Below are 144179 nucleotides of genomic sequence, written 5' to 3' on the forward strand. Positions count from 1 at the left end.
GTTCTGTATGTCTGTGAGTCTGTTCCATAGAAAAGTTCATTTGTGTCATATTTTAGATTCCACATAACAGTGATTTCATATGGTGTCTGTCTTTGACTTACTTCACTTAGTATGATCATCTCTAGGCCCATCCATATTGCTACAAATGGAATTATTTCATATTTTTTTAGAGAGATCATAATTTATTTAACCATTCCTCTATTTTGGAATAGATTGTTCCTGACTCTTCATTATTTCCTATATAATATAGATACATGTTGTTTATGAACAGCCTTGTCTATAAATCTTTGCCTCCCTGATTATTTTTTCTTAGGACACATCATGCAGTCGGAGCACATAAATTCTTTCAAGGCTCTTGAAATCTATCCTCAAACTGCTTTTGCAGAAAAGGGTGCACCAACTAGACTCTCGCCCACAGCAAGGGCGTCCCCTTAAAAAGACACGCCACCCGGGAAAGTTCAGTTGCTTCCGGTAGTTGGCATCCTGGGATCTTCCTTCACTCTTCACGTTCTAAAGATTTAGGGTTCAGAAATGTGACTTTTCCAAAACTCTGCCTTACTCTTCAGATTCAAAGTGCCTTCCAACCCTGAGATTCCGGTATTTTCACCCTCGTCACTGGCACCAAAATGCTCAAGTCCCTCGGGCCAATAAGAGAAGACGGAAAGTATCCCAGCGCTCTCTTTGCTGTAATAGTGGCTTTGATTAAGAAGAAATAGGTGGAAAACGGGGTGGCTGGGACCCGGGGCTTGGGCCGGCAGCGCACACCCAGAAGTGTGAACACACACATACCCTCCCTCCCTCCCCGCCTGCTGGGGCGGGTTGGGTGGGTGAACCCGGCTGACAGCTGGAGCCGCGGAGCTGGAGGGGCGGGGCGGGGCGGGGAGGGGCGGGGGTCCGGGCGGCCCGGGGGCGGAGTCAAGGGCGGGGGCTTCCCGGCCGCGAGCCCAGCCCCAGGCGCTGCAGCCGCCAAGTTCGCCCCGCGGTCTCGGGCGGCTCTCGGGTTACCTGAGCCAGCCACCACGTCAGCGCCACATCATCCGGCTTTTTGCTATTTGTAGGGAAACAGGAAAAGAAGGGCGAAAAAGCTCTCCGGAGCGGAAAGCCAATCGCGGGCAGCGGGCGCTGCGGGCGGAGCGGGCGCGCGGGTGGCGGGCCGGGCCGGGCCGGAGGGGGCGGCGGGCGGCGGGCCGGTGTGCGGCGCGGGCCTCGCGGCCGGGCGGCGGGGAAGATGCTGCAGTCCCTGGCCGGCAGCTCGTGCGTGCGCCTGGTGGAGCGGCACCGCTCGGCCTGGTGCTTCGGCTTCCTGGTGCTCGGCTACCTGCTCTACCTGGTCTTCGGCGCCGTGGTCTTCTCGTCGGTGGAGCTGCCCTACGAGGACCTGCTGCGCCAGGAGCTGCGCAAGCTGAAGCGGCGCTTCCTGGAGGAGCACGAGTGCCTGTCGGAGCCGCAGCTCGAGCAGTTCCTGGGCCGGGTGCTGGAGGCCAGCAACTACGGCGTGTCCGTGCTCAGCAACGCCTCGGGCAACTGGAACTGGGACTTCACCTCCGCGCTCTTCTTCGCCAGCACTGTGCTCTCCACCACAGGTAGGAGGTCCGCTCCGCGCCCCCGGCCCCGATCCCCGATCGGCCCCCCGATCCGCCCGCCCCCTTCCGCCCTCCATCCCCTGGGCCCCTCCGGCGCTGATGGCTGGGGGACCGGCTCCGCGGCGCCGGAAGCCGGAGAGGTGGCCTCAGAACGCGTCCCGGGGGTGGCCTCCCGGAACTCTTGCATCGTGGTCCCTGAGCCTTCGGTCTGGGCGGCCGCAGGGGTCCCCTGTGCTGTGTTCTTTGGTTCGCGACACGCCGGACCGTGCGCTTGGAGTCGGTACCGTCCTGGCGGCCGCGCGGCGAGGCCAGGGCTGATGGAAACTCTCCGGTGCTCCGAGTGCGCTCACCTCCCTCCCGACCCCATCCCGTCCGGCCGAGGCTGCGGAACCTAAGGATAACGCGTTAAAGGGTCACCTTCCGGAGGGGGCCTCTCCTTTGATGAGACAGTGATGTTTCGGCTCTTTTCTAGCTGGGGGCCGTTTCAGCCAAGTGACATTGCTCTGCTCTTTGCAGGTGACCTCCGAGCGCCCAGGCCGATCCGGTTTCTTTTCGGAGCGGGAGGAGGGGTGAGGGAAGGGAGCATCCGATTGCCTGTGATCCGGCAAAATGGGGGCACCCTGATTCAGCAGTTTTTTCCAACTTTCCATGTGCAAGGCCACCCTTGAACTTAGAATCGCCACTTCGCTCGCACCGCTCACGCGGCAGGACGTTTACGGATGGAGGGTGTCCTGGGGGCGGGAGGAGGCTGGTCCCACGCCCCAGGGCGCCGTAACTGCCAGGTTGGATGGAGAAGGCTGAGTTGTCCCAGCCGAGGCTAAGCGAGGCACATACATCTGAAGGGAGGTGTTATCCATTGGGGTTTGGACCTTGGAAAGTGGTCCCAAAGAGCATTCAGGGAAGTCCCATCTCTTTAAACATGAGATCAATTCTTTGAACAGTTCATCTTGGCTTCCGTAAGGTCACGGGCTTCCTAGTTGCCAGTGTCTTCCTGGCACCTGGGCCTTGCGATTTCCCTGCCTGGGACATGTGGTACCCCACCCTCACCTTTACAGGTGAATCAACTTTGTGTTTCTCGGGTTCATTCTTCTCCCCACCCCCTCTCCTCACCTCCCAGGGTTTCTTTCTTTGTAATCCCCTTGGGCTGAACCCAGTTGATTGTTGTAACCATTTGGTAGTAATGGTATTGGGTAATTCCAGGTATTGGGTAAAACAATGATTCAGGAGGGTGGGGTAAATTACTAAACTGACATGAGTTTGTCCTGCAATAAACAGAAGTAGAATTCTAGTTTGTATTGTCATACGTTTTAAAGATAGCCTTAAGACAGTGTTATCTCACTTTTAAACTTTCCAACACTATTCTTCAGTTGTTTGTGTCGCCCCTCCCCCCCCCCCCCCCCCCCAGTCCTGTTTTCCCTTGTCTTTACCTCACTCTATTCCTCAGATCGTTTAGAATTCACCATGCCTTTCCTTTGGAGTACGTTTGTGCTAAATTAGGAATCATTTCTTCTCTGCAGATGTAAGTGGTTTCACTGAGCTGCAGAAGGTCTCCAACTGGGTCACGGTGTTGGGTAAATATTACAGAGAATGATGATAACTTTCAGTACTTTCTAAGTACCAGTACTTCAGAGAGAGAATGGGAGGAAGAACAGTATTACGAGGAAAAGAAGAGGTTTGCTGCTCCTGGGTGGGATTGTCCCTCACTAACACAGCTCATGTATAATCTCAACATCATATGCACATAATTAAATGTCAAAAATATTAGGTTACATCTTAGTTATTTCCCAGATTCCCTTCCCTCCCTTTTTGCAATTAGGAAAGTCTGCAGTTCTTGTTTAAAAAAAAAAGTGGGGGAAGATGTCTTATTATTGGTATTCAGATTGCCTTGTAGTTCCTAAGAAAGTGTGTATTCAGGCAAAACAAGAGTTCATTTAGGAAATCAGTGCAAGGGGGCACTTGAGGATAAACTGGATGAAAAACGTTTGCTTCTTGGTTTGTTAAAATTAGCAAATCAGTGAATTCTTGTTATTGATAGAATATAATTTATTCGTTCAAATAGAATGCTAATAAGATGTAGACTTCTATTCTAAATCAAAGATAACTCTTCTCTCGGTTTTATATTGACCTATCCTGTGGCCTGTTTGATGTTTCAAGTGTTTACTGGTTTTGTGGCCAAGGATCAGGTAATTTTTAGGGTCAATCGAGTGTACTTCATTGCTAGAAAAATATTTTCTGGAAAAGTACCAGACAACTCAAATGAATTCGAATTGTGGTTTTTGCTTCTTTTCAGGTAGATATTAGACACAATGTAATTTTTTAAAAACTCTTCTATGACGGATGATGGCAACTCACAGATAATTGTCACCCTGTCCATCAGTGTAGTCAACCCCTGGCTTGACCAGAATGGTAGCAATGGGAGTTACAGAGATGTGGTTCTTGGTAGTGATCATCTTAACACAGGAACATGAATGCATTTATGGCAGAATCTTCTCCTCCTAGAAAGTACAAGCTTCCATTTCTGCAAAGAACTGGGTAAAGCCTTCATGGTCTGTATGGAAGAAGCCTTAAGGTGGTAATTCAGCAGTGTTCTCTTCATTCTCTGCTCTGCCAAGGACTCTGAATTATTCCAGCAAATAACTTAACATCTGTTTACGACTTTTTTTTTTAATATTTATTTACTTATTTGGTTGCACTAGGTCTTAGTTGCAGCAGGCAGACTCCTTAGTTGCAGTGTGTGGGCTCCTTAGTTGTAGCATGCATGCGGGATCTAGTTCCCTGACCAGGGATGGAACCCAGGTCCCCTGCATTGGGAGCAAGGAGTCTTAACCATTCTGCCACCAGGGAAGTCCCCATTTCTTTATTTCTTGGTTAGGAAAAGATACAGCAGCATCTACATAGAAATGAGAATGGAAAAAAGTGCAGTCCACTTTCACCTTTTCAAAGGGAAGGGCTGTATAAAAATAAAAGGAGGTTATTATACACACAGGTATTTCCCGCATAACTTTTATACTATGATTATTTTTTCTCCAAGGATTAAAGGAATAATGTCTAGGTGACACCTGGAGAGTAAAAAATAATTTTTATTAACGTTGTCTTCAGTAGCCATATAAAATGGGGAGCAGTCTCATTCATTCTTTGTATTTTATATATTTATTTTTTTTAATTTATTTTATTGGCTCTATTGGGTCTTTGTTGCTGTGCGCAGGCTTTCTCTAGTTGTGACGAGCAGGGGCTTCTCTTGTTGCAAAGCACAGGCTCTAGGCAGGTGGTCTTCAGTAGTTGTGGCTCAGGGACTCAGTAGTTGTGGCTCATGGTCACTAGAGCTCAGGCTTAGTAGTTGTGGCACACGGGCTTAGTTGCTCCGAGGCGTGTAGGGTCTTCCCGGACCAGGGATGGAACCCGTGTCCCCTGCCTTGGCAGGCGGATTCTTAACCACTGCGCCACCGGGGAAGTCCTCATTCATTCTTAAGAACAGTTTGTCACGTCAGTTTACTGTACATTTGCATCTTTAGTCATCCCCCTAAGCAAGGCTCTAGTACGATGGTGGGTGGTGAAAATACAGTATTTGTATGTGCATATGGCTAAAGCTGCCACGACCTTTGTTGCTTTGTGGGTGTGGGGTCCACACAGTTGCTCAGTCCCCATTTCTGTCATTTGTAGGCATGCTGCCTTATCCCTGTTCATGAAGAGATGTTTTAAAACTCTTATTTAAAGGGCTCAGAAAAGGAACTTAATCTGGCTTGTTTTCCAGTGGCCTTTGTTTTAGTCAGGTGGGCAGCATGGAATAGTTTTCAGAAAGGAAGGCGGGAAAAGGTAATGCCTGATGGATCCTTAGTTTTGAGATTATTTTCGGAAGGAGACGTGTGTTATCATCCACAACAAATAGTTATGGAGCTTTTAGAATAGCAGAGGGGTCGGTAAACTGTGGCTTCTGGGCCACGTCTGTCTTACCACCTGTTTTTGTGTGTCCCGAGCTAAGAATGGTTTTTATATTTTCAGATGGCTGAAAAAAAAGTCAAAAGGAAAACAGTACTTCCTGACACATTAACGTTTTATGAAAATCACATTTCAGCGTCCATAAACAAGTTTTACTGGTGTACAGCCCCACACGCATTTACTTCTTATTATGGTTGCTTTCCATCTACAAAGGCAGAGTTGAGAGTTGTGACAGAATCCAGGGGGTCGCAGGACCTAAAATATTTCCTATCCGGCCCTTGGAAGAGAAAGTTTGCCAGGCTGTGCTTAAAATAATGCTTGGAAGGAACTCTAAGTCAGAGGAGTTCTAAGTGCCTTACTTCCTTTTGGAAAACTTTCTGGAAGACAGTCTAATTCCTCAGATTTCTTTGCTGTTTTTTAAGTGGTTTGCAACATTCAAATTGTATGCACTGCCACCCACAGCCGCTTCCAGAACAAACGATTGTTTGTTAGAGGATGTGTCACTAGTTTTTGGTCAAATTTGTGACACTGCTTTTTTTTCTTTCTTTTTTTTTTTCTAATGGTGACAAAGCTACACTTTGTGTTGGAATTACTTTATCTAAAATGTGCAGTAAATACTATATTATAGCTGGAGCAGAAGTAACGACAAGGAAGGAAATTCCACCAAAAGCAAACAAGCAAACACTATCAGCCAGAAGAGAGATGTGACATCCCACTCACAGACGTTTGCACTGTTTATTCTCAGGAGAGCCTTTGATCTTGATTTTGAGCCTTTACATTTAATTCTAACAAATTCAATGATCTGGTTTTCAGGCCCCTAACAACATGAAAAAAGGAAAGGGACAGCTCCAGGCAAACATAAGCGAAAGGTCATGAAAAGACACAGGCCTTAAAAACCAGGGAAATAAAATGATGCTGTGTTCCAGGCAGTGTTTCCATATATTACCTTCCATGTACTTGCCAGGAAGCGATGAGGTGTTGGTGTCATTATCCTCGCTTTACAGAGGCTGGGACGGAAGTTTTGCTTGAGTGACTTCTCTAACTAGGTCACAGAGCTAGAGGTGACTGGCCTTGATTTGCATCCAGACGTGTCTGAATTAAGAACTTGAGTTTCACCTAGTGTCTGGGCACAGGAGATTGTCTCGGGATGAATCCTATCTCCCCAGATTCAGATGTTGAAGTTCTCACCCCGGTACTTCAACATGTGACTGTATATTTGGAGGTAGGGCCTTTGAAGAGGTGATTCAGTTAAAATGAGGACCCAGTGAGAAGGCAGACATTTGCAAGCCAAGGAGAGAGGCTGGAAGGAACCAAGCCTGCAGACACCTTCATCTTGGACTTCCAGCTTCCAGAACTGAAAACTAAACAAAGAAATAAGAAACTAAATTTCTTTGTTTAAGCCACCCAGTGTGTGGTACTTTGTTCCAGCAGCCCCAGCAAACTAATATAGAATTACTCAGGTAATTATCTTAGTTATTTATTTTTGTGTGTGTGTGGCCCACAGGCTTAGTTGCTCTGGGCATATAGAATCTTCCTGGAGCAGGGCTTGAACCCAGGTCCCCTGCATTGGCAGGCAGATTCTTAACCACTGCACCACCAGGGAAGTCCAAAGGTAATTATTTTTTAGTTGCACAAACACAAGTAACCCCCTTCTCCCCCGCATATAGGAGCACGAACAGAAATAATTTTTAAGATCTTTACTGTTGCAGCCATCAATTTCATAGGCCTGGGTTGGACATCCTTGTTTTAGAACACAGTCTAATAATTGATATCATGGAAATATATTGAATTGATCAAGAACAGTACTTCAAGTGCTTCTATTCGAGAAACATTTCCACCCAGTAGTGATCAAAGAGTAGATGTTAGTGTTTAATGTGTAAGCCCATAGCTGTCTGTAGAACATCAGTTCTTTAGAATTTTGAAGGGTTTTTTTTTAAGCTGATAAACATGCCGTTATCTGTGCCTGTTTTATGGTATCTGGGACGTACTGTTACTGTTATAAATGACTATATCTTGAAAGAAATTGTGTGTTGTTTTTATGACCAATTGTCCCAGTAGCCTGGGGGAGGTAGGGGGAGTCTGGAGTCTTTGAGGACAAGCGGTTTTATGGCCCTGCTGGTGGAAGGCCGTTGGGGCAGAACACCTGTGGAGGAGGAGAGTGCTGGAAGGTTGGAGCAAGTGAAACTGCTGGTGCTCAACCCTTTTGACCCCATCACAGTGTCTGACTCACGCGGGTCAATGTACTACAAGCCGTACTTCAGGCACAGAGACGCCGTCTACACCATGTGCTGTCCTTGCCATCGTCAGAGTGCCCTGTGCTAGATTTCACCCTCAAGAGATGTCATCCGACTTGATCACCTGGCTCAGTCTCTTCATCTGGTAGGTGACAATGACATCTAACTCAAAGGGTCATGTTTACAATCAAGTGAGATGCTGGGGAGAGCACTTCATAGACTGAATTGCTATACGGGTGTTATACAACAAAACAGATAAGATCTTAATAAATCTTTTTTTTAATAATAATTTTTATTTGAGTACAGAAGTAAAATAAAAAACCATCTTTTAATCCTAAAAAAAAAAGAGAGATGTCATCCGATCCCAACTGTGGCCAAATCCATGAAATGCTGAGGTGCTTTGTTTCTCCACTGACAGGTATGTGATCACACTGCCTGTTGCTGGCAGGAGACGAAGGCTGTCTCTCTTGAAAAGCAGGCACCTTTGGAGGTGTCCTCTTCACCCCCATGACACTTCTTTCTCTCTCCTGGACTCAGTTTGTGCTCTTTCTTTGTTCCTACTGGGTGGATGCCTTGTCTGCAGAGCTGGTGGCCACTCGCAGTCAGGGCAGGGCTGTGCCCCTGACCAAAGGTCAAAATGAAGGGGGGCGGGGTGCCAGCTTTACTAGTCCACACTTTCAACAAATAAAAACTATATTCTGTTGTTTGCAAAAAAAAAACAGAAGTCATACATTTACTTGACTCTCATGGGTTTCTCCTTGCTCTTTTCTGATAAGTTTCTTTGCTTTGGTTGTTTTAAATCAGGATGATGGAGGTAAAATGTACATATGGGAAAATACTTCCTTTTTAAGTATGTTCCCACCAACATCATCAAGATAGAGACTACATCCATTACCCTACAAAGTTTCTTTGTTTTTTCTTTTAAATTTTTTATTTTTTTGGCCCCGGCATGTGGGATCTTTGTTCCCCGACTAGGAATCGAACCTGTGCCCCCTGCATTGGAAGCACAGAGTCTTAACCACTAGACTGCCAGGCAAATCCCCTACAGAGTTTCTTTATGCCCTTTTGTAGTGACTTTCTCCTACTCAAAGTCAGAAACTGACAACTACTTTGCTGTATCTTTTCTAGAATGTCACATAAATGAAGTGATATGGTATGCACCCCCACAAGTGGGGGGGCTTGGAGGTATAGAGGGGGTGCATCTTTTCAGAGACACCATCTTCATGAATCTCTCCCTGAGCACAAATCAGACCAGTGGGGCTTGTTTGTTATTTTCTAGCCGTGTTCATGTTTCCTTTCTTGAAACTGTAAAACAGAATCAGTGCGTGTATTAAAGAGATTAATTGGGTTGTGTTAGACATGGACAGTGTTTAATTGGCTTCCAAATGCTCTCTCCTAGATCAGAGTCTTAACTGTTTGCATTGGCTACTCAGGCTCAGGTCGACTTGCTCTGTGAAATCAAAGCCTGCCCTCTGAATCCTGGGTGGTTGGGTACCTGGTGATGAGCTATAGGCAGAAAGCTTCCAGAGGACTCGGAGCTCCTAGGGGGCTCAGAGACCCAATTCACACAGTGTCAGTGTAACCCTGGCTGGTACGTACAGAGCAGAGATGGCAAAAAAAGGCTAGTTGTCATTTCTCTTGAGTGTGGTCCATAAATTGCACATGAGAATAAGAGTTGGAGGTTCTGATGATAATCTCCAGCCCTTGTTACTGCTTTGGTGCCCCATGACCCAAGTTAAGCTGTGTAATCAAGTTGGCTTTCCACTCAGCTTTATGGAAGCCTCCTGCAGTTTATTCAGACCCTGGTTTCATTGTCTGGTCTGCAACACAGTCTGATCAGTGAGCCTTCCACCTGCTGGCTCCCATAATACCTTGGGTACCACCTTATATCAGAATATTCCATTCTTCAGTTACAGCATTTCCCAGCTTGTACTGACATCATTTGTCTTCTTATCTGACCTCCCCCAAGAGCGGTCTTGAGGATGAGCACATTCTCGGCTTCCCTTTGCGCCCCCAGCACTCAGTAGGTCCTCACTACATGCAATTTAAGCCATGTTTCATCACACGCTGGAGTCTGTTTCCTCTTCTGGAAAATGAGGATGGTTCTAAAGATGTTTTTCATTTTCAAGAGACCTTAGGTATAATTTCATTGCCTTGGTGAGGAAACAGAGGCCCAAATTGCTTTAATAACTTTTGAGGCTATTCATATTGTCAACTGAAAAATTTTACACAACCTAAAAGTTGAGAATTATGTTTTTTTCGGTGGACATTCTGAGGACTTCAAGCCTGGGACACAGCATCTCAGGCAAGTTTAAGACCCTGCTCTGAAGAGGCAAGGTGGGGAGCCAGGATATATAGGAGTTTTTGCAACAAAGACCAGGTAGTCGGAACATCAAAAGATTATTGTTAATTAAGGAAGACCAGATATCTCAAGTTAAGGAATTTAGCGCTTTGCTATGTAGGGGAAGATGCAGAGTCCGGGCTCACTGAAATCATTCGTCTGACAGGTACCTCAACTACCTGGGGCCAGTATCCTGTGCTTCTAATTCTGAGTCCCAGGTGCAGGGTCAGGAGGCTGTAATGTGATGGCCTGCTAGCTGCAGCATCCTTTGTTTACTGATAGGTAGCAGGCAATATTTTTTTATTCACAGCATAAAAGCAACTGTAGCTGAGTGCCTCTTGCCTACTTGGTGCCCTGTGAAGGGCCCTAGGCGATCTAAAGGAAGGGTAAAGGGATTCTTTAGCCAGTGTTTATTGGGCCCTTGGGGGTCTTGCTTTCCTAGACATATCCATCCTGTAGGGGGAGAGACGCAGGAAACAGGATAACTAAATGAAATGCATAGCACGTATCCTGGGGATAAATCTCCTAAGAGAAACATCCTGCAGCAAAGGGAACCAAAGAGCTAGGGAGCGTGTACTAATCTGTGCTGGGGCAGGGTGGGGTCCAGGAGGGTGGTCTTTGATGGGGAAGCCAAAAAAGGTCTTCCTGAGGAGATGGCATTTGAGTAAAGAGCTGAAGGAGGTGGGAGGGCGCTATACAGCCATCTGGGGGACTGTGTTCCAGGATGGGGTCCCCACTTTGGAGGGGCAGCTGGAAAGCCACTGCCCAGTGAGAGGGGAGTGATGGGGCCCGTGGCAGAGGACATCATAGGCCACTGCAGGGCATCTGGCTTTTCTCTCAGTGAGGTGGGGAGCACTGGGAGATTTTGAGTGAAGGGCAGTGGAAGTGGATGGTTAGAGTGGTCGGATTTCAGGTGCGTCTTGATGACAGAACCAACTGGGTTTGCTGATGGATTGGATGTGATTTGTGAGACAAAGTGGTCCAGAGGGACCTCTAGGTTTTTGGTCTGAGCCCCTGGCCATGCAGAGACAGAAGGAAAGCGGAGAAGGAGCAGGTGTTGGGTGGAGCTCAGATGTGGGCCTGCTTGAGATCCCTGCTGGATGTGCACATGTCTCCAGGAAGCATGCACTCCCCCTAGTGTGGTGGCCCCAGGGAGACTGTAACTGCTTCCATTTGTTCAGCGGGCCATGATTTCAGGTTACATCACATGCGTCGTGTATCTGACTGCAGAAGCTTGAGGGGCGATATCTGAACTTGTCCTTGAAGGAGAAAGAGAGTGTCCTTAAATAGAAAAGAGGGAAAGAGTGCTCAGATTGAAAATGTGAATTCTCTGAGCTGAGTTGCCGTTTGATGAATGCATTTAACCATAGTTTTTAAACTCTGTACTTCAACCTCCAGGCTAAAAAAGAGCATCTAAATTATCATATTGTTTTCTACTTTAGTATTATGTAAGGCTGTGTGGGAAACTGGGGGAGGGAGGGCAGAAGGATTTGCTTCATATTTTCTTAAGTTTAACAATCATATATTTAGTATTTGATACAGTTCAGTGTAAAATCTACGTTATATTTTGTCCAAAGAACAATAATAAATAAATATCTTTAGTCCACTTTTTTTTAGGAGCACCTAATGTTAAAGTTACCAAGGAATCAACCTAGGTTGTTTCTGTTTTTAGGAAGTAAATAAGAAAAACGTGAATTATTTTTTTGCCCACAAGGGATCTAGACATTTTTAGAGTCGATTGGCTTCAAATAAACACATTTACAGTTTGTAACATATGGGAAAATTATCATGTGACTCTGGAAACCACCTGAGTAATTTTGAATTCTTCAAAGTATTTTGTTTTTAAAGTTTGCTGAATTACCACTTGAAATGATCGCATTTGTATAATGTAGCTCCCTGCTCATGGTGTCTATGGTCTAAATATCCTCTTCTTTTTCTCAAATATGTCACCTCTGCTTGTGCATAACAGGAAGGAAAGCGAATGTTCGAAACTAGAATTAAAAGGTTAAACCATTCTTGTCACTAAACTTCTTCAAATGTTTGAACACCGGTTGCCAAGGCACTCAATTATTTAGAGACTGGTTAGGTGGATTAAGTTAATTAAAGCAGCCAGAGAGGCTGTTCGGCAGCTGCCTGGGTGTCAGATGCCCCACTGAGAAGTTCTGAGCTGGGAGGGAAGCCCCCACATCACAACCTGCCTGCCATCAGTGCTGTGAGCCACAGCAAAACAGCCCCTGCCCCCGGCCGGTGACACGCATGCAGCGCCCGGCAGGGGGTGCAGAGCCCCAGCTTCACCCCCACCAAGGGCACCAGCAGTCTGCCCCCTCGTGTGCCCGCCTCCACAGTGCATCTTGTGTTTAAAGATGGAAAGGACAAGAAACTGAAATTAACAAGAACGACAGAAAAGCAAACTTCCTGTTAGTAGTTTATGGAACACGATCTAAATCGCATCTGTTTTCCTAGCAGCTCTGGCTGAACATCTATTCTTTGAAAAGATCATCTGAAGGAGGCTAAAAAGACATATCTGCCACCTGTGTTTCCTCTCTCACTTCACTCACAACTGGGTTTTGTGTGTTGTTGGGCGCTGGTCATCTCCCGTCCTAGCAGGGCTGTGTCACGCCACCCAGGGCTGGTTGGGGAGCATGTGTCCCAGGGATTTTTCCTCCCGACCCGGTGTGGCCCTCTGCAGTGTCCACGTGGCCAGCCAAGGGCAAGGGCACCTCTGGGCAGTGTCCCTCCTAACCGCGCAGGCAGGGCAGGCTTTCCCTCGCTAGCCCAGGGAGCAGAGCTGGGGAGTGCAGTTGTCCTCAGTGACATCATTCTGAATTAATATTGACAAAGTACAGTGTGATGAGTGAAAAGTGAAAATTGCGAATTATTTTTCAGATGGAGTTTTACTTTCAGATGGACTGAGTGACTCAACATAGACTTATATCAGTGTTACTGAAAGTGTTCATTGGGGAACTTTAGAGAGGAAGTCCAGGGGCTTGAGTAAAAGGTGGTGGGATAGGAGGTGTGAAAGCCTTCATCTGAGGACCAGAACAAGTCATCATCAGCAAGAATCCATTGCTGGGACTTCCCTGGTAGTGCAGCACTTAAGACTCTGCGCTCCCAAGGCAGGGGACCTGGGTTTGATCCCTGGCCAGGGAACTAGACCCCACATGCATGCCACAACTAAGAGTTCACATGCCACAAGTAAGGAGCCGGCGAGCTGCAACTAAGGAGCCTGCCTGCCACAACTAAGGAGCCTGTCTACTGCAACTGAGACCGGGTGCAAATAAATAAAGTAAGTTTTTTTTAAAAAAGAATCCATTGTTAATGTCTCAAGAGGTCAGTTGTTTCCTCTGTGCAATGAAAGGGCTGAGATCGTCCTCCACCTCTAAAGTCCTGTGGTCCTAGGTCTTAGGAGTGCCTACTCAATGCTTATCTACTCTGTGCCCGACACGCAGGGCCACATCAGATGCTGAAAGGGATAACCACTGCCTTCAAAAAGCCTGCAGTCCACCAGGGGAAGCGAAACTCAAATATAAAGCTCTCAGGGAGCTGTGCAAGGTGTAAGATGCCTAACTGCTGAACTGTTTGGGGCCCTGGGGGCAGCTGTAGGATTTTACAGGGGAGACCAGGCTGGGCTGAGGTGTTCAGAGAAGCCTCATGGAGGTGACCTGAGATGAACAGGCAAGTCGGGTGATGCAGAGGAAAGCGGGCTCTGAAGGAAAGGGACGTGTGATCAGCACAGGTACCCAAAGAGGAATCAAGCCTGGCCTTTAAAAGAGTGTGGGATGCCAGTCTCACCCAACCCAGAGCCACCTGTGGGCGAGCTGCTAAGAAGAGACATATAGGTGGAGGCGAGGGCCTCACAGGTGGGAAGCAGAGTTTGCTCTTGACTCTGACGGTAATAGGGAGCCACTGCAGTTTCCTGAGCCTGTGCTATGATGAGCAGTCCGGCCTGCGGACACTTAAAATGGGGGGAAGCTAGAGGTGGGGGCCGTGGCTCTGAGGCTTTTGCAGTCATTCAGACACAGGCAGCTTGCACTGAAGAAGAGACAGAAGTGCCCAAAGGACCACCAGAGTATGGAGAGTCACGGGGATGGGGTGGGGAAGAGCCCCAGGAAGAGCTCACACAGAGCCCCTAGGTGGACATAAATGGGGACTCCTAGCCCCAGGACACAGTGGGATAAGGGAGAGTGCCCTGGGCTGGCACACCAAGAGTCTCGCAGCCCTCACCCCACGCGAGGCCTGGGCAGGTCGCCACGTTGCTCCTGTTGATGCGAGTGTAAGTTCTTGCCGGGTGTGTATGTGGCCGTAAACAACCTCAGGCCTGTGCTTCTTCAGCACCCCACCCCTGTTTGTGGGCTGCCCAGACCCCAGGCTTTGGTGTGCTTCTGGGAGACAGGGAGGCTATGGGGAGCTGGGTCCCTCACCCCACATTCTCGTGGATTCCGCCACAGAACGATGAATAAGCTCTCCAGGCTGTGGCTATCCGTGTTTCTCGTAATTAGTATGCCATTTAGTTATAAAGGAGCATTTCTAAATAGTGCTGGAAACTTCTCAGCAGAATAACCATTCCCCAGATCACGTTTATACTAATACTACTTGGCTCTAGGTCAGTTCTATTTGGACAGGCTAAAATCTCAACTTCAGCCCCGTTCCTAGGGGACCAAGCTCTTGACTTTAAAAGGAAAATGCGTATTATACAGGTGGTTCTTTGCATGTCATAATCGTTCAAGGTGATTCCGTAGTGCATGGACTCAGAATAAGGATGTCTGGCTCCTCTTTAACCTCCTAGTGTTCATTTTTGCTTCAAGGGCAGCCAGTATTACAAGTCCTTTATTCACAAGGAAGCTAGGATGGCAGAACAGCTATATGAAAACTCATAAATGCTTTGAGGCAAAGTCACTCCTTAGTATACGCCTTTAAATACATGCTCTTCCTTTCTTTTCTTCCTCATCAGGTGTGATTTTGTTTTTTGATCACACATGTGATCACACTTGCAGAGTCTCCTTTTCCTTCTTGCTACCTCATTGGAAAGCTGTGAACTCAAGAACCCATGTTGAACCATGTTCCATGTTGAACCCACATGTGCACAGTTGTTCTCGTAGCCAAGGTGTTTCCACAGTTCCTAGTTGAGTTGGAGAGACATTCCCATATGTGGAAATGTTGAAAAGCAAAGCAAAGTTGATCAGATTTTTTATTCTCTTAAAAATCTGCCCCAACAAACATATGGTTACCAAGGGGAAGGGTGGGGGGATAAATTGGGAGATTGGGATTTATCTACACATAGTACTATATGTAAAATAGATAACTAATAAGGACCTACTGTATAGCACAGGAAACTCTACTGAATACTCTGTAATAACCTATATGGGAAAAGAATCGAGAAAAGAGTAGATATCTGTATATGTATAACTGATTCACTTTGCTGCACATCAGAAACTAACATAACATTGTAAATCAACCATACTCCAAAAAAATTTAATTAAAAAAAAAGAATCTGCCATCTAATCTCTGAGGATCCACCCTGGTACATTTCGGGCTTAGACACACATACACACCCCCAACTCCGCTCCAGGCCTCCTTGGTCAGATGTACTCTGAGGGTAGCAAGAGCACCATAGAAAAGTGATACAGAGCTCACCTGCAGCAGGTGAGAGGCAGGGCTCAGGCATTTCCAAAAGACTAAATTAGAATAGGTCAAAGATTATTCTTATAATAATGTCACCCTTACTTCCATTCTAATATGCTTTCTTGAATAGAAAACAAACAAGCAAAAAACAAAACAATGTGTTACCTCTGGCCCTGAGAATTTTGCACCATACACGGTCTGTTTTATTTATACCAATGTTGGGAACTCGTAATTCTAAAAGGCGTGATAGTTACTGATTATCATAGTGTTTCCTTCCCTTTGCCACCAACAGGATACCACATCGGGTATATGCCCATGAGAGCATGCCACTCAATGGGTAGCTGATGTCTGTTTAGCTGCTGGGGAAGATCGGGAGAATCATTGCTTGAAGACACAAAGTTTAATTTGGCCCACCTCATTATGTTTCTCCTTAATGAGTAGGATTTTAAGCCCCAAAGTTATCAGCTCAAAAGCAGAAAAAATGAACTCTAGCTTGTGCAGTGATATGTTGAAGAGGGTGTGTATTGCGTTAACTCAGCATGAATTTAATTGAATTCCTCCTTGCTTGTATGCATGGTGGTTTTGAAAGCCACTCTCCCTTCTACCTAAAAGTGCAATAAAGCCACTCGCTTTCATTTATCCACTTGGTATTGTTACCGAGTCCAAGCTCGCTCTGCTCACCACGTGACAGGCGAAAGAATTGGAGGCGAGGTGTTGAGGCAAGGAATACGACTTTATTGGGAAAGCAGACAGACTGAGAAGATGGCAGACTATGTCTCCAAAAAACCATCTTATCGGGGTCTGGATGCCAGGCTCTTTTATAAAATCAGAGAGGGAGAGGCGGTGAGGAAGTAAAGTAAAGGGTCATCAGTCTTGCAAAACATCTCCTGGAATGACCAGCCTAGGTGAGGGGATGTGTTAGTTTCTTCTTTCCTGCAGCCATTCACACAGGTGAGCAGTGCAGATTGTCTCCTGAGCTGAACAGCAGAGGGCCAGGGTTCCCTGAGGCAGGCCTTTCTGTATGATTATAATAACAAAAGCAATGAAAAGCAAAGAAAGTCAAAGAAACAGATCCAATGTGGAGTCTGATTTAGCTCTTCCCTGTTACAGTGTGTTCTAAAAGGCGTGTGCATTCAGGAACCCAGTGAGATGATTCCTTTATTTTTGAGTTTTTCCAGCCTCCCCTGTTTCCCCCTCACCTGTGCAATGAGGTTGGGTGAGAATCTAGTGATATGTTCCCAAAGAAGCATCCTCACCCTTCTCACACTGTGGGCTTTTTCCTGTGTGTGGTCTCCTAAAGACCAATGGGTGTGGCCTTTTCCCCAGCAGGTAATTCCATTTCTCATTAAATACAGAGGTAGAGAGAGTGTGTTATCCAGAAGCTTCAGTGACTGAGCCTCTCTTCTGGTTCCATCCCCTCTGATGCGGGTAGAGACCTGTCCTAGTCCCTGGAGAAGGATCATAGCCTGGCCCTGGGCCTGAAAGCTGACTCTAACCTCCAGCCCTGCAAAGCAGACAGTGTCTGCCCAAGATGCCATGACCCTCATACCCTGGGTCTGCATGTGTGCTGCTGTGCTCACTGGAGGAGGAAAGCAGAGCTTTGTGTTCTCTGTGGGAACAGGGTGTTGCCAATGAGCTCAGCAACGGGTAATATGTGTTCTGTCCGCTTACTTCAGGCAATGTTCTCTTCATTCCCTTCAAGCCTGCTGCTGAAATGAATGATTCCTCTCATGATAATGTTCTGCATGAATTCACTTTTACATGGACGTGCTTGCCCTGTTTCTTACTTTCTTACCTTTTTCCCCTAAAAATATCAACTCAAGACTTGAAGCTAATAAGTTTTGACATGGAAACAACCCAATCACCTGATTATATCAAGGTATTTTATTAGTACTATTGACCAGGTAGGATGAGAAGGTCAATTCATGGACGAGAAGCCTCGAGGGTCTGTTTTTTTCATAATCCTACAGTACTAGAGCTCATCTTTTTTTAAAATTAGTTAATTAATTTATTGGCTGCACTGGGTCTTTGTTGCTGCACGTGGGCTTTATCTAGTTTCAGCGAGCTGGGGCTAGTCTTCTTTGCGGTGCCTGTGCTTCTCATTGCGGTGGCTTCTTTTGTTGCAGAGCACGGGCTCTAGGCATGCAGGCTTCAGTAGTTGCGGCACATGGGCTCAATAGTTGTGGCACATGGGCTTAGTTCCATGGCATGTGGGACCTTCCCAGACCAGGGATTGAACCTGTGTCACCTGCGTTGGCAGGCAGATTCTTAACCACTGCGCCACCAGGGAAGTCCTATCATTTTTCTTTCTTTTTTTTTTAACTGCCTGCAATCCCTGTCAAGATCCAGTGGAGACACTGCTGTGGGTGCTCCTGGCAATGATTTGTCCTCTGTTTGTTGCTTGGACTTCACCAAGAGATCTGGTTTGGTGGTTCCAGTAATTACTACTGCTTGCTGACCACAGCGGGCCATGTGCTGGATGTGGCTTCTTTGTCTTGCACTTAATTGAGTGCTTCTGCTGTCCACACACTGACCTCGGAGGTCTGGGCCACCCTTTCTGATTATCCTGGGTTTGTGTCTCTTCCCAGAAGCAGGTCTCTGTGCAGCTTCCTGACTTTTGCCAGGATGCTGCTTTCTTTGTCCTCCAGCTTTTCTTCCACATCAGGTTCCTTTGCAGTTCAGTTCTCAGAACTTAGCTTTTGGAAGCTTCTCATCTTTTGAACAGCCTTTGCCTTTGAATGTACGAGCTGGGAGACCACACTCTCTATTTTCAGAAATGTTTTGAAACTCGTCTTCCTAGTGTCCAGTAGCATTGCGCCAGAGCTTCCTCCTTGGCCCTTACAAAGCCTATGTTAGTTATTGTTAACTTTGGTTTGATTCCTATGTCATTTCAGTGAAAACTGCCTTCATTACCAGTGAGTGAGTGAATTGTATAGAAATAGCTGTGGGATCCTTGAGAAACATGGGTTGGAGAGGCAGTTACAAGCAATGCAGTTTCATTTTATGACCCTTAGAAACCTACCCAATCATAGATGGACTTGTCATTTGCATCCTATGTCAGATATGAGACAGTAAAAGTATGTGACAAAAATTAACATTTTAAGAGGAAAACTCCATTAGAGTATGTGTTCTAGGGCTTTTCTCCAGGGCATTCTCATGTAGGTCAATGCATTTTAAAAAGCTAGATTAACATAATATAGTTGGGAAATACAGATGGCTCATTAAACCTAATGTTCAATTTTCTGAGGAATTTAGGAATATTCTTGAATCTAAGAATATTTACTTTATTGCATTCCTTAAATCACCAACTTTGTAAGACAGAATTTGGAGTCCCATTTGATCCTTCTGTATAGAGGAACAAAATTGTGGCACTCATTTGTCTAAAATCTTGAATGATACCCTGTAAAAGATTAAATTTACTTAGTGTTTAAGGTCAGTCTGAAAAGGAGACATGTTTTGGTAGTTTCCAGTGTCTAAGGTCCCATGTTTTGTTCTTTGGGGGATACATTTTTTTGTTTGTTTTTGTTTGAGGGTAGGGGAGACAATTTGAAATGATGTGACACTAGAAGCTTATGATTTACGAAGCAAACACGCAGCATCATTAATGGTAGGTGCCAAGGGAAAATCAGTTTAGCTTATAGTACCATGAATAGGAAATTAGAATAGTCAGGTACACAAGAAAACAATCGTTGCATTCATTGACTGAGTGTTTGCTGGGTACAAGAAATTGTGAAGACCAGTGTTGAGCAGTGTCAGTGAATGAAATCAAGAGACAATGAGAAATATAAACACTCACTAAGGATATTTGCATTTTGATACTGCTTCTTCACTTCAAACTGCTCTCATTAACGTTTCTTCCTTGGATCAGTGTGGCTAGCCCGGCAGCCCTTAGTTTCCCCTATAGCCTTAAAGATGTGAATGTAAATATCTTGTTTAATTGGAAGCCGTTGGAAGTGGAGTGTGGGACTCAAACCCCAGTGCTCTGACAGTCCTGGGGGGCTTTTTTGAAGGATGTTGGTGAGGTGTGAGCGCCAGAGGATTCAGCAGAAGCAGGACTCATAGGATTGTTATAGCCACGCGATGCCCTGTGTACAGTGACTTCAAGTTCCCCGAGTTCTTCTTTGGGAACCTCTGCTAAAGATCCTGTACTTATGCTTCCTTTGAATCACTTCATGCAAAGCTGAAAGAAAATCCAGGCCATCTCTTGAGCATCTGAGTCTGAAGTGGTCACTTTGTCCAGATGGGACACTTTAAATAGAAAGAAATAATTGTTTCTTTCCGGAGTTAAACTGATGTATCATAACCCTCATTGGTACCTTGGCCCAACTCCAAAGGAAAAGTGTTTAAATCAAAGTGGTTCACTGGTCCAACCTATCCATTGTTGAGGCCAGTTCTTTAAAATGGAATTGTCTCGAGGCAGGGGGAGGGATGGGTGCAGAGCACTGAGGATCTTTAGGACAGGGGAGCTACTCTGTACATGTCATTGTACATTTGTCCAAACCCATAGAATGTACAGCACCAAGAGTGAACCCTGAGGTAAACTATGGACTCTGGCTGATGATGAGCTGTTAGTGTAGGTTCCTCAGTTGTAACAGCTGTAACATTTGGTGGGGGATGTTGATCCTGGGGGAGGCGGTGCATGTGCCAGGGTGGGAGGTATGTGGGAAATCTCTGTACCTTCTGCTCAGTTTTGCTGTGAATTGAAAACTGCTCTAAAAAAAAAAGTCTATTGTATTTTATTTTATTTTAAGTATTTATCTTTATTTATTCGGTTGCACTGGGTCTTAGCTGCAGCAGACACGCTCCTTAGTTGCGACAGGCATGTAGGATCTTAGTTCCCTGACCAGGGACCAAATCCAGGCCCCCCTGCATTGGGAGCGCGGAGCCTTATCCACTGTGCCCCAGGGAAATCCCAAAAAAGTATTTTTAAATAATGCGATTCTCATAATAGCTGAAGTAGGTAAATACCCATATTTTGTTTTTTTTTTCAGGGACCACTTTAATATTCTGTTGATAGCAATGGTCAATTTGTGAATGGGAAAATAATCATCTTTTCCATATAAATGGTTTACATACATACCTGCTTGGGTGGGAGTACCCCTGAGCATGTATTCACCCTAGCATAGCTTGATAAATAATGACACTACTGTAAAATAAAAGGCTTATTTAGTGTTCATTCGGGCTACAGGTATCTTTTGAGTTCCTGCTGTGAGCCAGCCTCTGCTAGGCTTGAAATACGTCAAACAGAGCACATATCATCCTTGCCCAAAGGCAACCTAGAGTCTGGCTCCAAGACCAGTGCATTTTTGTTGCTTTTCATATTTTTGATTGGTTGAATAAGAATGGAAAGTTTAAGCCAATAGAGCCTCACAGCTATATATTTTTTACTTGAAATTTTGAAACTTTGCATATGATCTGCTTGATAACATGTTCATGAGTCACCAAAGCCAGTGCCTTGGGTTTTTGTCAAAGATTAAGGTTTGAATTTGCTTCTGCCAAGTGAAGTGTATTCATTTACTCCCTCACTTGTTCATTCACACTTGCATGAAATACCTTTTGGGCACCTGCCATGTCCCAGGAATGGTTTTTTTTAATATAAATTTATTGATTTATTTATGTAATTTATTGGCTGTATTGGGTCTCCGTTGCTACACACAGGCTTTCTCTAGTTGCAGTGAGCAGGGGCTACTCTTCATTGTGGCGTTCAGTTTCCTAATTGTGGTGGCTTCTCGTTGCAGAGCACAGGCTCTAGGTGCCCAGGCTTCAATAGTTGCAGCATATGGGCTCAATAGTTGTGGCGCACGGGCTTAGTTGCTCCCCGGCCTGTGGGATCTTCCTGGGGCAGGGATTGAACCTGTGTCCCCTGCATTGGCAGGTGGATTCCTAACCACTGTTCCACCTAGGAAGTCCCTCCCAGGAACATTTTTAGGTGCTGAGGGATGTCAGGGGACAAGGCAGACCGAAATTCCTGTCATGGGGTATGTGTTCCAGAAAGGGTGAATGGTAATAATCAGTGTAGGTAACTTACACGGTTATAAAATATTTTGCAGAAAATAAGTGTGAAGGAAAAATAAAGTAAAGCAGAGGAGGATGATACAAGGAGAGCATTGAGGAGAGCATTGATATTTTAGATAGGGGCCTTGCTGAGGCATCTCTGAGTAGGCTGCTTTTGAGTAAGGACCTGAAGTTGGTGAGTAAGCCAGCCAAATGGATATTGAGGAAGGACTATTCCAGGCAGCAGGGACAGCGCATGCAAAGGCCGAGTCAGGACTGAGTGTGTCATGGAGCTCGGAGGCCGGTGTGACAGGAGCTGAGTAAAAGCAGAGTGCGGTAGCAGATGAAATTAGAGAGATATGGGGTCACATCAGGTAGGACCGTATGGGCCATGATAAGGACTTGGGTTTACTGTGAGAGGATGAGGCAGAGCACGGCTGGAGGACTTGAAGCAGAGGAAAGACATCATGTGACTTGTTTTCCCAGGGCCACTGTGCTGCTGTTTGGAGAGCAGTGTATGAGGCTGGACAGATCAGGGATGCCAGTTGGTGGGACCATTACTGTGATCATCAGGGAGATTTTAGTAGCTTGGACCACAGTAGTAGAGTGGGGGATACTGAGAATTGGTCCAACATGGACATCCTGTAATGGCAGAGCCATTTGTGGGATTTGCTGATGGATTTGATGTGGGTGAAAGGGACCAAGAAGAGATGAGCAGGACTGTAGGGGTTTTGGCTTGAGCTACAGTGAGGTGGGGTTGCAGCTGCCACTGACTGAGGGGATAAACCCAGGTAGAAGCAGGTTGGGAGCTCAGCTATGGCTGTGTTAAGTTTACATGCCTGTGTGATGAACAAGTGGAGATACTGAGTAGGTGGTGGGATGTGTGAGTCTGGACTGTCCCACATTAGAGGTCAGAAAAAGCAGGAATCAAATGAGAAAGACTCATAGGTGATCAGTGATGTCATAGGAAAACCTAGGTGATTGCTGTGGCCTGGAGGTCGTGATCAGTGATAGAGCTGTTGAAAGGAGGCGTGGATAGGTAAAGACTGAGACTGGCCATTGGATTTAGCAATGGCAGGGTCAGTGAGTTGGTGGGGTTAAAAGCCCAACGTGACTAAGATTCAAAAGAAAATGAGAGAGTGTCCTTCAGTGGGTGAATGAATAAGTAAACTGTGGAACCTCCAGACAATGGAACATTCAGTACTAAAAAGAAATCAGCTATTAAGCCATGAAATACATATTGCTAAGTGAAAAAAGCCAATCTGAAAAGGCTACATACTGTACGGTTCCAACTATAGGACATTCTGGAAAAGACAAAACTATGGAGACAGCAGAAAATAGTGTCCAGGGGATGGGGGAGAGGTGAACAGGATTTTTAGGGCAAGGAGAAACAATTCTGTGTGATACTATAATGATGTGATACATCATTATACATTTGTCAAAACCCGTAGAAATGTACAAAACCAAGAGTGAACCCTAAGGTAAACTCTGGACTTTGAGCCATGATGATATGTCAGTGTAGGTCCATCGTTTGTAATAAATACACCACTCTGATGGGGGATGATCCTGGGGGGAGGCTGTGGCTGTGTGGAGTCAGGGAGTTTATGGGGACTCTCTGTACCTTCTGCTCAAATTTGCTGTGAAGCATTCTGCTCTAAAAAGTAAAGTCTATTAAAAAGAGAAATTGAGAGAGAGAGGAGAGGAATTAGAGGTAGGAGGTAGATAATGGTTTATAGTTTCGCTACACAGAGGAGCAGGAAAATGGGCAGTAGCTGGCAGGGAAGTAGAGGATCAGGAGAAGGGTTAGCTTCTTCGTGTAAGATGGGAGAGTGGCGTGTTTGTGGAAAGAAGGTGGACCTGCTGGGCTGAGTATTTGGTAGGTGGGTGGGTCTGGGACCGCATGCTCTGGTGGAAAGCTGGCCTCAGGAACACAAGAGAAAGGCTGGCAGTCATTTTCACGGGAGTATGGATGTGCTGCTGGGTTCTTGTGGGAAGTCTTTTCTCTTGGCTTCCATTTGCTCACTGAGATGAAAATGTAAGAATTTGAAACAAAAGCACTTAAAAACTCACCGATATACTTAACCAGTTTTTCTGCCCATCTCTCAGTTTTCACCATCATTTCTTTCAAGCGAGCCCCTCAGTTCATTCAAATGAAAATGAAAATCTGTTTGGCAGTACTTTGTTTCTCTTTTCATAAACACAGAATTCCCAAGCTTTCAGTGGGATCTTTCTGACTGTGGTGTATTTCCCAGGGCTGACCAGTGATGAGATTTCACCTGTACAATGGAAATTCTGCTTTTTTGGTACAATGGCATGGTTAGAATGTGATATTGTTTTGGGAAACTCTGGATTAAAAGTAAGTGTAATTCAGTCATTTGAGGAGCAAGAAATTCGTTTTACATTTTAAATCGTTCTATTTATTGGACTGATTTGAAGCAACATTTGAGACCCTTAAGAGCAGAGGTTCTCAATGGCTGTGTGGGGCGAGGGATATGTTTGAATATTAAGTATTGCATTTTATAATTATTATTTATCATGCTGTTATGAAGCCCAACTTCATACTGGTCACCACACGCCAGGCCATTACATCGAGGAATAGCGACTTCTTTCAGAAAGCCAGTAGACTGAGAAGATGGTGGGCTAGTGTCCCAAAGAACCATCTCCCCCAGGTTAGAATTCAGGCTTCCTTTATGCTGAAAGGAGAGGGGTGTGGCTGGTTGGTGCAGACCTCTTGGTGTTGGAATCCTTTGTTCTTGCGGTTGTCCACAGTAGGTCAGGTCACGATGTTCCCGTAGACCTCCAACAAGGCCAATGTTATTCTCTGTTCTGAAACTTTTAATCTCTATATGAGTGGCAAAATGTTATACCTTTAAAGGTCAGAGCCTTGAGAATGGGCTCTCCTGTATATTTCAGGCTATAGGCAACATTCTTAACTTGTAGCAAAAGCAGTAAAATACAAAGGTTAAAGTAAAAGAAACAGATCCACTATGGAGTCGGATTTGTTCTTCCCTATTACAATGCAAATTACAGAAATTGATGTCTGGGGGAATGTTCTGGGCTGTGGAAAGACATAAAGGGTTATCCCTCCCCTCCTCTGCCAGTTAGAAGCAGGACCCCCACCACATGATGGGCTTCTTGCCCTTGTTTTCTTTATGTGAAAGGAGCATTGATTTTTAAAGTTAATAAAACGCTGGTTTGGATATTCACTCTTTCTGTCTTAAATGGGAAAACAAAGCCAAGTTAGTGTCATATTTGAGATGCTTAAAAGTGGGAGGTACCGCATGTGCCTCTACTTCCTCTGACTCTACGATGTGTCCCCCCTAAACAGGGGGCTCGCTGCGTCTCTTTGATGTCATACAAAGACGTGAGTTAGGAAAAGAAGAAAAAGTGACGCTTTTCTCTCTTTGTGTTTTTACTTAATGATGTTTCCAAAAAAGAAATCCGCTCAGGAAATGATGGTTTAGTAGAAGTGAGAATGTTCCCTGAGACAGATGGACTGAAGCACTGCAGGAGGAGCTCTGCTGTGCAGTGTTGTGAAGTGGTGACGGGTTCTGGAGGCTGCAGCTCAGCGGGGCGTGGATACCGCCAGCCTCCCAGCCTCCTCTCTGGGAGGCTCTCTGCACTCTTTCTGGCTGAGCTGCCCTACTGCACAGGTGCAGGCCATGGGGACCCAGCTGGTGGGAAGCAGGACGTGATGGATATCCCAGCTCTGCATCTCTGGGCTCCATGACTAAGTTGAGCCACACTCAGGAAAGTGTTTTATGCCAGAAGGTAATATTTTTAGAAAGGGAAAAATTCATGTGATTCTACCAAGCAGCTTGTCCTTCCTACATCTGGCTCTTTCAGGGTAGCGTGCATGCTGCATTTTCCTGCTCCCTCAGGGTAATTGCCCACAAAACAAATAATACCAGTCACTTTTTGGGAAAACAAAACATAAGCCCAATAATGATTAGTTTCCGCTGACCAGAGTCTTCAAAAGTCTTCATATTTTTGCACCCACATGTCTGCTCACCCGTGACTGCTGGCTCTGGGATTGGGCTCCAGTCCTGAGGCACCAAAAGAAGAGGTAAATGTATAGGAGGTTTTTATCCATATGACCCTAAATCAGGACCCAGATGGAAGAAAGGGCTGAGACTGACCTCACACGGTGCTTACCCAGCTCTCTCTCATTTATTTATTTGTTTGTTTGTTTCTATTTTTGGCTGTGTTGGGTCTTAGTTGCAGCCCACAGAATCTTCACTGCAGCATTGGGATCTTTCATTGCGACATGCAGGCTTCTCTCTAGTTGTGGCGTGTGGGTTTTCTCTCTCTAGTTGTGACATGTGGGCTCTGTGGTTGAGATGCGTGGGCTCAGTAGTTGTGGTGCATGGGCTTAGTTGCCCTGAGGCATGTGGAATCTTAGTTTCCTGACCGGGGATTGACTCTGCATCCCCTGCATCGGAAGGCAGATTCTTTACCACTGGACCACCAGGGAAGTCCCACTCACCTCTCTCTTATGTAGAGCATTAATTTTTTAAAATATTTATTTATTTTATTTTTGGCTGCATTGGGTCTTAGTTGCAGTATGTGGGATCTTTGTTGTGGCATTCGGGACCCTCTACTGCAGTGTGTGGGCTCTGTAGTTGTGGCTCACATGCTTAGTGGTTGTGGCGCACAGGCTTAGTTGCCCCGTAGCATGTGGGATCTTAGTTTCCCGATCAGGGATCGAAACCATGTCCCCTGCATTGGAAGGCAGGTTCTTAACCACTGGACCACCAGGGAAGTCCCCGTAGAGCAGTTCTAACCACCCACGTGGCCCCTAATAGTGCACTGTTTGCGTTTTCTTTAAGTGTTCTCCTTTGTTTCCACAGTTATATTTTTCATAAGACTAGAAGAGCGTGGAGCTGGTCCCGTGTCTCTTTGAACAAACTGTGGCATCTCTAAGTGTTCGGTACCTAATGTGTCATATAGAACATTACAACCAAAGCACATTCCTGATTTTTTGAGCTATTTATGAGAGGGGTTGATTTTCCAACTTTCATGGTGCCTGGTTGAGTCACTCTCTCCCAGAAGAGGTACCTTCCTAACACCAAGCTTCCTTCTCATTTATCTGCCAAGGATATTTAAAGTAGAAGAATCTAGCAAAACACTGAACATTCCCTGTGTGCTTGTTGAATACTCAATCCTCTTCCCATTAATATCCTAGGGAGAGAATCAGTGCTTTTTAGGCTGTCCAGTGTTTTAAAAAAACAACTTGGAGGCCACCAGTCATCTCATGGACTTGGCATTGTGGTTTTGTTACCGACCAGGGTTCTTGACCTTCCTTAATCAATAGAAATTGATAAGAGGTCAGACAAGAAATTCAGGCAAGGCTTTATTGGGGGTGCTACTTGAGCAGGGGGGAGTGAAAACGAGTAACAGTTTCTCTTGCTTCCAGGAGAGGAAGAGATCTGGTTTCTTATATGGGGTGGGGGTAGGGGCGAGTCTAGGGGTCGGGCTGTCCCGGGTGGTCTGCCCACCCCTTTGGTGGTGTTGAAGGCAGGGGGCGTGCACAGTACCCTGCTTTTTGCTCCTGACACCCTGCTTTTGCTCACAGCTCCGCAGAAGTGGCACTTTGGTCTTTTTGTATCTTGTTGTCCATAATTTGCCCCAACTGCTCATGCATGCAGCTATTTTCAATTCCTTATAGTTTCTTTGTATTTTGTTGCTCCAGGAGACGTCTGTCCCAGTGCAAGCATTGTAGCAAAGGGTCCCAGGTCCCGAGTCCTAGGCTGTCTCTGTTGACGTTTGCTTGGTGGTTTGGCTTTTAGTTTTGTACTCCTGACTTTTAGCCTGAAAAACTCCTTCCTGAAAAGGACAGAATGCTGGTTTCTTCCTCCAGGTCACACTCACCTGATGAGACCCCTTGTGGGGCTCTCCCGGTGCCTCACCCTTGCTCTCTGCAGCTGCTAAGCTGGGGCTTTGGGGTGAATGGGAAAGAAACTGATTAGAAATTGAGCCCTGTGGGGGTAGGGGGTGGGTCCTGCTACTTCACTATTCTCATTTTTTTAAATGAGGATTTGCAAAGGGGACTATAAGCTTTGTATCCAAAGAGAGATGTGAGATGAGAATTCTCTTGTCCAAACAGGAACACAAATCCCCCAGGTGTGTGGGAAGCAACAGGGAGAAAAAACTTATGAGACTGGTTTGAAGAGAGAAACATTTTTGGTAACATTTGAATATATTGGAAATACACGCCTCTGATGAAATAGAAGGTTGCACCATGAGTAGTTTTGAAAAGGTGAGGAGACACATCAGAAGTAGCAGGCGTGTGACATTGGTGTCAGTGTTGGCTTAACTCTGAACCTGAGTTATTGAAGGTAGGCAGGTGAGTAATAAAGGGGCAGTTGGCACGCTCAGTGCTGAGCTCTCTGGAGAAACTGTCCGGAAGCCCAGCCTGGCTTTGGACCTAGTGATTAGCTTGAATTCAGCAGACTTGTGATATTCCTCATGTCATCTCCATTGAAAACCAAAACAGACTTGGAAGTAGCTAGGTATTAATGGTAAAATGAATTGGTTCCAAAAGTTGTTTTCTTATCATGTGAACTAATATCCCTATGATGGAAACTTAGTAACAGTTTACACATATTTTTTAAAAATTCATTTTATTTAAGTATAGTTGATTTACAATGTTAATTTCTGCTGTGCAGCAAAGTGATTCAGTTATATATATATACACACACACACACACACATTCTGTTTCATATTCTTTTCCATTATGGTTCATCACAGGATATTGAATATAGTTCCCTGTGCTCTACAGGAGGACCTTGTTGTTTATCCATCCTATATATAATAGTTTGCATCTGCTAACCCCAAACTCCCAGTCCTTCCCTCCCCCACTCCCCTTCCCCTTCAACAACCACAAGTGTGTTCTCTACATACGTACTTTTAGTCTTTTAAAAATTTTAATTTTTTTTTTTTAAACTCTCTATTGGAATATATTTGCTTTACACTCTTGTACCCATCTCTGAGGTACACCAAAGTGAATCAGCTGCATCTACACACAGATCCCCATATCCCCTCCCTCCCGCGACTCCCCCCCACCCTCCCCGTCCCGGCCCTCCAAGGCATCTCCCATGAAGTTGATCTCCTTTTGTTATACAGCAACTTCCCACTAGCTATCTATTTTACAGCTGGTAGTGTAAATATGTCTATGCTACTCTCTCACTTCATCCCAGCTTCCCCTTCGCCCCCCACCCCAGCCCCGTGTCCTCAAGTCCATTCTCTACTTCTGTATCTCCACTCTTGCCTGTCACTGGTTTCATCAGTACCATTTCTTCAGATTCCATATACATGTGTTAGCATACAGTATTTGTTTTTCTCTTTCTGGCTTATTTCACTCTGTATGACAGACTCTAGGTCTATCCACCTCATGACATATAGTTCAATTTCATTCCTTTTTATGGCTGAGTAATATTCCATTGTATATATGTGCCACACCTTCTTTATCCATTCATCTGCTGATGGGCATTTAGGTTGTTTCCATGTCCTGGCTATTGTAAATAGTGCTGCAATGAACATTATGCTACATGTTTCTTTTTGGATCATGGTTTTCTCTGAGTATATGCCCAGTAGTGGGATTACTGGGTCATATGGTTCTATTTTTAGTTTTTTAAGGAACCTCCAAACTGTTTTCCATAGTGGCTGTACCAGCTTACAATCCCACCAACAGTGCAGGAGAGTTCCCTTTTTTCCACACCCTCTCCAACATTTATTGTGTCTAGATTTTTTGATGATGGCCATTCTGACTGGTGTGAGGTGTTACCTCATTGTGGCTTTGACCTGCATTTCTCTGATGATTAGTGATGTTGAGCATCTTTTCATGTGTTTGTTGGCCATCTATATGTCTTCTTTGGAGAAATGTCTATTTAGGTCTTCTGCCCATTTGTGGATTGGGTTATTTGCTTTTTTGATATTAAGCTGCATGAGCTGCTTGTATATTTTGGAGATTAATCCTTTGTCCGTTGCTTCGTTGGCAAAGATTTTCTCCCATTCTGAGGGTTGTCTTCTTGTCTTATTTATGGATTCTTTTGCTGTGCAAAAGCTTTTAAGTTTCATGAGGTCCCATTTGTTTATCCTTGATTTTATTTCCATGATTCTAGGAGGTGGGTCAAAAAGGATCTTGCTTTGATGGATGTCATAGAGTGTTCTGCCTATGTTTTCCTCTAGGAGTTTGATAGTGTCTGGCCTTACATGTAGGTCTTTAATCCATTTGGAGTTTATTTTTGTGTATGGTGTTAGGAAGTGTTCTAATTCCATTCTTTTACATGTAGCTGTCCAGTTTTCCCAGCACCACTTATTGAAGAGGCTGTCTTTTTTCCATTGTATATTCTTGCCTCCTTTGTCAAAGATAAGGTGCCCGTATGTGCTTGGGTTTATCTCTGAGTTCTCTATTCTATTCCATTGATCTTCCTTTCTATTTTTGTGCCAGTACCATACTGTCTTGATCACTGTGGCCTTATAGTATAGTTTGAAGTCAGGAAGCCTAATTCCACCAACTTCATCTTCCCTTCTCAAGATTGCTTTGGCTGTTCGGGGTCTTTTGCGTTTCCATACAAATCGTAAGATTTCTTGTTCTAGTTCTGTGAAAAATGCCGTTGGTAATTTGATAGGGATTGCGTTGAATCTGTAAATTGCTTTGGGTAAGATAGTCATTTTCACAATATTGATTCTTCCAATCCAAGAACATGGTATGTCCCTCCATCTGTTTGTGTCGTCTTTGATTTCTTTCATCAGTGTCTTAAAGTTTTCTGCATACAGGTCTTTTGCCTCCTTAGGCAGATATATTCCTAAGTATTTTATTCTTTTTGTTGCAGTGGTAAATGGAAGAGTTTCCTTATTTTCTCTTTATGTTCTTTCATTGTTAGTGTATAGGAATGCAAGAGATTTCTGCGCATTAATGTTGTATCCTGCTACTTTACTAAATTCATCGATTAGTGTTAGCAGTTTTCTGGTAGAGTCTTTAGGTTTTTCTATGTATAATATCATGTCATCTGCAAAGAGTGACAATTTTACTTCTTCTTTTCCAATCTGGACTCCTTTTATTTCATTTTCTTCCCTGATTGCTGTGGCTAACACTTCCAAAACTATGTTGAATGATAATGGTGAGAGTGGACACCCCTGTCTTGTTCCTGACCTTAGAGGGAATGCTTTCAGTTTTTCACCATTTAGGATGATGTTGGCTCTTGGTTTGTCATATGTGGCTTTTATTATGTTGAGGTAATTACCTTCTATGTGCATTTTCTGGAGAGCTTTTATCATAAATGGATGTTGAGTTCTGTCAAAAGCTTTTTCTGTGTCTATTGAGATTATCATATGGTTTTTATCTTTCAATTTGTTAATATGGTGTATCACATTGATTGATTTGCATATATTGAAGAATCCTTGCATTCCAGGGATAAACCCCACTTGATCATGGTGTATGATCTTTTTAATGTGCTGTTGGATTCTGTTAGCTAGTATTTTGTTGAGGATTTTTGCATCTATATTCATCAGTGATATTGGCCTGTAATTTTCTTTTTTTGTGACATCTTTGCCTGGTTTTGGTATCAGGGTGATGGTGGCCTCGTAGAATGAGTTTGGGAGTGTTCCTCCTTCTGTTATAATTTGGAAGAGTTTGAGAAGGGTAGGTGTTAGCTCTTCTCTAAATATTTGGTAGAATTTGCCTGTGAATCCATCTGGCCCTGGGCTTTTGTGTGTTGGGAGATTTTTAATCACAGTTTCAATTTCTGTACTTGTGATTGGTCTGTTCGTATGTTCTATTTCTTCCTGGTTCAGTTTTGGAAGATTGTACTTTTCTAAGAATTTATCCATTTCTTCCAGGTTATCCAATTTATTGGCATAAAGTAGCTTGTAGTAGTCTCTCTTGCTCTTTTGTATTTCTGCAGTGTCCGTTGTTACTTCTCCTTTTTCATTTCTAATTCTGTTGATTTGCATCTTCTCCCTTTTTTTCCTGATAAGTTTCGCTAATGGTTTATCAATTTTATCTTCTCAAAGAACCAGCTTTTAGTTTTATTGATCTTTGCTACTGTTTCCTTCATTTCTTTTTCATTTATTTCTGATCTGATCTTTATGATTTCTTTCCTTCTGCTCACTTTGGGGTTTTTGTTCTTCTTTCTCTAGTTGTTTCAGGTGTAACGTTAGGTTGTTTATTTGATATTTTTCTTGTTTCTTGAGGTAGGACTGTATTGCTATAAACTTCCCTCTTGGGACTGCTTTTGCTGCATCCCATAAGTTTTGGGTCATTTGTGTTTTCATTGTCATTTGTCTCTAGGTATTTTTTGATTTCCTCTTTGATTTCTTTAGTGATTTCTTGGTTGTTTAATAGCGTATTGTTTAGACTCCATGTGGTTGTATTTTTTACAGATTTTTTCCTGTAATTGATATCTAGTCTCATGGCATTGTAGTCAGAGAAAATGCTTGATATGATTTCAATTTTTTTGAATTTACCAAGGCTTGATTTGTGACCCAAGATGTGAGCTATCCTGGAGAATGTTCCGTGTGTACTTGAGAAGAAAGTGTATTCTGTAGTTTTTGGATGGAATGTCCTATAAATATCAATTAAGTCGAGATGGTCTAATGTGTCATTTAAAGCTTGTGTGTCCTTATTTATTTTCTCTTTGGATGATCTGTCCATTGTTGTAAGTAGGGTGTTAAAGTCTCCTACTATTATTATGTTACTGTTGATGTCTCCTTTTATGGCTATTGGCATTTGCCTTATGTATTGAGGTGCTCCTGTGTTGGGTGCATAGATATTTACAATTGTTATATCTTCTTCTTGGATTGATCCCTTGATCATTATGTAGTGTCCTTTCTTGTCTCTTGTAATAGTCTTTATTTTAAAGTCTAATTTGTCTGATATGAGTATTGCTACTCCAGCTTTCTTTTGGCTTCCATTTGCATGGAATATCTTTTTCCATCCCTTTACTTTCAGTCTATATGTGTCCCTTGGTCTGAAGTGGGTTTCTTGTAGACAGCATACATAAGGGTCTTGTTTTTGTATCCATTCAGCCAGTCTGTGTCTTTTGGTTGGAGCATTTAATCCATTTACATTTAAGGTGATTATTGACATGTATGTTCCTATTACCATTTTCTTAATTGTTTTGGGTTTGTTTTTGTAGGTCTTTTCCTTCTCTTGTGTTTCCTGCTTAGAAAAGTTCCTTTAGCAATTGTTGTAAGGCTGGTTTGGTGGTGCTGAATTCTCTTAACTTTTGCTTGTCTGTAAAGCTTTTGATTTCTCCGTCGAATCTGAATGAGATTCTTGCTGGGTAGAGTATTCTTGGCTGTAGGTTTTTCTCTCTGAGGACTTTCAGTATATCGTGCCACTCCCTTCTGGCCTGCAGAGTTTCTGTAGAAAGGTCAGTTGTTATCCTTATGGGTTTTCCTTTATATGTTATTTGCTGCTTTCCTCTTGCTGCTTTTAATATTTTTTCTTTGTGTTTAATTTTTGTTAGTTTGATTAATATGTGCCTCGGTGTATTTCTCCTTGGGTTTATTCTGTATGGGACTCTGTGCTTCTTGGACTTGATTAATTATTTCCTTTCCCATACTGGGGAAGTTTTCCACTATAACCTCTTCAAATATTTTCTCAGACCCTTTCTTTTTTTCTTCTTCTTCTGGGATGCCTATGATTCGAATGTTGGTGCGCTTAATGTTATCACCAAGGTCTCTGAGACTGTCTTCCATTCTTTTTATTCTTTTTTCTTTTTCATGTTCTGTGGCAATTATTTCCCCCTTTCTATCTTCTAACTCACTTATTCATTCTTCTGCCTCAGTTATTCTGCTGTTTATACCATCTAGAGTATTTTTAATTTCGGTTATTTTATCTTTAGTTCTTCTGATTCCTTTTTAACTGTTTCTTGTAGATTTTGGATCATCTTTACTATCATAACTGAATTCTTTTTCAGGCAATTTTCCTATTTCCTCTTCATTTATTTGGTCTTGTATATTTTTACCTTGTTCCTTCATCTGTGGCATATTTTTTTGTCATTTCATTTTCCCCCCACTTTGGATGGGCGGGATTGTGTTCCTGCTGGGTCTTGGTGTTAAGTTGAGAACCTCTAGGAGACCTCACGGTAAAGGATATTTCCTGGGAACTGGGTTTCCCTGTTAGTCCAATGTTTTGGCCTCAGAGCTCCCACCTCAGGAACGTAGGCCTGATGCTGGGCTTGTGTATCAAGTTCCCACATGCCAGTTGCTGCGGGGTTCCTGTGGTCTGCTTGGGCCTCAGGTCCCCCGCTGGCCTCCGGTAACTGTTCTATTTGTGGAGAGACGCCATCTCCACATCTTCCCACACCGCCATTTTAATCTCTTAAATTAACCTTGCAAATTGCTCCAAAAGAGGTGGTATTCTGGGAAAATGTTGAGAATAAATGTCAGGTATATCTTATATCTGCCTGGAACAGCCTCTTAGGACTGCTTTCCTCATGGGCAACACTTCCCGGGTTTTACAGCTTTTGTTAGCTTGCCATGTGCAAGGCCCTGTGCTAGGATTTCAGAAGAATCAAACATGTCTTAGACAAACCTGTAAACCGATCATTATAATACAAGTGACTATACCAATTAAGATTGCTTTCAGCTGCAGTAAATAAAAACCCCAATTTATAGGGGCTTAAGTTGGTGTGGGGGGGGGATGATTTTTCTCACATTATATCATCTGGTGGGGAGCAGATGCTGGGGTTGGTCTGGCTGCTCAGTGTGACAGGTCCCTGGGGCAGCTTCCTGCCTGCCAGCCCCCCACCCTCAGGCCAGGCCCTCAGGATGGCCTCTCCGCTCCTGTTGGTGAGAAAGCAGGAGGAAAGAAAGGTTTCCCAGACCAGCTTCCCTCCAGCACATTTCCACGTACATACAGCTGATTATCCAGAGCGATGCTGTGAAGTCACTCTTGGCTTGCAGGGTGTTGAGGACAGTAACTGGGTGGCCGTGCCAGCTTCTGGTAGGGACAGGTGAGGGGGAAGGGGCTGCATGCCTTGGGGGCTGTCACAGGAATGCTGTAGGTGCACAAGCTGAGACCGAGGCCTGCAGGGCTCAGGGACAGGTCAGAGAGGGAGGAGCACGTGTGAAATCGTGCAAGCGTGAAGGGCAGGGGATGTTCCGGGAGCATCTGCCAGTTCTCTTTGATCCGCCCTGAACAAGCAGTGAGGCTGGACCGATGGTCACCAAGCGTTCACCTGGGGGTCTGAATCTTAACCTTTTGCAGTGAGAAACGGTGGTGCCTCAAGGGCTGGGCAGAGCAGGAGAAGAGCCGGTAGCAGCTCTGGGTACAGAGGAGGGATGGTAAAACCCTCAACCATCACATCACAGTGATGACAGAGAAAAAAGGAAGGAGCCGGGGCGATTCTCCCCCAGTCAGGGTCCTTGGTGTGCCCTTGCAGAGTGAGGGGGCTTATTCTCAGGCAGCTGGTGGGTGGACAGTGGAGCCAGTCCTCAGGCTGGTTTCAGGGGTGAGCTTTCTGGTTCATTTGTAGATTTGCTAGCTTTGAGGGGGTTACAGTACTTTCACCTCTAGGTGGTTGGGGACGGAGGACTGGGTTTGATGGGAGAAGTGGGAGATGGGTGGGGAGCATGTAGGTACCAGTTGAAATAAAATGTCTGGGTGGAGTCCAGGGTGAGAGGGTGACCCACTCACTGTAACTCACTGTACAGTGATGAAATTCACGTCAACACATGAGTTTTCAGTTTGGCATTTCCTTCTAGAGGATGAGATTTTCTCTGATGAGCTCCTGTTCATAAACACTTTCCTCAGAGTGAGTTCCCTTTAAACACTGTGCTTCTGCCCTTTCTGTGCTTCTCTTTCCTTATTGAATCCTCGGACTGTGATACCGGTCATTCCCTGTTTACAGAGGTCAGAGGAAGATACCTGGACACCTGAACTTCTTAGCTGGGTGTGGGCTGCCCATAGGGTCTTTGACCAGCTTGGCAGGAGCAGCCATGACTGTGCCCACCCCCCCACCCCTCCATCACATGGCACGATGTGGCTGAGTCCATATACACAGCAGCTCACATCATCCCCAGACCTGGCGACATCTGAGTTCACCTGCTCCCCCCAGCCCCACTCAATGTAGACTATTTGGACTGTGGAGGTTAAGTATAATAAGACAAAATCAGCTGTGTTGCCACAGTCCCAAAGGAGCTTTTGCAGTTCACATGTCTTGACAATAAAGCTGCCACCCTGAATCTCAGGGGCGTTCACCGTGCTTCTCAAATGGATACCCTGCTAATTCTTATAGTCATCAAACAGTTATTCATTGCACCCTACTGACCCAGTGGCTCTTCTGGGCACTTTGGCGTGGAACAGTCCACAGGACAGCTTAGCTAGTATGTAACTAAGTAAGGCGGTGTTTGGTACAACAGGAAACTGAGATGGGGTAGTGGTTTCAGAGTGACGAGAGGGGGTGGGACCACTTTAGAGAGGGTGCCTGGAGCGTCTCTTGAGGCAGTGATGTTGGTCTGAGACCTGAATGAAGAAAAAGGAGCCACTCCTGTGATAGAGCCTCAGACTCTTTGAAGAGAAGATGAAAGGCTGGTGTTTTCCAGAGGGTAATATGTGAGGGGGATAAGTAGTAGGAAATTTGGTCAGAGAAGTAGTCCAGGGCCAGACATTTAGAGTCCCATAAGCCATAGCAAGGAATTTAAGATTGTGTTCTATTTCCAGTACTTGCAGTGAAAAGTCACTGGAGGATTTTAACCTAAGGAGTGATGTGATACGATTTTCGTTGTTCAAAGATAGCCCGATAGTGTTGAAGAGGGATGAATGGTGACGCCCAATTTATGTTCACTTCCCAACCCTGGATCCTGTGACCTTATTTGGAAAGAGGGTCCTTGCAGGTGAAACTGAGTTAACGGTCTCAAGGTGAGGCCATCTGGATCATTTGGATGAGCCCTCAGTGCAGTGACAGGTGTCCTGATATGAGACGGGAAAGGAGCGGATGCAGAGGGGAAGGCCAGGTGGAGCTGGAGGCAGAGATGGAGTTATGCGGCCACAAGCCCAGGAAACCATCTTCCTGGAGGCCTGGAGCCCCCAGCAGCTGGGAGAGCACGGAAGGATCCTCCTCCCCTCGAGCCTTTGGAGGCCGTGCGACCCTGCCAACATCTTGATTTCAGACTTCTGGCCCCCAGAACTGTGAGAAAACGCACTTCTGCTGTGTTAAGCCGCCAAGTTGGTGGGGACTTGTGAAGGCAGCTACAGGAAACGAATACCAGTGTCTCATAGCCTTGGCACACGTCAGGGGCTGGGGGAGTGGAATCGTGGGCAGAAGTGGGAGGCCTGGTGAAGTGAGCCAGGAGAAAAACCACGGGGCGTGGATCAGCAGCTGGGAGAAGGATGAAAAGCGCTCCACTTTAGAACGTATTTTGGAAGTAGAACCAATAGGATTTGCTGATCGATTAGAGGCTGGGGACAAGGGGAAGAAGAACTTTTTAAAAATCGCCTTAGCATTTGGCCTGAAGAATGAATCAGCTGCCAGTACTGTTACCTGAAATGAGGAAGACTAAACTAGGGTAGGGGCAGATTTGGGCTACGGTTTTCAGGGTGAGGTGATGGTGAGGGCATCGGAGTGTGGCATAATTGAGGCATCTTTTGTGGACGTATTTATTTTGAGATGCCTGTGTCACATCCAAGATGGGATTTGGAATAGGATGTTAGGCATGAATTTGAAGCTCAGAAAAGAGGGGTGGGCAAGTAAATTTGGGAGTCACTGTAATATAGAATTAGTGGTCCTCCGTCCTACCTATACGTTGGGGTCTCTTGGGGAGCTTAAAAATATATATACCAATATCTGCACTCCATCCCAGCCCAATTGCAATGACATCTCTAAGGTATTTAAGAGCCCCCAGGTGAGGCTAGTGTGCAGCCAGGTTGAAGAACCACAGGTGTAAAGATGGTACTTAAAGCCTTGAGTCTGGATGAGATCATCAAGGATTCGATGCTGCTGATAGGTCACAAGCAGCCTCGACTCAGTCCCCCTCGCCTCTCGGGCGGCTGTAGTCTGGGGTCGGCAGTGAGTGTAGTTGGATTATGTGGGGTGAGTCCTGGGGGCTCGAGTCTGGCAGGCGCACCACAGAGGAAGGATCAGCGAAAGGATCCTGAGAAGGGTCTGTGTGCCGGGAGACAGCGAATGAGAGGGAGAAGCCAACAGAAGAGAGTGTTTCAAGGGGGCGGGGCAGGGCAGGGGTGGAGGATGGTTGTGGTGTCAGCTTGGTCAACTGGCGCTTAGAAGTTGAGAAACGTGAGAATAGAACTATTTGGGGGATTTCACAAGGTGGAAGCCATTGGTGACCTGGAGGAGCAGGCCTGTTTCAACACAATGGTGTATTTTTAATTTTTTTAATGCGTTTTTTATTTATTGTTTATTTAGGCTGCGCTGGGTCTTAGTTGCAGCCCGTGGGCTCCTCATTGCGGCATGTGGAATCTTAGTTCCCCCACCAGGGATCGAACCTGGGCCCCCTGCATTGGGAGCGTGGAGTCTTAATTGCTGGACCACCAGGGAAGTCCCAACACAGTGGTTTAGATGGAGCTCATATTGAACCAGTAGAAGGAAGTGCATTTGGGTCCACAGATCTTCCCACCAGATCTGGACCAGTGAGGGAGGCCTCTGACAGCCCCGTTCCTTATGTCCCCCCCTGCCTTAGAATCCAGAGTATCTGTGAGCTAGAAAATTCTATTCAAAGTGACTCTCTTGAGCCAAATATTTAATCTTTGGGAAGGTGGTTCCCGAATCCCCTTATTAAGGTGTCAGCTTTATAAACTTTGGGTATGTCATCTCCGCCTCTGTTTCCATTCATTTAAATATTTTTCTTTTTAGTGTGCCTTTGCTTCAGAGGGATCCTCTCCCCGGGCACGCACAGTTGGTGAGCTTTGCGTGGTTTCTCTTGAGCGAGGTGGTTCTAGCGGAATGACTTCACACCGGCCTGTAAACGGGGTTGTCAAACCCCACTGCCTGCAGCACAGTGCGAGCTCAGCAAACATCAGCTGAAACTTAGGGCTGAAATCACCGTAAGGCAGACACAGCTGCTCCCGGGGAGAGCCGGGCGCATCTGGGGGTCCCTGGGGAGGGTGGGTGGGCGAGGTTGTTCCTTTACGTGCCCGCCCCCTCCCCTGCGCTGCCCTCGGGGCTCCCCCTCCCCCCAGGGCTCAGCCGGAAGAGCTGCCTTGCCTTTGGGTTCCGGCTACAAATCCTCTGTTCCGCTCTGGCACTCGCCCCCGCCCCCCTCTGCCAAGGATCGCGTCCCTCTCTCCTTCGCACCCCCCGGGAGTTTCACAGGATGATGAAGGCAGGCCCAGCACGCGTGGGGAGCTGTGTTGGAGCGCATTGCACTTCCTCCAGCCTTAGAGCAATAGCATTTTCCGGAACACTGCTCATCAGTGACAGGTTGGCAGGACCAGGAGGTGCTCCCTGGGCAGCCCCCCCCCCCGCCCCCGCCGGCTGGCAGATGGACCTGAGAGTTGTGTCCCCACGTCTAGGAGCAGACAGCGGGTGTGCTTGGAGCCCCTGCAAACTCTCCTGAGGAAGCCCCAGAATTGAACCCGCCCCACCCCGCCCCATCCACTCGGCCCCTGCACGTCTGAGTTGCCTACGGCCTGGGAGTTTGTGCCCTCAAAGAGCAATCTGAGGTGTTAACCCATCTTTCCAAGCAGATTATGGAACTGTTACAGATTTGGAGGGCTTTCCATGTAAAAAGCACACTTGACTGTATCTTAGTGTCTGTGCGTGCCACACCTGTGTCATAATTGATCTTCAGTTCCCGTGCTGATTTCCAGCCCTGTCCTGTACCAAAGCAGGATTTCAAGAAGTACAGAAAAATCGAGACTGCCCTCGATGTTGTGTAGATGGAAAACTGTTCGTACATCCACATGTCAGAGCCTTAACTTCTAAGTGTGTCATTCTAGGTTATTTTCAAATGTAGACGGAATTCCAGAGAGTTGGATAATGACTCCTCCACGTACCCACAAGCCAGCTGTCGACACGCTGAGTCTCCCCCTTCCTGTCTTCTGCAGCCCACACGCCTCCCCCACCTGCTTTTGCATTTTCCCCGGCATTTTGGGTTCGTATATTTCGGCCAGGCGATGCTGTGATGACATGGTCCCAATCTCAGCGGCTTCCAGTAAGCAAGGCACGTGTTCTTGGTGGATGCATGTGGCTTTTGCTCTGGGACCAAGGCAGCAAGGCGAGCCTCATCCTGTGGAAGGAGGACAGAGGTGTTGTGTATTCCCACTTCGATGGTGTGATAGCATTCCTAGCGATTAATCTGTAGTCCAGGGGCAGGGAGTTAACATGTGAAGTTCCCTGATTAGGAACGTGGACTCCGGGGGAAGTTCGTTAGCATTTGAGAGACCGTAGCTAGGAATCTACTCTCCTGAGGAGGTCCCAGCAAGGGCCTGAGTATAGACTAGAGTCCATGAAATTAGCATAAGGACTAGAAGCATTTTCCTGGGTAAAATGGATGGTTTTTCATTCAAGTTATGTAGATGGACTAGAGATGTTTTTCATCTACTCTTGCATGGAGGGGTATAAAATCTTTGGAACCCAGCAAATGGCTCTCCGTCAATGTGGCATTCCAGCTCGAGGGCTCCGCCCTCTTCAGTGCTCTGCCACTTCACGAAGAATCCTGGGGATTCTGTCGCCTGATTGGACCAGAAGGTGGTTGAAATCTGGCTTCTAGAAGTGTGGCATCCGCCTCCACCCAGCCTTTCAAGTAACTGCTTGTTGCAATTACTAAAGGAGAGAGAACTTGAGCTTCCCTGAGTTTGTGATAGGTTGTGTGACTGTGTTGTGCCTCTTTTCGTTGTGATGTACCACCTAGTAGAGAAATTTTGTGGGAGGGGACCTACAGTCTCACCTACCTTTAATCACTGGAATTACTGGGATGTACCCATAAGAATGTGGCTGTGGTGAATGGTACCCTACTGTGTCCATTTACAAGGAAGGGAGTGAGAAGTTGAGAGGCAAGCTTTGGATTTTTCTGCTGGGCTGGGGGTCATTAGTGTTCTCCCCAACTACAGAAAGGCCACAAAGTTCCTGTGTATCAGATTGTTCCCTGAGTGCTGTTGTTATGTCTTTCGTTGTTACCAGGAACTGCTTTACCCATCTGTGTGCAAGAGGAGTCTTGAAGGATGGAGGGAAAATTAAAACGTGTGCAGAGAACAGAGGAGAGAATACAGGCAACTTCAAACTAGTATGCCTAGTGGCCGGTCTGGAAGAGTGTACACGTCGTGAAGATAATTCAGTTCTTTGAGCGTCTATAGAAGAGTTTACTTCCTCTGTGTTTCCCAGGTACCGGCATCTGTGCTAATGGCTTTACATGGATGCTTTGATGTAACTATCATCACAGCTCCAAGAGGTAGGAAGTAGTGTTCAGATTTGACAAATGAGGAAATGAAGGTATAAAGTTTCGCAGGGCCACACAGCTAGTAAGAAGCAAAGCCAGGATTCAAATTTGGGACATCAGATTCTTCGGCCCATTCCCCTAAGCACCGCCTTTAGTTTATACATGTGATATTGCAAAGGACTTTTTTGTTTTTGCACTTTCCTCCCTGTGTTCTCAGTGTTCAAGAGCATCAGAGTCTTTAAAGTCGAATGGAAGAGAAAAAAATTTTTTACTTTATTCTAGGAACCTCTGCCTTTAAAAGGTGTAGAGACTTCTCCAAGGGGAAGTGGACACCTGTGTCCTGCCAGAAAGCCTTGGGACATCACTGCTTTGAGTCTGTAAAGGGAGGGGTGGTTTGGTCCTGCAGGCGTCCAGGGCTAAACTTAACACCACCCCTTTGCACCATACAAGAGTTTAGGACTGCTCCTACTCTGGAGTTAGGCTTGGGGCCAAACAGGTACTATGCTGATGATCTGTAGGGCTGAGGATTGGAAATTCAGGGTCAAGTAAATGGTGTGTTTTTTCCTTGACATCCAGCATTTTTTCCATTACTGTTTAAAATTATTTATTTATTTATTTATTTATTATTTATTGGCTGTGTTGAGTCTTCATTGCTACACACGGGCTTTCTCTAGTTGTGGCAAGTGGGAGCTACTCTTTGTTGTGGTGCTTGACTTCTCTTGTCATGGAGCACGGGCTCTAGAGCTCAGGCTCAGTAGCTGTGGTGCACCGGCTTAGTTTCTCTGAGGCATGTGGGATCTTCCGGACCAGGGATCGACCCTGTGTCTCCTGCATTGGCAGATGGATTCTTAATTGCTGTGCCACCAGGGAAGTCCTCCATTACCTTTTGAGCCTGTGTTCCACAGGGCAAGGTGCCTGCTGTTCCCAGGGGAAAAGAAATTGAAATCCAGAGTTTCCTGCACAGCATCCGTGCCCAGGGGAAAATGCCTGCAGCATGAATTTGCAGACCCTGCTCTAAAAGCTCATGACTGGGAAGCCTTTACAGTCTAGGAGCTTTAAATTTAAACCTCAGGGAAGTGATGGCTGCAGAATAATTATGTCAGACCTGAAGCCACACCTGAGGGAAGTGGCAAGTGGAGGAAACAATGCTTTGGTGAATAGATCAAAAAGCTTTACAATACTGGAGGTTTTGAAAGGACCAGACCAGTGTTCTGTTGCTTCCTTCAGTTTTTTTTGTTTTTTTTTTACCCCAAGCTGATGTAACTTTATCTCTTGGTTCCTTGTTGCACTGTTAAATTCAGGTAAGATATTTCAGAAAATTAAGAAACATAACAATTTCTTTACATTTTGAATTGTTTACTTATTTAATTTTATTTTTAATGAATGATTTTTTTTAATTGCAGTATAGCTGATTTATAATGTTTCAGGTGTACAGCAAAGTGATTCAGTTACATATATATTTATTCTTTTTCAGATTATTTTCCATTATAGCTTATAAAAAATTATTGCATATTTGACTTGTCTTAAATTGAATTTGCTGTAGCTGCCACTGGCCTGGGTAGGTTGAAAGTCCAGTCTCCTGCTTCCTTCAGTTTTTCTTCTCACTGTTGTCCGGTTGTCAAAAATTTCTAAGACGTGGTCGGGAATACGTGAGAGAGGAAACGAAAAATAAATAATAAAAAAGACTAACTAGAATATAACGTGCGATTCCTCAGCTGTGCTGTTTTGCGCAATGATCAGGCTTTGGTCAGGATTCTAACTCTTTTGTCAAAGGTCCCAGGGGTGGAAGGCAGGTCTGTGTGTGACAGACACCCGGGGGGAAGCTGGGGCCTGCGCCGCTGTGCTGACCCCCGCAAGGGGCACGACAGCAGCAGCTGGGGTGAGAATGCCAGGGCCTGCGGTGCAACGCATCCTCTGTAATGGGCTGTGACTCCTGCAGGAGAGCGACATGGGTGGCACTCACCAGGAGGGGGTATAAACCCTCTCGTGCCTGCTCTCATGGAATTGGGACCAGGTAGACCAGGGTTGACCTGAACGTTTCATCTATGTTAGCTCAGAAGGGAACAGAGGTGGTAAGACATCCTGAGAGCAACCCCAAAGCAAGGCAACAGTAAATTAGAAACAGACTGGGCCAAGCGGAAGTCTCGGGGCCAGGGACTGCCCTGGTGGTCCAGTGGTTAAGAATCTGCTTTCCAGTGTAGGGGACGCAGGTTCGATCCCTAGCCAGGGAACTAAGATCCCACATGCCGCCGGGCAACTAAGCCCATGCGCCACAACTACTGAGGCCGTGCACTGTGGAGCCCAAGAACCACACCTAGAGAGAAGCCCATATGCCACAATGAAGAGCCCATGTGCCACAACTAAGACCCTGCATGCCACAACTAAGACCTGATATGGTCAAATAAATAAATAAATAAAAATTATTTAAAAAAACAAAAACAAAACTAGGAAGAAGAAGAAGTCGTCTCAGGTCCAGGGAAGGATCAGGACAGGTCAATGTGCTACCCAGGTAGCTGTCAATGAAAATAATCAATCAACAATCAATAATGAGAGTGGAAAAGAGTGTTATTGGAGCCAACTGAGGACTATACCCTGGAAGCCAGCTTCCCACGTGACTCTGAGAAACTGCTCCAGAGAAGCATGGTTTTCTGCACAGTTTTATGTCTTGTCAGAACAAAGAACATCAGATAAGTCAGGGATCCATTCCTTCAAGGTTTAAAAAAAAACAGACCAGCACGTACACAGTGCATCAGCATGACCTTGGCACCTGGGAAGGGAGTCTTGTCACCAGAGGAGTTGCAGCCTTGGTGTCCCAGGAAGGGAGGCATATAATCTTTATTTTTAACATGGGTATTCTTTACTTCTGGTCAGTGGGTCCTTTTCTTTAAAAATTAAAGCAGGTGGGGACTTCCCTGGTGGCGCAGTGGTTAAGAATCCGCCTGCCAATGCAGGGGACACGGGTTTGATCCCTGCCCCAGGAAGATCCCGCATGCCGCAGAGCAACTAAGCCCCTGCGCCACAACTGCTGAGCCCGTGTGCTGCAACGACTGAAGCCCGCAAGCCTAGGCCCATGCTCCGCAACAAGAGAAGCCACTGCAATGAGAAGCCTGTGCACTGCAATGAAGAGTAGCTCCCGTTCACCACAGCTAGGGAAATCCTGTGCGCAGCCACGAAGACCCAACGCAAAAAACGAAAAAAAAACCAAAAAAAACACTGTATAGAAATGAAATGATTTGTTAAAAAAAAAATTTAAAGCAGATGTACAATGTAGGTTTGATAGGCCACAAACAGGCTATTTTTAGTGAGCATGAAATTCAAGTTAACTCTTGTATAAGCCAGAATGACCTCCCTATATCTCAATATGTGAAAATTTATGTTGTCATAGCCTAGCCCTCACCCAGGGCCCCCGCCCCTCAGGGCAGGGTGAGTTCCCAGCACGGGTTAGTCATGCCCTGTGATCACTGCTTTAGGTCTGATCTGTCTCAGAGTATCCCATGATTCGGAAACAACCAGAAGTTCTCCAACTTATATTTCGCATGTAGTTGGGCATCACCCCTCCTCTGTTTTACCTTATTCCTCCTCGTCACAGCCCCTGTGGCCTGATTTAAAACACTGGTAAACACACAGTTCAAATCCTGCCTTCCTCATGCGCTTGCTGTTAGAACTTGGGTAAACAATTTAATCTCAGAGTCTCTTTTCTGTAACATATGGACTTCCATGCTTATCTCAAAGAGCTGATGTGCCAATTAAAGGAGATGATGCTTGCAAAGCAGGTGCCTGGGTCATAACATGCCAAATGCTTTACATTCATTTTCTCTCTGGAAACAATCTTTCCAGGTCTGCAGGGGAGACCGGAATTAACAAGGAACAAATATGAAGAATTTTTTTTGGGGGGCGGGGCACACCATGCAGCATGTGGGGTCTTAGTTACCCAACCAGGGATTGAACCCAAGTCCCCTGCTTCAGAGGTACGGCGTCTTAACCACTGGATTGCCAGGGAGTTCCCAAGGATATTTGAAAGGTTCTAGGAATTCGAAGTATCATGAAGTATCATTATAGGTATTCACTGACCATATTCCCTGATTTTCTCTCAGTGCTCTCAAGCTCATCCCCCCATTCCCATATCCAGTAGGCTGGGTTCATCCTGGTTTGGTTGCTAGAATAAGCTCAGGCTTGGCACTACTTCTGGGCCAGCCTGATAGGCGTACCTGCCTAGAGCGCCGCTCTGGTTTTGCTGTCCTCTTCTGTATGAAGTGTGTTTTTCTTGTGATGCTCTGGTGTCTTGGGGCCTTGCTGATCCTGCAGGAACTGCCCCTCCCGGCTTAGCCAATCCCTAGATGGTAAAGGGCCCACTTGTGAGTGTACTTTTCTTTTTTTTTTTCTTTTTCTTTCTTTCTTTCTTTTTTAGAGGGGGCTGTGTTGGGTCTTTGTTTCTGCAGGCAAGCTTTTCTCTAGTTGTGGCGAGCGGGGGCTACTCTTCATTGCAGTGTGCAGGCTTCTCAGTGTGGTGGCTTCTCTTGTTGCAGAGCACAGGCTCTAGAGCTCGAGGGCTTCAGTAGTTGTGGTGCATGGGCTCAGTAGTTGTGGCACACGGGCTTAGTTGCTCCACGGCATGTGTGATCTTCCCGGACCAGAGATCGAACCTGTGTCCTCTGCATTTGCAGGCAGATTCCCAACCACTGAGCCACCAGGGAAGCCCCAAGTGTGCTTTTCATATTTAAGCCAGCCAATTCAGAGCCCTTACCCCAACACCTCCTTTATTGGGCTGTCACTCTGAGTTGCTATCCCACTGCCCTTGTACCAGAGGACTGGCCAATCCTAAGCCTGTTTACCCTGCCTTGTGTGTTCCTTCCTGTGGGAACCACAGTACACAGGGCTGCTTGGAATTCTGGGACAGCTGTACTAAAAACCAGAATTAATCCGGTGTTGATCTTATATCAGTCATGTGCTACCCTCTTCCGCCTCTGGTAACATAACAAGGGCATTAAGTGACAGTGCTCAGTAGATGGCCCCTTGAGCAAGCTGATATTGGGGAAGGTATAGAGAGATTATGACCTGGTTCTTTTTCAGAAGGAACAGGTAGAACTGTGATGATTAGCCAAAAAGGCCCTTGGCCACTCTTTCCTGGGTGGCACCGCTATAACATGTGACATCTTCCTGCAATGTTACTCAGTGATGGCTGCACAGTGCGAGCCAGCCTGTTAGCATCTTGACCAAGTAAGGCTGAAGTCAAGGACCAGGTGGAGCGGAAGCTGGACTGACAGCCAGATGTCCCACAGCTCAGAGGGAATGGCAGAAAGGAGGAGGAACAGTTTGCAAAAGTTTTTGCAATGTATTTATTTCTCTGAAAATTTCAGTTTTTTGAAACAGGGCTTCATAAGGTGATCTTTGCTTGTGAGGTTACGCAGAGGCTGAAGACGTCTTAAAAACAGATCGAGGAAGGTCTAAAAGTATGAAAGAGGAAAAAAGGAAAAATCATTGTAATTTGAACTCTAGAGCTAACAGATCATTCAACAAATTTAAAAATTCAAATAAACAATGCAAGAGAAAAGAAAACAGAAATGAAACAATTGGGATCACTTAGCGTTAGATAGTCTTCGTATTACTAGTAAGGGGGTAAAATGAATGAGCACATGTTTTTATTTTTATTTATTTATTTTTAAATTTTATTGGAGTATAGTTGATTTACAATGCTGTGTTTCAGGTGTACAACAAAGTGATTCAGTTATACATATACATATATTCATTCTTTTTCCGATTCTTTTCTCATGTAGGTTATCACAGAATATTGAGTAGAGTTCCCTGTGATCTACAGTAGGTCCTTGTCAATTATCTGTTTTATATACAGTAGCCTGTGTATGTTCATGCCAAGCTCCTGATTTATCCCCTCCCCTCCACATTTCCCCTTTGGTAACCGTAAGTTTGTTTTCAGTATCTGTAAATAAGTTCATTTCTGTTAATAAGTTCATTTGTAAGCATATGTTTTTAGTCACAGGAAGTGAACCCTGAAAGTTGTTAATGCTTAGAAAAGAAAGCAATTCATGATAGGAATCCCTAAGTTGGCCAGATTGCACACTGAAAAATTCAAATTGAAAAATTAAATTTTTGTATTGGATACTTTGGAACAAATGGTCAATAAGCAGGTAGTAAATGGTGAAAAACGTACATGTTGAAGCAGAATCACCAGAAAGAAAATAATAGAACTACCATACCTGCAGTAAACTATTTATGACAGAAACAAACTGAAACGTTTCCTGGAACTCTGTGTATATGGAGCTAAGTGGTTAGAAAACAATTCAGGAACTATTGGCTACAAACTCATAGCAATAACCCTCTAGAAACCTGGAGTTGACGAGGAGGTAGGCGGGCAGGAAGACTTTGGCTTAGTATTCTGTGAAGTTTTCCAATGAAAATGTACTTTCCATATTGAGGAATGGCTCGTTTTTTACAATGTACAAGTTTGATTGAAACTTTCAGCTGATATATATGCTAGCCTCTTTGGAATATAACTCATCCCCTGTAGTTGTGTATTTATTTGCAGACAGGGGTTCCAGATGGAGTTATCGACATTTAAGTTTAACAGTTAAGCAGGAACACAGGAATTTTATTGGACCTTATTCTCTGATTATATTGCTGATATAACCTTTCCAAGGTCACCATTCATTTGTTAGGGTTTCATGTTTTCCTGTTGTAAATAAGGGCTCTCCTCTGTCCTCTTCTTCATTGATGACCATTGACCATGGTGGCTCATCCACGTGGCTTGTAAGCTGGAATTCAGGCGTCTGGAGCTCACGTGGCTGTGCCCCTGCCCTCTGGCCCTTGTTGGATTATGTCTGACCTGCCTCCTGATACTGTGGAGTCACCCCAGGCTCCACGCTCCCCTGCCATCTCTGTGTGAGAGTCACACAGTCCTGTGTCCATCCCTTTCTGTCCTCTCCTTTCACAGTCTCATCATCTCATGTTCAGGTCCACGGAGCCACCAGAGAAAACAGGATTGCTCTTCTCTCAGTGACGGCCGCCACCACCACCACCTTGTCCCCCTGAGCTCCTGAGACATCACATCAGGACGTGGGTTGACTTTTGAGGCATTGTTGACTTTTGCATCACACAACGCAGCGGGGTGGCACGGTGGAAAGGTTGGGGGATCTACTGACTTGTATGACTTTGAGCCAGTTGTCCAAACTCTCAGAACTCAGTCTTCTTGTTTGTAAAGTAGAAATAATCACTTTAGGATTTGACTCTTGTTATGGAGTTCACAGTTCTACACACACACACACACACACACACACACACACACACACACAGGCAGCAGTGGTGGCTCTTTTGAGCTCACCTACTGCCTTTCTACAACCTCAGTCTCCTCCGCTAGTTTTTAAGTACAGTGTGTTAATATGGTCTGTCTCTTAGAGATGACCACTCTAAGGTAAAGAACCAGAGCAGTGTCCTGACCAGGAGGGCCACTGCCACTCTTTGTTTGGACGTGAAGCCATCATGATTGAGTGGAAGTAGCCAGAGTGTTTAGAAAGGGATTGAATGGGGCAGCAAAGTGATGCTGAGAAAAGCACTTGCACCTCCCAAGACATCTTACCTCTGTTACTTCTTACCATCTGTGTCTCCTGCATCACATCTTGAGTGTAGCCCACTTTCAGCCTTTGCCACTGTTTGTACTGGGTCTGCTTTAGACCTCCCTTGAGTCTTCTTTCCCTGGTAGATGCACTTCCTTTTATAAGCAAAGTGACACAAGTTGTACATTCCCTGTAGTGTAGATAGTGTGGGTGGGAGGGATGATTTATCCAGGTGAGGGTCTCTGAAAAGGATTGCTGTAAAAGGGGAATTTTGAGACCTGTTGTATGCAGGGTATCTAGATAACCACTTATGGAAACTGTAAAACATTTCAAGTGAAGGATAAGATTCAAGTGTCAGAATAAATTGACTTGACCCGAAGCCACTTCACTGCTGTGTGAAAGTCTGATTTACAGAAGAGGAAGCATTGTGACCTATTTCAGACTCTCCTGCGGTTGACTTCAGAGCTGGAGATTCTTCTTGTATAGCTTTTTTATTTTTTAAGTATGTGTCAAGCTAACGTAATGGAAAATGCATACGTTGTACTGTATTATAGTAAATCATATGAATAAATGAGAGTTGTGGGTTTGGGGGGGGTGGGGTGGAGTTTTTTGTTTTGTTTTGTTTTGTTTTGTTTTTGGCCACGCCGCACGGCTTGCAGGATCTTAGTTCCCTGACCAGGGATTGAACCCAGGCCCTCAGCAGTGAGAGCTCGGACTGCTAACCACTGGACCACCAGGGAAGTCCCGAGAGTATTTTTTATATGGGAGGGGTCACCACGGGAGGTAGTGGTGTGCGGCTCTTCTCTCAAAAGCATTGGGTACACGTGAAGAAATTACAGGTTTGTGACTTGCTCCGGTGGACGGAATAAGAGCCCACAGAGCTTCTCTTGGACCTCATTCAGGAGGATATAAATACAAGAAAAACCAGAAGGCCCGTATCCATTGTGGCGTAGCCCCAGATTGGATGTTAGCTAGCCGCATGTCAGGGCAGTTCGAGTTAGAGTGACAGATTGGGAAGCCAGATTTCTTGGGAGACTGTCATCTTTATGGACCCCCCCATTATACATATACTCCTACCTGCCCTCCAGGTGCAGAATCTGAACAGGAAACCCAGCAACAGTGGGATAGGAGGCTACGATGTAAGAACATTTGTGCATCAGAGTTCCACCCCAGGATCCTAAGTTCTTGAAGTTCGTGTTTGCTGTAGACTTTGCCACGCTCAATCTTTTAGGCCCCCAAATTATATGCATAGCCTTAGAAAAATTTAAGGAACACCAAATAAATAAGGTATTAACATTTTGCTAAATCCTTCCTAGTTTGTAAAGGATTTTAATGTGGTTCTAAGATTTTTAAAATATGAGCTTTGCTTTGTGATTTATCTGGGGAGTCAATTGACTGAATTTGAGTAAATTATTCCCCCACTTCATTACAATTCACTAGGACTGAAAGTTTCCATCTGCTGCATTCAACTGTCCATGGCAAGAGAATTGCCGTGTACTCACTACGGCATTGAAAGTGTAGAGACTGCCAATGAGATGTAAATTTTACATCGTACTTTCCATTAACAAAAATTGTTATCAGAAGGAGAAATTGGCTTTTAAGAGGCATCTACACTTTAACGATTTTTTAATCTCTTAGTGGGAACACATTACTGACAAAAAAAAGCCCAGAAAGCATTACTGCAGACAGCCATCCTAGAGTCTTGTAATGATTATCTCTATGGCTTGCAGATAACATTTTAGTAAATGGAAGTTTAGTTAAGATTCTAATAAAAAGAGCTATTGTCATTGGAGAGTAAAAATTATAGCCTAAAGTATTTTAAAACTAGAAATTAATTTTTTCCCTAGTAGTAGTAAAATCGTGTAGTTTATTGGAACAGATGGTACAGAAGAGATGGGCTATGTGAGTAGGTGTGTTACACTTTTAGTAAAAACAATTCGTAACAATGCTACCGAACAGTAATAAAGTCATGGGTGTCAAGGCTTTTATGTGGTCTAACAGATTCAGCTAATCTTACATTTTCTCTTCAAAATTCCCACCAAAGCCAAACCATCCCGAACAGTCTCTGCTTGATCCCCTGCTGTCTCCTGGTACTTTTAGTTAGAAGCTCATTACCAAATTTGTGAATCACTTCCAGTTGGCTTGGTTATATTAAATAAAATTCCATTATCAGATTCTGTTTCCAGATCTCTGACCATTAAAATATCCTTCCTCCATAACACCTGGCATGGCTCTGATTGGCCCCGGTCTTCTGTAATGCGGGCTGCTTTAACTTACAAAGTCTAATTCCTATGTCACATGTTTTGCCTCAAAAGTAAAGCGATCGCATTTCTCCTGCTTCCTTTTTTTTGCAAGAACGTCATTCGACAGGCTTTCTCCATCCTTCATGGAAACCCTAAGTGACTCATCTCCCTGTTTAACCAAGCCCAGAATCAGCTGGAGCATTCCAGAAGCAGCTGGGTGTGCGAGGACCAGATGGCTTCAGGAACTGATGCTCAGAACAGTGGTTCTCAATCCTTCTGAGCGTCTGAGCTCTGGCAGAAAAATGCACGAGCGTGGAGATGTTCAAGATGATACAACTTCAGTAGATTGCTGGGACTCCCTATTTGTTCATAACCCTCTGGGATTAACCAGCCTGACTGTTGTGCTGAGGTTGTGCTCGGGAATAACCGGGGCAGCCTCTTAGTGGCCACGTAGACCTTGGCCCCACCCACAAATTGGTATAAAGCAGAGAATTGGGAGATTTGAGGCTAAAGGTTTTTCAGAGTTATTTCTAAGCAGGATATATTTTAGAAATCAGATTTTGAAACCGCTTTTCAATTACAACCCCAGAAGCAAGGGTTGTTTTTTGTTTTGTTTTGTTTTTCTAGAAGCCGATTTCACAAAAAATTCATTTAGTTGGATTTTTTTTTTCTTGAACAGACTTGTTCAGACGTGTTAGTCCTTTCAGGTTGAAGGGCTTGTGAGATTTTATAAACAGTCTGGTGGCTTCTCTCTTGCAGGCACTTGTCAGGTGAAGAGCCTAGCCTCTTGACTGGCTTGATTTGGGAATGACTTAAACCTAGCGGAAAATGAAAGAGACATATGTTTTGACCATTGGCCCTAATGTGTGGGGTTTTTTCATGTGTTTTGTGGAATGTATGGCATCTTGGAACCTAGAGAAATGACAAGGGGGAAAAGTGTTAACAGTTTCTGCATGGGCTCTTTAACCAGATAATCGAACAAAATATTTGAGAAGTGCTCAGCCTTGTGACTTGGTGTGCTTTAATCATTTTTCTTCCTCTTTTTTGATGTCTGTGTCTTCCTTGAGTCTTCCCCATCTTCCCACTGTACCCTCATCTGCCTGGTTCTAGTGTTTTGGAAGCAAGTATGTACCGGCTTTGGATCCTATGGAGGCTCCTGGGCGAGGGTGGAGGGAGTGGAGTGGGAAAGGGTACGTCCTCTTGGCCAAGTAGGCATCCTATCGTGAATTTTCCCTGATCGCCTAAGAAGTTCTGTTTCAGCCAAACAGTGAACTCAAAACCAGGCTGTGATGCATGGGGAAGAGCTGGGAAGATCTGATCCAGAGCAGCGGACTCCCCAAATGTACAGCACCCACTGTTGAATCTTACTGCAGTAACATGATAGAGCCTTTGAAGCACTGAAGTCTGTCGATTCTCCTGGGTGTGAGGCGGGGAGGGGTGGACGGCATGCGGATGTTGTTTATGAGGTTTTCTGCCTCTCCTGCTTGCAGGTTACGGCCACACGGTGCCCCTGTCCGATGGGGGCAAGGCCTTCTGCATCCTCTACTCGGTCATCGGCATCCCTTTCACCCTCCTGTTCCTGACGGCGGTGGTCCAGCGTGTCACCATCCATGTCACCCGCAGGCCGGTCCTCTACTTCCACATCCGCTGGGGCTTCTCCAAGCAGGCGGTGGCCATCGTCCACGCAGTCCTCCTGGGCGTGGTCATCGTGTCCTGCTTCTTCTTCATCCCGGCCGCGGTGTTCTCCGTCCTGGAGGATGACTGGAACTTCCTGGAATCCTTTTACTTTTGTTTTATTTCCCTGAGCACCATTGGCCTCGGGGATTACGTTCCCGGAGAGGGCTACAATCAGAAATTCAGGGAGCTCTACAAGATTGGGATCACATGTGAGTATCAGGGTTCATGGACTCAGCTGCCTGCCCCCCACCCCAGGGGGGCTCTGTTTGCGGTTCCAAGCTCCACCTCACCCACAAATGGGGAGCCACTCATCAGAGTCCTGACTGGTTTCCATGGATACGTTTTCCATTTTTGCCATCTTCCCACAATTCCATTTCATCATGATTCCTTTCAAAATGCTTTAAGCAAAAATCTTATTATTACTGAGAATTATTTTTCCCAGGCACCTGAAAACTCCCAGTCAATTTCTTACTAGTAATATAATAGGCATTATAAATGACATCATGAGAATGCACCACAGAATAACTTCATAATCGACTTTTGATTTTAAAAAACTTGCTCTACTTTATTAACTATTTTAAGCTCAAGAACACCAGGGCTAGGATGTAGCCTGTTAACAATCCTTCAGGTTCTTTTATTCACCAGGAAAATCGTAAAACAGTTGTTTATCTCGTTTGTCCATCTGGTTCTTTTTTGAAGAAGTTAGAATACCTTCTCCTCTTTCAGAATGTTATACGTGGAAAATAGGCATAACATTCAGATGGCCAATGACTTTTAAACAGTTTTTTTTAAATTCAGTTTAATGTCATGGAAAACTTAGAAATCCACTGGAAAGAAACTATTTTTGTGTGTCCCTTTCCTGACTTTTGACAATGCATAGAGTTACATCATACTGTACATGCAGTTTTTATTTCTGCCTTCTCAGGAACTGTTCAAGACTCAGCTCATGCCATGGCTTCTAGGAAACCACAGTACATACACAGGCACTTCTGGCCGGGTCCCATCCTGTAGTTTTATGATGACAAAAATGCTAGGTTGAACTGTGTGTTTTAGCATTTCCATTAAACCATGTTCACCCAGGACAAAGGCTTCACTCATAAACGCCCAGTACTTTCAACAGTGCCTGGCTACTGTACAAGTTCAATATATATATACCAAGTGGTTACAAGGGTGATTGCACATTTCCTCTAGTGACTATATTTATCTTTATTATCCGCATAGTATTTTACCAGGTGACTACACCATCATCTAGTCCTGCTTCGATTATCGAATATTTAGAATGCTTCTAACTGGGGGGCATTATAAATAACACTGCAGTAAATACTTTTATATATTCACATGTTTTTCTACTTTGTTATCTTTCCAAGAAGTGGGCTGGCTGACCCAAAGTGAACGTGCCCTTTGGTGACTCATACATCATGTTGACCCAGTGCCTTGCAAAGGGCATTATGAGTTTACAGCATCACCAGAAGTACCTGGTGCAAGACTTTCTTGTCTTACATTAGGGTAAAATGTTACCCCCTTATTTGAATTTAGTTTTTTCATGACTTACAGATGTTGAGTGTTTCTGTAATTAATTAGCTCTACTTTTCTCTTGTGTTAATTGCTCACAAATTTTGCCCAACAGTTTAACTTCCTCAATTTTTCATCTAGTAATAAATCCTTGCAGAACTTTTAAAGCCTTGTTTCCGTGTGAGTCATATATTTTTTTTTAGGTGCTCTACATAGTGTATGTGCTAGGTGGAGCAAATTAGTGCTCTAAAAGTATGTTCGTTTGTGGATAGGCTAAAAATCTCACAGCTTTTGTCTGAAACCCTGTAGGTATTTCTGTCAGCACTCAAGAGTTTGACTAAATAATGGATAAAGGAAGAAGCGATTTGCCAATTAGTCTGACAATGTCATTGCTGTTTCTACGCTATATTATTACCAAACCTAATAGCAAATCCTAAAGATACTAGAAAACTGTCACTTTGCATTCTTGACATAATCAGCCTCCTTATTCCTTGGCTTTTTGTTGTTGTTGTTTTTTAATTTTAAAATTTGTTTGTTTTTTGGCTGCATCAGGTCTTAGTTGCAACACACAGGGATCTTAGCTGCGGCATGCAGGATCTTTAGTTGCAGCACGAGGACTTCTCTCTAGTTGAGGTGCGCACGTGGGCTCAGTAGTTGTGGCGCATGGGTTTAAAGTTCCCCAGCCAGGGATCGAACCCACGTCCCCTGTATTGGAAGGCAGATTCTTTTCCACTGGACCACCAGGGAAGTCCCAGCCTCCTTATTCCTATTATGCTACCGATTCTGGCTTCCCTGGTTCATTTATTTTCTGAAAATCTTCCTCAAACATTTTACCTTTGGCACATGAAATTGGGATTTTTGTTATTCTTCAAGTTTTCATTTTCATATTTTAGTTCCTTTCCCTGATGATTTTTTTTTCTGAAAACTGATTTTAAACATGTTGAAACTGACTTAAAATTACCGTTCTCCTATCACAGATTCCAAGGAATGGCACTTTATCTGAGGCAACAGGTTATCTTTTATTTGGAGTAAGAAACTGATAGAGTTATTTGATGAATGGTCCATGTGCCCCCAAAATGACCAGTCACATGATGGAAAGCTTAGTTTGCTGCTGGATCTCAGTGAAAGTGTGAATAACCACACCCAAAGACCTTGTTAATATCCACATCCTTTTTTTTTTTTTTTGCTTTTTAAACAGAAATACACTCATATTGGTTAATAGTATGCAATTTAACTTCTCCTACACAATTTGGACCAAAAAAACTTGGTACATGGTTTGCTTTAAAAAAGAAAGAAAAAGAATTTGCGATCTGGTTTATTTTTCATCTGTTACAAATGTATGTAAAAGATCAAATGCTGCTAAAGCAAACAGCATGAACCTGGAGAAATTAAACTTTGGTTTGTCTCTGAAAAATAGCGCATTCTGCACAGTGAAAGTTAATAAAATTGGTACAACAAAACACTGTGGTAATGTTTCAATGCCAGTTCACAAAGTTCAGTGACTAATGGATGTTCATGAGGGTGGGAGAGCCTCTGTATACGTGTGAAAATGTAAAAGCTCTCCCCTCTAGTTAATACTGCGTGTAGATCCTGAATCTACTCAAACCAAGATTCAGATAACTCCTTAAATCTGCATTAACGCTGTCAGTCCAGTTCATCTGCTGAGGTCAACAAGGGAACCACAGTAGCTGTTCTGATTTGTGCACCAAAGAAAATGAAATTTCTTCCCCCAGCTTTTCAGTCTGGAACTGAAACTACAGGAAAGGTATTCCTTCCACTGTCAACATTCATGGGGTGACATGTGATGACTCAAGCGTAAATCTGGATTAGCACTCATATGCAAAATAGCCTCCAAAGTTAGGGACCAAATGACTTTAGAAGTGATGCTGGAGTGTCTCTAAAGTCACGATAAAGGTAAAATGGCCCTCACATCCATTCCTGAAGGACTTTTCATCTAGCTTAAACTGTAATTTCTATTGCTAAAAGCCTTGAGCGCTGAAAAGAGTGCCAGGCTTTGTTCCAAACACTCCTGATATATCAGAAACTCCTCTGAAATGTCACCGGCTTTTTGAGAAGCACTGATTGTACAGTGGAGGGGAGGTTGCCCTTGGGTGAGTACAGTGTGTTATCTCTCGTTGACAATGCCTTATCAGCCCCACTTCTTTTCTTCCCCAAATCACACCATGTCGTTCTGAATCATCCAGGTATGTAGAAGGTTACGTCATTCTTTTTTAAAAATGTATTTTATTGAAGTACAGTTGATTAATAATGTTGTGTTAATTTCTGCTGTACAGAAAAGTGAATCAGTTATACACGTACATACATTCTTTTTCAGATTCTTTTCCATTATGGTGTATCATAGGATGTTGACTATTGTTCCCTGTGCTACACAGTAGGACCTTATTGTTTATCCATCCTATGTTTGCATCTGCTAATCCCAAACTCCTAATCCATTCCTCCTCTACTCCCCCTTCCCCCTGGCAATCACAAGTCTTTTCTCTATGTCTGTGAGTCTGTTTCTGTTTTGTAGATAAGTTCATTTGGGTCATATTTTAGATTCCACATGGAAGTGACATCGTATGGTATTTGTCTTTCTCTTTCTGACTTCACTTAGTATGATATTCTCTAGGTTCATCCGTGTTGCTGCAAATGGCATTATTTCTTTCTTTATTATTACTGAGTAATATTCCATTGTGTGTATGTACCACATCTTCTTTATCCATTCATCTGTCAGTGGACATTTAGGTTGTTCCATGTCTTGGCTGTTGTAAATAGTGCTGCTATATGTACATTGGGATGCGTGCATCTTTTCAAATTATCATTTTCTCCAAATATATGCCCAGGAGTGGGATTACTGGATCATATGGTAACTCTCTTTTTAGTTTTTTGAGGAACCTCCATACTGTTTTCCATAGTGGCTGCACCAACTTACATTCCCCCCAACAGTGTAGGAGGGTTCTCTTTTCTCCACACCCTCTCCAGCATTTGTTATCTGTAGACTTTTTAATCATGTCTATCTGAGCGGTATGAGGTGGTACCTCACTGTAGTTTGGATTTGCATTTCTCTAATAATTGGCGAAATTGAGCATCTTTTCATGTGCCTGTGGCCATCTGTAATGCCTTCTTTGGAGAAATGTCTGTTTAGCTCTAGGAGGTTAAGTCGTTCTTCGTTTTTCTCTGGGTCGTCCCTCTTAGAGCCATGGAATTCAAAACATCCCTAGAAGTCAGAGAAGCGGCAGTGGATTTATTCATCAGCAGGCAGGTTGCGTCGTGACTTGATTGCACTGAGACGCTGTCATTTCTCTCACACAGGTTACCTGCTTCTTGGTCTTATTGCCATGTTGGTGGTTCTAGAAACCTTCTGTGAGCTCCACGAGCTGAAGAAGTTCAGAAAAATGTTCTATGTGAAGAAAGACAAGGAAGAGGATCAAGTGCACATCATAGAGCACGACCAGATGTCCTTCTCTTCCATCACGGACCAAGCAGCCAGCGTGAAGGAGGACCAGAAGCAGAATGAGCCTTTCATGCCCCCCCAGTCACCTGCCTTGGCCGACGGCACAGTGAACCAGTAGGCTTCGGGTTTTGTTGCACTGTCCCAGAGCACAGGCTTGGGGCAGTGGGAGGAGGCTTTGCTTTGTTCATTTCAATGAGTATGTAAAAGCCAGGGTGATATTTTAACAAATATCTGCTGTCTGCAGTATTTTTTGTAAAATGGAGCAAAGGAGGCTTTTACTCCAGAGGACTGTCTCAAGTCTGAGAAAATGGGGTCTGTACCCATCGTTTATATGTGACAAAATTATCTCGATTTTACTAATAAGTGAACAATACTTGAAGCAGGGTGCCGCTGTGGATAGAAGCAGATTTTATACTTTCACTGGGGACTTGGGGATGTGCATTTAAATTGTTTAGCTGATGGTTAAATGGCAACATTTATATTTAAGAGCAAAAAAGAAAAGCATAGAGATGTGTTTTATAAGTTTATGTGTACTAGTTTGCATGTGTCCATCCTAAATCATATTTTTGTAGACTAAGTTAAACCTACTATTTATAAGGACTAGATAACCGTTAACTGTGTACATATAAAGTATAAATATGTTTATATCCTGTACATACGGTTTAGGTCACCGGATTCCGGCATACTTCTTAACTCCCCAAGATTGTAGAGATTTTCCCTTTTGATTTCTCTTTATACTGAAGAATTAAAAGTTGCTGCAATAAAATAAGGGGAATAACACACTTAGGAGTGCATTACTTTCGTATTCTGCTACAACAAATGTTTCTACTGTCTTGCAGTAGTATGGTCTCAAATGTCTAAAATGTTTGTAAGCATTTCTCTGGAGGTGAACAGGTAATGAAGAGTATGATTTTGGGGGGAAAAAAGGTTAAGATGTTTTGTTTTGAAAGTGCACTGTGATTTGCATTCACCTCGTACTAAAGCACAGAACCCAAATTCAGAAGCCCCAAATGAACAGATTCTATCAAATTAGTCTGAGAGTTTTTTTTTAATTTGTAAGGCGAATAAATAAAAATGATAGCTCGTTGCGATCTTATGCTTTAATATATCAAGAAAGGTTTTCCTTCACGTAGATAATAGGTATGCACTCCTTTGTAGAAACCATAAAGGCAACATTTAAATGCTGTACACAGGACACTATTAGGAATTTTAGAAAGGTAGACCTTGTGTGATAACGAATGCTCAGTGACCCGCTAACCAAGTCTCATCTCCCATGCCCAGGAGGTGATGCTTAAAGAGTTGGTAAAAGTCAGCATCTTGCTGGCGAGCTACCCAAGCAGAACATCCTCTCCCAGGGGCTCCCACAGAAGCCTCTCCACCTCCTCCGTTGTGTGTGCCCTGGGCACACTGTTACCAGCTCTGTCCTGCTCACTGCTGTTAGCCTTCATACATTGTATCCCCTGACTTAGAACAGGGCCCTTCTTTATGGTATAAAATCCCATCTTGTCTGAGAGCAACAAAACCATAAGAAGGAATGACATCTACTCTGTAGCCCCTGTGCCCTACCGCGTAGCTCCCGTGACGGGGAACCGTCATTGGCGGATCCTTTCCAGTGTGTGATTCCAAACATGTCCTCCTGTCCCTCCGATCTGGGTTATGCTGCCCTGCAAGCACCTTTCTGTCTGCATTCCAGGCCGACTGTGTCTTCACGGTGGGGGACAGCTCACCCTGGGTAGGTAATTGGGTAAGGGATGGACTAGAGACCCTTTGGAGGATACATGCTTCATGGACAGGACTGGGTTTGAAAAGTTCACAGTGATCGCAATGCTTGGTATGGTGCAAAGATGCTGAAGAATATAAATTGGAGAAAAGGTGGATTATACCCACAGAATGTCATTGCATTTTATCCAATACAGGAAAGAATGACATGCCACCACTGCTTGACTCTCATCTGAGAGGGGAGTGCAAAATATAGAAAACAAGGAAAAGCCTCAAGGGAAAATTCTGAATCACGATGTCATTACTAAGCAGCAGAATGTAACACTTCACTTGCAAAGCTTTTGTGGATCTGCAGAGAATACCTTTACGAAATACTAAACCTTAATACCCTTCACACTGTTTTTGCTCTTTTTAATGCGAAGGATGAGGTTCAAACTTGGAGATTTTGCCTCCCTGTCAGAGATGAAATGTAAGGGAGAGTGTCTTCCCCCAGAAGACATTTTTTTGTCACCAGCCAAGGGACAGATGCTGCCCTCGGGTCCTGAGGAAGGGGAGAGCTGTGTCAGCCAGAGAACAGAGGCAGGGTTCCCTGAGGGTGGGATGAGGACATGGGAGGCTGAGTGCGTGTGAAGTTGAAGGTCAAAGTGAACACTAAAGAGGATTCTGGGGTGGGGGGGAGGGAAGAAGAAGAGGATTTGGAGCACAAGCAGAGTATAAACTGAAGGATCGAAGTCCCGGGCAGGAGTGTTCTAGACTTAAGAATCCCACAGAGCCCTCAGGATAGAGAATCAACAGAATTCATTGTGTGTGAATTTAAAGTCCATGTGTCCAGTAGGTATGTTGATTTTGGAGCAGCAGATACACTCAATGTGAGGAGAGTAAGAATCTCAGAGTAAGAATTAGCCTCTCAGAAATCAGAAGGACTACAGACCAAGGCATTGGAACCATCTCCCAAAGAAACTTTTTTTTTAAACTTTTATTTTATTTTATTTTATTTTATTTATTGTCTGCATTGGGTCTTCATTGCTGCATGCGGGCTTTCTCTAGTTGCAGCGACTAGCTTCTCAGTGCAGTGGCTTCTCTTGCTGTGGAGCACGGGCTCTAGGCTTGCAGGCTTCAGTAGTTGTGGCACATGGGCTTTGTTGCTCCACGGCATGTGGGATCTTCCTGGAGCAGGGATGGAACCTGTGCCCCCTGCATTGGCAGGCCAATTCTTAACCACTGTGCCACCAGGGAAGTCCCCCAAGGAATCTTAAAAAGAAACCCATGGGACAGATAAAGCTTGGCCCAGAGGACTCCATTTATGAGTGGCTTCAGGAAAAAAAATGTTTGGGAATGTCTGGAAAACAGTCAATCATGCTCATACTTCCTAGACACCAGCCTTACTTGCCTTTTGGGAAATGAATGAGGAGATATTTACAAATCTCCAGATGTTAAGGTAACAAATGGTCAACACAAAACGCTTTTAACCCTTTAAAATTAGCAGTAGCGCACTGGCTTCTTACTAAAAGGAGCCAATATTTGCTCCAAGTAAGAGTTCATTTTAAATTGACACAAGCATGCATTGAAGGGTGATCATGGGATTATCTGTCTCTTATTCAGAATCTGGTGAGCAGAATCTCCCGATTGTGTGATGTGGGGAATCTATCTGGTGATTTGCTGTTAACTCTTCCATGCTGAGGAGAGCTGTGATCAGTCCTGATATCCTCAATTCAGGGAGACAGTCCTTTAGGGATGTAGTTTGAGAAACGCGTACATGGTCAAACAGATCCTGGGCAAATTTAGAAACAACCCTTTCTTAGACAGCTGAAGTTAAAATAATACAGTATTTACTGTTTACTTTTTTCAACTATGCCCAGTAAGATTCCAGATCTGTCTCTTTAATACATTTAAAGTTTTCCCTGGAGCTTCCCTAGTGGTCCAGTGGTTAAGACTCCACGCTTCCACTGCAGGGGGCACAGGTTCAATCCCTGGTCTGGGAACTAAGATCCTGCATGCTGCACACCATGGCCAAAAAATAAACATAAAGTGAAAAGAAAATTCTTTTTAAAAAAACTAACATTTTCCCTATAGTGATGTATTATTTTCCAAGAGTTTTACTTTATGAAAATTTGGTACATCCTAGTTTTCTGTATGAGGCAAAGGACAATATTTCAAACATCTCACTTATCTGATATGTGCTGTCAGGCAACCTCAGCTTTCTAAAATGCAATAATGAACTCAGAAGTGAATAAAAATGATTTTTTAAGTATTTTTCCCAGCCTGGTAGTCAAGTAGATTTAGTAAATAAGCTCCTCGTCGCTTCGCTCAGAGCTTATCCTTACTTTGCACACAGATCTGATACAATTACTGCTCTGATATCCCAACCCACAGAAAATAAAAGAGCATCCTGCTTTCCAATAGTTCCCAGACTTTCCATGTTATAATTTTTGGTGGCACAGTACCAAAAAAAAAAAAAAAAAATGAGTCTCAAGATGCAAGTTGGAAATAATGACCATGTAATTGCTTGGGCAGCATTAAATTTTTTTCTGTTCCTGTAAAAGTATCCGTGGTGCCGTCACCACCCCCTTGGCCTCCTATTCTCCGCATCAGGGAAGAAGAGTTTACCGCCTGATCCCTCCATAAGGAGGGAAAATGGTCAGATGCTCCAGGAATGTGACAACTTCTGTTATTCATAGCAAGTGTGTCCATACAAAGCCGAGTGACAGGACATGCTCAGGTCAACATGCTTGTAAAATTGTAAATATGTGTGGCAAAAATGGATTTTCCACATGGGTAAAAATTTGCTTGGCTGCCTGTGTGTGGTTTGTGGGTCTGAGTGCATTGCTACCCTGGCTGAGAACCTTGCGTTAAGTGCTGGTAAGTACACCAAGGAAAGCAGGCTGCTAGGAGCCTGACGTGGGGGACAGACCCAAATGAAGAAAAGAACGGCCTTCTAGAGCCTTCACAGGCTGAGGCAGATAGCTCCCGGGATGGCATAGTATTTTAATTTTTTTTTTATATCTATATACTAACAGCACCATTTTTTAAAATATTTATTTATTTATTTCTTTATTGGCTGTGTTCGGTCTTCGTAGCTGCGCACAGGCTTTCTCTAGTTGCGGCGAGCACGGGCCGCTCTTCCTTGTGGTGCTCGGGCTTCTCAGCGCAGTGGCTTCTCTTGTTGTGGCTTGCGGGCTCTAGAGCGCAGGCTCAGTAGTTGTGGCCCATGGGCTTAATTGTGTCCCCTGTATTGGCAGGCAGATTCTTAACCACTGCACCACCAGGGAAGTCCCGGCACAGTATTTTAATTGATGTTATTTCAATTACACAATTTTCATAACAATGTTAAACTATGTTTACTGTGCTCTGTTTAAGGACAAAAGAAAATATATTTCCATACAGAATGATTAGAATTCGTTTTTAAGAGGCTTGCTTTTTAAGTGATTGTTTCCACTGTCTAGGAAATCTGCTTAGACTAAGCATCTCACTTCCCAACAGGAGGTAGCATGGTAACAAGTGTATGGCCTTGCCGTCATTGACATGTGAAGATGAGACCACTGCTAACATCTTCTGTAAATAAATTATATGTCTATATTATTTATTTTTAGTTGAAGAAACCGTTTTGACAGTTTTATATATAATTATACATATAATTATATAATATAACTCAGCATTTAATTTCCATTTCTAAGCTGTGGCTAGAAACCCAGAGACCATTAGCCATGAGATATTTAACCTTCAGATGATGCTCAAAGACATCAACATAATTTACCTGAAACTCCTGCATCACTTTGTTCGTGCTCTGTGTATACGTTGTTGCCTCAAATTGCTGCATTCATGGGAGAAGTGCCCTTTTTTTTAATGTGCTCGCTTGCATAATGAAAGCCTTCCTCTGTGCAGGTGTTACCAACTTGGTACATGGTGTAATGATTGCAATTTAGGACAGTGTGACCTTAAAACTGGGACTAAGCCTATTCCCAGCCATTCAGCAGCTAGATTTTAAAGGTCACTGCACTTTTTTTTTTTATTGAAGTGTGGGTGATTTACAGTGTTGTGTTAATTTCTGCTGTACAGCAAAGTAATTGTTATACACCTACATCTTTTCAATATTCTTTTCCATAATGGTTTATCCCAGGATATTGGCTATACCTCCCTGTGCCAAACAGTAGGACCTTGTTGTTTATCCATTCTATACATAATAGTTTGTATCTCCTAACCCCAAACACCCAATCCATCATTCCATCACGCCCTCTCCCCCTTGGCAACCACAAGTCTGTTCTCTGTGTCTGTGAGTCTTGTTTACATTTGTGTCCTATTTTACATTCCACATATAAGTGACATCATACGGTATGTGTCTTTCTCTTTCTGACTTACTTCACTTAGTGTGATAATCTCTAGGTCCATCCATCTTGTTGCAAATGGCATTGTTTAATTTGTGTGTGTGTGTGGCTGAGTAGTATTCCATTGTGTATATGGACCACATCTTCTTTATCCATTTGTCTGTGGATGGACATCTAGGTTGCTTCCATGTCTTGGCTATAGTGAATAGTGCTGCTATGAACACTGGGGTGCATGTATCTTTTTGAATTAGAGTTTTGTCCGGATATATGCCCAAGAGCGGGATTGCTGGATCATATGGCAACTCTAGTTTTTTTGAGGAACCTCCATACTGTTTTCCATAGCGGCTGCACCAGCTTACATTCCCACCAACAGTGTAGGAGGGTTCCCTTTCCTTAAAGGTCCTGGTAATTTATAGCACGTGCATTGTTGGCAGAACTCTATTAAAAGTAAAATAGTAGACTGCCTCTTCTGTCACGGGATTTCATTCCCCCCATGCTGCTCCTGTTGAATCTGGGGACCTGAGAAAGGCCCCCGGTGTCTGGGCAGAGTGAAGCAGAGCCTGGTGGTAGTGCCAGGCACTGGCCGCACACGTGTCTGTTGATGATGTGCTCCCAGGAGGGGGCGCTGCTACAGGAGCAGGACAAGCCCCGTCCATCAGTCTGCAAGAACCTGACTGTACCACCAAGAACACATCTCAGGTCACTGTGGAGGAACTTCAGTAAGAGAGCCAAATAACCTAGACTCTTAAATTTGTTCATTCTGGCTGGTCTATGTACCTTGCATCTGCTAATCTTGAGTTTTCACGGGAAGATCTAGGGTGGAAAGAAAAGAGATATTTTATGAGCGTTCTGCAGAATATCTGGTCAGGTGATTGTAAATAGCTTTTTACTTAGGTCTCAAAATGGTCCAGTGGTGTGTATTTATTTCCCTTAGTGAATAACACGTGAGAGGTTATAGTCCCTGCATCCCACTCAGAGCCAGAGACACTCACTGAGAAGAGGTGGATGGGAGAGCGATTTCCTGACAACTATTCTTACATGCTAAGGAGAAAGAAAGATGCTATCATTGGGGGTAGAAGAAGAATGAAGAGTTTGCTGAGTAAGTTATACACTGTTTTTGCAGAAAAAGGAAAAAATCCAATTTAAGCCACTAAATTCTTCTGAAAGCCTAGATTTGTCTCATTTTTTTTTTTACAGGTATCATAAGCAGTGAGTAAAAACCAGTATACTGACAAAACTATAAAAAACTAAACATGACAGCAAACCATTACCTTCACGGGTAAATAGACTCCCTGGGTGTGTAAAAATTCAAAATAATTTGACCTCATTGCACACAAGTTTTAGATTGTCCATCCCAGGTCCTTTGTACGTGGTCACAGATCAGCCATAGGAGCCCCTGTCAGGAGGCAGAGGCTGGAAAGGCTTGATCAGGAACTTCCGGCTCAGTTTGGTTCTAAGAAGAGCTTAGTTCTCGTGGAAACAGGTACGCTGGACTGCCTGCAGGTGTAGGACCCTCGTGTTCCAAGAAGAGGGTGTTTTCGGGGCAGAGTGAGAGGATGAAGGAAAAGCCTTTAGCCAGAACCTGACACTTAGTACCAAACACTCTCATGATTGTTGGCTGCTACTATAATAGCCAATTTCAGGCATTTTCCTACAAGAGAAAATGGTACCCTGGTGCTGTGGAAGTGATATACAATGCAGGTTCCCAAGGAAATCGCCTACTTTTCTCTTAATTTAATTTTTGTTTTATATCGGAGTATAGTTGATTTACAATGTTGTGTTAGTTTCAGGTGTACAGCTAAGTGATTCAGTTATACATATATCCATTCTTTTTCAGATTCTTTCTGCATATGTTATTACAGAATATGAAGTAGAGATCCCTGTGCTATACAACGGTTCTTTGTTGATTATTTTATATACAGTGGTGTGTATGTTCATTGCAGCTCTATTTACAGTAGCCAAGACAAGGAAGCAACCTAAATGTCTATCAAAAGAGAAATGAAGAATATGTGGGGTGTGTATATATATAATGGAATATTACTCAGCCGTAAAAAAGAACAAAATAATGCCATTTGCAGCAACGTGGATGGACCTAGAGATTATCATATTGAGTGAAGCAGGTCAGAAAGAGAAAGACAGATACCTTATGATATCACTTACATGTGGAATCTAAAGAAAAAAATGATACAAATGAACTTGTTCACAAAATGGAAAGAGACTCACAGACTTCAAAAAAGAAAACTTCTGGTTAACAAAGGGGGATGTGGGGTGGGGGAGAAGGATAAATTAGGAATTTGGGAAATCACCTATTTTTTAATGGAGAATAAACACATACCAAGTGGCCACACAGGGTCTTGAAATCTCTGTGCCACTTGGTGTCCTGCAGATAGAAAGTAAGAATGAACTCAAAGGGAGAGAGAGGTCCTCAAAGGGAGAGAGAGGTCCCTGGGGATGGGGTGGACAGTGTCAACAAAACAAAAATAAACAACAGCTAACAAAAATTAAAACCAGATCAGTGAAATGGTATTCAGTAAGAGTTTACTGTACATGTACCAACAGTTCATATAGTGGGAGCTTTCAAACCCAAAACTAATATGAATCTTAGAAGCATGATGTCACAGGTTGGCTTATAAAGTGAAAATGAGGAAGTTGTTTGGCCTTTATACTGATTGGTTATGACAGTGGGTGTTTCCAGGTGGCAGGGGATTGGTTAAAACTGATGATCTCATCCTCTTTCAGGAAGATGGCTTTTCTTTTATGATTATCAGAAGCACCTATGAGAAATAACCCAAGTTTTTCTAATGTTCTTGAAATTTAGTTTTACTTATGTATCTTAAATGGTTTTGTCTGCTCGGAATTTTCAAGTCTGGGCTCCATTTTGCATTTGACTTTAACAATAGGAAAGCTTTTGGGGGACAGCTGGACCTTGGAGATTGAGGAGAGGCAGACCAGTATAAGCCAAGGTCAAGCCCACAGCGGGGCAGCCTCGGAATGGGGCACTGGTGGGATAGGGTACGCAGTTCAAGGCCCAGGAGCTGCCCCCAGGCACACCTGTGCCGTCCTCTGGTTGTGGGATCTTGGGCAAGCTACTGTCAGCCTCAGTTTCCTCATCTACCAGCTAGGGAGAATGGTACCCTCTTTAGGGACATAAGGATCATGGTGATTTCCTAAAAAGTACTTAGCACAGTGCCTGGCACATTATCTGTTATAATAAAATGTAGTTGCCAGTATTATTGAATAATTATTGAATAACCACGCTGAATGCCAAAATTAACATCACATTCAGCTTATTTTTTAAATAATCATAATATTGGTAACTAAGCATGTTGAGGAGTAGTGAGAAATAACATTGGCTAGTTCTCTGACCTGAGGATTAGAGCAGAAATACTGAAGGTATGGTGTAAGGAAGGTCAGCTATCTTGGTGATGCCCAGACTGGACCACAGGGAAGGGCACTGGAGCTGGGAAGGGCATCAGGACCTGTCACTGTCATGAAGGCATGTGCTAATTGAACGTGGACCACAAGAGGGACAGAGGAGGAGGAAAAGAAGCAGTGAACGGTGCTGAGGACAGGCTTAGGGAGTTATTACCCTGTCTTCCCAACCCATAAAAATTTCAATGAAGAAGTAGACAAAAGTTTCTAGCCTAAACCTAAAATAGAGGTGCTTAAAAAAATAGTTGAGAAGGGAAGATGAGTGTGGTTTGTGAGAATGTTGGGTTTGGTATAGTGTCGACTGTCTCACAGGTTAAATGAGATGATGTGTGCAGTGCCTGACACTTGGAAGGAAGGTTTCAAGACACAGAATATGGTCAAAAGTGTCAACTGCTGGAAAATGTCCAAATGGGCTAAAGAAAATGACACTGGATTTAATGACAAGGTGGTCTTGGTGACTTTGTGGAAGCAGAACCGGAGTGAAGAGACAGGAGAGGCTCTCCGTGTAGACACCCAGATTGAAGAGATAGTGGCCTTAACACCTACAAGATGGTGGGTCTGATAAACATGAAAAATCATGTAAGGGAATAATTGGAAACAAAAGCCATATGCCTACCTGTACCTTCTGAAATATTTAGCCATAATCTAAATACTATTTTTGTATTCTGCATAAAACTCCAGTTTTACACACACACACGTACACACACACACAAATGTGACATATGATGTCGTTCTATTTTATTTTTATTATGTGCTTAGAATCTCATTTCAGGAAGCTAATTTGGTAAAAGGTTGGCTAATTACAGAACTAATTGCATCTACCGCTGTTTTATAATAATCGCTCACACTACATATTTTATTTTTGAACCTGGTGAAGGTTATTTGTTAAATGGATCTATTTCCAAAATCATTTCTCTATCCAAGAGACCCGCAGACTGAGCACTAATCCTGACATGGTCTGGGAAACCCAGCCTGCAGTGAACCCTGACTCTGCAGTCCAGGTGGTCACACCTGATCCTAGTGAAAATTACCTTCAAGTCAGTTACCACGAGGGAGAGTTTCCCCCATGATTCCAAAACTGCATTTCCTTGTGCTTCGTCACTATTTAAAAGCTGTTAGTTTATGATAAATGTCCAGGTAATAGCAAACAAGCCATCAACTAGGAGTTTATCTTAACTGGCTCTTATTGCATGACAATTAACACTTGCAGCTGTGACCCTGGGACCATGCAGAAGATGTTAGCACCTTCTAAATCATCAAAGAAAGAGGAAATCCTTTCATTTCTACTTTTATTGATTTGAATCCTCTCCCTTTTTTTCTTGATGAGTCTGGCTGAAATTTTATCAATTTTGTTTATCTTCTCAAAGAACCAACTTTTATTGATCTCTGCTATTGTTTTCTTCATTCCTATTTCATTTATTTCTGCTCTGATCTTTATGATTTCTTTCCATCTACTAACTTTGGTTCCTTTTGTTGTTTGTTGTTCTTATGCTCCAATAAAAAGGAAAGCAAGAAAGAGAGAAACAAAGAAAGAAAGAAAAAGAGAAAGAAAGAAAGAAAGAAAGAAAGAAAGAAAGAGAGAAAGAAGAAATCCAATCCAGTAGAGTTGTAGTTTTGCATGAACCATATTGCACACTCATCTTTTGATAATGACTAGTCTTAGTTATTCCATTAAATTTATACACCAATCCCCAACTATATCTGCATAAAATAATAGTAAAAATAGGTATTATGGTGCACAGTCCTTAAGGTTGCTTATTAGTGCTTACAAACTACAACATCTCTGATTTTCTTTCTTTTGTTGGATATTCACTGGTGAACATTCCTGAAAGGAAGACAGTGCGTTTTCATCTGCAGAAATGCCAAGATGTTGGGGATTTCCACTGGCTTCTCTCAAAAATTCTAGGCCTGTGTACTGGACGATGCCAAACTGGCTCCTTATCTCTTTAGCCTTTTAATTTATTCCTCCTTAGAATGGAACTGATACCAGTTGTCTCCACATTCATCAGGCTCATTTTCAAATCAAAATGAACTGAATTCCTACTAGACATTTTCCACCAGGATTGGGAATTGATTGAAAAATACATTATTTCTTTAGTGAAGAGCAAAGATAAAGGAGCTTGTTGAAGGCCTATGACGTTTGGGACGGAGGTGAAGCATAGAGTGTGTATGGTGAGGAGGGAATAGTCTTATTTTTGCTGTTTTGATCTTTAGCGTGAAAGTGAAATGTGCCAATGGAGCCAAAAGTCACCGTTGCCAGGAAAACCAGCTTCTTTGCATTTCAGATTTTGTCCTAGAATTTTCTAGTAGAAATGACTGCAGAGATTAGGTAGCCTAACTAGGGATTGAACTGTAGAGGGCTTAATGCTATGCCTTGCGTATGATAAGACTGATTTGCCATCAGTATTGGAATCTCCAAGTTTTTGTTTTTGTTTTTGTTTTTTGTCCCCTTCACATCTCGAAATGGATCAGACTCAACAGAATTACATGGACCACACCATCCTCTGTATGGCATTGGCCTTGCTTCTGATCCAGGCAGCCCACGACTTGCAAAGCCCAAGTCCTTTGCAAAGCAGCACCTCACATGAGACCACCCATCACACGGTCTCCGTGTTTTCAAGTGAAAGAAGAAAGAGTGGAAAGAGAATAAGAGGCATTCAAGTGACAACAGGATGAAGCAGACTAGAGAATCCTGAGGTTAGGAACCTGGACGGAACTTTCGGGTTGCCGGAAAGAACTGTGCTGTGCAAAAGTAGGTCAGAATCCAGAAGCTTGATGATAGAACCCAAGTATTATGAGCAGAAAACCTGAACTTAAGTCAAGATCTGCCTGTCTCCTCATTTAAGGGTGAGCAGGGTAGTGACATAATTCCAGCCAATCCCTGCCAAGCAGACTCCGGGCAGGGTGAGCCAGTTTTGGTGAATTCCATTCAGGGTCAGTAAACAGTCCTTAGGAATATTAGGGGTAGGATGACCATTTGCTCTGGTTTTCCTGGAAATGAGCGTTCTCCTGAGATGTAGAACTTTCGGTGCTAAAACCAGGGCTGTCTGGGCAAGCCTGAGTGATTGGTCATACAGACTGGATTCCTTTGACAAGTGTTTACTGAGCTCCTGTGCTGTGCCAAGTACTACACTAAGTGCTTGCAAAGCAAAAATAGACTCTCCTCAGGAAGCTTGTGCTATGATGGTAACAGAGGCATTGACAGCTGCGGATGCTGTCGTGGGCAGCCCAGGACCCCCTTCAGGATGAGGTCTCGCTGAGTCCCTCTGCTGAAGGAAGCTGCCTTGCCCAAGGTGACGCCTCCTCCCTGGAGAAACGTTATCCAATGACGGTCAATGGCACCTACAATGACTCAGCCCCCTTGCCCCATTCAGGATGCCTCCCAAGGGCCACCCTGGCTCCAGCACACCCCAGGACTCACAACCTACCTCTTACAAATAGACTGACTTTGGAGTCAGTCTCCCAGGGAAGGAACTTAGGACCAACATCTCAAGTTGCAACCGGGCCAGGTGCTCTGGAAGAAAGATGTATAAAACTCTGGGAGCCTGGAGAGAGATTTGATCTACTCAGGGTTCAACAATGACCAGAAGTTAACCAGGTGAGGAAGAAAGGGAGGGGGCGTTCCAGCCATAGTCAACGGCATGAATGGTGGTCCTGCCGTGGGAGGGACCACGATGATGATCCTCAGGGACTGAACGTGGCCGGAGCAGAGGAAGTGAGGCAGGAGACAGACGGCCCCAGGCTGAGCAGCTGGAGTCTGTCCCTGAGGACAGATACTCCAAGAGGAAGTTAATAGCAGGAGGACAACAGGAGAGGCTGAGCCCCGCCCAGATAAGAGATAAAGACCATGTATTTCCTCACTCTCAAGGTCAAGGGGACCTTTCTGACTACACATGCACAGAGAGGCTCCTTGGAGTCCAAAAGAGAGTGATGTCAACCTACACATAGGCCTCTTCGCTAGACTCCATCTTGGCTAAGAGATGTGCGCACACAGAGGAGGACCCTGAAGTAAACCAATACAGACTGAGAACCAGGCAAAGCAAGGTGATTGGTCAAAGGAAACCCGGAAGAAATGCCCCATATAAGCAAGTCAAACTACCACGAGGGCGCGGGTGTCTCTCTCAGCCCGCCCGCGTGAGTCTATTCACACGTACTCTTTTTCCTCCTAATAAGCACTCTACTTGTCTCACTACTTTCTGTCTCTTTGTGAAAATTTATTTCTACAAAGCGGATAGGCCAGGACTTTGTCACTGGCCTCTGGCCCCTGGTGGCTTAGTGATTAGGATTCGGTGCTCTCATTGCTGCTGCCTGATTTCCGTCTCTGGCCAGGAACTGAAATCCTGCTTCAAGCCGCTGCAGGCTGAGGCCACCCAAGACCGGAAGTGAGGGGAGCTAAGACCAGTGGGGCAGAGCCAGGGGTGCAGTGAAGGGGAGATGTGTGTGTCCTGAAAGAGGTCATTGAAGGAGTGCAGGTAAGCAAGTAACAGGGTCCCATCCAAGTGTAGGAGATCAGGAGCAACAGAATGCTGGACTCCGACCCCGTCCTCCCTCTTCCCCCTGCCCAGGGCCCAGTCTGGAACACGGCTCAGCCTTCATGCAGGGGGTCCAAGAGCTACAACTGAGCCAGTTAAGGCCCAAGGGCAAAGAGCTGGCGGGACAGTTACAGAAAGACAGAGGGGTTTCTATCATTATACTAGCCTACTTGAATAATTTAGGTTTTATGTTTTAGGTAAAAGAAAAGGAGCGCTGGGAGACTTTGATCAGGGCCATCCTCTATTCTTTCTTGACGTAAATTTAAACTTCCAGTGGCTCTTTTCTGGTCTCCTCTCTTGCTTTGCTAGTACCCTCCGTGCTTCTGTAATTCAAGTGCTGACATTGAGCTTCTGATGTCCAAGGCATCCCTTTCCAAAGACATCCGTCTTGAATAAACACCCTGCCAGCCATGTGACACACTCCCAGCCCAACAACCAGATAAGGAATTAGGCTGTCCCCCACCATGAAGTTTCCCTCTTCCAGGAAGTGCTGGGTGACCCAGATAATGGAGCACTTGTGTGGCCCCATTTCTCCCTTCCGCACCCAAATTCCCACCCTTATGCTTTAAATTAGCCGACAAAGAGTGAACCTGTGAAACCCTGGACACCCCACCCTCGTATCCTAACAAAGGCAGAACCCCAGGTCCACAATTTCTTTACCCATGACCTCACCTTGTGGGCCCTGGACCTGCCGTGTACCCTCCAGGACCTGTGAGTAAGAAATCTTGATCCTCAAAGTTCCCTGGTGGTTGTTGCTGAGGTGTGTCCTGCAATCATCATAAAAATCACAGGAACCCGTCCAGCCACAGCACTGACTCTGGTCGGGAAATGTCTGTTGGGCTGAGTTCCCGGGGAATGCCTCAGACATCCCTAACCGACAGCATCACTATTAATAGGTGGGGAACAACACAACTTCATCTATCCCACCCATCTTCCTTGTGTGGACTTTGCGTGCCAACAACTACCAGGGGATAAAGGCACCCTAGGAGTCAGACGGGCTCCTCGCAAGAAGACGCACCTCCCTGGCAAGGGACTGCCTGTCCCCCTGACACTCCACGCTGGGTCACTGCCAAGTTCACTCTGGCCTTTGATGGTTTCCCAGAAGCCTCGTTGCTCAGAGGTTCTCAAATCTTCCTTTCCAGGACAATGCTCAGGCATATCTAGCCTGAGTGTACATGCCCACTGGTTCTGGGTGGTATTGAATAAGAGAGGGAGTTCCTGGGAGCTGAACGCCAAGGTCTATTTAATCACTCTGAGCCCGAAAACTAACAGTGTGAGAGCCACAGCCTCAGAGCCATCCCTCTGCAGGCTCAGAGCTGCCGAGGACATTCCTCAAATGCTCAAGGTTTTCAAAAACACGCTAAGGTTGCTTCTCCAGGAAAGCAGAAAGCCCTGCTGGAAGGGTGTAGGAATTAAGTGAGAAGAGAGGCAGGTGTGGACAAAAAATGTTGCTGCCATTCCAGTAAATAACCAGTGCTGCCCTTCATCTAGCCATCAGCCACGGCAGCTGCCCCCGACTGTGCACCCTGAGGGCATTCAGGATGGAGAAAAGCAGGATACTGGCCCTAGATAGTTCAGATGCCTATATACACACCTATTATATTTAAAATAGATAGCTAATAAGGACCTACTGTATAGCACAGGGAACTCTGCTCAATATTTTGTAACAACCTAAATAGACAAAGAATATGAGAAAGAATAGATACATGTGTATGTATAAGTGAATTACTTTGCTGTACACCTGAAACTAACACAATATTGTAAATCAACTATACTCCAATATAAAATAAAAATTTTTTAAAATAAAGGAATAATTTCAATGAGCCCAGACTCTTGCATCTTCCCATACCTAGAAAAACACAAAAATCATTAACTTGAGATGTCTGTTTTTTTGTGATTGGCAGTAATCTTTTCATGTTCTACGACATGTTTGTTTGTTAGAGTAGTTTTCACAGAGATGAGTGGATTTGACTTTCTATTTGTGAAAGGAAAGAACTTAAGAACCTTTATCCTTCTGGGTCTAGAAAGATCTTAGTCCTCACAAGAAAGGGAGGTATGTCTGGTTGGGGCACACAGATGTCAGGAAGGTGCAGTTGTAAGAAAAAATGAAGGAGCAAAGGAGGGTAGGGTTAAAAAAAAATGAGGCTTTTTTTGTTTGTTTTCTGGACCCATCACAGTCAATATTTAATTGTCCTCATTCTGATATTGCATTTTTTTATTGGAATATAATTGCTTTACACTCTTGTACCAGTTTTTGAGGTACACCAAGGTCAATCATCTGTATTTATACACATATCTCCATATTCCCTCCCTCCCTCGACTCCCCCCCACCCTCCCTGTACCAGTCCTCTAAGGCATCATCCATCCTCGAGTTGAACTCCCTTTGTTATATAGCAACTTCCCACTGGCTGTTTTACAGTTGGTAGTATATATATGTCTATGCTACTCTCTCACTTTGTCTCAGCTTCCCCTTCGCCCCCTGCTCCCCACACCTCGCGTCCTCCAGTCCATTCTCTGCATCTGCATCTTTAATCTTGTCTTGTCACTGGGTTCATCAGTACCATTTTTTTTTTTTTTTTAAGATTCTGTATATATGAGTTAGCATACAGTATTTCTTTTTCTCTTTCTGGCTTACTTCACTCTGTATGACAGACTCTAGCTCTATCTACCTCATGACATATAGCTCCATCTCATTCCTTTTCATAGCTGAGTAATATTCCATTGTATATATATGCCACATCGTCTTTATCCATTCATTTGTTGATGGGCATTTAGGTTGCTTTCATGTCTATGCATTTTTTTTTTCTATAATTATTTTCCAGGCATTACCATGAGATCTCAAAGCAATTCATAAGTATTGGATGTTTAGGTATGAAGTAATTATAATTTAGGAAGCAAAAACAAAAGCAGCAAAGCAGAGAAATATGTGATAACAAGGACAATTAATGACATCAGCAAAGAGAGCCAAGTTGCCTGACTGACATCAAGGGGCCCCCTCGCTATGGAACTTGACTTGCCCTCTGCTGATGAAGAATTGTGTGCGTGTTGCCCAGTTCACTGTTGAAACCAGACTCGCATCACATTATGCAGTAGAATGGAATGTTCATTCTACGCAAACCTGAGAAATGGCTTAAGAGCTAAGTCTCCTTAGGGTGAGCACTTCACATACCTTTTATTATAATTAATGCCCACAATATTCCCATGAGATAAGTCCGTGTCCTTAGCTGTATAGGTAAAGATGTTCCAAAGACACAAGGTAACTTAATCAATAGAGATAGAATGTATGTGGCCTTGGCTGGGGCTGACAGTTCAGAGGAAGCAACATTTTGCCCAAGAGTTGCTTCCCTTTTGTATCAGAGATGATGTGGCCATCTTGAGGCTGGAGAAGCAGAATTTGACGTTTTAGATCTTCCAGCTCGACTACTTCCTGGAAATTGAATGAAACAAACTGTCACTTTTTTCTTTTTTCCTTTTCAAGCGAGGCATTATTCGATTTGTCTGAGCCGCCGTCTGAACTCTGTACCATTCATACGTCTCGTGATAATAAGATTCTTTCTAGGAGAAAATAAAAAGATATCACTGAATACCCTTAGAGTAGGTTTATTAACCTGTTTCAATGTAAGCCGTCCTTTGGTAAAAGCAAAAAACATATGCTCTTTTTTTCTGGTGTAACAGGAAGCTCAAAATATATTATTAGGTCTGAAAATGAGGGACTGCAATGGAACAGAGACTATTTTTGCTTCCCAACTACAACAGCTTCTGTTAGATTCCTACACCCTGCCTCTACCCCTCACCCCCATCTTCTGCCTCTCCCCCCAGAACGCTGAGACACTATTCCATAAGGCATACAAAAAACATTTGTTGTCACTGCTTTACATTTCAAAAAAGAACTCCAGATGTAGCAGAAAGGAAGGCTTATGTTCCCATCTGTCAGCTCCTAAAACCACATCGTTTCCTTTATAGAACAAGAACTTGGAATGGCTGTATCCTCTGCCAAAGGGTGTTTGATAAGGTCAGCCTACAACCTCCGCTCCTTGTGCTCCTGGATATCTGGGGGCCCTGGACCCTGTGAGCCCACTTTTTTGGCCAATGGAGGGGACTCCAAACACTGCCTGGTCACTGCAGATTGTTTTTGCAGCTCAGAGATGTAGAAACGTGGCTGTCAGAATACCTTCCCTTAACTTTGCTCTGACTCAGGCCAAAGAGACCTAAAGTGGGGGGGACATCTCATCAGAATTATCAAAACCCAGAGAGGCCTTTTAGGAACAATATGCAGACAAAGCCTGGGTAAGAGATACCTTGTGCTGTGGACATAAGGAAGCTAAAAGGTTAAATGCTGGGGAGATGCTAAAGGCAGTTGGAGAGCGTTAATATGCTGGATAGCCTGACCTGTCCTCAGTGTTGGCTTCTGATTAAATAGAGCATTAACCAGAAGTTTGAGTTTTCTTCTTTCTTTTCATTTTTTTTCTTTTTTCTTTTCTTTTCTTTTTTTTTTGGCTGCTTTGGATCTTCATTGCTGTGCGGGGGCTTTCTCTAGTTGTGGCGAGTGGGGCTACTCTTTATGGTGGTGAGCGAGCTTCTCACTGCAGTGGTTTCTCTTGTTGCCAAGCACAGGCTCTAGGCGCACAGGCTTCAGTAGTTGCAGGGTGTGGGCTCAATAGTTGTGGCGCACGGGCTTAGTTGCTCCACGGCTTGTAGGATCTTCCTGGACCAGGGATCAAACCCATGTCCTCTGCATTGGCAGGCTGATTCTTAACCACTGCGCTCTACAGTAGGTTCTCATTAGTTATCTACTTTATATAATATATGGTAGTGTGTATATGTCAATCCCAATCTCACAATTCATCTCACCCCCACCTTCCCCACTTGTTAACCGTAAGTTTGTTTTCTACATCTATGACTCATGATTTGACTTTCTTTTCTCAAATTTAGACTGTCTCACCACTTACTGAGAGGTTCTGATTCTTTCACAATGACAAGAGTGACAATTTAAAATGAGGCAGAATCCTAAGACAACGTGAATTCTTTGCAGGCTTTGCTGTGGGCTCCATGGGGGCCTTGGACAATCAGTCTTTTTAAGTTTCATTTCCCTCATTCCCAGCTCTGCCTTCCCTTCTCGCCTTTTTTTAAAATTGAAATATGCTTGACATATAACATTGTGTAAGTTTAAGGTGTACACTGTGTTGATTTGATACATTTATATGTTGCAATATGATTGCCATTGTAGCCATAGTTAGCTCCCTATCATATCACATAAGTATCATTTCTTTTCTGTGGCTGGAATAATTAAGATCTAGCCTCCTCAGGGACTTCCCTGGTGGCACATTGGTTGAGAATCTGCCTGCTAATGCCAGGGACACAGGTTCGATCCCTGGTCGAGGAAGATCCCACATGCCACAGAGCAACTAAGCCACAACTACTGAGCCTGCATTTCGCAACTACTGAAGCCTGTGTGCCTAGAGCCTGTGTTCCGCAACAAGAGAAGTCACCGCAGTGAGAAGCATGTGTAGAACAGCGAAGAGTAGCCCCCACTCACTGCAACTAGAGAAACCCTTGCACAGTAACGAAAACCCAACACAGCCAATAAATAAAGTTAAAAAAAAAGATCTAGTCTCTTCATATGTCCAGACAAAACTATAGTTTGAAAAGATATATGTACCCCTATGTTCATAGCAGCACTGTTTACAATAGCCGAGACATGGAAACAACCTAAATGTCCATCAACAGATGAATGGATATGGAAGATGTGGTGTGTACATACAATGGAATACTACTCAGCCATAAAAAAAGAATGAAATGATGCCATTTGCAGCAACATGGATGGATCTAAAGATTATCATACTAAGCAAAGTAAGTCAGACAGAGAAAGACAAATATCATATGATATCACATATGTGGAATCTAAAATATGACCCAAAATGAACTTATCTACAGAACGAAAACAGACTCACAGACATAGAGAACAGACCTGTGGTTGCCAAGGGGGAAGGGGATGGGGGAGGGAAGGACTGGGAGTTTGGGATGAGCAGATGCAAACCATTATACATAGGATGGATAAACAACAAGGTCCTACTGTGTAGCACAGGGAACTATATTCAATATCCTGGGATAAACCATAATGGAAAAGAACATGAAAATAATGTCTATATATGTATAACCAAATCATTTTGCTACACAGCAAAAATTAACACAACATTGTAAATCAACTATACTGCAATTAAAAAAAAAATCTAGTCTCTTAGCAAGTCAAAGTAAACATAGAATTCTGCATCTAGGAAGATAGAGTAGAGGTACTTTTCCCTCCTCCTCCCGTTAATTCAACCCTGTACTTTACACATAAAATAAATGCAAGAAGACTCTGGAAAGTGAAGCCAGGAAGGCAGACCAGCTATGGAATACAGGATCCGAGAAAGACACACCAACCAAACACCACAGAAAAAGACTGTGCTCCCACATCATCCAGGCCAGTAAAACCACCGAGTGGGGAGCCTAGACTTGTACCCTCACTAGGCTATAACAAGGCACTCCAATGCCCCCACTCAGGGGTGTCAGAAAAGGCCAAGCAGGGGCTATGGACTGCCCGTCAAACAGGAATAAGCCTCCACTTCTGCCCACTCACACGGCCATACACACGGTATCAGTAGAATTAAGACACATCAGATCTTCAGTGTTGGGAAATAACTCTCCATGGACATCTTTGCATCCATGCACAGTCACAGCCTTCTGAGCAAAACTTACTGGCAACCTGGGATAAAGGATGAGTAAATGGCAAACATGGTTTGGAACTGAGCGCCTATGTATTGCTCTGGAGGAATTTAAAGTCTTATCTCATCTGGAGTCATTTGCTGACATTCAAAAGGGTGGGGGGAAAAAAAAGCTGGGGGACTTCCTCTCTCCAGAGAGTGTTTGTTTACAATGCAAAGCGAAGGCCTTTCTCTCTCTCCTTCCCTCCATCCCTCCCCTCCTAACCTGCTGACCCTCACCACCCTGCCCAGAGAGGAAAGGCAGGGCAGACGCACCAGTCACCTATATAAGCTCCAAGTTTCATAGTTTTGGGGTCCCTCTCTTGTGGTCCAACCCTGCGTGTGCAGGTACATCACCCCATGGGAAGCTGGTCCTGCTACGGCGTTCTATGAGCAAAGGTCTATTCTGTGACCCAGAGACCTCATGTTTTCTGTACAAATAAATAAATATAGATATAAAAACTTGGCAGGTTCTCTTGCAAGGCGAATCTCTACCTTCTGGCAGCCAGGCTTTTTTTATTGTTTGTTTGTTTTCCAAAGTTGAGGGTTAGCCATCAAATTCTCTACCAAGCGGCATGTTCTCCCTGATCATGCCTTGCAGACTTCCTACCTTCCTCCCGTTTCTTTAGAGCTTTGACGCAGTTGTCTATGATTCACCCCACACGACAGATCCGCCCCTAGAGAATCCTTTTATCGATACAGAGCCATCCTATTAGAGGGTCCTGCTGTTCCTATAGAAACTGCTTAGAATTTGGCATCCCCCAGAGAACCGTCGTCTCTTCTTTTGTTTACTCCTAGATATTTAAAGGAAGTATAATCCTGCTCTTGAGGGAAAAAGAACATGCCATGTAAAACCTTCAACTCTATGTCTTACCAACAAAGTTCCAGAGTCCCTGCCTAGCTCAGTGCCAGCCACGCTGTAAAGACTCGCGGCCATGTTACTTTTGGATGCGTACCTGCAGGAATGGACCGGTCTTAGGCGACACGTTCATCCTTCCAACTTTAATTTTACTGCCACTTCAAGTTCCACTTGCTTCCTGTTTTATTTGCTGCCATCGTTGGCATCAGCTCAGTGCCCATTTGTCCTGACCGCAATCAGCTGGTGTTCTAATAGCCTCACCTGCTCCAGTGCCAGGCTTCGCCTCAGTGTCTGCGCTTGTGCCAGTACTAGCTCTGTCCCTGCTGTTTCTAATTTTCTCTTCCTCCCTGCTCCTTTCTACCCCACCACCTGCTACGTACCAATATGGCATTCATTTCTAGTTCTTCTGTTGTTCTTTCAAAACTGCTCCTGCGAGTCATGCTGTCCAACCCCAGTATTCTCTCTTATCCACTTCCCCTCCATGGTTTGGCCACATCTCTCACTCTATCTTCCTTCCTCTCCCAGATTGTGGGAAGACATTCGGGAACCTTTTTGAAACCTTGAAAATGTTGAAGTATGTGGGCCGAGCGATGGGATTCAGAATGTCCTGCTTGAGCAGTGGAGGAGCTGAGGGTGCGGGGCGTGGAGACTAATATCACCCTGTTTGGTCCTGAGGGATGGCTGGTTAGCCAAAGACGGGTAAGATTCCTCAAGGGAGGAACAACCTAAGACAGGCACAGCCGCAGAGGGGCCAACACGGGTGGGGCACAGACCCCTAATATCTGAGAGAGGTCTCCTGCCCCCAGGGCTGTTTTGCTCTCCACCCCCAGCTCAAATCCACACCTGCTCAACTCGGACCCAGGAAGTAAACAAAGATAATTGCCTCAGTCATGTGAGGCCTTTGATTGTTTATGAGTGTAACCTGAGAATGTTAGCCCACGAACTCAATAAAAGCAACCTGGGATGAGTCAGCAGGGCTCTTGATCTGAGAGGTCTTGAGCCCCCCAGTCCCACTTTTCTCTTCAGTCTGTGTCTGTGTCTTCTTCAAGCTTGCGGCACCCGTCACTCACCTCGAGTCGCCGAGCTGGTCTCGGCACCAGATGGATTTTTTTGTTCTTTGCTATTAAGTGACTTTGTCAGGCCTTTGAACAGGAGCCATGGCTAATCCTGACTTATTTCTAGTGTTTGGCAAAAGTGAGCTGAATATATGCCCGAGACAGGCAAGCTACGTGGGAAGCAGAAACTTCTTAATGCTTCGTTCATGGTGAGTTAAAAAGTGGAAACGAGGCTAAGGAACTAACATTTATTTTATCAACACATGTCCTGAGTTCCTACAATGCAGCAGGCACAATTCAAGGTACTTGGGACACATCAATGAACAGAGGACAAAAATACTTGCCCTCACAGACCTTGCATTTAAGAGGACACTTACTCTGCACCTGGCCCCATTTAGAGAATTACATATATTGTCTAATTTTATTCTCACATAGACCCCATAAGCCAGAACCATGTCCAAAATAGCTTTGGGAATGTTCTCTCTTTTTTTTTTTTTCCTTTTTTTTTTTTTTTTAAGTATTTATTTACTTATTTTGGTTGCACCAGGTCTTAGTTGCAGCAGGCAGGCTTCTTAGTTGTGGAACTGTGAACTCTTAATTGCGGCATGTGGGATCTAGTTCCCTGATCAGGGATCAAACCCAGGCCCCCTGCACTGGGAGCATGGAGTCTTAACCCCTGCAGCACCAGGGAAGTCTCTAGGAATGTTCATTTGACTGCCTTGTTCTTTCATCTGTGATATTTGGTTCACGCCCATCTCATAAGGGAAATGTTAGGAGAGGACACTAATAATTGTTGAGCACCTACTGTGTGCTTGGCATTTTATTTTCTAGTTACTTTTTAAGCTTTTCATCACCAACTCTATGAAATGAAAAGTTGTATCTCAATTTTTAGCTTAAAAAATCTCAGTGATCAGGATAATAGAATGGCGTGTCTGAAGTCACATAGCTACTAAGTGGTAGAGATTAATCCAAACCAACTCCTGTCTGAGTCTGTGTGCTTGCTCAGAGATAATTTAGGGGGTAGAGTGGGGGAGGGATGGATTGGGAGTTTGGGATTAGCAGACACAAACTACTATATATAAAAGAGATAAACAACAAGGAAGTACAGTATAGCACAGAGAACTATATTCAAATCCTGTAATAAACCATAATGGAAAGGAACATGAAAAAGAATATACAGTAAAACCCTGGTTTGCAAGCATAATTCGTTCTGCAAACATGCTTGTAATCCAAAGCACTTGTTTATCAAAACGAATTTCCCCATAAGAAATAATGGAAACTCAGATGATTCATTCCACAACCCAAAAATGTCCATGTAAAAATGATTACAATACAGTAATATAATACAAAATAATAGAGGAAATACAAAATGTAAAGAAAAATAAACAAATTAACCTGCACTTATTTTTTAAAACCTTGGCGGCTGGTGTGAGGGAGACAAGAGAGAGGAGGGTTGTTGTGTAGAACAACTTTCACTATCACTAATGGAATCACTGCTCTCTATTGGCTCAATGGAGTCTTTTTCTTTTCGTGCAGCTTTAACAAGGAACCTATCTAATGACACTTGCTTTTGACTTTTTTTGAGGATTTCACGGAAATGTGACATTGCATGGTCGTTAAACAGCTTCATCGCTCGCGCTGCTACAGCCTTATTCAGGTGGTGTTTTCTATAGAATTTTGCACTGTTTCTCACATTTTACACATCTCCCTAATCTCATTTGAAGTGAGGGATTCCTCCATCTTTTTCTCCTCCTCCTCCATAACCTCTTGCTGTTGCTCTCGATGCAGATCCATCAGTTCGTCGGTGGTCAGCTCCATTGGCTCAGTTGTGATCATGTGATGTTGGATGTCACGTACTACTCGTATTGCAAGACATCACTCGTTTATCAAGTTAAAATTTATTAGAAACGTTTGCTCATCTTGCAGAACACTCGCAGAGCAAGTTACTTGTAATCCAAGGTTTTACCGTATAGACACATACGTACGTATAACTGAATCACTTTGCTGTACACCAAAAACTAACACAGCATTATATGTTTTTGTTTATTTTTAATTAATTAATTAATTAATTTTGTATTGGCTGCTTTGGGTCTTTGTTGCTGTGCACGGGTTTTTCTCTAGTTGCCACGAGTTGGGGCTACTCTTTGTTGTGGTGCATGGACTTCTCACTGTGGTGGCTTCTTTTGTTGTGGAGCATGGACTCTAAGTGCATAGGCTTCAATAGTTGTGGCATGTGGGCTCAGTAGCTGTGGCTCACAGGCTCCAGAATGCAGGCTCAGTAGTTTTGGCGCACGGGCTTAGTTGCTCCGTGGCATGTGGGATCTTCCCAGGCCAGGGATCAAACCCATGTCGCCTGCATTAGCAGGCAGATTCTTAACCACTGCACCACCAGGGAAGTCCCAACGCAACATTATAAATCAACTATACTTCTATACAATGTTCTATACAACTATTTAAAAAGAAAGAATTCAGGGGGAAGTTGTTTATTGAGTATCTTTTATGTAAAAAGTAATAATACAGTACTGAGACAGATTAAAACTGCAGAAATAAAGTTCCTGCCATAAATAACTTTACAACCTATTGGGGAGATTAGTTGCATCCAACTGTTACAATTAAAGCAATTTACGAGAACATGGGAAGGGAGGATAGAGTCCAGATAAGTTAATTTAGGACACGAGGAGATGTCTTCCATTCTAGGCCTGATGCATATCAGTTTTAGGGACCCTCGGGATGTTTCATACTTGATGGCCAAAAGGCAATTAGGCATGTAGTTGTAGGTCTCAGACAGGAGATCTAGGCAGAGCTGTGGCTATGGGCGTTGGAGCTGTGAAGTGGGTGGAATCATCCTGGACAAGTCTGTAGAGTAGTGAGAAAAGATGCTGGCCCGGACAGGGGAACCCAAGGGACACCAGCATTTAAGGCAGTGGTCCTCAAACTTGACAGCGCATACAAATTACTTCAGGCAGTGCTTCCCAAACTCTCACCTTTTGGCATCCGCAGAAATGATTCTATTGATAAGAAATCTGAGATAAATAAATGAAGCCATTCATGCAGGAGGACAACCAGCCCAGAGCCTGTGCCTTCCTTTGCTGCCAGCCCCTAGAAATGGAGCATCTGCATCTTGTTTAATTCACTTGTGGCTCGCTGGTTGGGAAGTTCACACTTACAACGTATGCTAAAAATTCAGATTCTCAAGCCATCTCCTCTGTGATGCTTGTTTAGTAGGTCTGGGACTGTAGATGTTTCATTAGCCCCTGCCATGACTCTGATTCAAGTAGGCTGATGATCTTCCTTTAAGAAACATAATTCTCAGGGTCAGATGGGAGGGGGATGACCAATTCTCTGAGAAGCAGTGTCCAGAAAAGGACAAAAACGACAACCAAAAAAAAAAAAAAAACAAACAAAACCTAAAGGAATGTGTTGTCATGAGAGCCAAGCAAAGAGCGTTGCAAGATGGAAGGAGAGGCCAAGAGTCAAGAAGGCTGCTAAGAAGCCCAGGAAGATATGAGCTGAAAGGAGGCACTCCGTTAAAAGCCAAGGGTAGGGATGGTGAGTTTGGAGACCTCAGCGGGGCAGTGAGCAGAACGTAGAATAGATAAGAGACAGTGGAGGGAGGTGTGAGGTTGAGGAAAGATTTTTAAATTGTTTTTAAAGATGGAAGACACTTGAACACATTAAATGCTTGGGAAGGAACCAGTAAAGGGGCAGAGTTTATGCTTTATGAGAACGATAGGACAACTTGATCTCTAGAAGTCTCTGAGGGGGATGAGAGATGGCAGAAAGTGAAGGGGTTTAATCCCAGAGAAGAGCTATAATCATTTCTGGAGCGCTGTTCAAAGTTGTAATTTTCCCCAAATGTATAATCATGAGAATTACTAAGGAATGTAGAAAAGATCAAATTTCTCCCCTTCTCCCCACCCCTGAAGAGTCTAATTTAATAAATATGGAGATTTCAATATAATAAAAACACAATAACATATATTCTTTAAAAGCCTTCCAAGGAAGCCTGATAATTAGCAGGCTCTAAAACGACAGGCTCTTAATTTTCCTTTACGTAATGAAAAATCACTCTCTCTTAGTCTTGCCCAGAAAATAAAGACTGGAACACTTCATTGGGGTGAAAACAAAATACTCTGGGTTTGAGTATTTGAAGGTTGAGAGCAGGTTCAGTTAACCTTTGTTCAAACAACATACAAAGACCAAGGCTGATCTCTTTCCAAAATATAGTAACAGCTTTTCATTATTTGAGGCGCCAATGGCCTTGAGCATGCTTTCATTTTGTAATTTATAGTGGTGGGAATGCAAGAGATTAGAAAGCTCAGTTTCAGAAATTACAGCATGGGGATGGGCTTACCCTTCATTTCACTTTAGAAACACAAATAGGGCAGAGGGGTTGGACAGTGACAATACGGAAGTCAAAGAGCCAAGGGCTTGAGCGATTGGGGCAAAGAACCAGGGCTGCGATTGTAGAGATCTGGTTCGGTCTCCAGTTCTGCCAGCATCTGCACATGCCCTTAGGAGCCAGACATCAGTTTTCTGATCTACAAAATTATAGGTAATAGTCCCAGTCCCCAGATGCTTTTTGGGAAGGTCCTAGCATTAAAATGACATAATAGACGCAGTGGCATTTGGCATAAACACGCCATATAGACACAGTTACTGTGCTGGCCAATGGCCTCAATGAAAAATAAATCATTCTAAATAGTTTCTGTGAGAAATTGGGCTATAAATTGTGAAGGAACTTGGCTTTCTACATGACACACCAATTCCACTTACTTCCCATTAGAATGAAAATAAGGTAGCAAAATTTTCTGGCACTTTAACAGTTATGGTGACATGATATACCTATGACATAAAAATATGTATAAAACAGCAATGTTAACCTTACTCAATTTTTTAAGCTATCAATTTCAGGGATCCCTAGTTTCCCGATAGACATGGAACAAAAGCCTTTTTTTATAAGCCTTGAGTTTTAAGTGAGTATTAAATCTCCTTTTAACCCTCCTGCTCTTAGTTGCCACTTGAAATATATGATAGGTCTAAAATGGACGTCTTGGCAACCCCAAAGCCTCTCCTATCTCAGCAGAGGGCACCATCACCATCCCTTTCTGCTTAGATCTGAAACCCAAGACTTATCCTTTTACCTCCTGAAACCTCGTACATTTTTCTCCTTCAATTCACTAGCTACAAACATATCAGATTCTTCTCAGCTGCTCCAATAAGACAAGACTTTTTTCATTTCCAGGCTTTTGAATTGATGTATTACATGAACACTAAAGCACATATTTTAACACATTTTAATACCTCTGGAATCAAAACGTGTTTTACAATCGATGGTGATTTACAGTGATAATTACATTGTCATTTTTCTTTCTTAGGGGTATAATAGTGATGTCTTAAATCCAACAGAAAAACAAAATAAAACAAAAAAACAGAAAGCTGTGCCCTTCCCTTTCCCCAGATCCTGGGCTCTGGCTCAGTCCTCTCCTCTTTTACTAGCACTAGCTCACTCACCTCCTGCTCAGGCAGATGGTCTGGGGCCGTTTTCCCTGAAATTCCCTGCCCCCTCCCATCTCTTCACATGTTCAATTACTTTATAGCACGTCTGCAATTAAAATAAATCTAGATCTTTACTCATTTATTGTCTGCCCCCACCCAACCCCACCAGCCATGTAAGCTTCATGAAACAGGGGTTTGGGCTTGTTCTCTGCTAAACCCCTGGATCTGATGGGTGATCACTGAGTATTTCTTGAAGGAATCTCAAGGCAAGGGCATCTCTTCTATAGGAGATTATGTGGCCTGTCCGCACTATCTCAGTGTCTGAGATGAACAACTCCATCTGTACCTCTAATACCCTCACTCCTCCACCGTAAGTGATTGTTGTTTAAATCCCACCATCTAACAAGTAGCAGGGCTTCCAGTGTCGTGGAAATATCATGAATACAATTCCTCTTGGAAAAGTCATCTGACAAAAAATTTACTATTTGAAATATCTCTATCCTTAAAACCATTGTTGGGATGAAGGGTAAGGGAGTCTCCATTCCAAGGCTTAGGTAGCAACGTGCGTAAGAATAAATCTCCTCCTCTCATTTTGTGATGGACACAGAAGAATAAACCTGACTCCACATTGAATCTTTTCCTTTAGCTCTAACTTTTGTGCTCTGTTGCCTGGCACCTGCACTTTGTACAAGGGAATGTTGCCTACAGCCTGAAATATACGTAATAGCCCTTTCTCAATGCTCTGCCTCCCGGGCTTGACCTTTAAAGGTAGTAAAATACTTGTTCATTCAATAGAGATGAAAAGCTGTAGAACAGAAAGTATCAATGGTCTTGAAGGTTGACAGGAACACTGTGACCAGACATACATGGACAGCTGCAAGAACAAAGGATTCTGGCACTAAGAGGTCGTCAACAACCAGCCACCCCACCCCCCCACCACCCTTTTAGCTTAAAAGGAGTCTGAATGCTAACTCAGGTAAGATGGTTCTTCAGCACACTAGTCTGCCATCTTCTCCATCTGCTGGCTTTCCAAATGTAGTTGTTATTCCTTGCCCCCAAAACTTGACTCTTGATGTGTTCACCTGTTGTACAGCAAGCGTGAACTCAGTAACAGCATGTTAGGGTAAAGAAAGGTTGTTCCCCACCATTCCAGTTCTACAAGGATCAAGCCATTAGCCATTGCAGCTGCCCACTGACTGCACCCTGAGGGGAATTCAAGATAGAAAAAACAGATGTGCTTTGGATAGATGGTTCCCTGGATAGTTAAGATGCATATCTAAGGAAGAATTTCGATGACCCTAGATCCTTGCATCTTCCCATATATGGAAAAGCACTAAAATCATTAACTTGACATATCTGTTCTTTGTGATTAACAGTAATCTTTTTATGCTTGACTACATGTATTTCCCAGCCAAAAAAAAATCATATGTATACTGGTTTTTCCCTTATATCTGCAGAGCAGTTCCTCAGAGCTATCTAAGAGACTGTCTCCCGGGCTATAGTCTTCAGTAAGGTCCCTAAATAAAACTGAATCTCACTGCTCTGATGTGTGTTTTTAAATGCAGTAATAGTTTTGGTGACCATGAAGGGACCCAGAGCATCTTCCCTACCACCTGAACTCTACAAAGATCTGGAGCCTTGGTACCAGCAAGGACCCTCATGCCTATCTGCCCTCTCAGCAAGCCCTGATGAATTTGGTTGAATCTCTCCCTGTTTTGGATCTCCCATCATTGGTTGACAATCCTGACTTTTATTCAATGGTAGATAAACTCCTCTCTGTAAGGATTAGGTTTTCTTTGCACTTATGTTCAAAATGGGGTACCTATATTGCCCAGATGGGAGATACTGGGAGACTTTGCTCAGTTGAGAGACACTGAGCTGGTTCCATTGGGTGATTAAGTAGGAGGATGACCTGACATCTTTCCTCAGTTTGGCTACCTTAACAGATTTTGTCAGAATAAAAGTGAAGATACCATAGAAGAGCTCTTAGCCCTGAAGATGAGGGACGCAGCTCCTCCCAGGTGGTAATAGCTTTCTCAGGCAACTAAGAAATTTACAGGAGTGGTGGAAGCAAGTCCTTATACAGGGCAGTGGCCACAAAGGGAAAACCACTCATTGCTTTAAAGAAACTCATCCACCTGGGGATGCCCACATAGGTTTGGCCATCCAGGGCTCCAAGTGCCCATGGCAGTGTCAGACTGCCTGAAGGAGAAACCAAGACATAAAAAAAAAAAAGAGCTGAAATGACTCTGTGGTGACACCTAGAAGAGTTAAGCTCAAAATCAGCACACTGGCTTACCACACAATTTCATTAGCAATTTTACTCTGACAAACCAACTTTGAATGGGGAATAGAGTTTCCCAAACAGAGAAACAAGGGATGCAAGATAACCTCTGACAACACCCCAGATGGGTTTATGAAACTTACACTTGCAAGTACTTACTTGATTTGCAACTAAAGAAATCTCACCCTAAAAATGACCAAGATGAGGGTCTTTTGACATTCCAAAACTAGTTTTTGTGTATGCAGTTAGAGAAAACCAGATTGATAAAACATCTTTTCAGAATTCTGACCCCAAGGGAACAAAAGTCCTTCTAGGAGCAACTTGCATTTTTCTCCCTGTGCCTTTGAGATGTAAATGTTCTACCAGGGCTCTCAGTAACTCTTATCTTACTCTTATCTAGACCAGCTCCAATTCCTGAGACTGAGAAAAGAAAAAGAGAAAGAGGTCTTTTTAAATTCCAATGAGTAAGCTTAACTTATTCCAACTGTTACTTTTAAACTAGCAAGTTTTATATTGTAATACCTGATTTGTTACTAAATTTTAAGATGAAAGGAAAAGATTTCTGGTTGTGTGTGTTTATATTCTGTGTGTATGTTTTAGATACAATATGCTCTACCTCTGTATGGTAATTCCAAAATTAATTTGTGAAAGAACTCTATTTGGTTGGCTTAAAGAAAATTAAGTGCTTACATAACTTCTCAGAAATAAAAATAAATAAATAAAAAATTTAAAAAACTAACCCAAATGAATTTCAGGTTCAAGTGATCTGGGAAATATTCAGTATCAAATTAACATTTGGTATTAAAGTTAAATTTAATGGTTTAGTTAATACAGACGTCTTTAGAATCATCAACATTAGGTATAATACTTCTATTGTGCCTAGGTTTACTAGACGTCAAATAAGATCTTATTTCTGGAAAAGACACCCTCAGAATGGGAAAAAATATTTGCAAATGAATCAACAGACAAAGGATTAATCTCCAAAATACATAAACAGTTTATTCAGCTCAATCTCAAAAAAACAAACAACCCAATCAAAAAATGGGCAGAAGACCTAAAGAGGCATTTCTCCAAAGATGACATACGGATGGCCAAGAGGCACATGAAAAGCTGCTCAACATCACTCATTATTAGAGAAATGCAAATCAAAACTACAATGAGGTATCACCTCTCACCAGTTAGAATGGGCATCATCAGAAAATCTACAAATAGTAAATGCTGGAGAGGATGTGGAGAAAAGGGAACACTCTTGCATTGCTGGTGGGAATGTAAATTGATACAGCCACTATGGAAAACAGTATGGAGGTTCCTTGAAAAACTAAAAATAGAACTACCATATGACCCAGCAATCCCACTACCGGGCATATACCCAGACAACACCATAATTCAAAAAGACACATGCAAATGGATAAAGAAGATGTGGTACATACATACAATGGAATATTACTCAGCTGTAAAAAGCAGTGAAACTGGGACATTTTTAGAGACATGGATGGACCTAGAGACTGTCATACAGAGTGAAGTCAGTCAGAAAGAGAAAAACAAATATTGTATATTAACACATATATGTGGACTATAGAAAAATGGTACAGATCAACTGGTTTGCAAGGCAGAAATAGAGACCCAGATGTAGAGAACAAACATATGGACACCAAGTGGGGAAAGCGGGGAGGGTTGGGGGGGAATGAATTGGGAGATTGGGATACCAAATTGTACAGTCTAAATATAGGCAGTTTATTGTAAAAAATAAAAAGTTAAAAAAAAAGATCTTATTTCTGTTACAAAATTTGTCAGCAAGAAAATGAATTTGGTATGGTTAATTTTTTTAAGTAAATTAAATATAAATGAGATAAGAAATTTTTGGTGAACTCTTTAGGAATAATTGTGTTTCAAATATTTCAAAATAGTTGCCTCAGATTTTTAGTAAATTAAAACTTTAAAGTTTTGCTTAATTAAGTCAGATGATGAAAGTTTATTGATGATCTAGATCATTCTGAAACAGGAGAGAAAGGGGCAGGGCACAACCTTTAAAGAATGACATAGCTTTAGGACACAACATAAACTGATTAGAACCAAATGGGTCCAAGATGGCAGACAAGTCAACTTCCACTAGACCTTGAGCCTCAGTACACACTCATTGTAACACATCAGCAAGTTAAATGATACACCCACAGGCACCATGACAGTTCCAAGGCTGACCATAAAAGTCAAAAAGTAGGGTGGCCCAATTCCTGGAAATCTCCACCCCTTCCCCAAAATAGCTGGAATACTTCCACTCATTAGCCTATGAAATTATCCACCCCTATAAAAACTGACAACCCCACACCCTGGTGCCTTTCTCACCTTCCGAGATGGACCCATGCTCTGTCTGTGGAGTGTGTTTCTCTCTAAATAAATCCACTTCTTACCTATCACTTTGTTTCTCACTGAATTCTTTCTGTGATGAGACATCAAGAACGCGAGCTTCATTAAGTCCTGAGACCACATGTGTGATCTCAATTAAAAGACCATGGGTTCAAGTCCCAACCTGAGTTGTATGGTTCCAATTCCCAGCTAAACACATCCAGAATTCCTGAAAAGTAGGGGCTCGGCTACAAGGTGAAGTGTACAGAAACTGAGAAGTGGGACCAGCCCCTGAGCAAACCAGTGTTAACTGAGTGGACTAGGGCTGCAGGCAGAAGGTCCAGGACGGAAAGGAACATTCCTCGCTGTCTCTACTGAGGTAGGGAATTCGAGACAGGTGGGAATAAGGCCTTTTTATAAACCAGCAAAATGGCACAAGTGTCCTTCCTGCAAGGTGCATGAAGATGTCTCTTCCTTAAAAGAAAAACCAGTTTCCAAATTCCTTACAGTGAGCACTCCATGGAGACAAGGTTGCAGGCCTCTCATCTCTGCTGCTTTAGCCCAGAGTGTGGAGTCAACCCTCCCCATTTCCCTGTGTCCCACCAGCCACATGGACAGCTGGGAGCATCTCAGGACTCCCAGGCTGCAGCAGCTGCTCCCAGCACAGAGCTGCATGTCCCTTGCCTGGCTGGTCTGTTTCTCTCTGAGTCATTTTGAGTCCTGTGAAATGTGAACATATGTCACATTTGAAAGGAAAATGCCCTGGGAATCTTGCCCTGTGTGAAGACAAGCAAATGGTGCTCAGCCCACGTGAACCACCTGGGAAGGCAGACCTTTGGCAGTTTACACCCCAGGTTTACTCACCGTGCATTTGCATCCCAACCTGCTGAGGCCTGCAGCTGAGAAGCGCTGATTCTCACCCCCTAGGTCCCCTGCTGCAAGGGCTTCCAGCTCTTGGAGGTTTTCCTAACAAAACCACATGCCAGCATTGACCTCTCTAGGTAGAGGAAAGCAATTCAAGCCTCATTTTTTTTTTCTAATTTTTCAGGTGATGATATTTCTTCATACCCCACGAGCTATTCTGACTCAGTACTCCACTCTCCTGTTTCACTCTGACATTTAAAGCAAAATGCTGTCTGACTCAAAGACATAGAGAACAGACTTGTGGTTGCCAAGGGGGGAGGGGGTTGGGAGAGGGAGGGAGTGGAGGCTGGGATCAGCAGATGCAAACTAGTATATAAAGAATGAGCAAACAAGGTCCTATTGTATAGCACAGAGAATTATATTCAAAATCCTATGATAAACCATAATGGGAAAGAATATAAAAAAAGAATATATATATATATATATATATATATATATATATATAACTGAATCACTTTGCTGTATAGCAGAAATTAATACAACACTGTAAATCAACTATACTTCAGTGAAAAATAAATAAAATACAAATTTGTAAATGAAAAAAAATTTTAAATAAAGCAGGGGAAAAAAAGTGCTGTCAAAACAAATGGAGGCCCAGAATGGAAAAGGAAACAGTCGTCTTGACCAAACGCTTCTCTTGAGGGTTGGCAGGGATGTGACAGCTGCTCTAGGCTCTGGCTATAGAGGCTGTGCTTTTACATAAAATTGAATGGAGAGCCTACTCCTTGTAGCTGAATCCCAGTGCTCATGGAAGCAGATGGAGTCTGGCAGTGCTGGGAGGAGCTCCTGGTTCCTGTGGGATCCTTCCCTTGGCCCTTAGTTCTGCCCTTCATCCAGCCCAAATGGGGTCTCCCTCTGGTTACAGTGCTCCCAAGTGCCTACGAAAGAGCCTGCACTGCTGCAGCTCCCAGAAAGATCTTTCATTTCACGGCATATAAAAACCTTGCGTTCCTGACTCCCTTGCCATGGTGCTCCTGGTACCCAGGAGCCACTGGGCAGGACATCCTAAAGCCTGCAAATGGCACTGCTCTCCAGGCAGAGTGGCCCCTTAAAGGCAGGCTCTGACCAGAATAAGTCCTGGATACTCATTAATAAATTGTACCATTACTGTTTTGATTAAGTCATATGTGAATGAGTCATTTCTCTACAAAACTCATCACTCCCCTATGTCAGCAAGGCAGATGGCAGGAGGAGGGCTGGCCAAGGGCACAGAGTGCTGGCTGATAAAGGGCCTTTTGTTTAATGGTGAAGGTGGCCCAGATGAGTCAGGTGTACAATAGTCTGCGCTCCTGGCCTGGCTGAGTAACAAGAGGCCCCCCCACACGCCCTTGACCAGTTGGGGGGACCAGGTGAGTGCACTGCTCTTCTGGCAGCCACTCTGCAGCTGTGAACCAAGGTCACCCTGCACAACCTAGATGTCCTATGTAATTGCGAAATGAAGTAGAAACCCTGGGCAGATCCATCTGCCACCTGCACCTCCTTTGTTTTTTGCTTTATCTTCGATAGGCTTTGCAATCACAAGAATAAGAAAGTTGGAGGTGTGTAAAGGGAAAGGTCTAGAGGTGATTACAGGACCAGACTGACAGTCTGCGAGGCCAGACAGAGTGTGCAGGGAGCACCTGGCCAGCTGCCCTGGGACAACAGGCTGGCATTTTGGTGACTTGTCACACACTGGCAGACCTGTGCATCAGATCAGAAAGCCTACAGCCTCACAGGTGTGCGCACCTGGAGTCCCGTTGAACAGGTAACCCCTTGCCCACGGGCAGGCCAGCTGTTCCTCTGGCCGTGGTCCTGTCTTCAGCCCAGATGAAGACCCCAGCATTGTCCTTGGAAATTTCCATGAGTCTCTAGTTACTCTAACTGTTGTTCCCCAGACCAGACAACGCCTCCCAACAGGTCTTTTCTTGGACTCCTGTTCTTTCTCATTCCCCAACCTTAAAACACAAATTTTAAGATGTTACCTTCCAGCTCAGAAAACCTCTGGACTCCGCAGGCCCTGGCACACAAGCCTATTGAAAACTCAGGTCGCCTAGCTTGCCTCCTCAGGTCCACTGCCCCCCCACCACAACCACCAACAGCAGGCACCCGGGCACAGCAAAGGACAGACCCGTCCCTCCACTTGGGTTCTCAAACCCAGAGGCTGTGGCTTCTGATGGAGCTGAATCTGTGGTTTTGCTCAGGTAAACTGGGAGCCAGGCAGATGCCCAAAGATCTCTTCTCTCCCCGACACACAGGAAACATGTACTGCCTCTAGTGAGGAAGGCTTAGTTTGCAAAAACCCAGTCTCTCTTCTGAGCCTCGTGTTCCTGAATTTTTTTCCCCACTGTCCAAAGATGGGGGTGAAAATCCTTCCAGGGATTTCCACACTGAAACCCCACATGAGGTGACCAGTTCTCTCCGTCCTGAAGAAATGACTTTCCACTGCTTGGAAACAAATTATTGGAAGTCTCCCAGTAATGATGTATCAATGGAACGATACCATTTTTGGAAACAGAGGTTTGCTTCAACAATAATACTCTTACTTAAACCTGGTGCAGATAGAAAATTATTCCCTGAAACTGATTAAATAAGTACAGAAAAAAATATTTGATAAGGAAATGTAATATATTTTGAAACCATTACATAATGGTTTCAACCAAGATGCTAAGTAGGAAACATTTCTCCTGATGCTTTCTTATTCCAATTCCTTCCTTAAAATCTTAAATTCTTCAAAGTTTTAAATTTCAATTTAATTATTTTAATAATAAATTTAGATTTTCCAAAAAACCCCAAATGTTTGTTGCTTGAGGTGTTTAGTGCTTCCTATTTTTACAATGCTTCAAAATTAAAACTTTGAAAGTAATATGCTAGAGTTGAAAATCCCAAAATGGATGTGTCTTGATATTATAATGTGGGATTCTCAAAGCTCATTCATCTAGAAATTCCTAGAATATATGATTTGAAAATGCAAAGCCATTTAAGTGAAGCCTCAGAGAAATTGTAATTTCCTTATAAACATTAATAATTTCCTGTACAAGATGTGAATTTGGAGCAGAGTTCAGCAGAAGGAACACAGCAGGACAACAGGCATCCCCTTGGCTCTGGTGATCCTGGGAGCCCTGTGGAACTTTCTGATCCGTCCAAAGACTGCAGCCCAGGTGGTGTGATCCTGCGGTCACTTGTTAGGGTTCTGGCTTCCAAATTCTCCAGCCTCCTGGCTGTGGCACAGTTAGCAATTATTTGGGGTGTTGTTCTGAGGGTCCTGCCAGGAATTCCGTAAGTACTTTGCTCCCTGTATTAAACCCCTTTTTATTAAAATACCTGGAGTGGTTTGGAATCTCCTTGTGACTAATACAATTTTAATCCTTCCCTTTATATCATAAGGTAGATATTATTTCCCCCATTTCATAGGTGAGGAATGTGAGGTTTCCTGATCATTTATTTCAAAGAGTTATTCTTGCTTCTCCTACCATCTTAGCTTAAAAAAATATTTATGGTTATATGAGAAATTATGGCTTACCTCTGTGGGAAGTGTACTTAATCACGGTTAAGAAAATATGTGAGATGCTTATTAAATAAATTGAAGAAGGCAGCCTTGGACTTAAAAAAACATTGGCATCAGAAGGCATAAACTACTCCAAAGAAGGTAAATTAGAGACGTTCTAAGGGCCAGGATCAGATATAGTAATTAGAATAACATGATCAGAGTGTGTATTTAAATAATACTGGTGTTCCTAAGAAATGTAGCTCCATTATTAATCTTAAGATCTACATATTTGTAGAGATAATCATACTTGCCAAAACCGTGATGCAGGAATTGTTTTTGTTTTATGTTGAGGCAGAGTGATTATATGTACCATGGGCCATGAGCATGCATCTCACAGATCTCCACTCACAGGGAGTTTAATGGAGCAAAGGCTCTGGCTGCAGTACCCTAAAATCTACCACCGTGTTTGTCCTGAAGCCATGATGCTCAGCCAATGACTGAGAGAAGCAGGGTCAATAAGTCAGGCCATTCCCAGGAGCCACTGGGCATCCTGATGTCTGATTTGGCTTGAGAACTTCCTGATGGTCCAGCTGAACCTTCCTCAGACAGCACTGGGCACAGCCATCTGAGGCAGACACTTCCATCTAACCGTGCCCTCCCCTCTCCTTCACTTGATCTCAGGTGGGCTCAGTGTGCCGTGGCTTGAAGCAGGATTTCGCTTCCCTGCCCAGGGACTGAAATTAGGCCGTGGCAGTGAGAGCACCGAATCCTAGCCACTAGACTACCAGGGACCAGTGGCCAGTGACAAGTCCCCGGCCCATCGACTCTGTAGAAATGAATTCCCACAAAGAGATGGAAAGTTGTGAAACAAGTAAAGTGTTTATTAAGAAGAAAAAGAGTACTTGTGAATAGACTCACATGGGCAGGCTCAGAGAGACGTGCCCTCGTGGTGGTTTGAATCACTTATATGGGGCATTTTTTCCAGGTTTCCTCTTGAAGAGGAAACATCTTGATTTTCCTGGCTCTGAGTCCGTACTTGGTTTATCTCAGGGTCCTCCCCTTGTGCATCTCTTAGTCAAGATGGATTCTAGCGAAGAGGCCTATGGGTAGGTTGACATCACCTACTGTGGGGTGTCACCCCCTCACTTTTTGACCTCCAAGAAGCCTTTCCACTCATGTGTAGTCAGGAAGGTCTCCTTGACCTTGAGAATGACAAATATGTGGTCTCTTTATCTCTTATCTGGACAGGGCTCAGCTTCTCCTCCTTCATGCTATTGTCTTCATCTTGGAGTATCTGCCCAGAGGGGACAAACTCCAGCTGCTCAGCCTGGGACCCATCTATCTCCTGCCTCACCCTCAGTGTCAGATTTGCATCAGGGTCCAGCAGCTTTCCTGGACTTCTGTAGGTCCCTCCCCGTTTCCCCTCACATGAATGGCTTCTAATAAAGTCATTGGTGTTCAATCCCATCCTGGCATCAGCTTCTCAAAGGACCTGGACTAACACATACACCAGGTACCAAAGGAATACAATCTCATTCTCCGCAGTTGAGCCCAGGGAGTAAGGACACACTTCTAAAATGAACTATATTTCATGGTCCATACATGCGTGTGGGAGGCACCTTAAAATGCCTTATACTTTGCACCGGGCACTAGGATAAATTTTTTTTTATATATTTGTAGTGAGGTCATAATTTTGCTAAGGCTGAAATTCAGATAAGCAGAGTCTCTATACAATTTTGGTCTTCCTATTGAGCCTTACCTACCAAGTAGAAATAAAAATTTAACTTTACTTGTGTTTTAAAATCTATACTAATCTGACAATTTGTATAGTCCCATTAGTGCCTAATTTCTCTTGAATTCAAAGAATGCTGTTTCTCTGACAGCTTCTCCCATTCCCTGACTCTGGTCCTGAAATGGTGGCCAGGCACACGGAAGAGATGTCATAAGGGACCCTGTGAAGGAGGTATAGACTCTGGTTCTCAGCTCTTTGTTGTCTGGTCTCTGTCTGCTTGTTCAGAATCCCACAGGACCAGCAGTGGCTGGTTTGTCTCCATGTTGGTTTCTGCAGAATTCTCTGTCACATCCTCAATCTGGCCCCTGAGCCTGACAGTCCATTGCCAGTGTCTGCTATGGGGTCACTTGGCCCTGCCACAGTTGGCATCACGGTCAGACATCTGGGTGTCATCTCAATGCCCACGCTGATTAGGGACAAAGGGTGGCTGCAGCAGGAAATACTCCCAAGGTGACATGGCCATGCCCCAGTGGATAAGGAGGCACTTTGAAACATGATGATTTGTCAGTGTTTGAGTTGGGGCAAGGGCATCAATACCTCCATTCCCACCCTCTGTGTAAGTTTCATCTTCCTAAAACTTCCCTACCCTCATACACACACACACACACACACACACACACACACACACACACACACACACACACACGCACACACAGTTGACAAAAGCCCTGAAGGGGAATGTCTACTTTTCTTCCTCCTTTGCTTCTTTTTTCCACCGTCTCCCCAAGCTTTCTCTCATATTATATCCTTTTAAGACTTCAGACATTCCAGTAAGCCTTAATGGAGAGCAGGGAGCCCCGACTGCAGAATGTACATGTGGGAGAAGCAGGTTGCAGAATGTGCATTCTGCTGTGCAGGTCAGGGAAGAGGTAGAATGTTTTCTGGAACCAGCATCTCCCAATTCCTCACTTCCTAAGACAGCCTTCTGGTTCTACAGCTCCCTACTAAGTCAGGGGACATTCTTCACAGAAGTTCAGCTAGAGTCTATTCTTCCACCAATGATTTTGTAAACTACGCATCACCCTGAAATAAATCTCCTCCCACTTAAGGTAGCAGTAGTGGATTCTGTTATCTGCTGCTGAACACTGACCAAAGCAACACCATATGGAAATTGCTTAGTTGTCTGTCTTTCTCACTTAGCTGTGGAGTTCCTTGAAGGCAAGGGCAGTGCTTTTATTTTTGTAGCCCTGGTGATGAGCGCCACACCTGGGCCCTGGTAGGAACAAAGAAAAGCTCTTCCTAACAGGGACATACCATGGGGATGTGGAGGAGTACCAGAGTCTTAAACTTTTCATTCTTCATTGAGGGCCTCCAGGGTCACTGAGCCTCCCATTCATAGTTTTGCTTTATCATCCACTGTCTTTGCCCTGACCATCGTCTTGTGGGTAAAAAATCCAGTAAACTGTGTCATTTGCATGCTATGTAATTTACTTATCACATTTCCTTAGATTTGTGAATTTATGGCACTTGTAAATACATACTTCATTTCTTTATGTGAACTCATTTTGTCTTCTTTCAAGTGTCTTTCTGTGGATTTGTTCAGCTTGTCTGAAAAAAAAGACTTTATTACAGCTGTATCAAATGTTAATGTTTCTCCCAAAAAATGTCAAACTCAGGTGAACAAATATGGTAAGAATTTCATATGATGTACATTTTTATAGAAACAGTCTGATACATTCTGAAATGTTGAGACTATCAAATGAAATTGTCCTCAAATTTTCTTGGAAGGAGAGAGTTGCTTTGAGGAAGCTCTAGAGATTTTCTCTTTATTGTTGATATCTACAAAGGTCAGTCTTATAAATGGTCGTGGATTATAATGTTTTAAAACATTTAATCTTGTTCTAAAACTCAATAACAATAATCCTGTATCTTTAATCCTAAATCACTAGCTTTTAATCAAGACAAAGTTCTCCGCCCAAAAGGCAATATTAAACCACCTTTCATGCTGCAATTTCAGATTTCTCCATTGTGCTGGGATTAAATCCATGTTACTATGCTAATGGACTTAAAGATTTTAGAAGAGGGAGAGAAAAAAGGAAAATGTATTATAAAATTATTAATAACTCTTGGTCTCCTTGACTACACAATTCATGGGACTAATCCCCTGACTACAAGAAAAATGGTTGCAAAAATGTTCTTATTGATACCTGCATAATGTCAGGGAGGATGACTGAATTTGCTATGTTTCTGTGGAGGAACTGATTATACTGTGTCAAATTATATGCAATATGCTTTACACACTCGGTCATGGAATATCCACAGCCCTCTCCCCTCATCTCCCACCCACCCCCTCTTCCTTGCTTTCTTCTTTTTTCTTTCTAGCCTAATTTTTGTTACAAAATGTGATTTTACAAAACCCCCTTAGGTCCTCAAACTAAGCAAGTTAAATTTTGTCCTCTTCATAATTTTGCCTACTCTCTGCCATTGATCAACAAAAACACTTTATAAAAAGGCATATTTGCATATATATTAAAAACTAAACCCATAGAAGGGTGCACAGTGAAAAAAAAATCACGCCTTTCTCCGTGCTCCCTGACTTTCTCAATAACACTTGCCAGAAATACCATTATTCATTTAAAAAATTTATACATCGTATGTGTATATTATATGTAAGGATTAGATATATATTTGTGTGTGTGTACATGTATATATAAGTAAGGATATACTTCAATTGTGTGTGTGTGTAGATAAATACAGATACAGATGTAGATCTATATATGTGTGTGTAAGGATAGATGTATATTTTAAAGTTAATAATGATTGTTATTATATAGCCTTAATGTTCTCATCTAAAACTACATTTTGGACTACTTTTATTTCTTCATAATTGCTACAGAATATCATTGTATAAATATACCATAATATGGGCTTCTACTCTTTTCTATAATTGTTTTTTCCTGTTTTCAAAAGCCATTAATGTTTATTATTGAAAATTATTAACCATATTTAGCCATCAAATACGTTTTCTTCAAAGTATCAAAATTATGCTTGATCGAATTCATTATTAATTTATTGCATAGGTTATATCACGGTTAATTAACTCCTTTTATTCTGAGTTCTGCAGAGGTTATGCTTTGTTCTTTTCATGCAGTGGACTGTATTGAATAGAAGTTCTGTCACCTGCTTAGTAAGTAACTTGTATGCTACAAGTGAAATCAAATTTATAAATCCTGTAACTATGTCATCTTAGAAATTACCCTTGATTTGTGAAAGATATCATCCAGGCTGAAACTGTGCAATATCATTATTTTTTGGCTTGCATGTCAATGTGCTTTCAAATGTAATAGACTGATTTTGAGAGCACCTTATATTTTCTACTGCTGGCTGAACACACAGTAGGTGGAGGAGAGGAGCTCCAGTACACGCAGGAGACCCACATCCACATATATCGTGTTAGAGTTATTTTGCAACAGTGTCATCTGCAATAATAGACTCCTTTTTTTTTTTTCCTGGCCCACCACCATTTCCAACCCAATTATCAGATTCCGGAAAGAGGAGGAAGAAGTTGCTAAATGTGTTGTGATATCTTTCCTAACTCCAAATAAATATTAACTCTCAAAAAGGAGGAAGAAGAAGAAGGAGGAGGAGGAGGAGAAGGAGAAGGAGAAGAAGGAGAAGAAGAAGAAGGAGAAAAGGAGGAGGAAGAAGATGATGAGGGGTTTCTAGGTATATCAGCTAAGATAATGCAAGCTGCTGCACTAGCAAACCCCAAATGCCAGAAATTTTGCCTCAGTGGAATTTAATTCACACTGATGTCACAGTCCAATGTGTGTGGAGGGGTGGCTGCCGCACAATGACTAAAGATTTGGCTCTTTCCATTTTGTGACTTTAGAGTCCTTTAGTTCCGGCCAGAAGACAGCAGTCGTATTTTTTAAGACATCAGATGTTGTTTCAATGTCAATAGAAGCTGAACAATCAGCAGATTGCCTGGCCAGGGAAGAATGAAAGCAAGGCTGGCCGTTATGCATGATGAATATTCAGTGTCACCAGGGTCTGATGTGCCGACCTTCACAGCGGGGTTCTTTGCAGGAAGGTGAATCTCTCCTTACAGATAGTAGTCAGATGAACAAGGCCCACTCTGAGACTTTCCCTTTTTTCCATGATTCTATTGCTAACCGACTCCTTCTGATCCACCCATTTTTTTAAGCTCTTTATTGGAGTATGATTGCTTTACACTGTTGTGCCAGTTTCTGCTGTACAACAAAGTGAATCAGCTGTATTTATACATATATCCCCATATCCCCTCCCTCCCAAGACTCCTTCCCAGCCTCCCTATCCCAGCCCTCTAAGTCATCACCCATCATCGAGTTGATCTCCCTGTGTTATGCAGCAGCTTCCCACTAGCTATTTATTTTACATTTGGTGGTGTATATATGTCATTGCTACTCTCTCACTTCATCCCAGCTTCCCCTTCGCCCTCCACCCTGTGTCCTCAAGTCCATTCTCTATATCTGTAACTTTATTCTTGCCCTGTCACTGGGTTCATCAGTACCATTTTTTTAGAGTCCATATATATGAGTTAGCATACAGTATTTGTTTTTCTCTTTCTGGCTTACTTCGCTCTGTATGACAGACTCTAGGTCCATCTACCTCACTACAAATAACTCAATTTCATTCTTTTTTATGGCCAAGTAATATTCCATCGTATATATGTGCCATTCCTAGCACTGGCCTGCCATATCCAGGAGGCCCTGGGCCACACTGATTCAGGACAGAGCTCTCCACATGGCCCTAGAACAAGCACTAGCTCCTCCGCCCACCCCCCTTCCCCAACAGTGAGGGTCCCCGCACAGTGCTCACTCTGAGTCGCTGGTGGATGTGGCTCACACTTTAAGCTTAAGGAGATTCATCGCTGAAACAATTCTAAAAATGCAGAGGAGATAGAGACAAAGGCCAATGAAGTTTCAAAGGCATTTACATCACAAGACCACATTGTGAAATGTGTACGCGTTGTGTGTTCACGCTTATAAATGTGTCTCATGAGCGAGTTCAGGGCTGGGTCATTAAGGTTCCTGTTCCCAGAACCACATCCCCACCTTTCAACGATTATGTCAGGGTTTGCATGTGACTTTTTAAAAAAATGTTTGTTTATTTATTTGTTATTGTGTATCTGTGTTCCTACTCATTTTCCCTCTCTTGTATTATTTTTTAGAAATATTTATTTATTTATTTAATTTTATTTTTGGCTGCATCGGGTCTTAGTTGCAGCATGTGGGATCTTTCTTTGCTGTGCATGGGCTTCTCTCTAGTTGTGGCTCATGTGCTCAGTAGTTGCGGCATGTGGAATCTTACTTCCCCAACCAGGGACTGAACCCACATCCCCTGCACTGGAAGGCAGATTCTTAACCATTGGGCCACCAGGGAAGTCCCTCTTGTGTTTCTTTTTTTTTTATAAGTTTATTTATTTATTTTATTTATTTATTGGCTGTGTTGTGTCTTCATTGCTGCACACAGGCTTTCTCTAGTTGCGGTGAGTGGGGGCTACTCTTCATTGTGATGCGTGGGCTCCTCATTGTAGTGGCTTCTCTTGTTGCAGAGCATGGGCTCTAGGCACGTGGGCTTCAGTAGCTGCAGCACACAGGCTCAAAAGTTGTGACTCACAGGCTCTAGAGCACAGGCTCAATAGTTGTGGCACACGGGCTTAGTTGCTCCATGGCATGTGGAATCTTCCCAGAACAGGGCTCGAGCCCCTGTCCCCTGCATTGGCAGGCAGATTCTTAACCACTGTGCTATCTAGGAAGTCCCCTCTCATATTATTTTGATGTAAATTGTCTCTCCTATGCACATGTTAGTGTGTATCTCTAAAAGATAAGGACCTATTTTCAACATTACCACAATACCATTATCACATCTAAAATATTACCAGTAACATCACCAAATACCCAGTTTGTATTCAAATCTCCAATCGTCTCATAAATGACATGAGTTTTTTTTTTACAGTTTGAATCTGGATCTGGTTGGTTCATTGATTACAATTAGTTAATTTGTCTTTTAGGTGCCTCACCTGTGTTTCTTTTATCCTTGTTACTTATCTGTTGAAGTCAGAATTCTATTTTTTTAAATTTTTTTTTTTTTTGCATGTGATTTCAATGAGGTTCTGATAGCCTTAGATCTCACAGCGCTTCTGTGTCTTTAACAAGAACCCGAGTATCCCAGCTGCAGGACAAGGGATTGATTTCTAAGGGCTTCAGATATCTCGCTGTTGTCCACTTCCACCCCATCCCCCGAGGGACCACAGAAGACATTCACTAATTATTAGCCTTCATTGTGTTGACTTACTGTAACATTTAGTAAGGTGGTCTATGTCAAACAAAGTCTACTTTGTTTGTAGTAGCAAAAATGCTACTAGTTAGGAAATTAAGCAGTTTTGTGAGAAATGGTTGGATTAAAGAGAGCCATTTTCCATGAAGTGAGTGCATGGCACTTGTGAAATAATAGAAAAAACATATATTGATCTCTTCCTCCGGTTCCTGGCACAGAACTCTTAAAACCCTAAGTAATAAGACCACTAGGACCATCTTTTGTCTGTATATTTGGTCTCTGACCCTGGTTCCTGACACAGAGTTCCTAAATCCCTTGGAATTTCCTGGGTGATAATGTCAATGTTCTTCCTTTTTTTCCCCCCGTTTATATTTATTTATTTATTTATTTATTATCTGGCTATGCCAGGTCTTAGTTGCAACACACGGAATCTTTTCAATTGTGGCATGCAGACTCTTTTTAGTTGCAGCATATGGGATCTAGTTCCCTGACCAGAGATCAAACCCGGGCCCCCGGCATCGGGAGCACAGAGTCTTAGCCACTGGAGCACCAGGGAAGTCCCACATAGTGTCTATGTTCTAATGATGTGACTCTGGGTGGGCTCCTGGTTGGGGGCTGGTCACCAGCAAGACCAAGCCAGGATTAGAAGCTAGAAATTTTCAGCCCTTTCTCTGGTCTCCGGAAAGGGAAGTGAGGCTGGAAAAGGAGTTACTGATGGATCATGCCTACGTGAGGAAGTCTCCATAAAGATCCCCAAACTATGGAGTTTGGCAGACTTCCAGGCTGGTGAACACGTGGAGGTGAGGGGATGGTGGCAAGCTCCTAGAGGGCATGGAAGCTCTGTGCCTCTGCCCACACACCTGGCCCGATGCAGCTCTCCACCTGGATATTCATCTGGATCCTTCATCATACCTGTTATAATAAATTGGTAAATGCTAAGTAAACTTTTTAAGTTCTGTGAGCTGCTCTAGCAAATTAACTGAAGCTGAGGAGGGGTTTCTGGGAACCTCTGATTTATAGCTGATGGGTCAGGAGCACAGGTCCAGATGAGAGCTAATTTGCACACATATCACATCTTTATTCTAAAGAATTTATAAAAGTAAGTTACCATATTGTCAATACAACAGGAGCAGTGTTCAGGGGTGGCCCCAACATAATTGGGTAGTGAAATGATACTAGAGATAAGATAAAAAGCTGCCTGAATTTGCACAGGTATCAGGATTTTATTTATACACGTATATCACTTACCAACCCTCAGATACAGACACATTTTTATAATGCTTCATTTAATAACTGTATATAGTTTCCATGGGTACCCTTTAGAGATTCTGAGAATCTCCCCACCTACCTCCCATCCCTGACTAATCTCATAAGCTTTCCTTTACCCTTGTATGTTCATATCCAGCAGAAGGTCAATGACTATGACTTTGACCATTGTCCACTGCTCAAAGATTTGATCCACAACTTTTTTTTTTTTAAATACACATGCACTTTATCCCTCATATCCTGTGCTCGGGCAAAAACGCTTCAGCATCACCTGAAAAAAGGGCAGGCTTGCCACACGCATTTGGTTATGTGACACATCTCCACCTACAGCTGCTGGTAATTACCCTGAGTGTCTGTCAAAGAGAACATTTCTCCTCCACGTGTCTTCATCTCCCGCTGCAGCTGAAAAGCCGATCCCACGACTCCGTGGGTTCCAGAGCCGTTCATTTTAACAGGACACGTGCGAGGTGCGCAGGAACGAGGCTACGCTGAAGATGCACAGATGCCAGAGTGTTGCCAGGCGAGGCCCCCCCCCCGGGGGAGGGCTATGTCCACTACAAATGGAAGCACAGGTTCCTTATGCAAGGATTTAGCAACCTGGCTCTGTGTCACTGGAGCACGTGGCCACCCTGACCTGATGTCTCAGACCCCAGATCTCCCCATCTCTCACCAGAAGCCCCCTGACTGGTAAACGTGTCAGATCTGCTGATATAACAATGGATATTAGCAGATGAGCGCTGCTTTCATTCAATCATAGGACAAAGTCTTTTGAGCAACTATTTTGGTTCTACGGTGAATCAAAGGTGAATAAAACCCAGTTACTGCCCCGAAGGAACATGAGGCCTAACACTGGGGAGGCGACACAGGGTGTGGTGACAGAGGTATCCGTAGGGAATGATGAGACCAGAAGGTGAGCCCTGAAACCAGCATGGGGAGGCAGGGAAAGCTACCCAGAGGAAGGAAGACGCGTGATGTCTGAAGTTATGATGCTTTTTATTTCCTGGTGACAACACGAACGGGGGAGTCATCACGCAAAGGGGAGAGGGAAACTGAGTAAATATTTATAGAGGTAGGGAGTCTGGGATGACTCTCGAATCACAGTATTTGAGTGGTATGTCTTCTGCACAAAAATAATTATTTTTACTTTATATAAAATCCACAAGAATTACAGTGAACTCTTAGAGGAATAGAAACTCCTGAGTGAGGTGCTTTTTCATCTTAAGGTCGAGGTAGATAGATGGCATTATGGAACTCTCACCCTTCCAGCTCTGTAAGCAGCAGGTATTCTGTTTATTTGTATTTCTGTCTGGCTGGCGGGAGATAAGGCTGGGTGCTAGGCAGTGGCTTGAGGCCTGAGTCCTTCTTTCCCAGAGAGGCCCTTGCGATGCCCCCTAGTGGAGAACCAAGGATGATGCTAGGGGACACAACGCTGCTCAGCCCATGGTGCAGGGGAAGACTGAAGGCCAGGGCATCCTTGGTCATCCACACTGCTCGTGAGCTGGGTGGGTACCAGCACTTACACGCTGGCACTACTTGCAGTGGGAGGAAAGTTTGTGTTGTTTTTATTGTTCTCTGGAAATTGTAGTTGTATCAGGGCTACCATTTTAATCCTAAAAGATGTCCCTTGGAGGATGCGGGCATGTCAGAGAGAGAGGTAAACTCCTTGTGGCTGGCGCCCTGAGGGGTTTATTTACATGATGTGAAAAGAAGCTGGTTGAGAAAATGAGTCATCTTAAGACACCAGAGGTCCTTCAAAAAACTAAAAATGAGATCTCCCATATGATCCAGCAATCATACTCCTGGGCATATATCCAGAGAAAACCATAATTTGAAAGGATACATGCACCCCAATGTTCACTGCAGCACTATTTACAATAGCCAGGACATGGAAGCAACCTAAATGTCCACCAACAGAGGAATGGATAAAAAAGATGTGGTACATATACACAATGGGATATTACTCAGCCATCAAAAAGAATGAAATAATGCCATTTGTAGCAACATGGATGGACCCAGAGATTCTCATACTGAGTGAAGTAAGTTAGAGGAAGACAAATATATGATATCGCTTGTAAGTGGACTCTTGTAATGAACCTATTTACAAAACAGAAATTGAGTCAGAGTAGAAAACTCATGGTTACTAAGGAGGAAAGGGGGTGATAAATTGGGAGATTGGGATTGACATATACACACTACTATATATAAAATGGATAACTAATGAGAACCTACTGTATAGCACAGGGAACACCATTCAGTGCTCTGTAATGACCTGTACGGGAATGGAGCTGGAAGAGAGTGGATATATGTGTACATGTGGCTGATTCACTTTGCTGTACAGCAGAAACTGACACAACGTTGTAAATCAACTATACTCCAGTAAAAAAGTTAATTAAAAAAAAAAAAAGACACAAGAGGGCCACAGTGTTGAGGTTTATTCCAGGGGCAAAGGGAGGGATGGTTTTGAGAATAGTGTAATATTTGCCATCTGCATTTTTTTGCCATCTGCATTTTTGATAAGAAGAATCTCAGGACAAGACAGTTATCACATGAAAACGTGTTACCCAACAACAGCAAAAAAACAACAACAACCTCATTAAAAAATGTGTGAAGGACTTGAATAGATGTTTCGCCAAAGAAGACGTACAAATGGCCAATAAACACATGGAAAGATGTTCAACATCATTAATCATGAGGGAAATGCAAATCAACATTTGATACCACAACAAGGTATCACCTCACACCTGTTAGGATGGCTACTATCAAAAAACCAGAAAACATGTGTTGGAAGGGATGTGGAGAAATTGGAACCCTCTCAGCCATAAACAAGAATGAAATAATGCCATTTACAGCAACATGGATGGACCTAGAGCTTGTCATACACAGTTCCTTCTTATCCAGAGGCTTTGCCATTTCCTGGCCAGCCTGGAGGAGGCAGAGCCTTTGGCAAAAGTGGGAGCTGCAGAGCTGGACTGATTTCACCTGGCGATCATTCAGTTGTTTTCCCAGAGGCGCTGTCCCCTTTCAGAGCTGTTACCAGAGCACCTGGCAAAGGTCCTCCTGCTTCTCAAAATCACCCTTGCCCTCTCCTCTCCAGTGACATGGGAGGAGCCTTGACTTGAGGCTGCTCTTGCTTTGTAATGTGCCCTGCCCACTGAGGAAAGAGATTCCAACGCCTGGCTTCTTATTTGATAGAGGGATGGGGGAGCAGAAAGAGGGAAGACAAACCCAATATGATTTTTTAAATAAAGCATTGTGAATGAAAAATATTGCCTGCCAGATCAGTAAACAAAGGATGTTGCAGCCATCAAGCCATCACATTACAGCCTCCTGGATGGTGAGCCCTGATGGAACTCAGGATGGAGACAAACAGGCTGCCCACTGCCAAGCCCTCAGCCACTGCAGTCACACCCAACTGTGCACCCTGAGGGCACTCAGGATGGGCAAGAGCAGGATACTGGACCTAGGTAGCTAAGGTGCATATCAAATGAAGGATTTCAATGGGCCCAGACTCTTGCATCTTCCCATATATAGAAAAGCTCTAAATCCCTGAGGGGTCTGGTTTTCTTTAATTAACAGTGAACTTTTGATGTTCCAACTATCTGGTTTTTGTTGCAAAAACTACTATATATCCTGGCTCTCCCCTTGCCTCTTCAGAGTGTTACTGAGTCCAAGCTCTCTCTGCTGACTGCACAACAGGCCAATAAATCAGAGACAAGGTGTTGTAGCAAGGAAGACGACTTTATTCAGAAAGCGGGTAGACCGAGAAGATGGCAGCCTAGGGTCCCCCAAAACCATCTTATTGGGGTCTGGATGCCAGTTTCTTTTATAGAATCAGAGAGGGAATTAAAGTAAAAAGGCACAATAGAGAGAGAGAGGCAGTGAGGAAGTAAAGTGAAAAGGGCCGTCAGTTTTGTGGAACAACTCCTGGAATGGCCAGCCTTGGTGAGGGAATGTGTTACTTTCAGCCATTCGCAGGTGGGCAGGGTCAGATTGTCTCCCTGTGAGCTGAACCAAGGCACTTTAGTTCGACATTCAGGCAGAGGGGCAGGGTTCCCTGAGGCAGGCCATTATGTAAGATTATAATAACAAAAGCAACAAAAAGCAAAGGTTACAATCCAAGAAACAGATCCAACAAGGAGTCCAATTTAGCTCTTCCCTATTACAAGAGTGTTACCTGAGATGCTGTGTCCCGGGCTTGAAGTCCTCAGAATGTCTGCCAAATAAAACATAATTCTCAAATTTTAGGTTATGCATTTTTTTTTCAAACAACAGGATCTTGCCATGATGGACGGTGGGCTCAGTAGCAGCAATACTGTCCCCTTAGCACAGCTGTCACCTGCCCTTGATCACTGAGCTCCCCGAGGAGCGGATGATAATTCAGTTCCTAAACAATGCTGACAACCCCTGCCCTCTTTTCTGAGATTCTGTCCCAAGGAGAAGCTCAGCAAACTTCAGAGATGTGGCGGAAGAAATTGCCTTGTCAACAGGGTTACTTGGAGTAGATTTAAGATCTATTAGTGGGTCACTCAGTATATATACTTGTTTCCAAGTAATAGGCCTAAAAAATGGAAATTTGGTGTCCCAAAGAACTGCTCCTGAAACCAAGCAATTGAAACTGAGCAGGATCCGGCAGGAGGTCCTTTCTGTGTCCTTATTTTTTGGTTTTAGGAAATAGGCTTCATTCAGCCTCCTTGACCTTCCCTGAGTTCCAAAGGGCAGGCTCAAACAGTCGCTGATCATGGAAGGAATGGAATGCAGAAAGGAAGGAGGAGCAGCCAAGAAACAATCATGTGGGAATGTCCCTGGCGGTGCAATGGTTAAAACATCGAGCCTCCTCTGCAGAGGGCACAGGTTCGATTCCTGGTTAGGGAACTAAGATCCTAAATACACATGGTGCAGCTGAGAAAAACAACAGCAGCAATAATCAATGATGTAGCCTTGGAGCAGGGTCCTGGTTCCTCCTTAAGAAATATACAGAACAATATATCTCTGAGTCCTTCTGTAGGAAGGAAGGCCCTCGCCCAGGGGGAAGATGGTAACTTGAGGCTGAGCACAAGATGCCTGGAGTCCCACCCAGTTACCGCACCACCAGCCAATCAGAAGAAAGCCACACACCCTGGAGCCCTCACCCCAAATTTTGCCCCCCAAACCATCGGAGAATTTGGGGGTTTTAAGCACAAGCCACCCATTCTCCTTGCTGGGCCCTGCCATAAACCTTTCTCTGCTCCAGACTTCAACCCTTCAACGTGCTTGGCCTCACTGTGCGTGGAACACACAAACTTGTGTTCGGTCACACTTCCAAGAAGCCTTTCCCAGAGAAACAGTCACCATGGTCCCTCCATTAGGAGATGCTCCAGGACTGGCTGGCTGCTGGCTGTGCCTTTATTGCTGACTGTTTTTAGATGTTGCATATCTTGCCAAAGAAAATTTGAGCCCCAAGAGTACCTATCCCAGTGCCTTTTGAATAGTCAGCACTGAGTGTACATTGAGTGAATGGATGGACGGATGTCCTTAGGGTTCGTGCATTTGTAGTTCTATTCAGGCTCCTTATCCTACCTTTTCAGACACTCTTTCCCTGAATGAAAGCAGCCTGTCTGCCAGGAGGGATCATTAACTCCCTTGTTTCATATGATTTTCCTTCTGAAGGCACAGCGATAAGGACAAAACAATCAGCAACTCCATCCCTCCCACCCCACCCCCACTTTGCAGGGACACGAATTCCTTCAGCCTGTCGGCCCCACACTGACCACGGGGACATCAGCCTCACTGTGCTCCTGCTAAGGGCTCATCTGCACAGCAGCCAGGCCGCACTCCCGAGGGCCCTCTGACCTCCAGCCCTGCTGTCACCAGAATCCTGACACCTTGAGGGAAGCACTTGGCACATGCTTTCGAAAACTGCTCAAAAATTTTGACATTTGGTCCAGAGTCAGGAACCTGGCAGGTACCTGCCCCATCCCTTCCAGGCAGTCACTAGGCCTCTAAATACCTGAGCTTTGGCATCCTTGGACTTGCCCTCACCAGCTCCTTGAAGTTCTCTAGGAGGAAGAAACCAGGTCGTAGCATGTTATGGTTCAGTACATCAGACAGCCTGATCTGCTCGTGCAAAGAAGAGGAATGCTTTGCCAAGGACACCCCGTACCCTAGTGCCCCTCAGAATCTAGTTGTGCTTGCCCGAGGGAGGCCAGGGTGCCTCTGGTCACGGGTGACTGCAGGAAATGCTGTTTCCCTCTGTGCCTGTCCCGATCTGTACCACTCTGCACACCTAAGGTATTTGTTTATATATTTATTTATTTATTTAGGGCAAGCAGCATGTAGGATCTTAGTTTCTCAACCAGGGATGGAACCCACGCCCCCTACAGTGAAGTGTGGCGTCTTAACCACCGGACCACCAGGGAAGTCCTATGCACACTTAAGGTCTTTAAATTACCCTGTGCTTTCTGCATAACCAGCGGTTCGTTAACCATTTTCTATGTGTTGGGCCCATTTCTGAGCACTTTACATGTTGTGGGTTCACTTGATCTTCTGAAACACCCCAGGAATGAGTGCTATCATTTCCTCTCTTTTTCACATGAGGCATAGAAGTTAAGTAACCAGCCCACTGTCACCCCGATCATGAATGAGGCAGATGCATTTGAAGTGAGGTTTCTAGACACCAGAACTCACACCACAGTGAAATCCTGTGTTTTGTTGCTGTGTTTTCATATGATTCACAGTTTGTGCAAATTTCTTTGCACATAGTTTAGTGCAGTGATATAAGCGTTGATGCACACAGCATATGTGTTTATTTTTATGATAAGCAAGCCTCATCTATCTTAGTGAAGATGCTTGGACCCCAGGCAATTTCCACTCAGGCTGTTCTCTTCATCCTCCAGCCCAAATGGCCCACGGAGGCCGTTGAGGAAGCTCGCCTTGGCTTCAACTCAGCCATCCGTTTTCCCCAGCTTTTGGGGTAGGAATCATGTGATAAGCTAGGGGATCAAAGCTGTAAATTGTAGAGAAAGATTCCCCGTCAATTTCCATTTTCCGCAATTACCTAAAGGGACCATGCAGAGCGACGCTTGGTGGCCCAGAGCAGCTTCAGCAGGTGAAGAAATCACTTCACTGGCCTCTAGGCAATTTAATGCCATTAAGGACATTCTGCTCTCTCTTTGTGGTGGCCTATCATTTTGTGACAAATCCCTTATTTCATGCGACATTATTTCTTTCCTCCTAGTGACACCCTCCTTCGCTGAGATCTGAGGGGATGCCTGAGGCACTGACACCAGCTCCCAGTTCCTTGTCTGTAAAACCATCTTAGCCCTGCTTCCAGGGATGCTGCAAAAGTGTGATAAAAAATGGTTCTACGGCCACCTGCAGAGAAATTAAGCCGGGAGGCAACATGTCCATAATTAGCTGCGATAACTTTCTAGGGATAAGCTACAGATGATCTGTTTCAATTCCATGTAGATCCTTGAATCCTCCTACAGTCCAGAAAAAGCTGATCCTTTGCCCTTGGCAGTGACAGGTGAGTCTTTTCAGATACTTGGAGCAGCCAAGATTGCATTTTTCAAAGTGCCACTCTATATTTAGCTGGCCGAATTGCCTGGGGCTCACTCTCCCTTTGTACCTGCACCACCCAAAAAAGCTGCGCTTCACATGCAAGGTTGGACAGATCAGGCAGACATTGATTCTGCTGCCCAGGGGACTATAGTACAGAAAATGCTGCACTGGGGGACAACAGAAAAAACAAACAAATAACGACAAAAAAGTGGATGCCACTGCGTTCGGACTTTGGCAAACTGCAGACACGGGATTCTCAAGGTTAGAGCAAAGTGGTCCCGGTCTTCCCTTGGTAAGTGAATTTCAAGTCAACATCAGGCCAGAATGAAATCTACCAATCAGAGAGTCTTTGGCAAGATGCCCTAAAGCTTCCACTCCCATTTTTCTCTCTTCTCCTCTTCTCTTTTATTTGTCCTCTATTATTGTTCTTCTTTTTTCTCCTTCTTTCCACTCCGTTTTCATTCATTAAGCCCTCACTCTATTTTGTGCAGCGTGCAAGGCACCAGTATTATTATCCTCAAAGGTTATTAAATAAAAAACTACTGCTCCTATTAGAGAGCTGGACAAACCAATGGGCAGTCATAGGAAGCGTCATAGTAGGATGGTATGGAGGGAAGGAGGAAGGAGGAGAGGAAAGGAGGGTGGGCGCTCAGCCAGCCTGAGAAATGCCCAGGAAGGCCACCAAGTGAGGGTAGCACTGAGCTGAGTTACTGCTCTCCCCAGCGGATAAAGCCTGCCCAGTTTTAGACTACCAGGTGCAGAGGGAGCATCTCCCTTCTTGCTCTGTGAAGCTCACGTGGGGACCAAGAAAGTGATGTCAGTGACACTTCCTCCTGGAAGCCCCATCACCAGCTCTGCCAGGTATCACTCCTGGCTTTCTTCCACTCCTCACATTCTGGCCTTAGGGTGATGGAGCCCATACCTCTTCTTAGAGGTTAAGAGAAGGTCTAGAATTCAGAAGACCACTGAAGTCATACTCCATTAGATGCGGCAAATATTTTAAAACTTATTACCTACCTGTTCAAGAAACGAGAGCTCTGGGAGTCAATGCTGTGTCCGCAGCCACAGTAAATCAAATAGAAACTGCTTAACCAGTGACTGGAGATACCTGGTACTGAATATGCTTTGTTCACCCGACGTGAGTCTTCTAAATAGAAGAGTTTGCCCTTGGCTGAAAGCTGTCTTGAAAATGGAAAGATGTCTTAGGTAATCTGTACACAGTCACAGATTAGCTCTGACGTTGAGAAGAATGATGTAGGACCAGGTCTCCAGTATTTTAGGATTCTGCTAGTGAATGACTAGAGGTGCAACTTTTCTTTCCTGAAAGTGAACTCTAGATTCCACATTTGGAATCTTGATCTAGGTCCCTGGGTTTGCATCCTGGCATGTTTAGCTATGGGATCTTGGCTGGTCTTTCTGTGTCTCGTGTTCTCACCTATAAAACGAAGGTGATAATAGTTCCGGAGTCACAAGGTTGTTGGGAGAATGAAGTGAGTCAATACACGTAAAGCTCTTAGAACAGTATCTAACTCTGATATTTAATAAATATTAGCCAATGTCTATTTGGAGATTGTTTTTCTGCTGTGAACAGAAAATACTAGATCGTTAGCTACTTCTCTTTGACTGAATTCCAGAATCTGATTCCAGTTCATTAGGGTCATATTAAATGATGTAATTTTGCTACTTCCTATTCCAATATATTGTCCCTGACATAAATGACATCGTATATATGCTTTTCATGCCAACAGAGCTCTTACAAATGATGTAGATAGGTTCACTGATTTCTTTTATAGATTTTTTCCCCCAATTTTCATTGATGGCATATTTAATCTGCTTCTCTCTTCAAAATGCATATTAAAAAATCGTCAAAACTGACAGTTTGTAAACAACACGCCAGAAATAAAGGAATCGTCGCTTTCTTTATGCCTCCTTTACTTTTTACAATAGAATCAAGGTCATGTTTTTGAACTCTTATTATCTCACTGCCAGATTGGGAGTTTTTATTTTTACCACGAAACAAGCACTTTTTTTTTTCTTTTGGACTAAACTCAAGTAGCAATTAATCACCACATTAATAAAAGTAAATTCCAAACCCAATCAGAAAAGACATCAAAATATATTAATGTGGTAGCACTTGAAAGGTAGCAGGGTATGCCACCCCAAAATATGATTGTAGGAGTTCAAGCTATGCTCCTTTGGTATATTGATTATTTTGAGCTGGAGGTACTTTAAAAACAGCAAATGCAGCGACAGGCTTTCTCTGAACTCCCCTTATCTGCCTAAAGACAAATCTTCCAAAAGGAACTCAATTGTTGTAAATTTCTCCCCTGGGGAGTTTCTTCATCCAGGAAAGACTGACTCTGATCACAGGAAAGGAGACTAGACGTCAACACCACACTCAAACTATGTCACAAACTGTCACACCTCTCATCTCTTCTTCCAAGGGACCATTCGTCTGCTCTAAAAATCACTTGCTCTCCTCCAAGAGGCCTACATTCCTCCTCGACCTTTTCCCTATCAAGATGGTATTAAAGCCTGAATTCCAAGCCACCTCAGAGAGTTACTCATTTTTCTCTGGGTATCTCTCATAAATAAATGCAGTGTACATGTCAATAGATTTCAGTTTGTTTTTCTCCGGCTAATCTGTCTTTTGTTACAGGACTCTCCGCTAAGAACTGAGAACGGAGGAAGGAAAGTTACTTTTCCTCCCCTGCACAGTATGTAAATTACATCCAGTTAGAAACCAATATAAAATTTTGATTTGACTGTATGAACAGGAAAACTTATGGGAGAGATTATTTATCTTTTACTTTCACATTGGAGGAGGGTATCAGGAAGGATGGAGAGAGAAGTCTATGTAATTCAACTATTTGACATGACCAGCACAAGGCAGGCGTGAAATCATACTTGTTTTTTTGTTTGTTTTGTTTTTTAAATTTTATTTATTTATTTATTATTTTTTGGGGGGTGCACCTTGTTAAATAAACAACTGTGTGGAGATGCTAAATGAAAGTTCTCCTGCGTATTGCCTGCAGAATTGGGAACTCAAGGCTAGGAATCCATGTGGTCCGATGGTTATGGCTCCAGACTGGACATCAGGAGGGAGTCCCTTCACTGTTAACATTAGGACATTTACAGTGATCTGCAATGACCTCAGGACTGCTCATAGAAATTAATGGATGCAAAGTAACTTCTCGTGGCATCTTTGTGAGGAAGAAATGAACATATGTAACAGGAAACGTTTACATTTGCACAGTGCAAACAGAAGACAAATTAGTTAATTACATATATAAAGCAGTTGTTTCCAGCTATCATCACCACTGTCTTCCATTATAAATGTGTGCATTGCCACGTCCTAATAGCTAGAAAAATGTTAATTTTCCAGAGTCGTATGAAAAATTAATAACAGAATTAAATCTACCACCAGATCACCCTTTCTAATGTCTCATGCGTGAAACCGAATTATGTTTTCTCAGCTTGCTCTTTCCTTCTCACTATATTATTATAATACAAATTTGGGTCAGTCCCCTCATTGTTACATTGAACTTGTCACTGTCTTCATTCGGTGCTACTTTCCCAATGCTTGTATTTTGCTTCTCTCTGGCTTTTTCCCCACTCATGTGGAATCAGGCACCAGGTACGATAGAGGATGCCCAGCCAAATTTGAAATTCAGACAGTGAATGATTGTTCAGCATAAGTGTATCCCATGCAATATTTGGCTTTGGGTTTTATTTTCTAAATCTGGCAACCCTGATTTGGAAGCTTTGTTGATCCTGAACAGGTGAATCAATACAGCTTAGGCAGTCAGGGCCCAGAACACGAGCCAGCTGGATTTTGCCTTACAACCAATATTTACTCTATTTTTTTCAAGTTGGGAAAGGACAACTGAGCTATGAGAGTAACAAAGTATGAAAATTAAGTGTATATGAACAGAGTTTAATATTAAAATAAAATTGTACTTGGGCGAATCTGGCATAGACACAGGTATTCTATAATCCAGTAACTAGAGTCTAGTAGTAAATAATTCACCATAAATGGGAAGTATTAATATTGTATTGATATAATGAAATGAAGCATTTGTGCGTGTAGTTGGAAGACATCATTTCTGAGATTGCTGCGGGGTTAAGGAAGCAGAGGGGAGAATCCTTGCTCTCCAGGCTCTCACTAGATAGAGAACGTGTGCTCCCATTTCCAACCATCTGAACTTAATGAAGATGCACTTCTGCTTTTCCTTAAGCCACACCAACTCCAAGATATCAGTGATTAACTTGCTATAATTCTAAATACTTGGAAATAAAAGACTTTCCCCAAAATTCCCTTAGAATAAGCTGGGAAATTGGGAAATAATTGGCCATCCCTCACCCCTCACAATGGCTATAATTGTTCCTTTCTCCATGTCCGTATCCTATCACCATATGACTTTGCAGCTTGTTCTATCAAGAGCTTGTTTCCTTACATCTTGATTCTGGGCTAAGATTGTCTCTTGCTTTGACCAATGAAAATGCAGCAGAACAGTAAAAATAAACAAATGGATCTAATCGAACTTAAAAACTTTTGCACAGCAAAGAAAACCAACAACAAAATAAAAAGATAACTTAGGTGGGAGAAAATATTTACAGATGATGTGACTGACAAAGGATTAATACCAAAAATATACAAACAGCTCATATAACTCAACAACAAAACAAACAACACAATCAAAAATGAGCAGAAGACCTAAATAGACATTTCTCCAAAGAAGACATACAGATGGCCAACAGGTACATTGTGAATTATTAGAGAAATGCAAATCAGAACTACAATGCAGTGTCACCTCACACTGGTCAAAATGGCCATCATTAAAAAGTCTACAAATAATAAATACTGGAGAGGGTATAGAGAAAAGGGAACTCGCTTACACTGCTGTTGGGAATGTAAACTGGTGTAGCCACTATGGAAAACAGTATGGAGGTTCCTTGAAAAACTAAAAACAGACTTACCATATGACCCAGGAATCCCACCCCTGGGAATATATCCAAAGAAAACTCTAATTCGAAAAGATACATGTACCCCAGTGTTCACAGCAGCACTATTTACAGTAGCCAAGACATAGAAGCAGCCTAAATGTCTATCAACAGATGAATGGATAAAGATGATGTGGTATATATACACAATGGAATATTATTCAGCCATGGAAAAGAACGAAATAATGTCACTTGCAGCAACATGAATGGACCTAGAGAATATCAGGCTGAGTGAAATAAGTCAGACAGAGATAAATAAATACATATGATATCACTTATATGTGGAATCTAAAAACAAATACAAATGAATCTATATACAAAACAGAAACGGACTCACAGACATAGAAAACAACCTTATGGTTACCAAAGGGGAAAGGAGTAGAGGGACAAATTAGAAGTATGGGATTAACAGATACAAACTATTATACATAAAATAGATAAGCAACCAAGATTTACTGTATAGCACAGGGAACTATATTCAATATCTTATAATAATCTATAATGGAAAATAGTCTGAAAAAATATATATCTATATAACTGAATCACTTTGCTGTACACCTGAAACTAACACAATATTGTAAATCAATTATACTTCCATAAAAATAAAAAAATTTAAAAATGCAACAGAACTGATATCCCAGCTTCAAGTTAGATCTCAAAAGGCCTCTGCTCTCGGGCTTGCCTTGGTGGTGCAGTGGTTAACAATCTGCCTGCCAATACAGGGGACATGGGTTCAAATCCTGGTCAGGGAAGATCCCACAGGCCACGGAGCAACTAAGCCCATGTGCCACAACTACTGAGCCTGTACTCTAGAGCCCGTGAGACACAACTCCTGAGCCCACGTGCCACAGCTACTGAAGTCTGCGTGCCTAGAGCCCATGCTCCGCAACAAGAGAAGCCACTGCAATAAGAAGTCTGTGCACTGTAATAAAAAGTAGCCCCCGCTCTTCACAACTACAGAAAGCCCATGGGCAGCAAAAAAGACCCAATGCAGCCAATAAAAATAAATAAATAAATAAATAAATTGATTAATTAATTTTTAAAAAAAGGGCCTCTGCTCTCTTTCTCACAACTCTGCCAGCTGCCATATGAGCCACTTTGGGCGGACCTGATGGAGAATGAGAGCACATGGACCACAGATGAGCCTTTCCAACTGAGGCCCGCTTGACCAGTCTTCTCTAGCTGAGCCAGCAGCTGACTGAAGATAAAGCAGCAAGTCCAGCGGAGAGCAGCTGATCCCAGCCCAGATCATCAGAACTGCCCCGTTGCCACACAGACCCATGAATTCAACATGCTTATTCTTTCACCCACTAATTTTGGTGGTGGTTGGTAACATAGAAATAACTAGCTGATATCAAAATTGGTACCTAGAAGTAAAGTGCTGCCATGATAAAAATCTAAATTGGCTTGGAGACTGAGTTGACAGGCCAATGATCCCATTGTAACTCTTGGTATTTGGAAATAGAAGAGGCCGGGCCCTGAAAATTGGAAAAATAAGTTCCTGCCTCTGCATCCCTAACTCTCCTCATCAAAATCTTCTTCTAGAACTTATTATGATCACAGATAATTCATATTTCAAAGGAATCAGGAGCTGAGAGGATGAATAAGAAAAAAATCAGGCCTCTGGAGTCACAAAGTTTAAAAGCAACTGCTTTTTTCAGGACACTGTAGCAATGGAGTTTAATTAGATTGTTTTTCTAACATATAATATAAAAGTGCGTTGTGGCTAGGTCAGACCTGAATGGGATGTTAAAGTGAAAGGAGGAAGAGGTTAAACAGCCAGAGAGTGACAGTACTGCACTGGCCATAAATAAGGAGGCGTGTACTGAGGTGACTGGGAAATGGGGAGATCCTGAATGTCACACCTGCATGTGGGTACACGTGTACACACACACTTGGGGGGACACGCCATAGATTCAGGCATTTTTCACATCCCACCTGCTCTCTGAGCCATCTAGTCCAGCTTATTCCATCTGGACTGGTGAGATGCCCATATGGGAAATATGGACCATCACTAGAGAGAGGGCTATGTGATGCTATGGTTAAGCCAGACTGGTAGACAAACAGAAACCATGAGCCCAGGAATTCTTCATGCAACTCTACACAGTATAGTTTGGCAGAACTGGTGCTTATAGGGGTTTACTTTAAAATGAGATCATCAGAAATAAATTTTCTCTAATAGCAAGAATTGCCTTGCTCTCCTAAAAGTGTTATCATGGGAATCGCTGTCTAAGCTGCTTATTTGCTCTTCCTTGAGGTTTTCATTAAAAAAAAAAAATTAGATTCATCTCAGTAATCTAGAAAAAAGTATGACTCAGTTTTGTCAAATGTGACCCAAATTGTGCATCTGTGGAATCTATCCTTTAGAGAGATCCAGACACAATCCCAAAAGGAGAGTCCTGAATGACTGGCAATTAATTTTGTTCATGTGCAGCGAAGCCCTTCAAGATAGGAAAGGAATTAAGAACTTTCACTGAAACAGCATCAGCTAAGAGACAAAAGTGTCTGATTCCAATCAGATCGTTCTTGCATCTGGCCTCTGGGCACCGTTTTGCAGCAATCTCTGCTATGACCTCACTTCATCCTTCACTTACCCAAATGAAATTGGCCATTTCCAAGAGAGAGTTAGGCCCAAGACTGCCTCAGAGCTTTAAGAATGAACCTGCATTGACATCCCAGGCAAGGCTCAGCAAAAATGAGGCTTCCCCCTGGTCTGTTTTTCATTGACTGCATTTTTAATTACTTCCATTTTGCATCTAGTCCAAGTGGAGAGGAGATGAAAATAAAAAATAAATCACACTATCATAGTTTTAGGAATTAGAAGAAAGAGCAGCAGACATCTCATTAGAGCTCTGTGTCTGTAGGAAGAGCAAATACTCCCAGAGCAGAAATGTTGTGATGGCTTTGACTCAGTCGAATAATAAATGATAATAGCCTGGAGAAAAATTTGAGTGAAGCTCAATTATGCTTTTGCTGGCTAGAGGATCAATGTGTCAGCATAAAAGCTATAAAATGGATTTAAAATGATAAAAAGCCATGTGAAAAAAAAACTTAGTTCAATGTTGTTATTTTAAATATAATACTTCTTTTGAATTCCTATCAATTCCTAGTCAAACCCACAAACCAGCCAGAGTCCAAATTTGTAGGATATACTTGTGTTTACAAATCTGCTCTTATTCTAATGGTGTCTGGTTTCTGAGGTTTTGAAACATGAAATATTTGACACATTTACCTCTAATAATTTGTTCCTAATAATGGGAATAAATACAAGTTACATTTATTATGTTAATATTCTCAGATAATACTATCTTAATATTTAACAGCTTTATTGAGATATAATTCACATACCATCCAATTCACCCACCTGAAGTGTGCATCAATGATTTTTAGTATATTCACAGTTTTGCAACCATCACTGCAATCTAATTTTAGAATAGTTTTATCAGCCATAAAGAAACTCAATACCCATGAGCAGTTACTCCATAACATCCTTTCCAATCCTCCCCACTTTTGGTCCTAGGCAGACACTAATCTGCTTTCTGTCGCTATAGATTTGCCTATTCTGGATATTTCATGTAGATGGAATCATATAACACGTGGTCTTTTGTGACCTGTTTCTTTCACCTAGCTTCATCTATTTATTTATTTTTTATTTTTTGTAAGAACGTTTATTGAGATACAGTTAACAGATAATAAACAGCATATATTTAGAGTGTACAATTTGGTATCCCAATCTCCCAATACATTACCCCCCAATCCTCTCCCCGCTTTCCCCACTTGGTGTCCATATGTTTGTTCTCTACATCTGTGTCTCTCTTTCTGCCTTACAAACTCATTGATTTGTAACATTTTTCTATAGTCCACATATATGTGTTAATACACTCTATTTGTTTTTTTCTTTCTGACTCACTTCACTCTGTATGACAGTCTCTAGGTCCATCCATGTCTCTACAAATGTCCCAGTTTCATTGCTTTTTACAGCTGAGTAATATTGCATTGTATATATGTACCACATCTTTTTTAACCATTCATCTGTTGATGGACATTTAGGTTGCTTCCATGTCCTGGCTATTGTAAATGGTGCTGCAATGAACATTGGAGTGCATGTCTCTTTTTGAATTACGGTGTTCTCTGGGTATATGCCCAGGAGTGGGAGTGCTGGGACATGTGGTAACTCTATTTTTAGTTTTGCAAGGAACCTCCATACTGTTCTCCATAGTGGCTGTATCAATTTACATTCCCACCAACAGTGCAAGAGCATTCCCTTTTCTCCACACCCTCTCCAGTATTTACTGTTTGTAGATATTCTGATGGTGCCCATTCTAATCGGTGTGAGGTGATACCTCATTGTAGCTTTGATTTGCATTTCTCTAATAATGAGAGATGTTGAGCAGCTTTTCATGTGCCTCTTGGCCATCCATGTGTCTTCTTTGGAGAAATGCCTATTTAGGTCTTCTGCCCATTTTTTGATTGGGTTGTTTGTTTTTTTGAGATTGGGCTGGATGAACTGTTTATATATTTTGGAGATTAATCCTTTGTTGATTCATTTGCAAATATTTTCTCCCATTCTGAGAGTTGTCTTTTCATCTTGCATGTAGTTCGCTTTGCTGTGCAGAAGCTTTGAAGTTTCATTAGGTCCCACTTATTTATTTTTGTTTTTATTTCCATTACTCTAGGAGGTGGGTCAAAAAAGATCTTGCTGTGATTTATGTCCAAGAGGGTTCTTCCTATGTTTTCCTCTAGGAGTTTTATAGTGTCTGGCCTTACATGCAGGTCTTTAATCCATTTTGAGTTTATTTTTGTGTATGGTGTTAAGGAGTGTTCTAATTTCATTCTTTTACATGTAGCTGTCCAGTTTTCCCAGCACCACTTATTTAAGAGGCTGTCTTTTCTCCACTGTATATCCTTGCCTCCTTTGTCATAGATGAGTTGACCATAGTTTATCTCTGGGATTTCTATCCTGTTCCACTGATCTATATTTCTGTTTTTGTGCCAGTACCATACTGTCTTGATCACTATAGCCTTGTAGTATAGCCTGAAGTCAGGAAGCCTGATTCCACCAACTCCATCTTCCCTTCCCAAAATTGCTTTGGCTATTCGGGGTCTTTTGTGTCTCCATATAAATCGTAAAATTTCTTGTTCTAGTTCTGTGAAAAATGCCATTGGTAATTTGAGAGGGATTGCATTGAATCTGTAAATTGCTTTCGGTAATATAGTCATTTTCACAATGTTGATTCTTCCAATCCAAGAACATGGTATGTCCTTCCATCTGTTTGTGTCGTCTTTGATTTCTTTCATTAGTGTCTTATAGTTTTCTGAGTACAGGTCTTTTACCTCCTTGATTAGGTTTATTCCTAGGTATTTTATTCTTTTTGTTGCAATGGTGAATGGGATTGTTTCCTTCATTTCTCTTTCTGATCTTTCATTGTTAGTGTATAGAAATGCAAGAGATTCCTGTGTGTTAATTTTGTATCCTGCAACTTTACCGAATTCATTGATTAGCTCAAGTAGTTTTCTGGTGGCATCTTTAGGATTTTCTATGTATAATATCATGTCATCTGCAAACAGTGACAGTTTTACTTCTTCTTTTCCAATTTGGATTCCTTTTCTTTCTTTTTCTTCTCTGATTGCTGTGGCAAGGACTTCCAAAACTATGTTGAATAGTAGTGCTAGTATCATTTATTAAAGGTACATCTATGTTGTAGCATAAACCAGTACTTGATTCCATTTTATGGCTGAATAATCTTCTGTGGTATTGCTATGCCATATTTTACTTATCCATTCATCAGCTGATGGACATTTGGATTGTGTCCCCTTTTTGGCAATTAGGAATAAATGTGCTATGAACATTTGTGAAAGTTTCTATTTGAACATGCTTTTTATTCTTTTCGGTACATACCTAGGAGTGAAATTGCTGAGTCACATGGTTCCTCCATGTTTCACATCAGGAGGACCTGACAAACTGTTTTCCACAACAACTGTACCATCTTACATTTCCACCAACAGTGTATGAAGGTTCTGATTTCTCCATATCCTTGCCAACACTATTGTCTGTCTTTTAATTATAGGCATTCTAAAGGGAGCAAAATCATATCTAATTATGCTTTTGATTTGTAGTTCCCTAATGTCTAAAGATACTAAGTGTTTTTTCGGGTGTTTATTGACCATTTGGTTATCTTCCTTAAAGAAATGTCTGTTGATACTGTTTACCCATTTTTTTGTATACTAATCTTTTTCAATTTATTAATTTTTACTGAAATATAGTTGATTTGCAATGTTGTGTTATTTTCTACTGTACAGCAAATTGGGTTGTCTTTCTGTTATTGAGTATTATAAGTCCTTCACACATTCTGGATACAAATGCCTTATCAGATACATGGTTAGCAAATATTTTCCCCCATTCTGTGAGCTGTCCTTTCACTTTCTTGATGATATTACTTACAGGAGAAAAGTTTTTAATTTTTATAAAGTCTAACTTGTCTTTTTTTTTTCATTACTTTTGCTTGTGTTACATGTGCTTTTGCCTACTTCAAATTCATAAAGATTTACTTTGTTTCTTGTCAGAGTTTTATAATTTTAACTCTTACATTTATGCCTGTGATGCATTTTGAGTTAACTTCTGTGTATGGTGTGAGGAAGGGTTCCAGTGTTATTCTTCTGTATGTAGATATCCACTTGTTGCAGAATAATTTTCCATTTTTTAAAAAATTTATTTATTTATTTATTGGCTGTGCTGGGTCTTCATTGCTACACACGGACTTTGTCTAGTTACCAACAGCAGGGGCTACTCTTCCTTGTGGTGCATGGGCTCCTCATTGCCATGGCTTCTCTTGTTGCTGAACATGGGCTATAGGTGACTGGGCTTCAATAGTTGTGGCACATGGGCTCAATAGTTGTGGCGCACGGGCTTAGTTGCTCTGCAGCATGTGGGATCTTCCTGGAGCAGGGATTGAACCCCTGTCCCCTGCATTTCAGGTGGATTCTAAACCACTGCACCACCTAGGAAGCCCAGAATAATTTTCTCGAATGGCTATTCTTTCCAACATTGAACTGTCTTGGCATCCTTGTCAAAAATCAATTGACCAGGGGCTTCCTAGGTGACATAGTGGTTAAGAATCCACCTGCCAATGCAGGGCACACGGGTTTGATACCTGCTCCTGGAAGATCTCACTTGCCGCGGAGCAACTAAGCCCGTGTGCCACAACTATTGAGCCTGCGCTTTAGAGCCTGTGAGCCACAACTATTGAGCCCATGTGCTGCAACTACTGAAGCCCATGTGCCTAGAGCCCATGCTCCACAGCAAGAGAAGCCACAGCAATGAGGAGCCCACACACCACAATGAAGAGTGGCTCCCACTCACTGCAACTAAAGAAAGCCTGTGCACAGCAAAAAAAGACCCCACACAGCCAATAAAATAAATAAATAAATAAATTTATTAAAAAAAAAAATCAATTGACCATAAATGTAAGGGTATATTTCTGGACTCTCAATTCTGTTACAGTGGTCTATAAGTCTATTCTTAGGCCACACCATGTAATCTTGGTAACTGTAGTTCTGTAGTAAGTTTTGAAATCAGGAAGTGTGAATCCTCCAGATTTGTTATTTTGAAAGATGGTTTTGGTTTTTCTGGGTCCCTTAAAGTTCTACCTGAAATTGAGGATTCTACATGAAATTTAGGATTAACTTGTGCCCACCAAGAGGAAGGACACAGTTTTAGAAATTCTTGTTTGATTTCACAGTATTATGGAATTCACATTCCTGCCAGAGTTACGATATTGATGGAATAGACTGGATTATGTAGAATGTATCTAAATGATGTTGACATAGTTTTCTAAAATTATGGACATTTTCTATCCATGCTGACAGCTTGCAGAATATCACTGTGGTCAAAATATTATGGAAGAGTTGTTAATTGTTACTGTTAGAGCTATTAACATATTACAGTGTAAAGTAGTTGAGGATCTTGCCCTTGATTTCCTGAAAAAAATCTAATAAGATTGTTTTTTTGCATGTATCTAAATTTTTGACTTACTGGCTTTTCTTTTAAGTAGTACTTGTGGATGTGTATTCATATACAGTTGATATTACTCTCTAAAGGGCTCTAACGGTGGAAAAATTTGAGAAGCTTTGCTTTTGGATTTAGATCAGAAATTTTGTTGAATAAGTCTAGCCTTTTGAGCCTATAAAAAAAAAATAGATTTGTTGTAAATTCATACTGTGAGATACTACTTACCATAAAATAGAATGGACTGCTACACACAACAATAGGATAAATGTCAGAAATTTGCTGATTGAAAGAGTACTTCCTGTATGATTCTATTAATATGAATTTCTAGAATAGGCAAAACTGTTATATGAAAATAATCAGAATTTTGGGGGAATGGAGATGTTGCATTACTTTGGAGGGGTACAAATGATCTTTCTGAGGTGGAGATAATGTATTGTATCTTACAGGGGTTTTAGGTTCAAGTGATATATTTAAGAGATTTGTTGTGCATTTTTTTTATATCTTTAACTCAAAAGAAAAAATCTGTCAGCAGATATGGAATTCTAGTTGTATGCAGCATGCATGCTGGAGTTTTTTGAGGAATGTCTGATGTCTTCAACTTGCATTGAAATGCATAAAAATAAAATGGATGATGGTTGGATAGAATGATGGAGAGATGGATATCTATATAATAAGTACAGAAACTGTAATGGTTCAGTCTAGGTGGTAGGTATATGGGTGTTCGATGTAAAGTTATTTCACCTTTTCTGTATGTTTAAAATTTTTTTATAATAAGATAGAAGACATTGGGTGAGGATATCACACCACTTTGGTTTTTAATATAAAAGATAAATGTAACTGTTATGTCTTAAAATGACAATATATATAATACTCAGAAGTTGTCATCTTTGCAACCGTATAAACTTAAAATAAAAAATTTTGTTGTCAACCTTGCAACATGCTAGGTGATAGATTTTACATATCTTTCCGGAGCCCACAGGCAAAAGAAGTTCGCAGACAGATGCACTGATAGTCCCCGAGGCCAGTTGTCAGTGCAGCATCACGCAGGACCTGCTTCTTCTCTGCAGGATTTCATATTAGGGTGTCTCTCACTTTCTCCCCATTCCCACCCCAGATCTGAACATTTCTGCCCAATTTCTATTACCTCAGGGATGCATGCTCTAATATAGCAATTAATGTACTCAATAAACAAATTTATGCTAAGCTGTTGGTTCTACATCGCTTCCAGGTAACATGTAAGTTTTGCAGTGATGTTCTGAAGAAAGTATATTAACTCAAACTAGTGATTCTAAAGGTGGACAGTTAAGGTCTCTTGGAAGCCAGTTGGGGAAATCGTTTGGGCCAGACGGAACCCAGAGAAGGCTGGCTCTGTCCTGTGTTTTGGAAATTTGTGCAAGCATTTCTTGTTTGTCACAGTTACCGGGGAGTCAGATGAATATTGGCATTTAGACATGGGCCAGGAGTGCTAAATATCCTTGGGCAATAGTCACGTCCCATAAGGAACTGCACACGCATCCTGTATGATTTTCAGCTATCTCACTGGATCTTTACATCAGGAAAACCCAATTTATGTTTGTCCAAATCCATTTTATATGTGAAACTTCCTTTCACATAGAAATTCAAAGTATTTTCCCATGACTTAAAATTTCCCAGAATGTTACTGTAAGATTGTATTTCCTTTTGTCTAGAACATAAACAGGAGTAATTTCTGGTTTCAGAAATTTCCGTTGCCTCTGTCATTGCCCTCTTGACACGTGCATCACTAATATAATATACCCCATCGTGTTTTTGTTTGTAACTATTGCATCTTGGTGATTCAATATACAGTTGGCATAAACATCCAACTACATCACCCACAATGTCCTGTAGTGTGGGCAGACCTGAGCATTTCCATATGGAAAGACACAGCATTTTATTACAAGGGGCTTTCCTCTGGGTTTAATTTATATTGCAATTAGAATGATTTTTCTTGAAATTCTACATGTAGGTGGTAATATGTATAGATTTCATTTCAGAATAACAAAGTATTTGTTAAAAAGAAGCATTGGTTGGGGCTTCCCTGGTGGTGCAGGGGTTAAGAATCTACCTGACAATGCTGGGGATGTGGGTTCGAGCCCTGGGCCGGGAAGATCCCACATGCCACAGACTACTAAGCCCGTGTGCCACAACTACTGAGCCTGCACTCCAGAACCCGCGGGCCACAACTACTGAGCCCACGTGCCTAGAGCTCATGTTCCGAAACAAGAGAAGCCACCACAATGAGGAGCCCCGCACACCGCAACTAGAGAAAGCCCATGTGCAGCAACAAATACCTAAAGAAGCCAATAAATAAGTAAATAAATTTATTTAAAAAAAAAAAAGAAGAAGCATTGGTAGGATAGGATTGAGAAACTCTGGCCCATAACACCCTTGGGAACTCCTTAGCACACCACACTTCTTGACCCTCCAGGCCATCACTTCACCAGTTTACACGTTCAAAGTAACAGCTGCAGCACCTGTGATCTTTCTCTGAGGATTCCTTTGAGCCCCCTGCTGGGCTGGTGGATGAGTGTCATGAACTGCATGTTTGCATCCCCTACAAATTCATAATTTGAAACCCTGTCCCCTGAATAGGATGGTATTAGGAGGTGGGACCTTTGCAAGGTGATTAAGTCACAAGGATGGAGCACTTAGGATGGGATTACTGGCCTTGTAGGAAGAGACAAGACAGCTTGTTTCCTCTCTGTCTGCCATGTGAAGACACAGCAGCTTGGATCTGCCTGCTCCCTGATGTTGGACTGCCAGCCTCCAAAACTGTGAGACATGGTGGCCAATTGGTGGCCAGGCTGCCCAATCTATGGTAATTTCTTACAGCAGCCAGAAAGACTGAGACATTGGGCACCTCTGGGGCAAGTGCTCTTCATCTAAAAGGAAGCCCAGTCAGGTACATGTCAGCACTGTTACGTCTCCCTTTGAAAACTGGGGCCCAAGATGACAACCCTTCACAAAGTAAGGCAGCAAGGATGCGTGGTCCACACGGCAGGCACACAATTTCCGGATGGCCTAATGAGAGCAGGTGTGAGGAAAACAAACACGTGCAAAGGCAGAGCAGGAGTAAACAAAAACACATCTGGTCATGGGACTCATCAGTGTGTCTCTGCAAATATATCCAACACGCTAATGTCTGCATGTGGAGAGGGAACCCAGGGTGAGGAAACGGGGGAAATGATTGATCTTATGATGCCAACCAGCTGGCCACCCGCCCAGGAAAGGCAACCAGGTTGCCCCTGCCCTGGGTCTGTGACCCAGTGGGATGAGACAGAATTGGATCTCAGGACCGAGACTGCAGGGGCATCATGGTACCATCTAGGGGTGGAGGCTGAGCTGTCCCTGGTGCCAAGCAGCCTTTTCCACAAGTTTGTCCAGGGTCTTATGTGCAGGATTTTGCTTTGCAAGCACTATTATCAGTTTTTACTCACATTGATGATTAGGTTTAATAATTTTGTATATTGCACACACAATTTCCAGTTTTTTTTTATTGGAATATATTTGCTTTACACTGCTGTGTCAGTTTCTGCTCTACAGCACAGTGAATCAGCCATACGTATACATATAGCCCCTCTTTCTTGGAGTTCCTTTCTGTTTTTTTATTAACAATACTTGGATAGGTAATCCTTGTACATGTCATGAGATTGAAGAGGTGCAAAAAAGTATTACTCAGCCATAAAAAAGGATGAAATAATGCCATTTGCAGCAGCATGGATGGATCTAGAGATGATCATACTAAATGAAATGTCAGACATAGGCAAATATTATGTGATATCACTTACATGTGGAATCTAAAAAATGATACAAACGAACTTATTTACAAAACAGAAGCAAACTCACAGGCTTTGGAAACAAACTTAGGGTTACCAAAGGGGAAAGAGGCAGGGAGGGCTAAATTAGGAGTTTGGGATTAACAGATACACACTACTATATGTAAAATAGATAATCAACAAGGACCTAGTGTATAGCACAAGGAACTATAGTTCATATTCTATAATAACCTATTGGGAAAATAATCTGAAAAAGAGTGGAGATATATATATATATATATGCATAAATGAATCACTTTGCTGTACACCTGAAACTAACACATTGTAAATCAACCAGACTCCAATATAAAACAAAATTAAATTAAAAAAGATATTTATTGTCACGAGATTATCCATCAGTTTATCCACTCTTTTTTCAAATAAACTTTTAATTTTTTAATTAGTGCTAGTTTTATTGTTTTTAAAATACTATATAGTATAAAAATAAATACTTATTTTTCTTATTAATTTAAAAAAAAGTATTGGGAGAAGATAAGACGCCCTCAGCTCTCTGGTCCTCCAGCTACATGATTCTCCTCTCCAGGGACACCTGTGTATCTTTCCAAAGGTGTTGTCTAAGCACACATGTAATTGTTTTTAGACAAATTATTTGCAAACTGTACATACTGTACTGCACCTAGCTTTTTTTTCATCTATCGATATATTTCAAAGATGACTGTGTCATGATAGATGACACTGATTTGCTCTTTTCCTGATTGCATGGAATTGCACTGAACTGTGACTCCTTTAACCTAGTCTCTCTTGATGGCTATTTAGGTTGTTTCAAGTATTTTTCTATCATAAATAACATGGTTAATATTCACATCTGTGTGTGTGTGTGTGTGTGTGTGTGTGTGTGTAGGTATTTTGCACATGTATGAAGTAACTCAGAGAACACATTCTGGAGAGTGGAATTGCTGGGTTAAAGGGCATGTGTCTGTAATGTTGAAAGCTTTTGCCAAATGTCTCTTTAAGGAAATGATAACAATTTACTTCGCCATTGACAACATGTGAGAGCTCCTGTTTCCGCCATCCTCACCAGCACAGTGTATTACCAGACGTTTCTATATTTGCTAACCTGAGAGGTGAAAAATTCTCTTTCACTAGGTTTAATTCACATTTACAAGATACTGTCACCATCATCTGTCTCTCTTCATCCACATCACGGCCCTGTTAGATAAGTACCATTTTGTTAATTTTGCCCATGTAACCCAAGCATAGAGAGGTTGAATGATTTGCAGAAGGTCACACAGCTGGAATTAGAAGACAAACCCAGATGTTCTCTGTCTAACATGGTTCTCTTTCCCCAAGACCAAAGCTGCCTCCACTGGGGAAAGTAACTATGGTCCAGGGAGCAGGAGATTTGGATTTTTGCTGAAAGAAAAGCCTAGATGCCTCGGTGGAAAGATACAGCAATACAAGAGAGGAACCGCTCACTGGAAACAGTCTTTTGAGATCTGGGGACCACGTAGCCCCAGGTGACCTCAGACACAACGTCCACTGCCCTGAGTCAGAAAGCAAAGCCAGGGCTTCCTAGGTGGCACAGTGGCTGGGAATCCACCTGCCAATGCAGGGGACACAGGTTCGATCCCTGCTCCTGGAAGATTCCACGTGCCACGGAGCGGCTAAGCCCTTGTGCCACAACTATTGAGCCTGCGCTTTAGAGCCCGTGAGCCACAACTATTGAGCCCATGTGCTGCAACTACTGAAGCCCACGCGCCTAGAGCCCATGCTCCGCAACAGAGAAGCCACGGCAATGAGGAGTCCGTGCACCACAACGAAGAGTAGCCCCCACTCACTGCAACTAAAGAACACCTGCGCACAGCACAAAAAAAAAAGACCCAACACGGCCAATTAAATAAATACATAAATAAATAAATAAATTTATTAAAAAAAAGAAAAGAAAGCAAAGCCAGAAGTACCCAGAGAACATAGACTTCTTCCTGGGCAGCCAATGCTCACAGGAAAGGATCCCTCTGAGGAGGCAAAGAGACTGAAAGCATCGCACTTCCCAGAAATCGGGGTGTAGGAGGAGGCTTGACGCGTATGATGTTCACCATTGAGGGGTCATTCAGAAAAACAAATCTGCCTCCGCAGCTTCTTCTTCTTCTTTCTTTAATATATTTATTTATTTATTGGCTGCGCTGGGTCTTCGTTGCTGCACACGGGTTTTTTCTAGTTTCGGCCAGCGGGGCTACTATTCATTGCGGTGCATGGGTTCCTCATTGCGATGGCTTCTCTTGTTGCAGAGCAAAGGGCTCTAGTTGCTCGGGCTTCAGTAGTTGTGGCACATAGGCTCAATAGTTGTGACTCATGGGCTCTAGAGCACAGACTCAGTAGTTGTCGCCCACGGGCTTAGTTGCTCCGAGGCATGTGGAATCTTTCTGCAGCAGGGATCGAACCTGTGTCCCCAGCATTGGCAGGCAGATTCTTAACCACTGTGCCACCAGGGAAGTTCCCCTCTGCAGCTTCTTTTTGGAGATTTAGTTGCCCCTCTGCACCTGTTGAGACGTCTGGAAACTTTTTTTTTTTTGTAATTGAAATATAGTTGATTTAAAATGTTGTGTTAGTTTCAAATGTACAGCAAAGTGATTCAGTTATACATGAAGGTAAATACCTATTATTTCTCATATTCTTTTTCCATTATGGTTTATTACAGGAAATTGAATATAGTTCTCTTGTGCTATACAATAGGTCCTTGTTGTTTACTTATTTTATACTTAGTAGTTTGTATTTGCTAATGGAAACTCTTGTAGGAAATTCTTTCTTTAAGAAGACTGGCTAGAAAATAGAACGGCTGTTACTAGTGCTGAGGGACTTAGGTCAGGGCTTGGCTTGTTTGGGTCCAGTTTCCCCCACAAGTGAACCCCTGAGACAAGGGTTCAAGTGCAAGTACAGTAAGTCCCCTATATATGAACGAGTTCCATTCCAAGAGTGCGTTCTTAAGTCCAATTTTTTCTTAAGTCCAACAGAGTTAGCCTAAGTACCCAACTAACACAATCGGCTAAACGCTGCTGCTTTTAAGCTTGCTTTCAGACATCCTGGCTTGAAGAAAAGATACTGTACTACTGTGCTCCATACAGTACTGTATAGTAAAGTACACAAAAGCAAAACCACTTGTAGAGGAAGCACACACGTGACAATGTAAGCCAGACACGTGAACTAACTTACGTGATTGGACTTGTGAATGCATGTTCACATCTTTGACAGTTCGCAACTTGGAGGTTCGTATGTAGGGCACTAACTGTAGTCTTCTTGGGAGATGCAGAGAAGACCACCAGGGGAGTGGGGAGGTGATACAGGGGTAGGAAGATGGCCCACAAAGGTACATTACTAAACCAGCGTCCACAGTGGGCTTTGGGAGCTCAATCGCATGGGGGAGCTCTGGGAAATGGTACAAAACATGCATCTCGGGATTATCCCAGCTGAAGGGTAAGGGAGCTGGAGTATTTATATACCATCTCCCAAGAGTCATGGATCCAGGGCTGCTCTTGGGGGAGGTAAAGCCTCCACTGTGCTGAGCTCACCTTGCAGGAGGGAGAGAGGCTTCCTATGATCCAGAAAGCAGCCCAGACAAGCCCATCCTGGCAGTCACCACTGGCCAGAGTGCATGGAAACGGCACAGTGTGAAGGCCAAGGGTAGGACACAGACAGGGTTGCGATGGCTGTGCTCCTCAGTACGGTGACCGGAACGTGCCCAAGGCTTCAGGTAGGGGCACTGAGGACAGAGAGATTCATTGCACTCTAAACCCCGTCCCGACCAGAGTCAAGCTGAACCTCTGTCTACACAGGGCCTTGCCCCTTCCTCTACTCCAGACTGGACCATTCCTATCTGTAACATGTTTGAATATCCAGAAGTAAATGAATCACTTGAAAGTTAAACTTTTCACACAGATATACCATTTTGAATGTAATGGCTGAGGTTTCCCCAGAAAGTCATCTGTGGACCCCGGAGGGTGGTTTGGAGCCCCAGCTCTAAATTTCCCTTCCGAGCATGGCTGCCTGCCTAGCAAATACACATGCAAACCCCTCCTGTTCCCCAGGTGTCAAATCCTCCTAATTATCTTGACCCTAAAACTGATGACCACATGGATTGAATTGCAAGCTGATCTTTTTTGAAAGTTTTATGTTTGCCATTTCACAATATGCTTCTCTATTTCCACAGCTTCATGAGGGGAAATTAAGAGCTATTATGCAAAAGTTCAGCCAGGAAATACATGACAGCTTGTAATCAGATGTAGTCCTAGCAAAGACTTGAACTTAATTACCATTCTATTATTATGAATTTTTATAATGTGCATTTGGACATCTTTAAAAAACATCTATGCCCTAAGATTATATGTGTTTTTACTCTTTGGTCAGCAATAGTATATCTCAGGATTGATCTCAAAGATATATTAATAAAAACTGGACTCCCTCTTGCAAGAGCACCGGAATTACAACTAAATGCTGAACAATCATTGACAGAAAGACACTGGAACTCACCAAAAAAGACACCCCACATCCAGAGACAAAGGAGAAGCCTCAATGAGACGGTAGGAGGGGTGCAATCGCATTAAAATCAAATCCCATAAATGTTGGGTGGGTGACTCACAAACTGGAGAACAGTTATAGTGCAGAAGTCCACCCACTAAAGTGAGGGTTCTGAGCCCCATGTCAGGCTTCCCAACCTAGGAGTCCAACAACAAGAGGAGGAATCCCCAGAGAATCAGACTTTGAAAGCCAGCGGGATTTAATTGCAGGATCTCCACGGGACTGGGGGAAACAGAGACTCCACTCTTGGAGGGCACACAAAAAAGTGTGCTCACCAGGACCCAGGGGGAAGGAGCAGCGACCCCATAGGAGACTGAACCAGACCTACCTGCTGGTGTTGGAGGGTTGCCTGCAGAGGTGGGGGGTAGCTGTGGCTCACCAAGGAGACAGGGGCACTGGCAGCAGGGGTTCTGGGAAGTGCTCATTAGTGTGAACCCTCACAGAGTCCACCATTAGCCCCAACAAAGAGCCTGTAAGCTCCAGTGCTAATTAACCTCAGGCCAAACAACCAACAAGGTGTGAATACAGCCCCACCCATTAGCAGACAAGCAGATTAAAGTCTTACTGAGCTCTGCCCACCCAGACCTACCCACCAGGTAAGCAAGCACAAGCCTCCTAGATAGCTTCCTCCCATCAGGAAGCACACACAAGCCTCCTAGATAGCTTCCTCCACGAGAGGGCAGACAGCAGTATCAAGCAGTATCAGCACTATTTCATCTTGTGGAACTGAAAACCACAGCCACAGAAAGATAGAGAAAATGAAAAAGCAGAGGACTTTGTACCAGATGAAGGGACAGGATAAAACCCCTGAAAAACAACTAAATGAAGAGGAGATAGGCACCCTTCCAGAAAAAGAATTCAGAATAATGATGGTGAAGATGATCCAGGACTTTGAAAAAAGACTGGATGCAAAGATCGAAAAGTTTACCAAAGACCTAGAAGAATTAAAGAGCAAACAAATAGAGATAGGCAACACAATAACTGAAATGAAAAATACACTAGAAGGAACCAAGAGCAGATTAACTGAAACAGAAGGGCAAATAAGTGACCTGGAAGACAGAATGGTGATAATCACTGATGCAGAAAAGAATAAGGAAAAAAGAATGAAAAGAACTGAAGATAGCCTAAGAGGCCTCTGGGACAATGTTAAACACACCAACATTCATATTATAGGGGTCCCAGAAGGAGAAGAGAGAGAGAAAAGACCAGAGAAGATATTGGAAGAGATTATAGTTGAAAACTTCCCTAACATGGGAAAGGAAATAGCTACCCAAGTCCAGGAAGTGCAGAGAGTCCCAAGCAGGATAAACCCAAGGAGAAACACGCCAAGACGTATAGTAGTCAAGCTGACAAAAATTAAAGACAAAGAAATGTTTTTAAAAGTAACAAGGGAAAAACGACAAATAACATACATGGGTACTCCCATAAGGTTAACGGCTGATTTCTCAGCAGAAACTCTGCAAGCCAGAAGGGAGTGGCATGATATATTTCAAGTGATGAAAGGGAAGAACCTACAGCCAAGAATACTCTACCCAGCAAGGATCTCATTCAGATTCGACAGAGAAATCAAAAGCTTTACAGACAAGCAACAGCTAAGAGAATTCAGCACCACCAAACCAGCCCTACAACAAATGCTAAAGGAACTTCTCTAAGAGGGAAACATCAGAGAAGAAAAGGACCTACAAAAACAAAAACAAAACAATTAAGAAAATGGTAATAGGAACATACATATCAATAATTACCTTGAGTGTAAATGGACTAAATGCCCCAACCAAAAGACACAGACTGGCTGAATGGATACAAAAACAAGACCTATATATATGCTGTCTCCAAGAGACCCACTTCAGACCTAGGCACACATACAGACGGAAAGTGAGGGGATGGAAAAAGGTATTCCATGCAAATGGAAATCAAAAGAAAGCTGGAGTAGCAATAGTCATATCAGATAAAATAGACTTTAAAATAAAAAATGTTACAAGAGACAAGAAAGGACATTACATAAAGACCAAGGGATCCATCCAAGAAGAGGAGATAACAGTTATAAATACATATGCACCCAATACAGGAGCACCTCAATACATAAGGCAAATGCTAACAACTATGAAAGAGGAAATGCAAGGCAGAAATAGAGACACAGGTGTAGAGAACAAACACATGGACACTAAGTGGGAAATGCGGGGAGGGTTGGGGGGGATGATTTGGGAGATTGGCATACCAAATTGTACACTCTAAATATATGCTGTTTATTGTCTGTTAACTGTACCTCAATAAAATTTCTTTAAAAAAATTTAAAAAATTAAAACTGGTAAAGATGATGTCACAAGTCTATTCATTGCAGCTGTATTTGTTTTTGTTTTTTGGGGGGTGGGGTTGGTCATTTTAATTAATTAACTTATTTATTTATTTTTTAGTTCTTTATTGGAGTATAATTGCTTTATACTGTTGTGCCAGTTTCTGCAGTACAACAAAGTGAATCAGCCATTGCAGCTGTATTTGTAATAGCAAGAGTAGGTACAACCAAAGTGTCCATCAACAGAAGATTGGTTGACTACACTGTGGTACATCCACACAATGGCATACTCTGTAGCTGTTGAAAGGAGTGAGAGATATCTCTGTAAAGCGCTATGGAGTGATCTCAAGGATATTGTTTTTTCAGCTTTATTGAGGTATAATTTGTGTATAAAACCTAAATGTATTAACAATCTGATGAGTTTGGACAAGTGCATACCTCCATGTTGCCACCTCCATAATCAAGGTAATAAACATATCAAGCACCTCCAAGAAAATAAAAATAAAAATAAATAAAAATAAAATTATCTACGCTCTAATTTTGTACTGCTTGTATCCAGTTGGGTTTTTCTTTAGCGCATCTGTCACTAGTATTATTAACAAGGGCACATGAACTACTAGTCTTCTAAGAATTTATTTACTAGACTAATATACTATGTATACGTAACTGTGTTACCGTGTGTGAATAATGATCAGATTGCCAAAATGCCCTTAGCATACAGGCTGCACTTCAATTTCTCCATTTGTACCTCTAGACAAATAATGTTGACTCAACTCTCAGGAGAATTAATTAAATCACAGTTTAATGTCCCAGCTTCACTCGCTGGCCAAATCAAAGAAAGTCTAATTTAGAAGAATGAACTAATGATTATAAAGTAAAACCTTAATCATTTTGCATGTTATACATGACTCTTGAAAGTCGCCTCTTCGTTTTTTTTATGTGAGCGCACTGGGAACTGCAGAGAAGCAAGAGATTAAATGAATTCTGTCTGAACACAATAAAGCAACACAAAGCCAAATGCCGTTCAGACTTCAATACTGGGTTTGCCTTAGGAACAGAGTCAGAACAAAGCTTCTACCATTTACTGACTAGCCTTCTAAGGTGATTACATAAAGCTGGGGAGGAACATGGGCAGGTATGAGAGTAGATGCTACCGCAACTGGTGCTATGGAAGGTTCAACATTTTTCCTTCTGCTCTCCTTTCCTTTGGAAATACAAGAATTTCAAGAGTCACAGAAATAACATGCTTTTAAGGATATGGAATAGATAACGATAACGTTTCTAGAACTGAAATGTATCTTTCACATGAAAAAGAAAGAAAGAGGGCACTTCCCTGGTGGTCCAGTGGTTAGGACTCTGAGCTTCCACTGCAGGGGGCATGGGTTGGATCCCTGATCAAAGAACTAAGATCCTGCATGCTGTGTGGCACAGAAAAAAAAAGAAAAAAAAGAAAGAAAAAGAAAGAATCCTCTTGTAGACTACACAATGGCCATGATATCCTCAAGAATTCAATTAGCAATATCAACAATGCTTTCTTAGACTAGAATGAATCAAGAGAAAACGTATAAATGTTGTCAATGGTTTCTTAAAACATACTTCACAGAATGTATTCCTGGTGCGTTTAGAAAAAAGCTTTGGTTCTTTTTCACTTTCAAAACAACAAAGCTACTCTCGTATAACATGAGTCACAACAAAATTGTTAGACAAGGAAAAACTTTAAATTAGTTTCAGTTCATGAATACTGTTGAGTGTGTGCTTTACGTGCTGAAATCTACAGGGAATAATAATAGACTAAATTTTGGCCTTCATACAAGCTCTTGGTACATGTGCTGAGTGTTCTAAGATCTATTAAGCATTTGCTTTGAAATTGTTAATAATTTTTAGATGCAAAAATGACATTGTGGTTATGTTCCCTTTTTTAAAAAAAAAAATCTTATCTTTTAGAGACTTACAGTGAAATATTGAAAGATGAACTAATACAACATTTGGGATTTGCTTCCAAATAATCCGAAGGGGAGGGCAGACAGAATTGATGGGGAACAGATAAAATACGATCGGCCATGAGTTGATAATTGTTAAAGCTGAGAGATGTTTACACTGGGTTCATTATACTGTTTTTTCTACTTTGGCTTATGTTTGAAATTTTCCATAATTAAAAGGTTTCTTTAAAGCATTTTCTTGGAGGCCCAGAACTAGTAATAACTAACTTATAAAGCACTTACAGAATGTCAAGCATTGTTCTAAGCACATTACCTGTTTAATACTTAAAGGGATCCCAGTGAGATAAATACTGTTATTAAGCCCATTTTATATTTGGAGAACTGGAGGCACAGAAAGAGAAATAATTTTCCCAGGGCAGCATAGTTATTAAGTGGAAGAGCAGAGATTGGAATCTCGGCCCTCCAGCTCCAGAGTCTGAGTGCTTTAGCCACTTGGTAAAGAAGCACGTCTCATATGGACCCATGATGGAGAGGCAAAGCTCCTGGCTGTAGACATTCCGGTCCCCTAGGCAACTCCATCCCTGAAGCTTTCCCCCTGAAGTTTTGCACTCCCTCAATCCCTCCTTGTGATAAACTTCTAGTTTAAGAAAACACTTTGAAATACTCATTTCCAAGGATTTTGTGTCTTTATGGTTTTTCTGCTTATTTGCTTTGCTATGAATCTTTGGTTAAATAAATCTTCTATAGCCTTGGGTTTGTGTTTGCGCCAGTATATTCTGTACTTATCCAACTTCATCATCTATCTTTCTCATCCTCATGATTCTTAATTTTAAAAAATTTCGCCTTTGTGGTTATCATTCTCTGCCTTTGCCCTTTTAATTTATTTGTAAATTTCAAATTTCTTTTTTTAATTTTATTTAATTATTTTCTTTTTTTTTTTCCTATTCTGCTTAGGAGGTTTTGCCATTCTTCTCCTCTATTTTTAAATTCTAAGAATTCCCTGGGAGTTCAGTGGTTAAGACTCCAAACTTCCATGGCAGGGGCCCCAGGTTCGATTCCTGGTTGGGGAACTAAGATCCCGCAAGCTGCGGCATGGCTCCCCACCCCAAAATATCTATTTAGAAATAATATTGACTTTGAATTTCTTTATGTAAAATAATATTTATTTTAAATTTTATTCTTTTTGAAATTTTCAAAGATTCCTTTTTTTTAAACTTTTATTTATTATTCTACTTTCTTAATCCTTTTTTTGTTCTTGACATCATGAGAAACTGTTTGCTGGCTTTCCCTGGATATAAACCCTGAAGATGACAGAAACAACAGGTATGTAAATACAGACTTGAGAAATGGATACAGAGACTGGGAGAAACCCTGGAAGATACAGGAGCTGGTTGGGGAGAGTTTGTACACAAACCCCTTACTCTCTGTCGGACGCTGCGCGGAGCGATGCATGGCCACCCCATTGTTACTGAAACAACAGCATCTAGACCAGCCTCATACCAGTGGGCAGAGGGACACGTGAGACCAGCCCCTGTGCTTTTCTGTGATGAGCAGGAAATCGTTGCCATAGACAGCGGAGCGCTAGCTTGGGAAGAAGATGAGTCACCCAGTTAGACTTCCATCTTCCTTCTTTTTGAGTCTGCTGAGTATCTGAGGTGTAACTCTTTTAAGTCATACGTAGCTGGCTAAGTGCTTAAAACAAAAATTCCAATTGCTGGCTTTTAGATGTGAAGGATGATAGGAAGTTGTCAAAGACAGTTCTGAAGTCTGAAGTCTGGAGGATTAAAGAAAATGAAGAAAGAGCCGTACAAGAACCTGGGTGTTTGTTTTTTGAGGGTGAGAGGGGTCATATGTGAGCTCAGTATTGAATTTGAGGGGCTGTTGGCCCATCATGTGAGGTCCCAAAGAGGAAATGCAATTCTGGGACTCAGGGGAGACAGGGCCAGGCTGCAGATGCAGCAAAGGAGGGCACAAGTAAAAAGGGATACCTTACAGTACAAAGATGGGGAAAAGGCACAGCAATGGGGATGAGATAGAGAAGAAAGCGCAAAGGTCAGGCTCAAGTAGAAGCCAGAGTGTTTATTACAGAGACAGAGGCTGGTGGAAAGCAGACCACAAAGGGAGGCCGAGTCAGGTGACCTTATTGATTTAGCAAATTCCAAGTGGAAATCATCAGCTTAGAGGCAGTGTTGATAGTGGGGGCTAAAAGGGTGAGGGCCTCATATGTGGCAGCTTCAATAGAAACAAGCAATAAATTGAAGAGAACCAAATCGAAGGAAAGGCAATAAGATCAACAGAGAAAGGACTCTGTGAGTGTCCACAACAGCAGCGGCCACACTTCCTCTGCCCTTCGGACATGTCTCATCGCTGGCTCTCCTGGCCCCGCCCAGCATCTGATGAGATTTCACACGGGTCCGCCTCCAGTGTTTCTTTTCTCCTTTATGCCCTGTGGTTTGAGTCAATTCAGAAACTCTGGTCCGATGATAGCCTCCACCGGAGGCAGACTAATCGCAATCTCTGCTCCTCTTCCTCCACACGATTGCCTCTGGCCACAATTTCTTCCTCTGATGACTCCTGCCCTCGTGTGCAGCCATCCTAACTCTCTAGCATCCTCCACCTTTTTTGTTTTCAAGCTCTTTATTGGAAAATAATTGCTTTACACTCTTGTACCAGCTTTTGAGGTACACCAAAGTGAATCAGCTATATTTATACACATATCCCCATATCCCCTCCCTCCCGCGACTCCCTCCCGCTCTCCCTGTCCTGGCCCTCTAAGGCATCACCCATCATCAGCATCCTCGAACATCTGACAGATTCTGAGCAACCTCACAGATATGGTTTGGAGAGATGCTGTTATTTAAGATGTGAGTGAAAAGCCCCATCATGTCCAGGGTGATTCCATAGCCATGACTGACACAGGCTGGGACCCGGGACCCTTTGCTGCAGTGCCTGCACCTGGACACACCTCTCCTTGAGCAACAAAATACAAAGAAACTATATGGGACTAAAAATAACCACATGCAAGCACCAGTTGGGGCAAATTCTGGACAAAGATACAAAGAGACCAAAAAAACCCAACTGTCTCTTCTGAAGAGCCTGGAGCAAAAACAGGGTGTTGGGAGCAAAAGCAGGGCACTGCGCACGCCCCCTGCACACAACACCACCTAAGAGGTGGGCAAAATACCTAAGCCACCCCTCCAGCCTGACCCCAGGACACGCCTCCACCCTCACCCCATATAAGGAACAGGTTCTCCTGCCCTCAGGGAGAGCAGGCAAGGGAATCTGTTAGGTGTGTTTCCCCCCTTGCTGCAGCCAGCATCCCAATGAAGCCTTGCCTGAATCTCTTGTCTGGCCTCTAGTCAATTTCTTCTGATTGGGGAAGTCCAAGAACCCTGGTCAGTATCATTATCTCCCCTGATCCACAAATTAGTAGAAAGGGGTGGTGCGGCTATAAATGAAAAAACTGTCTCACAAAGCCAATCACATAACCACTTAGTAATAGATCAGAACCTAGAAACACCAGGTAGCCTGGCTGCTTGTGTTACGTCTTTTGTTTTTGTTGTTGTTGTTTATTTTATTTAATTTTATTTTTATTTTGTTTTGCTGTTACACTAAAAGGACCATTGGAATTAGAGGTAGAGTAATAATATTTGCCAAAATCATTGCCCCCAGGTCAATATTTAACATTTTTGAGAGCCTGAGCTGGATAGAAACCGTATGTGCCTACCCCAACTGGAAAGATCATATTCCCAAGATCCCAACTGAAGCATCAAGGTTTGCTTTCCTCTGAGCTACTAAAAATTATAATACACGACACAATGCTGATTTGCATCGACACAGCTCCCCTGTCCTCTGGGTACCTCAGAGCCTGTAGCAAACTTCCACTTACCTGTTCCCATGTTGAGACAATGCCCCTCTTTCGAGGCACCCAAAACAGTTGGCATATATTCATCTATCCAGCCACCGCTGTAGCGTGTTTGGAAGTTAGGGAAATTGATCCCAAGTCTGCTCACATGTGGGGGTCATCTGATCCTATGATATGAGCAGATTCCCAAGCCAAATGTGGATTAGATTGTCATAAATGGGGTCACCCAGGACCCAAGATTGTCATCCAGCTCTGTGTCACTCAAAGTGGGCTCAGGGGACCACCCATCTGAGAACTACTTGGGTGTTTAGTAAAAACCCAGTTTCCTTGTCCCTACCTCAGACCTACTGAATCAGGACCTAACTTTTAACAAGCTCATCCTTGAGCTATTTCCATGCAAATGCATCCAGTTCATTCCTCTATTCTGAAGGTGATAAAAACACTGTTCGGAGAGGTGAAGAGACCCACCTAAGGTCACACAGCCAGCCTGTGGCAGAGCCAGGACTGAATCTCAGGACCTTAAGTCTGTCAAGCACTATTTTCTTACAAAATCCTCTGTGAGCTGCAGGGTTGTGTCTCCACAGTACTTGTCATCTGAGGGTCCCCAGTGGACATGCTCCACGTGACAAACAGGTGTGCTCTATTTTACAACTGTGCTCACTTTTTCTCACCATACCCTGCATGAGAAAAAAAGGTTGGCCATCGAGGGTAATTATTTGCACTACTGGTAATTATTACGATTTAGTATTGAGAGCTGTCTACACTGGTGGCCTGCACGGGGCTTCTTCACTTTGTGCATCTGATCCTACTTAAGGTTCACAACAAGAATTCATAAATTCCTTCCAGAGGCAGGGAAAGGTGCATGGATTTACCCCAGGACTTGAGACTGGTTAGGAGCAGCTGGGGTTTCCACGCAGGATGGAACCTCTGTGCGCCCCAGACTCAGCACCACCCCGGGAAAGACCAGACTGCCGCGAGCCTGGCCACTCCATCAGCAGGATCTGTTATCGGTGGTCACCGAGCTTTGTCATTGAGGTCATCCCTGACCCTCTAGCTGAAGCAGCCACCCCTACACACACACACACACATACACACACACACACGCACACACACACACACACGCACACACACACACACACACCCAGCCCTCCTCATTCCCTTTTGTCTCCCTGTTTTATTTTCTTCAGGGAATCCCGCCACGAAAAGGAATGGGTTGGCTTATTCCTACACTCTTGTCTACCTCCCCACTGGAATTTAGGCACCAGGAGGGCAGGAATCTTTCAGGTCTTGCTCACCGAGATATCTTCTCCACCTAGGACAGTGCCAGGTACACAGAAGGGCCTTGGTAAATATCTCTCACATCAGTGCATGAAAGAATGCTTCATCTTTGGTTTCAGTGTCTTCGCAGCTTTTGAAGAAAAATGTTCCTGATGCTGGATTCCATCTGCTCCCTCTAGAAGGGTGGCTTTGCACCCATGTTTTATTTCTGACCCTCCAGGAGAAACCCTCTTGCAGCATTTCAGAAGCGCACGTGCGTGTGATCGTTACCAGCTCTTGCTTCTGACTGCTAGTCTTTCAGCCTTCCAGAACCCTTTGAGGAATTAGGCACAACTTTCCATTTGTCCCTTGTCCCTGTGTTTGCAAGGTCTAGTTAGGGCAGATTGCAGCATCCTTGTCGGGCTCTGGGACCACCTGTAGGTCTAGGTAAGAGGAGCCCCTAACCTGGGCCTCAATGTATAGAGGCCCTTTCACTCCGTCTCCTCTGGCTATGCCTCGTCCATGGAATGAGGAGTCTGCAGGGCCAGCAGGGGAGTCCATGCCATCCCCGCCCCCAGACTGTGCTCCGCATATTTAAAACCTAGGAATTCCCTGACCAAATGTCTCAATCCCATAGGGGTGACGGGACTTTCCTGCCCAAATGTCTGAATCCCATAGGGGTGATGGGACTTCTATCAGCCTCTACCTCGGGTCCCCTGCATTGCTGGTGTGCACCCCCATGTGTACTCAGGCCACAAGGTCAAGTCTCTGCAAGAGGGTATTGATGGAACATGGCTGCGTTACCAAGGCAGGGGGTCCACACATGCATGTAAAGACCTTGCAGGGCAGAATGGAACCAGAAGGTGGGAAGAGAAAGGGATGGGCTGGGGCCTGTTGTCCCTGCCCCACCATCTTCCAGCCCAGGACAATGAGCATCCTCAGGACCAGCCTGGTCTTCAGATTGCCGTGAGGGTATATGTGGCGACGCAGGATGAGAACATGTGTTTTAGGTAAGTTTGCTGACTTGGTTCTAACTTTTAAATGTTCTAGTCAGCTGGTATGTAGCCTCTATTGGTGCCCTTGCCTGGGCCCTGCAAGTGTTGGTGAGAACCCTGGGTGGGTTTGGAAAGTTAGGCTTGATCACAGCAATATTCAAATATTCCATGTGTATATCTTACTTCTCAACTTACCTTTCAAGGTGTTTTTAACGTCTCTTCTTGCCTTAGTTATGCCTAGCACCTTCATATTTCTACAAAAAAGAGCAGATCAATGTCTGGATAAAGAAGAGAGTCAAACCCATGGTGATCTGGTGATCTGGAAGCTGGCATTCAACTTTCCAGAATCCCTGCCCGAGGTGGACACGCTCCACTAGTGTGAATTTTTACACAACGTAAGGTAGAGCCTGCAAGAATCCGACTGTTACCAAATGCAAGTTCAGTAATGTGTTCGCATGCCTGATACACAGTGAGGCCAAACAATACCAAAACACCAGAGTTTGAAGCACAGAAAGGCTTATTTTAGGGCCATGCAAGGAGATGGGTGGTTTGTGTCCCAAAACTCCCAGACTCCTGGGAGGGTTTCAACAAAGCATTTTTAAAGGCCAAGTGAGGGAGGAGGGTCACAGGGTATGGGATCAGCTTGTGCACAATTCTCTGATTGGTTGATGGTGAGGTCACAGGGCAGGGTCACAGGGGCTACTTTATCAGTTCTGAGGCTCCAGGAGTCCTGGGGCTAGTGCTTATGATCATCAAGTAGTTAACATTTTCCCTTTGATGGGGGTTTTAGCATCTGTAAAACAACTCAGGAAATGTGCATCAAATACCCTTATCTGGGTACTTCAGAGAGGAGCCAAAGCAGAGGATGTGGGGGAAGGGTCTGCCCTGGGAAAGCCCCACGGGGTCC

General features: G+C 43.2%; 1 protein-coding gene across 1 annotated transcript; it reads left to right on the forward strand.

The window, feature by feature from the left end:
* The first annotated feature begins 885 nt into the window (after positions 1-885).
* On the forward strand, positions 886-58285 carry KCNK1 (potassium two pore domain channel subfamily K member 1). The gene is made up of 3 exons (XM_057736907.1): positions 886-1583; positions 52356-52751; positions 57367-58285. The coding sequence occupies exons 1-3, from the start codon at positions 1229-1231 to the stop codon at positions 57624-57626; spliced, it is 1011 nt and encodes a 336-aa protein (XP_057592890.1). The 5' UTR covers positions 886-1228; the 3' UTR covers positions 57627-58285.
* Positions 58286-144179: the final 85894 nt, after the last annotated feature.

Source organism: Hippopotamus amphibius, chromosome 5 (genome assembly GCF_030028045.1).
Source record: "Hippopotamus amphibius kiboko isolate mHipAmp2 chromosome 5, mHipAmp2.hap2, whole genome shotgun sequence".
Classification (NCBI taxonomy): Eukaryota; Metazoa; Chordata; class Mammalia; order Artiodactyla; family Hippopotamidae; genus Hippopotamus; species Hippopotamus amphibius.

What these genes read in the sequence shown, in the direction of transcription:
- KCNK1 (XM_057736907.1), top strand. Translation starts at nt 1,229, where the DNA reads ATGCTGCAGTCCCTGGCCGGCAGCTCGTGCGTGCGCCTGGTGGAGCGG. An exon ending in CACTGTGCTCTCCACCACAG is followed by an intron (nt 1,584 to 52,355) that starts GTAGGAGGTCCG and finishes TCCTGCTTGCAG; the next exon opens with GTTACGGCCACACGGTGCCC. An exon ending in CTACAAGATTGGGATCACAT is followed by an intron (nt 52,752 to 57,366) that starts GTGAGTATCAGG and finishes TCTCTCACACAG; the next exon opens with GTTACCTGCTTCTTGGTCTT.